A 144,179-nucleotide genomic window follows, 5' to 3' on the forward strand; every position below is an offset into this window, starting at 1 on the left:
CAGCTATTTATTTGGGACAACTCAAGAAAAATAAAACTAATTGAGAAAGTAGATGAGATTCCTTTTGTTGATTTGGGATGTGATGCCACTTAATTAGGGTAGGACGCTGTTGCCAAACTGTTTTTAAATATTGTCAGCTGTGTGCACTTGTTTTCAGAAAGCAGTAACTTTTTTTATTATGTATTGCACTGTACCACTGCCGCAAAACAACTAATTTCATCTCATATGCCAGTGATATTAAACCTGATTTGGAAACTTACCTTGAGCCTTAGTCTCTTCTTGCCTAAGCTTCTTGGACCGAAGCCTGTTCACTCACAAAATGGCCACGCTGCACATGCCTTGCTTCTTTTTATTGGCTCAAATACAACTTGTTTTTTTAAGTGGCTCCTACTGCGCAAAGATCTCGCTCTCTCACTTGCTACTTCTCGTACAGTATTGTAAACTAGCTAGCAGATGAGGTTCTTCAAGCTTATCATGAGTATCTCAGTTTTTCTGAGGACAGAAGGCTTACGGCGAGAGTAAGACATCAAATTAATGACAAGCACTTGGAATTTTATATTCTACATTCTGAACACAAAATTCTAATCTGAAGGAAGTAGAGACAACTGAGCTCAGTCTGTTATGGGGTAAAAGGGCAGGTGAAGATTGGTGATGGAAATGCTTGAAGAACAGTTCAGGGTCTCTGGAATGCTGATGAAGATGGCATTGGAGGGATTTATTCTGAAGAACTGCATTTGGCATGGAATGATTTGTCAATAACAAATATAACTGGATGCAACGTGAAGACATAGAGAGCTCTGATGTCACTCCTTGAGGGATATAAAGATCAAGAACAGAAATTTAGAAAGTGTAATGAACACAGTTGTGGGCCCTGTTGACCACAGTGAAGGTAAAATGGAAGAAGCACTGGGAGCTCCAGAGTGTACGATGGTATCATCAGTACAGGTGTCTCTATTGTGTGTACATTTCATTTACAACTGTAGCAGATTTTGTCATGTGTTCTCCTCTCCCGCTGTCTCTCTCCACACTGATGCCAACACTTGCTTTCTTGACTTTTCTTGTATTTTACCCCTCTAGTTAGGAAGTAGGCAATTCACAAATGCCAACTTTATTCCAATGGTCTCTTTCAAAGCAAGTTGAAATAAAATTTTTAATTTTCCAATCACCTTACTTAGCAAGCTTCAGAAGATAAATAAAAGGAGAAAATATTGGAAAGGCAGCATCTGTGAACAGAGAAACAGCTAACTTTTCAAGTGTGATGTGTCAAAGATGGAAAGAGGGTAAATAAGTTCATTTACAGAGGCAAAACAAATGGGGGAGTTGATGGGTGGGAAGTGTCTGACAGTGCGAGACCAATGAGTTCATGTGACGGTCCTAGGATGAGATGCTCTTCCTCAAGTTTGCACTGGGACTCAGTGCAGGCAACCACAGGCTGGGAGATCAGAGCGCGAGTGCGGTGAGGATTTTAAGTGGCAGGAGCTTGAACACAGGGTCGTAAGAGAGAGATCACCTAATATGCAATTGGTGATTCCATTGTAGAGGAGGCTATATGTGAACACCAAACTACTGCACCACACTAGAAGGAGGGGAAGTGAATCATTACTTCAGCTGGAAAGACTGGGTGCCTGGTTGGTGGGTGATGCACCATCAATAATTTTCTGAGACGTGAGGCGAGATATAGGCTTTTATTGGCTGGAAGAAAGAACAAGCAGCAATTGACCACCACACTACATCCTGGAGACTGAGGCCAGGCCTGTGTCTCCAATCGCCTTTATACCAGGGTCAGTGGGAGGAGCCACAGGAGCAGTCAGCCGGGGGGGGGGGGGGGCATGTCCAGACAGGTATATGTAGTTCACCACAGTGGGGAGAAGTGAAAGGATGGACGCTGAATCTTCCATGGTTGTATGGGGAAGTGTTGTAAAACGGAGTGTTTGGTGGGGATAGAAAAGTGGACTAAGAGTCATAAAGAAGGTGAACTCATCGAACTGCTTGAAGGAGAAAGGGGTTGCAGAATTGGTCCAGTGTAGACCTGGTGAAAATTCCTCTGCAATTAACTGTTTTTCTTTCCACAGATGCTGCCCAACTTTCTGAGTTCTTAGCATTTCCATTTCTATTTCAGATTTCCAGAATCTGTGGTTTTTAAAAAAAATGTTCATTAAGCCAATGATTAATTTAAGCAATCTCTAGACTAATCCCAGAAGGTGACCTGGGTTCAATTGCCGCCACTGTCAGTAAGGAGTTAGTACGTTCTCCCCGTGACCGCGTGGGTTTCCTCTGGGTGCTCCAGTTTCCTCCCACAGTCCAAAGTTTGGTAGGTTAATTGGTCATTGTAAACAGTCCTGTGAATAGGCTAGGGTTAATTTGGGGTTTTTTGGGCAGCATGGCTCGAAGGGCCTATTCCGTGCTGTATCTTAATAAGTAAAATAATAAATAATTGGCTGTACCTCTGAGCGTACAAAGATGCTGGTATGCACCAGATATATTATTTACAATTGTATCCACAAGGGCATTGCAACATCCTTTTTATAGGACAAAGTGAGATCTTTCAAAATAAATAGCATTCACCTAAAAGGGCATTATGTACAAAGTTACTTGCAAAGCCTGACTTCAGTTAAACGTCTGGTTTCATTTGCTGACTTCTCATCTAAAATTTCATCTACATCAGTCCACAACCGTCTCCACGCTATTCTACAGCCAGCTCCTGAATCAACATACCACATCAACACCTAACACTGTGTACAAACATTTGCCTTAAGTTTCTTAGTGAAATGACGATTACAAAATAAAAAAAAACATGTAAATGCTAGAAGGTTTCACCAGGTGAAGAAGCGACTGACAGTGGCTCAACCACCTTTTCATCAGAGAATAAAGTAGCTGTTAAGCATGAAATTGAGAAGGACTGACCAGAACATTGGGCTGCTAGACAAACGATAGTGCAGAAACTGATTAAATGAAAAATTGATGAAAATTAGATAATTAGGTGTAGATGACTTAAGTGGAATCAAACTCGCATCTTGGAATAGGGGAACTTCAATATATACTTCACTTCTGTTTCACTTTCAAATTTCATTGCGGTACTCTTTCTCCCAGGGTGGACAGGTCAAATGCTAGAGGGTATTGGGTCAAAGTGAAAGATTTAGTTAAACCCATCACCCCTACTGGGGCATTGGCTGCTGACAGCAGTTGGTCAAAGTCCTCTGTGGCTGGGCCAGCCATTCAAGTTACCCCGAGGTGCTTTCTAGACAAAGATCCTATGAAGCTTCTGTTGATGTTTCTAGACTGTAACTCTGGGTTTTTAAACAACTTCTGTTTTTCCTTCTGGGGTGCCTTCAAAAAGGGGGGTTTGTGGCGGAGCAGCTCGATGGATGCGATTAAATATTCCCGTTTCAGCAGAGAATCACAACTGTATCCGAGATCTTTATTATAGTTAATAAAGATGTTTTAAGGCGATTGAATAATCTGTCGCTGCCTAAAACCGATGGGAATAATGCTGACAGTGGGCTGTGAGATCTTTGCTAGGAAACGTGGCAGTTGCTCGGGACAGCAATTGCGTTTTAAAAAACGAGGCTTTCGACTAGCATTACTTGCAGGCTGATGTCGTACAGTCGCTGCTAAATGAAAACGGTGATCTCGGAGTGAGGGTGCTACATATGACACCAGGACAGCGTGCGTCCTCTGCTTCACAGCATCCAGTTTAACCCCTTCCGTACTGGACGCAATTCACTATACACTGTCATGATAGGACTGTCGAGTCTCTCAAAAAGCACGACCAACTCCTCGAGGTGGGCCAATGTGTCGGTGACATCCCAATTTTGTTCGCCAGACCTGGAATATCTCGCAATTAAGTGCCGTCCGTTTTACCTGCCGTGGAGATTTCAGTCATCTTTTTGGTAGTGGAATTCCACCTCAAGCCAGCATCAAACAAACTCTAGATCTGAGCAATGTGATCAGCATGCATGAAACAGTGCATCCAGATGCCTTCTCCATCATTTTGGGGGATTTTAACCATGCCAGCTTGAAAAAGGTCACAAATGGGAATGGGCTGCTGGCGATAGTGATGGAGGCGGATACAATAGGATCTTTTAAGAGCTAAGAAAAATAAGAGGGCTATGGGTAACCCTCGGTAATTTCTAAAGTAGTGGTCGCCAACCCGTCGATCACGAACGACTGGTCGATCTTTGGGACTTTCCCAGTAGATCCCAAAAAAAATGAAAAATAAATACACAAATACTGTTGAGAGATTGTTTCCAGGTGCGGGGGTTTTAGTTCCATTCTTTCTGCCCAGTGCGCATGTGTATAGCTCCCCCGCCACGCTCTGCACAGTGGTCCCCAACCACCGGGCCACGAGGAAACAATACGAGTCAGCTGCACCTTTCCTCATTCCCTGTCACACCCACTGTTGAACCTGAACGCACGCAAGGCCATCAGTCGCCTAAACAGAGTGATACCCTCGCACCAGGGATCACTGGTTGGCCTTGGGTAACCGGCCGCCGGGAAGTGCCGCTGCTACCGGCCTGGACCGCTGGCGGGTGGGGCCGCCTCTAAACCTGTTTAGCGCACTGAATGTTCGTGGGGAACCCGGTGCTAAAATATTTGCAGACGACCTAATTCTGGCTCAGGGTTTCGTAATTAGCAGAGCAGCTTCTTCACTGCCATCTACTGAAAGTCATCCCTGGAGACAAATTTTGTTGGCCGGATAGAACCTACCTACCTACAAGGGGTCGCACTCCTCGCTCGGTCAGTTGCTTTCTCCAGACTGTGACCCTTAGGTTGTCCTCTCACCCCACCCACGACCAGCTGCACCTGGCCAAGGCATCTGGCGGCGGGTGGGCAGAGGCTGGTGTTCGGGCCTGGAGGCTGTCTAATGAGGCAATGAAGCCCTCAAAACTGCTTCAGCACCTTGCGTCCAAGCACCCTGCACTTAAAGACAGACCCACTGAGATTTTTCCAGTGGAAAAAAAGTGAGCAAGCGGGACAGAAGCAAGTGCTGATAGCCACGTAAACTAAATTGCGGAATAGACTGGACACTAGGAACCTGCTTCGAGTATCGCTGTATTCTGGTCGTGTTTAACACCCCCTTACCCCCGATGGCTGGTCCACAAGAATATTGTCAATATTAAACCGGTTGGTCCACGGTGATGACATATATACGTATATTATTTCTACTTCTGGGTTGTGGGGTTTTACTTCTGGTCTTTTCTGCCCGGTGCACATGGGTGTAACTAACTGATTTAGTAGGTCGATCTTGCCTTTCACTAAGGCCGAGGCAGGGGATCTTGGGCTTAAAAAGTTTGGGGACCACTATTCTAAAGTATGTGTTTGGCACCACATTGTGGGCTGAAGGGCCTGTATTGTGCTACGTTTCTATGTTAAACAATTATCATCAACAAATCACTTGTAGTACCAGTGAGTATTTGGTGGACCACTGTTACACTAAGGTCAAAAGTGCCTACTGTGCTATTCCACACCTTCACTTCCGGAAGTCTGATCACCTGGCTGTACTTCTACACCCTGAGTATAGGCAGAGACTGAAGACTGCAGCACCAACAGTGAGGACCTAGAGGGTATGGACAAGAGAAGCACAGGAATGCTTACAGGACTGCTTTGAATCGGTGGGCTGGACTGTATACAGGGAATCATCTTTGAATCTGGATGAGTATGCAGCAGTTGTTATTGACTTCATTAAAACCTGTGTGATGTGTGTGTGCCTATGAAAACTTATATTCCCAACTAAAAGCTGTGGATGAACCAGGAGGTTTGTTGTCTGCTGAGGGCTAGATCTGTGGCATTTAAGTCTGATGACACAGGCCTGTGCAACCAGGTATGACTTGTGGAGCGCTATTTCAAGAGTGAAGAAACAATTTCTAGCGAGGTTGGAGGTGACATTGGATGCATGCCAACTCTGGAAGGGTTTGCAAGACATTACTTCTTACAAAGCGAAACCCAATAGCATGAATGACAGTGATGTTTCACTACCAGATGAGCTCAATGTCCTCTTTGCCCGCTTTGAAAGGGGGAATATCACTGCAGCTGTGAAGATCCCTGGTGACCCTGTGACCTCCATCTTGGAGGCTGACATCAGGCTGTCTGTTGTAAGTTGGTAGGCGCATATGGAGTATCTGGTAAGGCTTGGAAAACTTGTGCCAACCAACAGGTGGGTGTATTCAAGAACATTTTCAACCTCTCATTGCTACGGTTGGAAGTTCCCCCCAAAAGGGCAACTACACCAGGGCCTAAGAAGAGTTGTGTGAACTGCCTTTATGACTATCGTCCATAGCACTTACATCTACGGTGATGAAATGCTTTGAAGTTGGTCATGGTCAGAATCAACCCCTGCCCCAGCAAGAATCTGGACCTACTGCAATTTGCCTATCACAATCCTATGGGAGACACAAACTCAATGGGTCTTCATGTGGCCTTAGGTCACCTGGACAATGCAAACATCTATATCAAGATACTGTTCATTGACTATAACTAGGCGTTTAACATCATCAATCCTACAGTCCTGATCGATAAGCTACTGAACCTGGGCCTCCATTCCTCCCTCTGCAATTGGATACTCGACTTCCTACCATGATCTGTGCAAATTGGTGATAACATATCCTCCTCGCTAAATGATCAACACTGGTTCTCCTCAGGGGTGTGTGCTTAGCCCACTGCTCTACTCTGTATATACCCATGACTGCGTGGCTAGGCACAGCTCAAATGCCATCAATAAATTTGCTGACAATACAACCATTGATGGCAGAATCTCAGATGGAGATGAGAGGGTGTACAGGAGCAAGATATACCAACTAGTAAACTATTTAAGAACTTTTTAAAAGCTATTTATTAATGCTTTTTGGGAGGGTGATTTTAGATGCATATCATATTTATGCTGTTAAATACTGTATGTAATTAATTTTGCTACAATAAGTGTACGGGACACTGGAAAAATGTTGAATTTCCCCTTGGGGATGAATAAAGCATCTATCTATCTAACTAATTGAGTGGTGTCGCAGTAACAACCTTGTGCTCATCGTCATTAAGACCACAGAGCTGATTGTGGACTTTAGGGAGGGTAGAATGAGGTATTACTAACCAATCCTCAAAGGGGGATCAGAAGTAGAGAGAGTGAGCAATTTCAAGTTCCTGGGTGTCAAGATCTCTGAAGACCTAACCTGGTCCCAACATATTGATGCAGCCAAAGGCAAGACAGTGGCTTCATTAGGATTTTGAGGAGATTTGGTTTATCACCTAAGACACTCAAAAACTTATACTGATGTACTGTGAAAAGCATTCTGACAGGCTGCATCACTGTCTGGAGGGTAGGGGGTCTACTGTACAGGATCAAAAGAAGCTACAGAAAGTTGTAAAATTAGTCACCTCCATCTTGAGTACTAGCCTCCATAGTATCCAAGATTTCTTCAAGGAGCGGTGTCTTAGAAAGACGTCATCCAGCAATAAGAACCCCCATCACCCAGGACATGCCCTTTTCTCATTGTTACAGTCAGGAAGGAGATACAGAAGCCTGAAGGTACACACTCAGCGATTTAGGAACAGTTGCTTCCCCTCTTGCCAGACAATTCCTAAATGGACACTGAACCCATGAACACTACCTCACTTTTATTATTTGTTATTGTAATATGTATCTCTCTCTCTCTATATATATATATATATTAGTATATACATACATACACATATACATTATATGCACTTACTGTAATTTACTTATTTTTTCCTGATATTAGCAGTGTACTGCTGCTGCTAAGTTAACAAATTTCACGATATATGCTGGTGATATTAAACCTGATTCTAATTAAAAAAGATTGGGTTGCTAGCTCTATGCCCAATCCTCCTCCTTTCACAGCCGGGATTGAAACCTTCAATGGTGGAGCTTCAGGTGAGAAAGAGAAAGTTTAAAGGTGTCTTTGTGTAACGTTTTCTTTACACAGATTGGTAAATGCCTGGAATCAGCACCTACCACTCTGTTCTGATTCAGGGCTCAGTGTGATCATTCTATTCAGAAGAAAGAGAAAATGACTGAGGGATTTTAGTGTGGAGCTGCAGTGACTCTGGAATTTTCAGGATCTGCACTATGATTTCAAAACATATGGTAGAGGAGTGACATTCTTGTGTGTGGATGCTGTCGTGCCACAAATGGGCTCTTGCCAGGACATTTTATTTTGTAGAGGAGGTATTGAGAGCAATTTGAAAAGGTGAAATCAAGGCGGAGTTTATTCATGTAATTCACCTTCATAACATTGAAATGTATCAGCACCGGTGTGATTTTAATGGAGGGTAGGCACGACACCATGGTAAATGCAAGCTATATACACTCAGTAGCCAATTTGTTAGGTACAAGAATGGAACCCAACATAGTCTTCTGCTGCTGTATCCCATCCACTTCAAGATTCAACATGTGCATTCATTGATGCTCTTTTGCCCACTGCTGTTCTTATTTGAGTTACTGTCGCATTCCAGTCAGCTTGAACCAGTCTGGCCATTCTCCCCTGATATCTCTCATTAACAAGGCATTTTCACCCACTGAACTACTGCACACTGGATACTTCTTGTGTTTCTCTGTAAACTCTGGAGACTGTTGCATGTGAAAATTCCAGGAGACCATCAGTTTGAGATACAGAAATCACTCTGTCTGGCAGCAATGATCATTCCACCATCAAAGTCACTTGGATCACTTTTCTTCCCTATTCTGATGTTTGGTTTGAACAACAACCAAAACTCATTTTCTTCTTCTAGTAATTGTTAAATGGTGGTTGGCAGACCAAAATAAGATGCATTACCGCCACCTACTGAGCATTATTCAAGCACACTAAACACTTTTTTCCCCAGAAAGTCTTCCACCACCATCCTACTTACATGTGTCACTACAACTCCACATAGTACTATCAGCATTGAAATCCCCACTCTACCTGACTCTGGTGTTAACCTTTCAAAAACGATCCACAAATAACTCATAAGCATCTCCAATTTCCAAAACTCTATGTACTATTTCATTTTTGATAAAGGTAGCCACATCTTCCATTACCATTTCCTGATCACGTAATCTTGTTTCTTAAAACTTAGACAAGATTTCAATGAGGTTTCTTGTAAACATATAACTTCAGGTTTATTTAGTAAATCTTCGACAAATTTCTTAAATTCTTGACCATTAGCTAATAAATTTCTATCATTCCGTTGTAAGAGTAGAAAACCCATTACTGACCTTCCTTTGAACTGCTATTATTTACTCCTCCTTGTAAGGCAATCATTAATAACTTCCAGAGTTGTTTTTCTGCAGCTTTTAATATGTTATTTTTTTCAGTCCTACTTTTAGTTTGTGCTGTACAATTTACCCCATCTACCATGAGAGTAACAAATTTTAGATTGTTAGCAATCAACTAATTCTTTACACTAACTTTAATCTATCTGTATCCTGGTCCCATTGACAGTTTTCCATACTTTTTGATATACCCATATTCACCCACAATGCTTTTTCAGTTTTCTTATCTACAGGACATACTGCAGAAGCAAAGTTATGTTCCCTTACATAATTGCTGCATTTCGGCCTAATGCCTTCTCCACATTACCATAACCATATACTCCACCACATCAAATACCCGACTTTTCACCCCTACAACATGACCAAACTTCTGGAACATCTCAGCAGGTACCACGAGACCTTTTTAAATGTTTGGCGTCCACAACTTTTCAGTTGACTATTATTTTTAACTTCCTCTATGGATACATCTAGAGGCACCCTTGTGATTGCTCCCCAAAGCCACTGTTGCTCAATATCATTCCTTGGTGTTACCTTCCTTCCTCCAACAGCTTTTAACCAAAGCTTTGTCACATTGCTTACTATCTTTACAGAACACTTAAGATTGTCCCATCTCTTAAAGGTCTTCTATCTACAATATCTCCTAATACTTTTTTTAAAATACTTAATCTAATTGGATTGATAACAGAACTGGATCCACGTTCAAAATGCAGTAAAACCTTAAACTCTTTCTTCCTCCTTTTATTTAAATCTTGTCTCCCGCCTTCATCACTGGATGATATCACAATCCTCAATCTGCAGGTTATTTTTACGTTTCCCAGAAACCTACTATTTGCCTTCCCTCTTGTCATCCAATACCACCTGCAGTTCACAACCTGTACTCTTTGTCACTTCCTGACATCTTTACCCACCCTCTTCCTGCCCGTAACTGTCTTCTACAATATCAGCAACCCTCAATCAGTTCCAAACGACAGCTGACAAATCCCTCCAACTGAACCTCTTGACAATGTTAATATGCTTTTACATACTGAGTTGCTGCCACATGATTGGCTGATTAAATGTTTACGTTAACAAGGAGTACAGGTGTACCTAATAAAGTGGCCACTGTGTATACATCATTGTTCTATTGAACAAGGCTAATACAAGGGGGCATAACTTTGTGATTCGAGGAAATGATAGGGAGAATGCCAGATTTAAGCTCTTTGCAGAGAGTAGTGGGTGTGTGGAATGTCCTGCCATGTTCAGTGGTAGAGGTAGATACATCAGGAGCATTTAAGAAACTCTTAGGTTTGACAGAAAAATGGAGGGTTATTTTATTTCGAGACACAGCGTGGCACAGACCCTTCCAGCCCAATAAGGCACACTAGTTAGCAACCCACCTATTCAACAATAGCCAACTGTCTGGACAATTTACAGCTGATGTAGGAGGGAAGGTTTAGATTTATCCTAGGGTAGGTTAAAAGGTTGGCACAATATCATGGGCAGAATGTCCTGTACTGTGTGGTAATGTTCTATTTCCATGAACGCAGATGGATTAAAATACAGAAAGCATTTGATCCTTGTACTTGTCACTGCCACATGCTCTTGCCAGTGAATAAGTAACATGCATTTAGATCCCTGCTCACTCGAGCAAGTGAAATAGAGACAGAAACTGCCTGGATGACAGCACTGACCAACTTTTCTCAAGTTTCAATTACTTACTGGGAATTAATACACCTGTCAATATGAAGGAAAGGATATTCATTTATATTTCAAAGGTTCAAAGTAAATTTATTATTAAAGTATATGTTATCATATACTACCTTGAGATTCATTTTCTTGCAGGCATTTTAGGAAAAATGAAGAAATGCAATAAAATTTACTAAACTATACATAAGAAAAGACTAACAAACAAGGCACATCTCACAGAGATATCCCAAAATACTTCACGCAGAATAAAATCTTTTGGGAGTGGTATCACTAAATGCAGCAGGAATTCTCCACAATGCAATATCCCATAGTGAACGATGTTTTTGGTACTGACGGCTGTAACTGTTATTCAGAATACCAGTTCTAGTAGTGTCTACATGAACTATAGAACCCCAATGGCAATGTAATTCAATACATCAGACGAGGGCGGATTCAGCAATGCAGCATACTCACACACTGTAGGATGGAATTTTCACTGACTTTTCAATGGAAATCAGTTTGGAAGTGCGAGTCTCCTCAGTGTCACAACATAAACATTTTTTCCACTAACTGCGTCCATTCAGTCAGCTTCTTTCCCTCTGCCACACGTCACTTAGTCTTGATTTTTCCACCCTGATACACCTCAAACACCCCTGATCACAACAGCACCCGACCCTTTTCTGTGTATGAGCCAGCCCTCATCCCCCAAACCCAACTCTGCCTTTCTGTGATCAGCACACAATTATTTTCTTGATGGAAATTCCTTCCTTCCTCGATCTTTCCCACCAAAATTCCGCACTTGGTGAATCTTCTGCAGTTGACTATTAATGGTGTCAGTGATGTTGATCTCATCCGGAATGTGAACGTAACGTACATTTCTGCCCGTGATGAAGAAGTCATCCAGTTTTGAGCTCCTGCCTCCCCTGTCGGTATACAACACCTCAGAAAGACGGATATTCATAAATGCATCAACATTAATAATTCGACCTCTCACAGAGCTCTCATCTCTGAGCTCCACTGTCGTAACATGGCCATGTATCCCCTGGAGAAGGATGATGAGGCTGTTCTCTGAAATTGTTCGCTCTTTAATGGAGTGGCTTATCGACATGATCCCCACTCAATGCAATCAGCTTAAGGAAAGTTAAAGACCAAGTTCAACAACCAGACTTCTGTGATACAGCTGCATTAGAATCTGAAAGAAAAATACAGGTAGATCATTAAATATAAACAGAGTTGGTAGGTAACAGTCTTCAACAACTAGAGACTAGTATTATTGCCTCCTGATAAGAAATGGAAGATAGGCAGTGGTAGCTCCAGACATTGCTCTTCATACGCCACTTCAAAGAGTTAGTGGAAATCAAAAAGACTGCAGATGCTGGAAATAAGAAATAAAATAAGAAAATATGACACACTCAATGGGTCATGCAGCACCTGGATAAAAAGAAACAGAATTAGCATTTTAAACCCTTCTTCAGAACCCTACAATTCTCATTAAAATCTATGGCCTTGAAAATCCTCTGCTTTGTGCAGAAGCAAGGGGAAATGCAGCAATCAATGTTGCAGTCACACACAAAACGCTGGAGGGACTCAGTAGGCCAGGCAGCATCTGTGGAAAAAAGTACAGTTGACGTTTCGGGCCGGAGCACTTACGCACAAATGAGAAAATCTGCAGATGCTCACAAACAAGAGAAATTCTCTTTATTTCGGGCCGAAACATCGATTGTACTTTTTTCCATAGATGCTGCCTGGCCTGCTGAGTCCCTCCAGCATTTTGTGTGTATTGCTCGGATTACCAGCATCTGCAGACTTTCTCATTTGCAATGCTGCAGTCATCCGCTTCAAAAGCATCTTCTGATGGCGCAGGGGAACAGCTTCTTCAACTCAGCCATCAGAAACAGAATCAGCTTTAATATCACTGGTGTATGTCATGAAATATGTTGTTTGTGGCAGCAGTACATTGCAATACATAATTTAAAATATCTATAAATTACACTAAGAAAACAAATATATAAATTAATAGTGTGAAGACAGAGCAAAAAATAGAAAAAAAACAGAGGTAGTGTACATGGATTCCTTGTCCATTCAGATATCTGATGACAGAGGAGAAGAAGCTGTTCCTAAACTCTGAGTATCTGTCTTCAGGCTTCCTTCTTGATGGTAGCAATGAGAAGAGAGTGTGTCCTGGGTGATGGAGGTCCTTAATGTCAGAGGCCACCTTATCTGGGCTTCACTTTTTGAAGACGTTATCGTTATTGGCTGAGTTTGGAACTTCCTGCAGTTTTTTTCTGATAGTGCCCCCTCCATGCCAGACATTGATGCAACCTGTTGGAATGCTCTCCATGGTACATCTGTAGACATTGGCAAGAGTCTTCAGTGACATAGCAAGTCTCCTCAAACTCCTAATGAAATATAGCCACTATTGTGCCTTATTTGTAACTGCATCAATACCATCAGCCCAGGATTAATCTTCAGAGATGTTGACACCGCGCTCAGTCTTTCCACTGTTCATCCTTTAATAAGGAGTGGTGTGTGCTCCTTCAACTTCCCCCTCCAGAAGCCCACAATCAATTCCCTGATCTTACTGGAGGTTGAGTGCAAGGTGGGAACACTGTTCTTGACAAAAGGCTTAGAGCAGGATTCATCATAGGCACTAGTCTCCCCGCTATGGCAGCATCCACCATGAAGAACTGTCACCACCAGGGCAGACCCCTTCTCAATGCTGCCATCAGAGAGGAGGTAGAATAGCCTCAACACACACTCAACATTTTAGAAAAAGATTCTTCCCCCCACCATCAGATTTCTGAACCCATGAACTACCATTCTATTTTGCTCTCTTTTTACATTATTTAACTTTTATATTCTCTCGTCATAATTTATAGTATTGTTTAATGTATTGCACTGTACTGCTGCTACAGAACAACAAATTTCCTGACCTATGTCTGTGATGATAAACCTGATTTTGATTTCAGGTCTCTGGTTTACTAGTGTAGCATCATTCTCTCCCTTAACCCAAGGTAAATAGTGTTACACTGCTTACTTTTTAACCTTTTTATTGAAAATGTACCTTTTATTTGTTAATATATTTGTAGTATATGTGTTGTGTGTGAGTTATATGTACTGTATTGTGCACCGTGGTCCGGAGGAACTTTCTTTGGCAGTATTCATGCGTACAGCTGAGTGATAATACACTGAACTTAATTGTTTATGTGGTCTTTTGTTGAATATTATGTCAAAGAATATAAATGTACTGCCAACATCTTCTCTAATACATCAGCTTGCTCCTCAAAAACATGGCATGGTAGATCACGGGTCTGCCAACTTCTCCATGCCTAGCATTTCAAAAACAGTTCGCGCCTCATGCACCTCAGTATCTTTTCCAGTTCACAAAGGTTAATTTCTGAATCATACGTTGCAGAAAACACGTTACAAACGCACAGTTAACTACTTTTACCACACCGCAGTGGTAACGCTAAAGTTTTAAGCCCGAAGGCGGTGACTTGAATATCCCCCAGCCCGAGACTGAGAGACATCGCCACCGCCCAGTGATGGCGGCACCCCGAGCGACGAACACCGGATCGGCTCGGCTCGGCTCGGCACCGCTAGCCGGACGCTAACTCACCAGCACTCCGGTTCATCGGCCCGCAGCAGTAGGCCCGGCTCCGTGGTGATGGCGCCTTCCCTTCCGGCGGGGTAGCTGCGCCGCCGTGCGAGGGAAGGGGGTTCTGCATCCGGGAGGGCCGGCCGAGCCCGTCCTCTCTTCAGCCCAACGGGCTCTCCAGTGCCCCCGCGCACCCAGTGGTGCCTTATCCGCCCGGTGTTACACAGAGCGAGCGAGACTGCAGGGCAACATGTCTCACTGTAAATTTCAGTCGATAAATGTGGCAATGCACACCTGCTGGGGGAAATCAGCAGGCCAGGCAGCATGGAGGAAAAGAGTACAGTCGCCATTTCGGGTCGAAACCCCTCGGCAGGGGATGTTGCTCAGATTTACAGCATCTGCAGATTTTCTGTTGTTTGTAAGGGAAAAGAGGAGGGCAGGAGGATTACCTGAAGTTCGAGAAATCGATGTTTATGCCATCAGGTCTCCTCGATAAATGTGGGTTGGTCATGGCTAGAATCAACTCCTGCCTAAGCAAGGAACTGGGCCAGTTTCAATTTTCCTATTGCCACAATAGGTTTACAACGGATGCAATTTCACTTCTCCACTGGGCCTTGGATCACCTGGACAATTGCAATATCTTAAGTAGGGCTGCTGTACATTGACTACAGCTCTGCATTGAACACATCCTCAATTCTACCCAACAAGCTCCAAAACCTGGGCCTCTGTACCTCTCTCTGCAAATGATTCCTTGACTTGATCACTGGGAGACCACTGTCTGCGCAGATCAGAAAAAAATTTCCTCCTCGCTAATAATCAACATTGGTGCACCTCAAGGATGCATGAAAACCCTCTGCCCTGCTCTCTATACGCACAATTGTGTGGCGAGGCACAGATCAAACACCATCTATAAATTTGCCAACAACAGAACTATTGTATCAGACGATTATGAGGAAGTGTACAGGAGAGTGATGGATCAGCTGGTTGAGTGGTGTCTCTCAACATCAGTAAGACCACGGAATTGATTGTAGACCTCAAGAAGACAAAGTCGAGGGAACACAGATCAGTCCATCAAGGGATCAGAAGTGGAAAGGGTGAGCAGTTTCAAGTTCCTGGGTGTCAACATCTCTGAGGATCTCTCCTGTGCCCAACATCTTAAAGCAATACCAAAGGAGGCATAAAAACATTCATACTACATTAGGAGTTTGAGGGGACTTGGTTTTGCACCAAGGACACTCACAAATTTCTACAGAAGAACCGTGCAGAGGATTCTAACTGGTTGCATCACTGTCTGGTATGGGGAGGCCACTGCACAGAATCAGAAAGAACTGCAGGAAGTTGTAAACTCAGCTAGCTCCATCATGGCACTAGCCTTCCCAGCACCCAGGATGCTTTCAAAAGGCGATGTCTCAAAAGGTGGCATCTATCATTAGGGAACCTATCACCCAGCATATGCCATCTGCTCATTGCTGCCATCAGAAGCCCGAAGACTGACACACATTCACAGTTCAGGAACAGCTTCTTCCCCCCACCATCAAATTTCTGAATGGACATTGAACCCATGAACACTACCTCATTTTACCCCCTCTCTTTTTGTACTATTTATTTAATTTTCTTTTGTTTTATATATATTGTAATTTATAGCTTTATTACTGTGTATTGCAATGCACTGCTGCTGCAAAATGACAAATTTAATAACATGTCAGTGATATTAAACCTGATTCATGGTTAATTTTTTAAAGTCGTGTTTTTGATGCTATGTGCCTGTGAAGCAGCTGCAATAAATTTTTCATTGCACCTGTGTAATGAAAATAAACTACAGTTTGACTTTATCCGTGATATTGTTGGAGGCTGGAGGTCCAGAGGTGGGCTGTCCTGGAACCTGTGGACTGTCGATGTGTGTGGGCGGGGGGGGAGGTGAAGGGGTGGTTTTGGTGTTCTCTTATTGTTGCTGTTTCAAGGGCTTTCTGCAAACATGGTTGACAAGCAATGTTGGCACCAGAAGGTGTGGCGACACTCTTGGGCTTCACCCAGCAGATGCTCTTCACTGTATGTTTCTATGTACATGGGATAAATGAATCTCTATATACCATCTCAGTCACCTCTTGCAGAAGTAATATAGACACATGTTGTCACCCACATCAATTAAAAAATATTTAACAGCTTTCTCTTGATTAAAGCATGAAGGTACATATTACTCACATCACAATTTCCCTTTTCCAGTTCGTCCTCGACTTAAAGGACAAATTCAACATCTTGAGTGTGAAGATATTTGTATCATAATTTTAAAACATTTCTATTTACTCTTCTGAACAACATTCAATGTTTGGGCAACTGGGAATTAACTGCTCTGACCTTTAATGCTGGTTTCTTCAACACGTACCCTGGACATTTATTGCCTGCTAATAAAGGATTAAGATCTGATGAATGAGGGGAGATCTTATAGGGGTATACAAAACAATGAGAGGTACCAATAAGATAAATGCAAGCAAGCTTTTTCCATTGAGGAAGCGTGAGACTAGAACTAGAGGTCATAGGTTTAGGGTGAAAAGTGAAATATTTAAGGGGAACCTGAGAAGGAACTTCTTCACTCAGAGGGAGGTGCGAATGAGGAGCAAGCTGTCACTGGAAGAGGTGGATGTGGGTTCAATTGCAACATTTAAAAGAAGTTTGAATAGGTACATGGATAGGAGGGTTATGGAGGGCTATGGTCCAGGTACAGGAAGATGGGACGGGGCTCAGACCTGATGGGCCAAAGGGTCTGTTTCTGTAGTGTAGTGCTCTATGAAACACACAATGCTGGAGAATCTTAGCAAGTCAGGCAGCATCTATAGAGAGGAATAAGCAGACAACCAGAGGAATGTGAGAAGATAAGAGGCTAACACCAGAATGGGGAATGAAACAACGAGTGTGTATAAATTAGGGAAACTGGATGGCATGAGCATTGAATTCTTTAATTTCTCCACCCTTTCTCTCTTCTACTTATTTCCACCCCCCCCCCCCCCACCTGGTCTCACCTATCACCAGTCAGCTTGTATTCACTCCTTCTCCTCATCCCACCTTATCCTGCCTTCTGCCCCCTTGCTTTCAAGTGCTAATAGAGGGTCTAGGATTGAAATGTCGACTATTCCCCTCCATAGATGGTGCCTTACTTACTGCGTTCCTTTGGCATTTTGTGTGCATTACTTTAGGTTTTCAGCATCTGCGGAATCTCTTGTGTTTAAGCCCACTTTAATTTAAAATCTTTTAAGCAAGGTGCATTCTTGTTCCTGAATAATTTAAGAATTTGTTGTTCAAACTCAGATTTTTGATTAATTTGTAACCATTTATAAACATTATTTTGTGGTCAACAATAAACTGGATTTCAGTGCTTTAAAAGGGATGGGGCTGGGGGAAGAGGAGGAGGGGTGGCATTACTGGTCAGGGATACTATTACAGCTGCAGAAAGGGTGGGTAATGTTGCAGGATCCTCTTTTGAGTCAGTATGGGTGGAAGTCAGGAACAGGAAGGGAGCAGTTACTCTATTGGGAGTATTCTATAGGCCCCCTGGTAGCAGCAGAGATACTGAGGAGCAGATTGGGAGGCCGATTTTGGAAAGGTGCAAAAATAACAGGGTTGTTATCATGGGTGACTTTAACTTCCCTAATATTGATTGGCACCTGATTAGTTCCAATGGTTCAGATGGGGCAGAGTTTGTTAAGTGTGTCCAGGACGGATTCCTGTCACACTATGTTGACAGGCTGACTAGGGGGAATGCCATACCAGATCTAGTATTAGGTAACGAACTGGGTCAGGTCACAGATCTCTCAGTGGGTGAGCATCTGGGGAACAGTGACCACCAGTCCCTGGCCTTTAACATTATCATGGAAAAGGAAAGAATCAGAGAGGACAGGAAAATTTTTAATTGGGGAAGGGAAAATTATGTGGCTTTAAGGCTAGAACTTGCGGGTGTGAATTGGGATGTTTTTGCAGGGAAATGTACTATGGACATGCGGTCAATGTTTAGAGATATCTTGCAGGATGTTAGGGATAAGTTTGTCCTGTTGAGGAAGATAAAGAATGATAGGGTGAAGGAACCATGGGTGACAAGTGAGGTGGAAAATCTAGTCAGGTGGAAGAAGGCAGCATACAAGCAAGGATCAGATGGGTCTATTGAGGAATATAGGGTAGCAAGAAAGGAACTTAAGAAGGGGCTGAGGAGAGCAAGAAGGGGGCATGAGAAGGCCTTGGCGAGTAAAGGAAAACCCCAAGGCATTCTTCAATTACGTGAAGAACAAAAGGTGACAGGAGTGAAAGTAGGACCGATTAGAGATAAAAGTGGGAAGATGTGCCAGGAGGCTGTGGAAGTGAGCGAGGTCCTCAATGAATACTTCTCTTTGGTATTCACCACTGAGAGGGAACTTGATGACGGTGAGGACAATATGAGTGAGGTTGATGTTCTGGAGCATGTTGATATTAAGGAAGAGGAGGTGTTGGAGTTGTTAAAATACATTAGGATGGATAAGTCCCCGGGGCCTGAAGGAATATTCCCCAGGCTGCTCCACGAGGCGAGGGAAGAGATTGCTGAGCCTCTGGCTAGGATCTTTATGCCCTAGCCAGAATGGGAATGGTACCGGAAGACTGGAGGGGCGAATGTTGTCCCCTTGTTCAAAAAAGGTAGTAAGGATAGTCCGGCTAATTATAGACCAGAGAGCCTTACCTCTATGGTGCAAAAGCTGTTGGAAAAGATTCTTAGAGATAGGATCTATGGGCATTTAGGGACCATCAGCATGGCTTTGTGAAGGGAAGATCGTGTCTAACAAGCCTGATAGAGTTCTTTGAGGAGGTGACCAGGCATATAGATGGGGGTAGTGCAGTGGATGTGATCTACATGGATTTTAGTAAGGCATTTGACAAGGTTCCACATGGTAGGATTATTCAGAAAGTCAGAAGGCATGGGATCCAGGGAAGTTTGACCAGGTGGATTCAGAATTGGCTTGCCTGCAGAAAGCAGAGGGTCGTGGTGGAGGGAGTACATTCAGATTGGAGGGTTGTGACTAGTGGTGTCCCACAAGGATCTATTCTGGGATCTCTACTTATCGTGATTTTTATTAACAACCTGGATGTGGGGGTAGAAGGGTGGGTTGGCAAGTTTGTAGATAACAAAAAGGTTGGTGTTGTTGTGGATAGTGTAGAGGATTGTCGAAGATTGCAGAGAGACATTGATAGGATGCAGAAGTGGGCTGAGAAGTAGCAGTTGGAGTTCAACCTGGAGAAGTGTGAGGTGGTACACTTTGGGAGGACAAACTCCAAGGCAGAGTACAAAGTAAATGGCAGGATACTGGGTAGTGTGGAGGAGCAGAGGGATCTGGGGGGTATATGTCCACAGATCCCTGGAAGTTGCCTCACAGGTAGATAGCGCAGTTAACAAAGCTTATGGGGTGTTAGCTTTCGTAAGTCAAGGGATAGAGTTTAAGAGTTGCGAGGTAATGATGCAGCTCTATAAAACTCTGGTTTGGCCACACTTGGAGTGTCCAGTTCTAGTCGCCTCACTATAGGAAGGACGTGGAAACATTGGAAAGGGTACAGAGGAGAATTACCAGGATGCTGCCTGGTTTAGAGAGTATGCATTATGATCAGAGATTAAGGGAGTTAGGGCATTACTCTCTGGAGAGAAGGAGGATGAGAGGAGACAAGATAGAGGTATACGAGATATTGAGAGGAATAGATAGAGTGGACAGGCAGCGCCTCTTCCCCAGGGCACCACTGTTCAATACAAGAGGAGCTTGCTTTAATGTAAGGGGTGGGAAGTTCAAGGGGGATATTAGAGGTTTTTTTTTACTCAGAGAGTGGTTGGTGTGTGGAATGCACTGCCTGAATCAGTGGTGGAGGCAGATACACTGGTGAAATTTAAAAGACTACTAGACAGGTATATGGAGGAATTTAAGGTGAGGGGTTATATGGGAGGCAGGGTTTAAGGGTCAGCACAACACTGTGCTGCAATATTCTATGTTCTATTAATAACAAAAAAACAAAAAAATCTAGAAACTGAAGAGATAACCATACTATTAGCCCTTTCCCCAGCCAATTGACATGCTGGCAGAAAGGCTGAATGACCAAAGGAAGCTGGCCATGGGAGAACTGCAGCTCTATGGGTTGGCATTGTAGCAGCCCATACCTGCACGTTGCGGGACATGGAGAATATTCAGGCTGATGTAATAAGTAACCTAATCTACAAAAGTGCCAAGAAACATACAGAGTAATATAGCACTGAACAGGCCATTTGGCCCAGAATGTGCCCATTTGTACTGAATGTCCTGTTTATCATTCATATCATCCACTGCCTTCATATTCATGCCTCTTAAACTGCCTGTTCCAGACATCAGCAATACCTACCTTTCATGTTCCAATTTCCCTCCTGACCAGGGAGGGGGTCATCAGTGACCAGGATCTCAATGGGTTTAGCCATGTACGTTATCAGAGTTTGACTTTACTACTACTAGGGATTCACCTCCTGATATCTCAAAGATTATCCATTAACTACAAGGTACAAGGGCAGGCTGGAACTCACAGCGACGTAGTCTGTTTGCACACTGTATTACACCCATACACACTTGGCAGAAACCCATCTGTGCCCAAGTGATTAAATACTCATTTAGAAACTTGTGAAACAGTCCATAACCTTGCTCCAACCACTCTCTCAGGCAGTGCATTTCAGATACTTCCCAATCTCTGGGTGAAAAGGAACCACTCTTATCTCTTCCCTCATATACTACATCTTTGTCCTCTCAAATACAGAAAAAGTTTCTGCAGTCCACCCTATCATACAATTTCCAATTACAACCCCTCTTAACCTCCTCCTCTCCTGGGTGAACAGACTTAATTTCTCCAATCTCTCTTCATTACTGAATTGCTCCATTTCAGACAACATCCTTTGCACCCTCTCTATCACCATCACATCCTTCCTTTTAGTGTAGCAACCAGAACAGGCAGTACTCCAGGTTTTATAAAGCGGGAGCAAAATATCCTTGGTTTTGTATTCATTGCCCTGTCTACTGAAGGCTAGTTTCTCATATGCTCTTCTAACCACATTATCTGCTTGTGTTGCTATCTTAAAGTTCCTTTTGTTCATTTCTGCTCCCCAAGACCGTACCATTCATGATTTATGTCCTAAGCACATTAGCACTGCCAGCTTACATTTACCTGGATAGACCACCATCTGCTACTCCTCAGTCCATTTCATTATCACCCTGTAACCTATGACTACCCTCCATACTCTCCCATGACTCCAACAACCTTGTGTGTCCAGCAGACTTAATGATCATGCCTTCTACATCAACATCCATTCCCATATGTTACAAACAGCAAGAGATCTCAGCAGTAATTCCTGAGGAATGCCACAAGTAACAAGCATCCAATCACTAAAACAATTCAATACCACTTGTCTCCTGTTACTGAGGTAATTTAGATCTATTTTGCCAATAGCCCTAACCTTTTGAGCCAGTTTCTGAAGCAGGACATTGTCAAAGGCCTTATTGAAGTCCATCTACTATTTTGCCTTCAAAGTTCAAGTTTATTATCAAAATAGGTATACGTTATACATCCTCAAGATTCACCTCCTAACAGGCAGCCACTGAACAAAGGCACCCCAATAAAACTATATATTTCTTTAAAAGACCATCTAACATCCATGTGCAGAGAATAAAACCACATCATGCCCATAAAAAAGATTAAAATAAAACAGCAGACTGTCAAGCACCCAATACGCAATGAAAAAAAATCATGCAAACAGCAACTGCAAGCAAATAGTGTTTTTGAAGTCTGCAATAAGAGTTCCATAGTTCAGTGCAGAGTTGAGTAAATGTCGCTGAACAATGATCTGAACCAGCCCCTACCTCGCTGTGGGTCTCAACATCCTGACATTTTCAATCTGGCCTGGTACTTAACTCTCTATTCGATTAACGGGTAATGCTGTTTTGAGCGGTGATCTAAACTGGCCCACCCCTTGACACCCTGACCTCTTCAGTCTGGCCCAGCATTTAAATTTCCATCCCAACAATGGGTTCTACCGCTTGGATACGCCGGGCTTCACCACCTCAATTCGGCCTGTAAATCTCCGTCTTAACATTGTGTTCAGGCCTGTCGATAAGCTCTGCTGCATTTTCTGATACACTTGGTTATCTTTCAAGAAAACGCAGGCAGATTGGTCAGACAGGATTTGCCACTGAGAAAGTCCTGTTGGCCGTCTGATTAGACCCTGTCAATCCAAATGATCATTAATCCTGTCCCCCATTATTTTCTCTATTATCTTCTCTTTACTTGCATTGATGAGTAAAGCTCCAACACTCAAGGTTCTCCAACTCAAAGTTCAGAACAAAGTAACAAACTTGCTTTGCTAGCATCTCTCAAATCAATGATCCAAGGTCAAGGACCTCAGATACTGTACATAGAGATATCACTATACCATTTCCTGCAGATTGCACCCAAAGTCACACATCTTGATATGGAAATATATTGGAGATCCTTCATCATCATCCAGGTCCATAACCGGGATCTCCTTACCCAACATCACTGTATGACCACCTTCACCCAAAGGACTGTAGTGGTTCAGAAGCTGGAAGACCACTTCCTCTTCAAAGGGGAGATTATGAACAACAGGAGCTGGTCTGGCCAGTGGCGGCCAGATTCTAAAATAATTAGTTAAAACCATCTTGAAAATCACTATACCTCAGACCAGTTTCTGAGGTTGACCAGAGTCTGTGAAGATGGAAACATTTTCACATTGAAGACCCTTTCTCTAACAATCAAAACTGGGTAAATATTTAAGATTGAAGATTAGTTAAGTTTAAAGATTCTGAGGAAGTGGTAAGTGGAGACTCTTAAATTCTCTATCTCATCTGAATCTTGGTCTCGTTTCCACGAAGCAATAGCCCTAAATCAACACAAGTTCAACAACTCCAGATAATGTTTAATTTTAATTGTGATTTCCAATTGCTCCGGTAATTTTGTTTAATTATTCCACTTTTACATCTCCTGGAGCAGACTCTTTCTTTTCATTTGAAATCCTTCTTTCATCTTTAACTACCATATCTTCTGTTCTGAAAACAGAAAATGCAATTCATACTCAGCAATTCAGGCAGCAGCTGTAGAAAGAAACATTTGCCGCTTGACCAGTTGAATATTTCCTGCATCTTCTATATTCATTTCAAGATTTCTAGCAGCGTTATAGGTTTGAAAGGACAAAAAAAATTGAAAAGCAAACCATCACAGACCTTGCCCTTCACACTTCCCTCCCATCCTTCCCTTATTTCTTGGCAATCTGTGTTCTGATTGACAAAAAATGCTCAAGACACAGCATTACATAAATAAAGCTTTCACTCAGTTTGTATGTAATTATTTAATAAAGTTGTTATTGTTTAAAGCAATTTTAAAAACATTTAATATTAATAACTGGGCTTCAGAAATTAAAGATGCAGAGTCAGAAATCTCTGCCTTTGAACATTTTGAATAGAATCAATGTTTTACAAATCAGAGTTATTCAAGAAAAATGCTAGTATTTTCATATAATCACTTGTACATTTTCACAGTATGACCCAGTGATCTCTCTGCCACACACAAAGACCCCACAGTCAGAAACAATTTCAGTGTATTATGGTTCTATTGCATGAAATACTGTGATGCTAGTACCACACACACCCTGATGCCAAGCTGATCACACTATAACCAACAGTGACTGGTTTCAATGGCATGACATACTGGCCAGCCATCCATCCCTCTCAGTTCTAATGCTGCTCCAGCCATTCCCCCCAAAATGGATATTTAATCCACCGCAGGACCAGCCATGAGTGAGTACAACTTGAATTGCACATCTGTGGACTCTAGAACAAACACAGGTGTCTCTTGTGAAATTCGAAACTAAGTCAAATCATTTATCTCCACCTTGCCACTTCACTTTGTGAACCTTTCCCCATTGCTTTACCATCCTCAGTCCGGGTTCCGAGGGTCAAAGACATTGGCGAGTATGATTACAATCAGGCTCATTAATATTTACTATATACACAGTGAATGTAAGTAGATGAAACTGTCCAAAGGTGCACAAAACTGTACAGAACAGATACAGATTCATCTCTTGATACAGAAATCAAGTGAGCCATTAATAAAAATAATATTCTGTCTTAAAAGCCAATGAGCCAGAGCTGGATGTTGTGCTGATGAGAAGTCACAGGGAAGAGCCTGCAATGTTATAGATGCTCATTAGGAGGTCACAAGTTGTCCATCATAGCCAGAAGGTCATCTCCTTTGCTGCAGCTCTGTCTGGGCTGCTGCTCCTGCTCACAGAACTCGCCCATAATTCGAACCAACTCTTCATGTTGTTGTTGGTCCTGGAAAGAAGAACACACAGCCTAGTCAGCAAGAGAACACACAACCTGATCGGTGGGGGAAACACGCAGCCTGACCAACATTTACCCACTCAGCCATTCAGATCTAGATTTTTTTCTTTGTAAAAGGAAATAAACCTAGATCAGTGAAAGACTGAGAGGGTAAATGCATTGCAAACTATGTAGTACTGTTAGAGAGACTGGGCTCATTGTTAAACGGACTTCTCTGTCTGAATCACCAAGAGGGAAACAGCAAAACACCACCACTGTCAGGATAGAGCACAATTTGGCAGGAGTTTCATACTCATAATTGCCGTTTAGTAACTCCTGTCAGCGAACAGGACAAGACAGTACAGGACTGTATAAGAATATTAAAAACAGCAATCTCCTCAAGCCTGCTGATAAGATCACAGTTGCTCTGATCATTAGGTTCAGCTCCACTTTTCTATCCAAGATCCATGGTGTCCATGAGTTTAATCAACTTTGGCCTTGGTTGTGCCTAATGTCTCAACACCCATATTCTGGAAGGAGAGAATTCCAAAGAATCACAACCACCTGAAAGAAGGAATTCCTCCTCAGTATGACAGCCCCTTGTCCCTCCCCCCAATGGACAAATAGGATTATGTGCTGTTTAAATAAGCTAATAATGTGCACTAGTGCCCCTGGGTAAATACATCAATTAGCATATTGGGTGAGAAAAGCTAGGAGGATAACCTCAGAGCCAAGGACAAAACCAATACAATACTGCAAATAACATCTTGCTCACCTTGATAGCCTGTATGTTGACAACTTCAGAAAGTTCTGGAGGCCTTATAGTTGCTGTGTGGCTGTAACACAAAACAGGTCAAAACTGAACTTGCTGAGGCTTCTTTGGAAGAAGTAAACCTTCAGAAATTAAACACATGCAGTGCTTCTGCAGTGTTGCTCTTTCAGGCAGCCACTAGGAAATACAAGGTACAATCAGAGAATCATGGGAGTTTATGGCATAGTCCACCATGTCCACACCAAACAGAAAAAAAAGAGGTACATAGATGAAAGCCGCCTTCCAGTTTTCAGCAGACAGATTTGACAACTCCATTACTCCTCCAGGTACCTTAAAACAAGCTTTTATCACTCTCTCAGACAGAGAATTTTTTTCAGATGGAAACTATTCAACTCCCCTCTAATCCTGCTACTTTATCATCATGCTGAAAGCCAACCACACTACTAAAGAGATTATACTGTTCCACTTGCCAGTCTCTTCTCATGCTGTTGATGATGGGCGTGTGTGGTGGATGGACAGATGTATGTTGTCAAGAGTGGATATATGAACAGGTATTTGCCTACGTGATTATGAATCTCACTCCTTTGAAAGAAGCAACCTCGAAGTTGGCATTGTTAACTTACTCTTCCTCCTCGTCTGTGCCAAACAGATTTAGGCGAAATCCTGATTCACTGCCCAAAGGTTTCTTAACATCAAGACCTCCCATTAGCCGTGCAAGAAGATTTAGCTCCTCCTTTGCCAGTGGATTAGGCGCAGCATCCTCCTAGAATGAAGATCCAGTACCAAATGTCAAAAATACAGAGCAAAAAAAGTAAAATGTTAGATAGAGGTCAGCTTTGTCCAGAGCTAATCCATGGATGGAAACAAAACACAAAATACTATAAACACTCAGTGGACAGAAAAACTGTTAATGTTTCAGATCAATGTTTTTACTACGAGAATTAGAAATGAAGCAAGGTTAAGTTGCTGAGAAAGTGGGAAACTGGGTGGTGTAGTAGGCACGTAGGATGGAGTACACAAAAGGGAAGACCTCTGATAGGCTGGAAGTAGAGAGAGATAGAGTGGCACATGTGGTGACTATGCTGGGGGTGCTGAGCAATAAAGCTTGGGGAATAACAGTCAGGAAGTGGTACAGTATAAAGAGAAAGAGGTGAATGATATAGTAAAGAGGTAGGGACACAGTTTAATAAAGCTGAATGCTGTAAACATGAGATACCAGACTGAATGGCCTGTTATTTAAGCTCATCAAATTCAAATTTGAATGCCAAGGGCTGTACTGAGGCAAGTTGAAAGATGTACTTTTTCTGAACTTAAGATACACTTCATTGGAGACATACACAGAAGTCAGAGTGAGAGTGTGATAGAGAATTAGTGACAGGCAATAAGCATATTACAAGTACATTTCTCCACCACCAGCTCCCACACCATAATGCAGTTATCAGCTTTCAAAAGCCCTTGTTGCTCTGATCATCCTCTTACATACTACTATAGATTTTTATTGACTTATATTTTTGCAAATTTCTTTTCTTCATCCTGTTCTTGTATTTTAAAACCATCTGTTTGTTACTTTGTGGTAATTTATCCTTCCTTTTCCAGTTAGAGTCACAGCAATACTGCAGAGGCACAGGCCCTGCAGCTCAACCAATCCATCCGCAGTGTCTAATACGTTAATCCCAATTTCCTGTGTTCAGCCCATATCCCTCTCAGCCCAATCCTCCCATGTACCTATCCAAATGCTTCTTAAATGATATGATTGTACTGCCTCATCAACTTTCACTGCAGTTCATTCCATATACTCTGTGTGAGAAAGTTCCCACCCAGGAGACTTTAAAATCTTTCCCTTCTCACACAAAACCTACGTCCACTACTTTTGGGCTCCCCTACCTTGTGGAAAAACTTCTACTATCCACCTTAACTATACCTCTCATAATTTTAAACACTTGTCATCACTCATTCTCTTACATTCCAGGGAATAAAGACCTAACCTGGCCAACCTCTCCCTATAACTCAGGCCTTCTAGTCCTGGTAAAGTCCCTGTAAATCTTTTCAGCACTCTCCAGTTTAACCACAATCCAATAGTACCCCAAGTATGGCATCACTGACGGCTTATACAACTGCAAAATAATGAGCCAAGTCCTGTACTCAAAGCCTTGACTGATGAAGGCTAGCATGTTAGATGCATTTTTCACCACTACAAATGTAAAGGGATGATACAATTGATGACAGGACCCTTCATAATGTTGACATACAGAGGGATCCTGGGTCCAAGTGGCTGCACATGTTGGTGGGATAGTATAGGCTGTGTATAGGACATAACTCAAAGACCCAAGGGATTCTGTAGATGCTGGGAATTAAGCAACACACAAAGGAGCTGGAGTCAGGCAGCATTTATGGAGGGAAACAAACAAATTGACATTTTGGGCTAAGACCCTTCATTCATTATTTATCAAGGTACTGAATTTAAGAGTCAGGAAGTTATGTCGCAACTTTATAAAACTTTGGTTAGGCTGCACCTGGAGTACTGCATTCAATTCTAGCTGCCTGATTATATTAAGATTATGGAGGCTTTGGAGAGGGTACAGAAGAGGATTAAAGGGCATGTGCTACAATGAGAAGTTGGACAAATTTGGATTGTTTTCTCTGAAGTGGCAGAGGCTGAGAGGCAACCTAATAGAAATTTACAGAATATTATGAGGGGTATAGATAAGAGTAGACAGCCAATATATTTTGGGTTGAAGTGCCCAATATCAGAAAGCATACATTTAAGACGGGGGTGGGGGGGGTAAACGCAAAGGAGTTTTTTTTTAGAAACCAGAGTGTTGGGTGCCTGGCATGTACTGCTCGGAGTGATAATGGAGCCCAATGCATTAGGGGCAATTAAGTGGCTCTTAGATAAGTACATGCATTTGCAGAAAATGGAAGGATATCGATTTAGGAAGGCAGAAGGAGATAGCTTTTAATTACTACTTTGATTAGTTTCTTAGTAGCTTCAGCACAACATTGTGGGCTGAGCCATTGCTCCTGATCTGTATTGTTTTATGTTCTGTGTTCTATATCAGTAAAGAGATGAACAGAGAGTACACAAAACGATCGGTTCTTCCAGGGTACCCCTATACAGCATTGGGGCTACAGACTATCTGCAGGAACAGATTAATATAATGCTGAGATGAAAACGTACAAAATGCAAATCAGGAAGTGAACAGAAGATCAGTCAGCATCAGAAAAAGAGAACATTTTGCTCACTATAAAATATATAAAAATACAAAAGGGAAATAAATAAAAATTGGAAACAACCAATAGAATCAAGAATCCCAGGCTTGAGAGACACCACTGACCTTCGTTCGGACAGCTGAGTTCTTCATTGTCCCCATCATGTGGGTTTCCACAGGCCGAGAAACACTGTACCTATCACAATGTAGACAAGATACAAATATTAATAAATAGACACTTAACAGATCATCAACAATAACAAGTTATTTTTAGCTCAAATATCTTGAGAAGCATAGTTTTTATGACAGGTAGCAACCATTCAACTCCTTGGGACAATTGGACAAATAACATATCCTGGACCCACTGACTATGAATTGCAGGTAGGACACTGCCATTTCCGCATGTTTTCTTGAATGAATAGAAATCAGAAACAAACAGTATAAAATATCAGCATGATCATAGTACAAAGAAGATCTTACAATTAAGCTATGCTGGGGTCTGGCAGCAATTACCACCTCTGTTTTTCCCTTAATAATTAATATTCAAACAGACAACTGTTTCACAATTTCCTAGATTTGCTTCCAAACTCAAACTACTTGCATTGACAGATTTCCTGGAAACATGGTGCAGGGCGTTTCTATGAACATCATTACGTTTTGATGTACAGACCATACCAAGCAGTGTTGAAAGCCATTTATTTAGGAATAAGCTATTTTGTTTATTTACTCTGCTCTCTTCTTAAGGTGTCAAATCACATCCTCAGAGACATTCTAATACTGCAACAGCGCCACATACCTTACAGGAACTCATTAAGTTTGGATCATAGCAAGAATTGACAGGTCATGAGGGGTTTGCATTTCAGCTCTTGGACATATATAAACCACAGCAAGCTAGGGGTCTTTCCCTGATACAATGGACTTCCCCTGAATCTATTTATAATCCGCAGAGAACAGACAGAGCATACTTACATGTTGGTGCCAAGCTTAATGACTCGGTCACCAAAGAGGTTTAGGGATCCTTCTGCCAATGCACTGGTATAATTGCCAAAGGCTGGGAACTTTACTTGCTTCACCTCTTCTCCATGATGGTTGAACATTCTATGACAAAGTGATACAGACCAAAAGTTAGTATTTTCCTTGCATAAAAATATTGCAATTAAGTTGAATGCTATTTCTAGACATTATAATAGTCATTAGTCTCCATTATTAGAGTTTGATGAATGTTTCTATTTTAATTTGATTACATAGGAGAAGTTTAATATAAACATTGAGCTCATTTAAAATCTGGATTTATGAAATACGATATGTACAGTCAATACATGTTACACATTTAGTTCAAATACAAATCAACTATGAATGTGGCAAGAAGCCAATTTTTTTTTTGAAACATCAGTAAAACAGAAAAAAAATCAGCAAATTATAAAACAAAAGATATTACAATAAATCTGAAATAACAGAAATCTATATGTGTACAGGTATTTCTTTTTTTAGAGGCAGATCTCCTTTCTTTGGATACCCAGGATTTCTAACTATCTTAAATTCAAGTAATTATTGCTGTGAATGTAGGCTAAATCTCAGAAATACTAATAATGTCAAGTTATAATGTTACACATGCCAAAAATGGCAAATAACTCAGGTGCTGGTACCAATCAACAGACAAACTGTAGAGAGTAGTTTATCCCTTTTTATTATATGAACAGGAGAAAATACTTTGCCAGAAATTCTCATATCCCAAATGTAAGAATAAATGAAAAAAACTGAGGCAATTTACTCAGAAGCAATTAGGGAAATCTAATTAAATACAGAAGAAAGAAAGAAAGAAATGAAGTGTTGATAGGAATAGAAAAGAGAGAGAGAGGATTTGGCTCACATGGACCATAAAGTCTGGGACTGTAATACTGAAAGTCTGGATGCTGAGCTCCAAATACTGTGTAATCTTATACTTGCTTTTGCCTCAGACCAGGCTGCCAAGCAACATTATTCAGGATAGATCTGACCAAATCATTACCCTTATAATTTCTAAATTATATGAAGACTTCCTCTTTCAGCACTGTCACCATCACACACTGTTAGATAGGATACACCACTGTGGGATACAGATAGAACAGTGACTATCACATCACTTTATCCAAGTAAAACGAGTTGTTTCCCCATACATACAAGTAGTTTAACTTTGTATTTTCAGGTTTGTAAAGAATTAGATCAAACCTGCTTTCAAATTCAGGCTATGGGGTAGAGTTATTGCAACACACACAAAATGCTAGTGGAACGCTGCAGGCCGGGCAGCATCTATAGGGAGAAGCGCTGTCGACATTTCGGGCCGAGGCCCTTCGTCAGGACTAACTGAAAGGAAAGATAGTAAGAGATTTGAAAGTAGGAGGGGGAGGGGAAAATGCAAAATGACAGGAGAAGACTGGAGGGGGTGGGATGAAGCTGAGAGCCGAAAAGGTGATTGGTGAAAGGGATACAGAGCTAGAGAAGGGAAAGGATCATGGGACGGGAGGCCTCGGGAGAAAGAAAGGGGGAGGGGAGCACCAGAGGGAGATGAAGAACAGGCAGAGTGATGGGCAGAGAGAGAAAAAAACTAAATATATCAGGGATGGGGTAAGAAGGGGAGGGGCATTAACAGAAGTTAGAGAAGTCAATGTTCATGCCAGCAGGTTGGAGGCTACCCAGCCGGTAGGTATATAAGCTGTTGTTCTTCCAACCTGAGTGTGGCTTCATCTTGACAGTAGAGGGAGCCATGGATAGACATATCAGAATGGGAATGGGACGTGGAATTAAAATGTAAGGCCACTGGGAGATCCTGCTTCTCTGGCAGACAGAGTGTAGGTGTTCAGTGAAACGGTCTCCCGGTCTGTGTCGGGTCTCACCAATATATAAAAGGCTTCACCAGGAGCACCAGACACAGTATACCACACCAGCCGACTCACAGGTGAAGTGTAGCCTCACCTGGAAGGACTGTCTGGGGCCCTGAATGGTGGTGAGGGAGGAATTGTAATGGCAGCACTTGTTCTGCTTGCAAGGATAAGTGCCAGGAGGGAGATCGGTGGGAAGGGATGGGGTGGATGAATGGACAAGGGAGTCACATAGGGAGCGATCCCTGTGGAAAGCAGAAGGGGGGGGGGGGAGGGAAAGATGTGCTTGGTAGTGGGATCCCGTTGGAGATGGCGGAAGTTATGGAGAATTATACGTTGGATCTGAAGGTTGGTGGGGTGGTAGGTGAGGACAAGGGAAACCCTATCCCGAGTGGGGTGGTGGGCAGATGTGGTGAGGGCAGATGTGCGGGAAATGGGAGAGATAAAGAGATAAATGGGAGAAGAGCTATTTTCATTTTAGTGACATTAAACAGCACAGATTCAATATTAAAACTTCCTTTGCATTGATCCAATACTGCCATGTGAAAGTCTTATTCTAGATTGTATACAAGTAAAAGATTTTCTGCACAGTACTGACACGCACTCCAAAGTACCTTCATAGATGTCAAGCTCTGTTTACAAAAGTGAACCTCATCCTAAACTTAGAGCAATGACAAGTTTCCTATTTCCTAAAACAATACATCTCAATATAATATTCAAAAGAGCCAGTTGCTGAACTTTGGAGAATGGGCACACTCTCAAATGAAAGTTGAATGAGGAAACCCAAATTGATATTCTCTTTTAATAACCATTATTCATGAAGTTTCACAAAGATGATTTGCAAGTATCCTTCCACAAGGTACATCAGAGCATGAGGGTTCCATCAGAGAAAGGAGATCATCCTTGCAACAACCAATGGACATGACAGTACTGAGTTCATTGACCAATGTCTTGTACCACTATAACATTCCAAGATGTCACATTACAGTTGCACAAGACAGTAGTTAGACCACACTTGAAGAACTGCGTACAGTTTTGGTTAATGGTCAATCACATCTACAGGAAGATAGTGACTAAGACAGAGAGGGTGCAGTAAAAGATTCACAAGGATATTGCCTGGGCTGGAGGATTTGAGTTAAAGGAGATACTGAATACGTTGGGATTGTTTTCTCCGAGGTTGTGAAGGAGTCCAAGTGGAAACCTTATACATGTAAACAAAATCATGAGGGGCATAAATAAGGTGGATGGTCACAAAATTTTTCCCAGGATAGTGGATTTAAAAAACTAGAGGGCATAGTTTTAAAGTAAGGCGAAAAGTATTTAGAGGTGACCCTAGGGGCAATCTACACAAAGGTTGCTGGCATACAGAACAAGCTGCAAGAAGAAGTTGTAGTAGCAGGTATAATAATTTCAACATTTAAAAGGCATTTAAACAGGTAAATGAACAGTTTTAGAGGGAAATGGGGCAAATATGACTGGCGTGAAGAAGCACTTTGGTTGGCATGGTCGATTTGGGTTGAATGGCTCATTTCTCTGCTATGAAAGTAAACAAACCTCATCCAGGAAATTACCATGGTCTAACACAAGTTCTAGTACAGCCAGTTGGTAAAATAATAGAGTTGATCAGCACTCAACACCTCCTTCTGCAATTGGATAATTGGTTTCCTGTCTAACAGACTGTAATCAGTAAGGATAGGCAGCAACACCTCCACCACGATTATTCTCAAAACTGGTGCCCCACAAGGCTGCGCCCTTAGCCCCCAATTCTAGCTCCTGTAGATTCTGCTCTAACTCCATCTACAATTTTGTAGATGTGTTGGAATACAAGAAAGAGTTACAACATGGCATCATGATAATAACCTTTCTGTCAATGTCAGCAAAACAAAAGAGCTGGCCATTGAATTTTAAGTGGGGAAATGGGTTGGAGTATAAATTCTTGATTAGATCAACAGTACTGTGATTAAGAGTGTTGAGTGGAGGGGTCTTACACAATCAAAAAAACGCACCAGTGCCTCTGTTTTCGTGGGAGGCTAAAGAAATTTGGCATGTCCACTTTGAATGTCAACAAAGTTTTTAACTGATGTATCATGGAAAGCATCCTATACGGATGCATCACAGGTTGGTATGGCAACTGCTTTGATTGTCATTGTAGAGTGTTGTGGATACAGTTCACACAATTGGAAACCATTCTCCACACAATGGGGTATCTACATTTCTTGCCGCTTTGGTATTATTAGATGGACTCTTGACCTCACTGTCTACCTCATTATGGCCTTGAACCTTACTGTCTGCCCGCACTGCACTTACTCTGCAGCACTTTATTCTGCACCCAGTTCTCACTTTCCCTTGTGCTACCTCAATTCATGGTCATAATGAAATGACCTATACGGATGGCATGCAAAACAAAATTTTTCCCATTGTACCTTGACACATGTAACAATAATGAATCAATTTACGAAGTTTATGAATAGTCCAGGTAACTTCCTCTACCAACTATCATTACAGATATAAATGAGAAGGAATAGGAAGTTAAAAATAATCTGAGAGTGGTATTATTATTACTACTTCACTTGACCCCAAAATAAATCCTTCAAGTGCTGTTCACTACTTCTGAGCTTTCATTTCTTTTAAAAAGTTTCACTCTGCTTATTTAGCAAATCACTGTAGAACTTTTCACAAGTATTTGGAAGTCTAATGCATTTGGGATGCATCATAGCATGCCTAAGATCAGCAATTTACAGGGAGGAGTTGATTTATTTACATGATTACAAACATTTGTATTTCAATTAAATGAAGATATAGAAAGTTTTTGGTTAATGAGTTCTTGTGAATGGATGCTTTGTGATTTTGTGGCTACCCCACAGAAAGATCATTTGTCATGAAATTGCAAAAGAAAATGCTGGTTGATTGCTTGGCTATATTTTAGAAATGTGCGAGGAACCAAATCACTGATATTTAGAAAACAGCAAGGAATAAGGAAAACATAAAATTAAAGCAAATAATTTTCCTTTTGCTGCAGTGAAGATTAAAGGTAAGGTGGCAATAATACGGACAGGAAATCATCAACAGGAAACACAATTGTACATTCAAAACACACAATGCACATCCACCACAAACAAAATGTGTTGAGTCCTGATAAAGGGTTTTGGTCTGAAACATCAACTGTTTATTCCCCTCCTGGGTTGTTCAAGATTTCCAGCATCTGCAGGATCTCTTGTGTCTAATGTACAGACTGTTGTGTGGATTTTAATATGTGTTACCTTATCAGCCCAGGAACCTCTGTTCCCCAAGGTACAGGACCAGAAACAGGCAGCACAAATCGACCATTAGAATTCTGAACTTTATCCTTCAGAAAGATGGAGACCTAATGAGATAAATTAGAGTACATTAAATAATAACTATTTATAACATGTTACAGATGAAAAGAATTAATTCTGCCATCATGTAGTACCATCATATATTTTTATTCTGCTTTTCAGATGATGCTGATTTTTTCAGGCACATTGCAACTACTACCTTCAAGTGTCCAATCCCTGTTTAATTACTGTATAAAAAGCAAAAAGGAATCAGAAGCTTTTTCAAAAAGAACTATTGATGCTTTAAAAAGTTGGGATTTTAAAAGAGTCAGAGTCATACAGCATGAAAATCATCCTTTTAGCCCATCTTTTCCACACTGAGCAAGTGGTCATAGGCAAGTCCTATTTACCTGCCTTTGATCCCTATTCCTTTTAGGCTTTTCTGCCCAAGTTCTTGTCCAAATGTCTTTCAACATTGTACAGAATCCTCTGGCAGCTTGTTCCATTTGCCTACCATTCTCTGTGTGAAAAAATAATTCCCTCAGGTTCCTTTCACATCTCAAATTGATGCCCTCTAGTTTTAGACTCCTTATTTTTGGAAAAAGACCGTGACCATGCACGTTATCTACGACCCTTATCCTTTAATCAACTTTTATAAGGTCACTCCTCAGCTTCACATTCTCCAAAAAGCCCCAACCTATCCAGTCCCTCTATGATTTGCCAATGACTATGGAATGTTGTTTGTGCTTGATACAGCTGGTGCTGTAATAAGTGTAGAAGGTTATGAAAAATTAAGAGGGGCATTTTGATCACCTAGGTATTTGGGCTGTTGATTGTCAAATGGCTTCCAATTGAGATAAATGTGAGATATTGCATTTTAGGAGATCAAACCAGAGTAGTAATTTCTACAGTGAACGGTAGGACCCTGAGGAATGTTATGAAACAGAGGGACCTAGGAGTGTATTGCATGGTTCGTTGAAAGTGGCATTTTAAAACTAATCCCTTTTGACTTTAGTATCCGTTCCCTGGAAAAAAGTGCGCGCTTACACCCTGTCTATGCCCCTTAAGATTTTGTACACATTACCGACATTTACAATGGTGATGAAGCCATGTGCCATGCTGGCCTTCAGTCTGGCATTGAGTATTGAAGTTGGAAGATTATATTGCAATTATTTAGGATATTGGTAAGGTCACACTTCTAGAATGGTGTACAACCTTAGTCAAGAACTTATTAAAATAGAAAGGTGGCAGAAATGATTTACCTGATGTCGCCTGGACTTGGGGCCTCGAGTTACGAGGAGCGGATGCATGAACTACGACTTTATTCCGTGGAAAACAGGAGATTGAGAGGTGACTGGTTAGATGTATACAAGATCATGAGGGGCATAGACAGGGGCATAGATCAGACAGGACATGCCAAAAATAACAGGGCTTAGGTTTGAGATCAGAGACGAGAGATTTATTGGAATTAATAACATTGACATTATTCTAGAATCTGTGTTTGGAATGAGTTGCCAGAAACAGTGGTTGAAGTGAACACATTAGCAACATTTAAAAGCCATTAAGATAAGTATATAGATAGAAGAGCTTAGAGGGCTATCAGCCAAACATGGGCAGATGTGACTAAGTCACTAGGCAATGCAGTCAACATGGATTTGTTTGACCAAAGGTCAATGCTGTACAACTCTATGAATCTTTCATTTTGGGATCCATATCTCAGCAATGGATCACCAAAATGTGTTTTACTATGGATTCACTGGTATTCTTCAGAAAGGAGATGAATGAGTTCCTGAGTCTTAAGGATATATTAAGTTTCATCATTGATTTTAGTTACTATTCATCTCTAAAATTTGCTCAATTGTTCCAAGGGATTGGGAAGATTCAAAGTGGTCAGCCCAAAAGGAAATTTCTAGAAATGTTTCCTAAATTAGTTGTAACATACTTTTTATCTTTCCCCAACTCAAATACAAAAGGTAAGTTTCACTAATTTTTCACATTTGGCCAAAATTTAAACTAAATCTAATATCCCTTTACGGTATTGCTCTCTTACAATTGTATACATTGGGACCTGAGACAAAGGGACAAATATGAGCGATTTTTAAGACTGAGTTAAGTAGAATCAGTAAGTGACAATCAGTGGATAAGGTGTACTTCTATGATACAATACAAGAAATTACTAAATAAAATTAGAGCAATTAGGATTAGGGATAACATACTCATATAGCTTGAGGATTACTTCATAAACTGAGAAGGGAAAAAAGGAAAGAATGGGTCATTTTCAGGTTGGGTACTGTCAGGAGGTGCAATCTTCATCAATGTTTCAGATATCGTGTCAAGTATAAAACCTCTAAGTTTGTTGATAATGCAAAACTGGGAGATAGTCTCATTTATAAGAAGTGAAGGCTTTAAGCAACAACATGATAATATGATAATGAAATACAATATAGCAAAGGAAATTATGTACTCCAGGGGGTGTGGAAGGGAGCAAGGGGAGAAAGCAGAAAACTATGATACTGTTAAAATGGTGTCCAGTGCATTGTAGTAAACAAACTGCTGAAAACTAACACACGGGTACAGAGAAGAATTAGAAGAGTAAATAACGGTATTCAGAATTCAATTGCAAGACACGTTGCTGCAATTATATAATGGCCCCGGTGAGACTGCATTGGATTACTGTGTACAGGTCTGGAATTCCTCTTCAAGGAAGGACATACTAGTGAATAGTTAATGAATGGGGGCGGGGGTGGAAGGTGGGGAATGGGGGAAGTATTTCAATAGATTGCTTCTTTGTATTTTGGAGTTGGAGGCCAGTGATGATTGGATTGTCATTGCAAACACTGTCCTGAGTTTATAAGAATGAGAGGAGGACTTATCAAAATGCTTAAGGATTTGGCTTGGTGGATGTAGGGATGATGTTATCCTAGCTGGCGGATCACAATAGAAGCTTGGCCACAGAATAAATTTCTTCACCCAGAAGGCAGAAACCCTTTTTGGGCCTCAAACTGTGAAGTTTAATCACTGAGTATATTCAAGACACATTGATAGATGTTTGGATATTAAAGAATACAAAGTTAGTACAGGACAGTGGCATTGAGGTAACAGATCAGCAGTTAACTTACCAAAGACAGAAATTGGTGTAAGAGGCTGATTAGATTATTCTCCACTCATTTCTTATGTTCATCCAGTTAAATATAGAATGGGGAGGGTGTACTTACCCTAATATGCAAATCCTGAAAGAAGATGAGCAGGGTTTGCCTGATGAGCTGAAACTCTCCAACAGGTAGGCAGCTGTATGACTGTCAATTACAGAAAGTCAAAAACATGCACTGAGTCTCAAATTGGCAAATTCAAAGGTTCAATGACATTGACATTTTATGTAACCATTATGTTAAAACGTGTGCCCTGCAAGGAGCCTGTCATTTTTGTGCAAAGCCTCATAGCAGCCATGTTCTTCATTGGCAGGCCAGAGGCTCTTCCTTTTCTAGATTCACCTTGGTGGTCCTAAAACTATTGGAAGCATGAAGTGTAAAGTCAGGGGGTGATCAGAGGAAGGAGTGAAACAGGGGATGTGGCACAAGAATGGGGATGGAGTTGGCTTAGAAGGGGGTGAAGCATGATGGTGATAGGAGCTTTAGCCAAAGGCCAATCCAGACATTGGAAGTTTGGAGAGGAGGGAACTTCATTCAGGTCCACTGCCCAAGGATAAAAGACAGTGAAAATGAGCTTTGACAGGGACCAATTGGAATTTGGGTTTGTTTAGTGTGAGCAAATTAAAGAAAGGCAGAGGCAAGCGCAGCGGCCATTGTCTGAGTGGACACAGTCAGAGTGGTAATCTTGAGGCTTTAGCTCTTCAAGGCTTCAGTCAGAAAAAAGCAGAGGAAAGAAAAGCTCGTAATATTTTCTTTATCTTTATATTTGCTCAGCTAGGACAGTAGGGATACCAAGCAGGGTAGTAAAATGCTCCTCTTGAGGGATGTGGAAAGACAGGGACACCTCCAGTGTCCCTGACAACTACAACTGTGAAAAGTGCATCTAACTTATAACAAACCGTGTTAAGGTGTTGGAGCTGAAACTGGATATACTCCGGATCGTTCGGGAAGCTGACAGGGTGACAGGTAGGACATATAGAGAGGTAGTTACAGCCAAGGTGCAGGACACAGGAAACTGGGTGACAGTCAGGAAGGGGAAAGGGTTTAAGGAGCCAGTGCAAAGTTAGATATGGCCCCTGTGGCTAAAGGGATCGGGGGTATGGAGAGAAAGCAGGTACAGGGTTCTGAGTTGGATGATCAGCCATGATCATACTGAATAGCGGTGCAGGCTTGAAGGGCCGAATAGCCTACTCCCGCACCTATTTTCTATGTTTCTATTACTCCTGTGGTCTTCCCCCTCAGTAACAGGTATTTCATTTTGGATACTTTCGGGGGTTGGGGGGGCGGGATGAGCTAACAAAGGAAAATCACAGTGATTAGGTCTCTGGCATTGAGTCAGCCTCTGTGACTCAGAAGGGAAGGGGGGGGGGAGAGGAGGTACGCTGTGGTGATAGGGGATTCTTTAGATAGGGGAATGGACAGGAGGTTCTGTGGGCAAGAGCAAGATTCCTGGATAGTATGTTGCCTTCTGGGTGCCAGGGCCTGGGACATCACAGATCGAGTCCTCAACATTCTTAAGTGGGAGGATGAACAGCCAGAAGTCATGATCCAAGTAAATACCAATGACGTGGTAGGATGAGTGAAGAAGTTTCCCTTAGGGAGTTAGGGGAGTTAGGTGCTACGTTAAAGGGCAGGGCCTCCAGGGTTGTGAGCTCAGGATGCCAAAAGTTTCTTCAGATACTTAAAAGTATAAAACAGAGGCAAGAGTGATTATTGGATCACTGAAAAACAAAAGTAGTGGAGACAATGAAATGGCAGCTGAACTGAATAAGTACTTTGCATCAGTCTTCACTGTGAAAGACACTAGCAGTATGGTGGAAGTTCCAGCTATCAGAGGGTATAAAATGTGTGAAGATACCATGATTAGATAGAAGGGAAATTGAAAAGTCTGAAGGTAGGTAAGTCACCTGGTATACACCCCAGAATTCTAAACAGGTGGTAGAAGAGATCATGGAGTCATTAATAATGATCTTTCAAGAATCACTAGATTCTGGAATACTTCCAGAAGACTGGGAAGTTGCAAATATCACTGCACTCTTCAAGAGGGTGGGCGGGGGGTGGGGGGGGGGGGAGAAGGCAAAAAAAAGGAAACTATAGGCCAGTTAGTCTGACCTCAGTGATTGGGAAGACATTGGAGTTGATCATTAAGGATGAGGTTTCAGGGTACTTGGAGGACAGAAAGACTTGGACAGATTAGGAGAATGGGCAAAGAAATGACAGATGGAATACAGTGTCAAGAAGTGTATGGTCATATACTTAGGTAAAAGAAATGGAAAAGTTGACTATTTTGTAAATAGAGAGAATATACAAAATATTAGGGTGCAACGGGACCTGGGAGTCCTTGTGCAGGATTCCCTAAAGGTTAATTTCTAGGTTGATTCTGTGGTGAGGAAGTCAAATGCAATCACGAGGAAATCTGCAGATGCTGGAAATTCCAGCAACACACACAAAATGCTGGTGGAACGCAGCAGGCCAGGCAGCATCAATAGGGAGAAGCACTGTTGATGTTTCGGGCCAAGACCCTTCATCAGGACTAACTGAAAGAAAAGATAGTAAGAGATTTGAAAGTAGGAGGGGGAGGGGAAATGCAAAATGATAGGAGAAGACAGGAGGGGGTGGGGTGAAGCAGAGAGCTGGAAAGGTGATTGGCAAAAGGGATACAGAGCTGGAGAAGGGAACGATCATGTGACGGGAGGCCTAGGGAGAAAGAAAGGGGGAGGGGAGCACCAGAGGGAGATAGAGAACAGGTAGAGTGATGGGCAGAGAAGGAAAAAAAAGAGGAGGGGGGGGAAAATTAAATATATCAGGGATGGGCTAAGAAGTCAATGCAATGCAAAGTCAAATGCAATGTTAGCATTCATTTCAAGAGACTAGAATATAAAAGTAAGGATGCAATGTTGAAACTTTATAAAGCAGTGGTGAGGCCTTAATTTGAGTGCTGTGAGCAGTTTTGGGCCCCTTATCTTGGAAAGGACATGCTAAAACTGTAGAAAGTTCAAAGGGAGTTAACAAAAATGATTTCAGAATTTTTGCCAATGAGGGGAGGGGGATTGTTGCTCGCTGCCGCTTATGCATGGGAGGGAGGGTTGCTGGGGGAAACTTTGGGGTTCTAACATTTAACTGTCGTTCATTCTTGGGGCACTTCTCTGTTTACGTGGATGTTTGAGAAGAAAAAATATTTCAGTATGTATATTGCATACACTTCTCTGACATTAAATTGTAGCTTTGAAACCTGTGAAACCTTTGAATGGCTTGTCATATGAAGTGTGTTTGATGGCTCTGGGCCTGTGTTCACTGGAATTCAGAAGGATGTGGGATGACCTCATTGAAACCTATTGAATGGTCAAAGGCCTTGAAAGACTGGATGTGGAGAGGATGTTTCCTATGGTGAGACAGTCTAAAACTAGAGGACACAGCCTCAGAATAGACGGGTGTCCTTTTAGAATGGAGATGAGGAGGAATTTCTTCTACCACAGAGTGGTGAATCTGAGTTCTTTGACACAAGCAGCTGTGCAGACCAAGTCTTTATGTCTGTACTGGGTGTCAGATGTGGGAAGTCCGGGAGACTCCCAGCCTCCTGGACAGCCTCATCTGCACTAGGTGCATTGAGTTACAGCTCCTGAGGGACTGTGTTAAGGAACTGGAGCTGCAGCTCAATGACCTTTGTCTGGTCAGCAGAAGTGAGGAGGTGATAGAGAGGAGCTATAGGCAAGTAGTCACACCAGGGCCTTGGGAGGCAGATAAGTGGGTAAGATTCAGGAGAGGGAAGGGCAAGAGGCAGATACTAGAGAGTACCCCAGTGTCAGTGCACCTTAACAATAAGTACTCCTGTTTGAGTACTGTTGTGGGGGGGGGGGGAGCAACAGTGGTTTCTGAGCAACCACTCAGAAAGGTAGGGAATGGAAGAAGGCATCAGTGATAGGGGACTCTATAGTTAGGGGGTCAGACGGGCAGGGAAGAAATGCAGATGGTAGTTTGCCTCCCAGGAGCCAGGGTCTGGGATGTTTCTGATCATGTCCTTGGTATCCTGAAGAGGGAAGGTAATCAGCCATAGGTCATGGTACATATTGGTACCAACGACATAGGTGGGAAAAGGGAGGAGGTCGTGAAAGCAGACTAAGGGAGTTAGGAAGGAAGTTGAGAAGCAAGACGTCAAAGGTAGTAATCTCGGGATTACTGTCTATGCCATGCGACAGTGAGTATAGGCATAGAGTGAGGTGGAGGATGAATGCGTGGCTGAGGGATTGGAGCAAGGGACAGGGATTCAGATTTCTGGAATACTGGGACCTCTTTTGGGGCAGGCATGACCCGTACAAAAAGGATGGGTTGCACTTGAATCCGAGGGTGACCATATCCTGGCAGGGAGGTTTACTAAGACTATTGGGGAGAGTTTAAACTAGAATTGCTGGGGAGTGGGAACCAAACTGAAGAGACGGAGGAAGAGGCTGTTGGCTCACAAATAGAGAAAGTTTGGAGACAGTGCGAGAGGGAGTATAGGCAAGTGATAGAGAAGGGATGCGCTCAGACCATCAGACCGATGGTTTGAGATGTGTCTATTTTGATGCAAGAAGTATCATGAACAAAGCGGATGAGCTTAGAGTGTGGATCAGTACTTGGAGCTATGATGTTGTGGCCATTACAGAGACTTGGATGGTTCAGGGACAGCAATGGTTATTTAGAGTGCCAGACTACAGATGTTTCAAAAAGGACAGGGAGGGAGGGAAAAGAGGTGAGGCATGGCACTGTTGATCAAAAAAAATTGTCACGGCTGCAGAAAAGGAGGAAGTCATGGAAGGATTGTCTTCTGAGTCTCTGTGGGTAGAAATTAGAAACAGGAAAGTGTCAATAACTCTACTGGGTGTTTTTTATAGATCACCCAATAGTAACAGGGACATCGAGGAGCAGACAAGGAAACAGATTCTGGGAGGTGTAATAATAACAGGGTTGTTGTGGTGGGAGATTTTAATTTCCCAAATATTGGTTGGCATCTCCCTAGAGCAAGGGGTTTAGATGGGGTGGGGTTTATAAAGTGTGTTCAGGAAGGCTTCCTGACATAATATGTGGATAACCCTGCAAGAGGAGAGGCTGTACTTGATCTGGTATTGGGAAATGAACCTGGTCAGGTGTCAGATCATTCAGTGGGAGAGCATTTTGGAGATAGTAATCATAATTCTATCTCCTTTACCATAGCATTGGAGAGGGATAGGTAAGTGTTTAATTGGAGTAAGGAGAAATATGAAGCTATCAGGCAGGAACTTGGAAGAACAAATTGGGAACAGATATTCTCAGGGAAATGTATGGCAGAAATGTGTCAAATGTTCAGAGGATATTTGCATGGTGTTCTGCATAGGTATGTTCCAATGAGACAGGGAAAGGATGGTAAGGTACAGGAACTGTGGTGTACAAAGCTGTTGTAAATCTAGTCAAGAAGAAAAGAAGAGCTTACAAAAGGTTTAAAAAACTAGGTAATGAGAGAGATCTAGAAGATTACAAGGGTGGCTGGAAGGAAAGAAAGAAAGAAATTAGGAGAGTCAGAAGGGGTCATGAGAAGGCCTTGGTGAGCAGGATTAAGGAAAACCCCCAAGGCATTCTACAAGTATTTGAAGAGCAAGTGGATAGGACGTGAGAGAATAGGACCAATCAAGTGTGACGGTGGAAAAGTGTGTATGGAACCAGAGGAGATAGCAGAGATACTTAATGAATACTTTGCTTCAGTATTCACTAAGGAAAAGGATCTTGGCGATTGTAGGGATGACTTACAGCAGATTGAAAAGAATGAGCATATAGACATTAAGAACAAAATTGTTCTGGAGCTTTTGGAAAGCATCAAGTTGGGTAAATCACCGGGACCAGATGAGATGTAGCCCAGGCTACTGTGGGAAATGAGGGAGGAGATTGCTGAGCCTCTGGTAATAATCTTTGCATCATCAATGGGGATGGGAGAGGTTCCGTAGGATTGAAGAGTTGCGGATGTTGGTCTATTATTCAAGAAAGGGAGTAGAAATAGCCTAGGAAATTGTAGACCAGTGAGTCTTACTTCAGTGGTTGATAAGTTGATGGAAAGATCCTAAGGAGCAGGATTCATGAACATTTGGAGAGGCATAATATGATTAGGAATATTCAGCATGGCTTTGTCAAAGCCAGGTCGTGCCTTATGAGCCTGATTTTTTGAGGATGTAACTGAACACATTGATGAAGGTAGAGCAGTAGATGTGGTGCATATGGATTTCAGCTAGGAATTTGATAAGGTACCCCATGCAAGGCATAATGAGAAAGTAAGGAAGCATGGGATCCAAGGGGACCTTGCTTTGTGGATCCAGAATTGGCTTGCTCACAGAAGGTAAAGAGTTGTTGTAGTTGGGCCATATTCTGCATGGAGGTTGGTCACCAATGGAATGCCTCAGGGACCTGTTCTGGGACCCCTTCTCTTCATGATTTTTTATAAATTACCTGGATGAGGAAGTGGAGGATGGGTTAGTAAATTTGCTGATGACACAGAGGTTGGGGGTGTTGTGGATAGTGTGGATGGCTGCCAGAAATTTCAGTGGGACACTGAGACATTGATAGGATGCAAAACTGGGCTGAGAAGTGGCAGATGGAGCTCACTCAAATAAGTGTGAGGTGGTTCATTTTGGTAGGTCAAATATAGTATTAATGGTAGGACTCTTGGCAGCGCAGAGGATTAGACGGTTCATGGGGTCCAAGTCCATAGGACACTCAAAGCTGCTGCGCAGGTTGACTCTGTGGTCAAGAAGGCTTACGGTGTATTGGCCTTCATCAACCATGGGATTGAGTTTTAAGTGCTGACAGGTAATGTTACAGCTATATAGGACACTGGTCAGACCCCACTTAGAGTACTGTGCTTAGTTCTAGTCACCTCACTACAGGAAGGATGTGGAAACTATAGAAAGGGTGCAGAGGAGATTTACAAGGATGTTGCCTGGATTGGGGAGCATGTCTTATTAGAACAGGTTGAGTGAACTCTGCCTTTCCACATTGCAGTGTCAAAGGATGATAGGTGACCTGATAGAGGTGTATAAGATGATGAGAGGCATTGATTGTGTAGATAGTCAGAGGCTCTTTCCCAGGGCTGAAATAGCTAACATGAGAGGGCACAGTTTTAAGGTGCTTGGAAGTAGGTACAGAGACGTCAGGGTAAGTTTTTTATGCAGACAGTGGTGAGTGCGTGGAATGGGCTGCTGGCAACGGTGGTGGTGATAGATACGATAGGGTATTTTAAGAGACTCCATGGTTACCTTTAGCATTGTGGGCCAAAGGGCCTGTATTGTGCTGTAGGTTTTCTATGTTTCTACATATACTTAAGGCAGAGTTTAACATTTTCTTGATTGATTGGGGCATGAAGGGATCAGGAAAGGCAGGATATTGGAGCTAAGAAGAAAATTGGATCAGCCATGATGAAATGGCAGAGCAGACTGAATGGGCCAAATGGCCTAATTCAGTTACTATATCTTCTGGTCTTAACATTATTAGCCACAAGGAGAGGGATCAAGAACTTGGGGAGGAAGTAACTTGGCAGGATTAGAGGGGAGATGAGTGGCAAAGATAAACTCTCAACACATTAAAAATTTCTGTAAGGGCTGTGAAATGAAAATTAAAAACCTAGAGGAAAGGGTGGGATTAAATCAGAAACTCTTTTTGACAACCGACGTGATTGACTGGGTCACAAAATATCTATGATTTTGAAGTGAATTCTACAAGGTAATCTATAACACCAACTTGTAGGTAGATGCTACAAGTCTTTTGCAATAGCAGTCAAGTATGGAGAGCTGTCCACGGTTACAGCGGGACATTGATAGGATACAAAACTGGGCTGAGAAGTGGCAGATGGAGTTCAACCCAGATAAGTGTGAAGTGGTTCATTTTGGTAGGTCAAATATGATGGCAGAATATTGTATTAATGGTAAGACTCTTGGCAGTGTGGAGGATCAGAGGGATCTTGGGGTCTGAGTCCATAGAACGCTCAAAGCAGCTGCGCAGGTTGACTCTGTGGCTAAGAAGGTATATGGTGTATTGGTCTTCATCAATCATGGAATTGAATTTAGGAGCTGAGAGGTAATGTTGCAGGTATATAGGACCCTGGTCAGACCCCACTTGGAGCACTGTGCTGAGTTCTGGCCGCCTTACTACAGGAAGGATATGGAAGCCATAGAAAAGGTGCAGAGGAGATTTACAAGGATGTTGCCTGGATTGGGGAACATACCTTATGAGAATAGGTTGAGTGAACTCGGCCTTTTCTCCTTGGAGCGACAGAGGATGAGAGGAGACCTGATAGAGGTGTGTAAGATAATGAGAGGCATTGATTGTATGGATAGTCAGAGGCTTTTTCCCAGGGCTGAAATGGTTGCCACAAGAGGACACAGGTTTAAGGTGCTGGGGAGTAGGTACAGAGGAGATAGGTACATGGAGCTTAGAAAGATAGAGGGCTATGGGTGAGCCTAGCAATTTGTAAGGTAGGGACATGTTCGTCACATCTTTGTGGGCCGAAGGGTCTGTAATGTGCTGTAGGTTTTCTATGTTTCTATGCAGCACACAGCCGAAGCATTCACAGCTTTCTTCATTCAGAAGTCCCAGGCAGATTATCTATTTCAGCTGACTTGAAGTCAGTTATATTACAGAAACCAGTCTTTAATCAATGTGACTCACTCCTTATGTAATAAAGAAATTATTGAAAACACTATTAATGCTATGAAACTAAGACCATCTCAAGATGTTGTCAGATGTTCAGTGCAGGTTCTTAAGGCCTGCATTTTAGAACCATCACCATCTCTGGACAAGCTGCTCTAGGAACATGTCACAACAATGGCAAACATCTGTTTCAAACAAAAAGCAAGAGAAATCCATGCCACAAAATTATTGCCCTTTCTATCTACTCACCAGAGATTAGTGCAGCAAATCCCAATTGGTTCAACAAACGGGTATGGTAGGATCACAAGATTTCCAATGCCCACTGATATCAGCCTGCAGGAGTTAGGAACTACAAGCCCAACTATTGCACGCAGAACCAATAATTCTTTATTTTTCTTTTTCAAGTGATGATCACATATACATGAATATATGCACAGCCACTATGTCAATTAATTGTAAGGTTTTCCACATATCCAAAACTTACTTTAGGATTCAGTGGGATTAGAGGGTAGGTTACTGGAGATGAGCCAATGGTTTTCTAAATCTATTAACCAAACCTTCCAAAAAGAGTGATTGATTATGTTAAGGGATTAATGAATCATCATTTATTGATTGTAATTCTGAAGCATATGCCATGCACTGCTCATTTGCTGTAGTGAGCGTTAGTAGTGAGTGGCTAGCATTACCTAAAGAAACCAAGAAAAATCCTTGCCAGCAAATTACTGCCCTTTCTGTCTACTCTAAAGACCCTCTTTAAATTTTCTCTTTTAAAGAGGTGCTTTGCAGCTTCAAGTTTTGAGGGTCTCATTCACAAATTGAATCTGTGCTCTGACAGTTTGAGAAAAAGCATTCCCAGAAAGTGGACCAACACTTCAAGAAAGATGTATGTGGAGAAAGGCGAGCAGTAGAAGAGATTCTGTGGGGCTGAGCGTAGCTCCAACATCATCTACAAATTTGCCGACACCACTGTTGTTGGCAAAGTCATGGATGACGAGAAGGAGGCATACATGACTAAGGTAGGTCAGCTGATTGAGATATACTCAACCAAACCCAAGGAGCCTGTTATGGACTTTAGGAATGGGGAGGTAGGTGAACTAGCACATCCTCGTTGAAGGATTAGTGCTGGAAAGATTGAGTAGAGCAGCTTCAGGTTTCTGGTAATCAACATCTGCAAATATATCCTGAGCCCAGTAAATAAATGCAACTATAAAGAATGTGTGTCAGTGTCTCTACCAGTTTAAGATCTGGCCATAAGACATCAAAGTAGAATTAGGCCACTCAGCACATTGGATCTGCTGCACCATTTCAGTGTGGCTGATTTATTATCCCTTTTAACTCCAATCTTCTGCCTTCTCCCCGTAACATTTGATGGCCTGACTAAACAAGAACCTATTAATCTCTGCTTTAAGTTTACTCAATGACTTGGCCTTCACTGCCATCCATGGTAATGAATTCAACAGATTCGCCACCCTCTGGCTTAAGAAATTCCTTCTTATCTCTGTTCAAAATGGATGTCCTTCTATTGTGAAGATGTGCCCTCTGGTCCTGGACTCACCCACTATAGGAAACATCTTCTCCATATCCATTCTGTCCTGGCTTTTCAATATTCCATAGGTTTCAATAAGATCCCCCCTCATTCTTCTAAACTCTAGCAAGTACAGGCCCAGAAGCAACAAGTGCTCCTCATACGTCCTGACGAAGGGTCTTGGCCTGAAACGTTGACTGTTCGTTTCCATGGATGCTGCCCAAACTGCTGAGTTCCTCCAGCTTGTTTGTACATGTTGCTTTGACCACAGCACCTGCAGTGTACTTTGTGTTTACTCCTCATACGTTAACTCTTCCATTCCCGTAGTTATTCTCATGAACCTCCTCTGGACCCTTTCCAGTATCAGCACTTCTTTTCTTAGATACATGGCCTAAAACTGCTCACAATACTCCAAGTGGAGCCTGACCAATGCCTTATAAACCTTAATATCACGTCCTTACTCTTATGTTCTAATCCTCTTGAAATGAATACTAACATTGTATTTGCCTTCCTTACCACCAACTTAACCTGCAAGTTAACATTTTGGGAATCCTGTACAAGGACTCTGAATTCCCTCTGTGGACTGAGTTTTGAATTCTCTCCCCATTTATAAAATAATCTACACTTTTATTTATTCTACCAAAGTACATGACCATTCACTTCCCTGTACTATATTCTATTTCGATTTTTCCAGTGCCTTCAATACCATACAACCCTCATTACTGGGGGGAAAACTCCGTTCAATAGGCACTTCCATTGTATCCTGGATAATGGACTACCTGACTGGCAGACCACAGCTTGTACAGCTTCAGAGCTGTGTGTCAGACATGGCTGTAAGCTGCACTGGGGCCCCACAGGGGGTTGTATTGGCTGCCTTCCTGTTTACGCTGTAAACCTCAGACTTCAGATACAACAGTGAGTCACATCATCTGCAGAATTTCTCTGATGACTCAACAATATTTGGGTGTATAAAGGGAGGCCAGGAGGATGAATACAGGGCCCTGGTGGAGGACTTTGTCAAAGGGTGCAAGCTGAATCATCTACAGCTCAACATCAGTAAAACAAAGGAGATGGTGATGGACTTTAGGAAGGCAAGGCCTGTATTGCTCTCTGTTACTACTGATGGTAAGAATATGGATGTGGTGAGGACATACAAGTACCTGGAGGTGCACCTGAATAACAGACTTGAATGGAGCACCAACACAGAGATTGTGTACAAGTAGGGCCAGAATCGCCTCTACTTCCTGAAGAGACTGACGTCTTTTGAAGTATGCAGGCCTCTCGTTCTACCAGTCTATTGTCACCAGTACCATCTTCTATGCAGTAGTGTGCTGCAGAAATGGCATCAATACAGGCGATCCCAACAAGCGCAATAAACTGATTAGATGGGCTGGTTCTGTTATAGAAGTCAAACTGGACAATATCAGAGATTAAAGGAGCTAGGACTTTACTCTCTGGAGAGAAGGAGGATGAGAGGAGACATGATAGAGGCATACAAGATAGTAAGAGGAATAGATAGAGTGGACAGCCAGCGCCTCTTCCTCAGGTCACCACTGCTTATTGTTCACAATATGGTGCTTATTGTCACCATATTGTTCTATGTTCTATATTTCTCACCCCCTGCATGCCACCTTGGCTGAACAGAAGAGCACTTCCAGTAATGAGACTAAGACAACTGTGCTGCTCCAAAGAGGACTATTTGGGCTGTTGGCCAGAAGAAACTACAGTCTAATCAAGGACAGGGGAAGCAGACAAACCAGTTCTCTTTGTTTCACCCCATTTTCTGAGGCTACATCCACACTAGACTGGATAATTTTAAAAACACCGGTTTTGCGTAAAAAAATGATAGGTGTCCATACCAAGCATTTTTGAAAATACCTCCGTCCACATTAAAACGGGTATTTGGGCAAATCTCCTCCTACTGGGCATGCGCAGGACACATCTACAGAAAACAAGCGACACGTTTGGCGTCGAATCTCGCTGTGAAAGTGCACATTTGTGCAGTTACAGACTCAAAAAACTTAAAAAGGAAATTGCCAAACAACGGACAGCTGTTGGCTGTCGTGCAGGAGGACTTAAAACTAAAAAAAAACAAATACTGGAGCACATGGAGACAACTGACAGGGAGTTCACGGTTAGTATGACCTGGCTGAAGATGGACATTGAAAAACTGACTAACTCTATTGCATTAATAAAGCACCTTGTTAAATGTTTAAAACATGTCTGCATCAGCGTTATCTTGTATTTCCATACAATGCTACATTAGGCTGTTACACATCTATTGTCAGAGAGGTACTTGCATAAATAGGTAAACCACCTTCATACAAGCAAGGACAGAAAACAGGGCAAAGTGAGTACACTTATTTATTCAGTAAGCTGTGGGTCAAAGTATTTGGTGAGTACATTTCTAACTCTTCTGGCTTCAGTCTCGTTGCTGTCTGTTCTGAAATTGTTAGGTTGTATGGGGGGTTGCGTTCAAGAAAACAATGAAATGCCACGCTGCCACCACCATCTGTTCTGGCACGTCATGACAGCATTTTTAAAAATCTCTGGTTACCCCATCCACACTGCTCTGCCCAATCGTCGTTTTCAAATTTACACACTCTGGAGGGCGTTTTAGAAAAGCTCTGTTTTCGGGGGAGGGAAACGCCGTTTCAGTGTGGATGGAGGGTCAAAACGAAGAGAAAAAGCTTTGGTTACACACTACGTCTAGTGTGGACGTAGCCTTAATGTAAACTGCATTCTGTGTTTATCGATTTAATTGATATGCTGTAGATACGTTGAATTGTAACTGCTTACGCATAGCTTTGTTTTTGTAATTGGAAGTGGTATATTATATTTGGAGTTTTTTGGACTGAAAGAGGTGTGCATTCTATATGCTTTGTACAGGTTTCTCCCGCTATCTGAAGGTAGAGCATTCCTATGAAACAATTTGTAAGCCGAAATATCATAGAGCAAAGAAGCAATTTCCATTAATTTATATGGGAAAAATTTTTGAGCATTCCCAGACCCAAAAAGTAACCTATCAAATCATACTAGATAGCATATAAAGCCTAATATTTTAAACTCGAACATACAGTAAAAGCAGGAATGATATGATAAAGATACAGCTATATAAAGTAGAAATATTGTATGTATGGTGTAGTTTCACTTATCAAAATCGGGAAGACAGGGAGCCAAAATCAATTTGGAGAAAAAAGAAACTGGCATGTACACACATGTGCACTCAACTGCCCGCACAAGGCTTCACGGCCATGGTCGTCTTTCTCGGGGTAAACACATGCCGAAAGCAGGCATCTTTCTTGCATAAAAGCGAAAATCCTCTTTGGTTAGTGAAAACAGGTACTAATGTAGGTCTTTCGTAACAGCCAGGTGTCGTAAAGAGAACGTTCGATAAACGGGGGCCACCTGTATTTAGATACACTGTTCAATTAGACACTGATTATTCCAATTAACTGTCTTCACTAAAGGATGTTCTGTGCTAATGGCTGTGCACTAAATAGCCCTCAGAAGTCCAGAGGTACAGTACAGATGGAACAAGTATTTAATTGATACAGACAGAGGGAGTTTTGATGAGAATCTCCAAATGTTTGTGAACACTAATTTTCTCACAACTTGAGAAGGCAATGATCAACAATGACAGGCTGGTGTGACCATAAATGAATATTGCTGATAGACAGGAAAATGCCCTGGCCCACTCTGCTTGTTAATATGATTGACATGATGCTGAGACAGAAAACCTAACTCAACACAAATAATGATGTGCATGTTGCAACCCATCTAATCAACAGTATCTACACTGACCATACCAATTTTCCTTCCACCTTCACTGATTCTAACCCAGCCCCACATCGTTTGCAGGACCACCCCCAAACTTGCCATCAAACCTGCTGGCATGGACAATGCTGCTACCATGTGGGAATATCAGTTTGTAAACAGTGTATGGTTATAGTCTTTGGTAGAAGAAATGAAAGAGTTGACTATATTCTACACAGAGAAAAAAAAAATGAAGTTCAAAGGGACTTGGATATACAAGATTCCTTAAAGTTTAATTTGCAGGGTGAGTCTCTGGTGAGGAAAGCAAATGCAATGTTAGCATTCATTTCAAGAGAATTAGATTATAAAAGCAAGGATGTAATGTTGAGACGTTATAAAGCACTGATGATGCCTCATTTGGAGCATTGTGAGCAGTTTTTGGTCCCTTATATTAGAAAAGATCTGCTAAAACTGGAGAGGGTTTAAAAGAGGTTTATGAAAATGATTCCAGGACTGAACAGCTTGTCATATGAAGAGCGTTTGATGGCTCTTGGCTTGTATTCACTAGAATTCAAAAGAATGAAGGGTGACCTCTGTAACCTATCGAATGATGAAAGGCCTTGATAGAGTAATGTGGAGAGGATGTTTCCTATGATGGGAGAGTCTAAGACCAGAGGACTCAAACTCAGAATAGAGGGCTGTCCTTTTAGAATAGAGATGAGGAGGAATTTCTTTAGCCTGAGAGCGGTGAATCTATGGGCAGCTGAGGAGGCCAAGTCTTTATATATATTTAAGGCAGAGGTTAATAGATTCTTGATTGATCAGAGCATGAAAGGATATGGGAGGAAGGCAGGAGATTGGGGCTGAGAAGAAAATAGATTAGCCATGATGAACTGGCAGAACAGACTCGATGGGCCAAATGGCCCAATTCTGCTCCTTTCTTTCATGCTCTTTTCATTTTATGTTTTTCTCATGAATGTTTTTTATTCAATACTATAAGTTCTGATACCCAGTTTCTGTTATAACATAAGGGGATTTTGGAGACCAGAGATGGCCTCCGTTAGATTTTCAGGTGTCAGTTGAAAGGTTCATATTGCCAAGCATGTGAAACTTGTCTTTTTGGTGTATTTTGCCTGTCAGAGAAACTGTTATTGTGGTTCTATTTGAGAAGGGTCACAATGTTACCTCAAATACCTAGTAAAGCAGGAAGTTTGACAAACTGTCCCTTTAAGGGATGGTGAGTTTTGTACATCTTTTGGTTAGATTAAGTATTTTGTGTTCTTTAAACAGTCTAATTTTAATCAATAGCAAGATCAAAAATATATCACATTAAAAATAAGGTAGTTTTTACCAGACCTGGTGTAAGCAGACTCCAGATGACACTGGTCAACCAGTGAAACATTGGGGCTTGCTTCCAGAGGGATGTTAAGGGCACCCACATTTGCCAGTGGCTTTTCAGAGATCAGAGGTATTTACACCACAACCAGCAGGGTACAGACAACAGACACCATTTTATGAGAGAACTTCAGATACTATCAATATATCATGTTGTTTGTGTATTATTAATTTTCAATATGTGGCAATTTTTATTTATTATATTTTTTTTAAGTTTTGATTTTTCTTGTGTTTTTTGTTTTTATACTGTGCTGTCACTTTTGGTAATGTAATTTAGTTCTAATCACCATATTAAATGATGTAATTATTATTATAAGTAACCAAATGTACATAAGCCAGCTCTAGACCCTTGGTGGGGTGGTTCCCAGGGTCTACCCAAACCCTGGATTAATAGCAGCACTAACTGTACAAAAGAGTTTACTTTGCCGGTATTCAGCAGGAGCTCATGAAAAGCAGCTACAACCAGCGCTGAGTCATCAAGGCAGTGAAACGACAATACAGGGACAAGAATCAGTCACAACTGTCAACCAACAATACATGCAAGCTTATGGCAAGGCCTGCACACCATTGCAGACTTCAAAGCCAACATTGCGGCCTCTCTCCCAGATGAAGTTTTTTCACACTCAGTTCGATGTTGCCAACTCTGAACCTCCGAGGAGAGCCGCCAATGCACCTTGGTCATCTCTGAGGCTGAAGTAAACAGGTGTTTCCAACAAGTGGACAGTTGCAAGGCTACAGAACCAGATGTCATCCAGGGCAGGTACTCAGGTAGTGTGCGGCACAACTGGCAGGTGTGTTTAGAGACATTTTTATTCCCTCCCTCTCCCAGTGTAGAGTACCCCCCTGCTTCAAAAACATTGTCCCTGCACCTAAAATGACCAAGGTAACATATCTGAACAACTGGCGTCCTGTTGCACTCACCTCAATAATAAGCAAATGCTCTGAGAAGCTGGTCAAGGACGACATCTGTAGCTTGCTACCACCCACACTGGGTCCCCTACAATTCGCCTACCAACACAACCGATCGACAGATGACACAATTTCCACAGCTCTACACATCGTCCTTGCACATCTGGAGAAGAAGGATGCTTATGTGAGAATGCTGTCCTTGGACTATAGTTTAGCATCCAACACCATAAATTCCCTCCAGGCTCGACAGGAAGCTCAGAGACCTCAGCCTTCACCCTGCCTTGTGTAGCTGGATCCTGGACTTCCTGTCAGATCACCAGCAGGTGGTAAGAGTGGGCTCTCTCACTTCTGCTCTTCAACACACGTGCTCCTCAGGGCTGTGTCCTAAGCCCCTCTTTTACTTTCTGTATACACATGACTGTATCGGCACCCACAGCTCTAATCTGCTAATTAAATTTGCAGATATACCACATTGATTGGCTTAATCTCAATTAATAATGAGGCTACCTACAGAGAGGAAGTCATCAGCCTGACACAGTGGTATCAAGAAAACAACCTCTCCTTCAATGTTGCAAAAACAAAGGAGCTGGTTGTGGACTACAGGAAGAATTGAGACAGACTAGCCCCTATTGACATCAATGGGTCTGAGGTTGAGAAGATAAACAGCTTTGAATTCCTCAGCATAAACATCACCAAGGATCTCATGTGGTCTGTACATACCAGCTGTGTGGTGAAAAAAGCACAACAGTGCCTGTTTCACCCCAGAGAGTTGAAAAAATCGGTGTGGGTCACCAAATCCTAAGAACTTTTTACAGGGGCACAATTGAGAGCATTCTGACTGGCTGCGTCATTGCCTGGTATAGGAATTGTACCTCAATCACAGGACTCTGCAGAGGGGTGCGGAAACCCAGCATATCTGTAGATGTGTCCTTCCTACTATTCAGGACATTAACAAAGACAGGCGTGTAAAAAGGACACGAAGGACCATTGGGGACCCGAGTCACCCCAACCACAATGTGTTCCAGCTGCTTCCATCTGGGAAATGGTACTACAGCATAAAAGCCAGGACCAACAGGCACCAGGACAGATTCTTCCACCAAACCATCAGACTGATTAATTCACGCTGATACAATTTTATTTCTATTTACATTGATTGTCCTGTTGTACATACTTCTTTTTATAAATTACTATAAATTGCACATTGCACATTTAGATGGAGATGTAATGTAAAGATTTTTACTTGTGTATATTAAGGAAGTAAGTAATAAAGTCAATTCAATTTAATTCAGTTCAATTCAATTCTCCCTTTTTGCTGCTTATGATTTAAATTAATTGTTAACCTTTTTTTTCAAAACCACTGTTGGTAATTTGAGTACACAAGCTACTTTAAAAATTATAAAACGATACCAGTTTTCTGCAATATTTCAATGGCCAAATCCCTCATCAGTAAACAGGTTCTGTATAGACTGACTGGAGGATATTTTGACTCTTATTATCTCCAATCCAGCAAAACCACAGCTAAGGATCGGTAGAATCAGTGGGGAAAGAAGATGCTATGGAATCTGGCACTACAGAGGCTGGAATGCATCCTGGCAAGGGTGATAATGTCCTAATTTGAACTCAAAATGAATTTTATAAATATTCTGATGCAAGTGTTAGTACTGAAGGAAATAGCTATTTTGAGTGAAGAGATAGATGTGGGCAGAAAATCAGTGTTTAGTGATGCTGCCATGGTTGTAGGCTCTTCATTTATAATCAGCAATAACATTGTTGCTAGAGGCAAACTCAGCCATTACGAGGAAATCTGCAGATGCTGGAAATTCAAGCAACACACACAAAATGCTGGTGGAATGCAGCTGGCCAGGCAGCAGGAAGAAGCACTGTTGACGTTTCGGGCCGAAATCCTTCGTCTTAGCCATTAGTTGTCCGGGAAGGAATGATGATCAGTGGCTATGGATGAGAGTATCTGGAGCACTACCATTCAAAGAATGGGAACAACACTTTGGAAGGAAAAACCAAGGTAGAACATACAAGGCAAATGGTAGGACACTGAGGAGTACAGTAGAACAGAGGGATCTGGGAATTCAGATACAAAATTCCCTAAAAGTGGCATCACAGGTAGATAGGGTAGTAAAGAGAGCTTTTGATACTTTATATAGCCTTTATAAATCAAAGTATTAAGTACAAGAGTTGGAATGTTATGGTGAGGTTGTGCAAGGCATTAGTGAGGCTGAATTTGGAGTATTGTGTGCAGTTTTCGTCACCGAATTACAGGAAGGATATTAATAAGGTTGAAAGAGTGCAGAGAAGGTTTACAAGGACGTTGCCAGGACTTGAGAAACTGAGTTACAGAGAAAGGTTGAATAGTTTAGGACTTTGTTCCCTGCAGCGTAGAAGAATAAGGGGAGATTTGACAGAGGTATATAAAATTATGATGGGTATAGATAGAGTGAATGCAAGCGGGCTTTTTCCACTGAGGCTAGGGGAGAAAAAAAACCAGAGGACATGGGTTAAGGTGAAGGGGGAAAAGTGTAAAGGGAACATTGGAGGGGGGCTTCTTCACACAGAGAGTGGTGGAAGTGTGGAATGAGCTGCCAGATGAAGTGGTCAATGCAGGCTCACTTTTAACATTTAAGAAAAACTTGGATAGGTACATGGATGAGAGGGGTATGGAGGGATATGGTCCAGGTGCAGGTCAGTGGGACTAGGCAGAAAATGTTCAGCACACCCAAGAAGGGCGAAAAGGCCTGTTTCTGTGATGTAATGTTCTATGGTTCTATCCCTATTAAGGCCTTTAAAGCAGAGTTTTGCAGCTGTTTCTCTGAGTTGAAGAGCGACCATTCAGCAGGAGGAAGTGCGTAAAAGGAGCCACTTTTCATCAGTTCCATGTTCAAGATTTAAAAGCAGAGCTTCACGCCAGTTTTCTCTGAGTTGGACAATCCACGGCAGGGAGTGCGTTAGAGAGCTACCTTTTTAATCAGGATAGCAATCAAGGTTATAAAGGTAGACTTTCATGACAATTTACGAAAAAGAGCTTTGGCCAGCGACAAATTGGAGTTTGCAATTAACAACAGCAAAGTTACAGAAGGCAAAGGCAAATAAAGCAGCTGTTGTCTTGAGTGGCCAGAGTCAGAGACAGAGTCTTGAGACTTTAGCACTTCGAGGCTTCTACAAAGAGAGGCTTCAGCCAGAGAAAGCAAAAGAAAGAGTACAAGTTTTTTGTTCTTTCCCTTCATTATATCTTCTCAGCTAGAACAGTAAAGATGGCAAGCACACAAAAGTCAAAGAGAGGACATATAATAGTGCAAGAATTAGTAAGAAGTTAGAGGATAGAGAAGCTTTTAAAAACCAAAAGAAGGCAACTAAAAAGTCATTAAGGTAAAGATAGAATACAGAGTAAGCAAGCCAATAATATTACAGAGAATACCAATAGTTTCTTCAGATTCGTGAAGGGTAAAAGAGAGACAAGAGTCGCCACCTGACTGCTGGAGAGGTAGTAATGGGCGACAACGAAATGGAGGATGAACTGAATAAGTATTTTGCATCAGTCTTCACTGTGGAAGACACTAGCAGTATACTGGAAGTTTCAGGTGTCAGGAGTCATGAAGTGTGTGAGGTTACCATTACTAAGGAGAAGGTTCTTATGAAACAAAGGTCTAACAAATGGCCTAATTCTGCTCCTACATCTTATGGTCTTAGATGAGTATTAAACTGGGTGACCCACTTCCTCTATTCTTCTTCAACAGAGTGATGCGTATTTTGTTATGTTCCTTATATAGGGATGGGTGGCCCACAGGGCAAGTGCAAGATTAAGTTTGCATATCAATGTCAGTGTTTATTTAATTTCAAAGAAGTATGTAATAATTAACACCAAAAATTGGCATCTTAAATTTCTTTTACTTGATTTTAATAGGAATTCCATCAAAGCTTTTACATATTCCAAGTTGCATGAACAATGATACTTACTATTTGTGGTATGGGGTGAAGGTACCCAAGCAGGAAGTCCAAGATTCCATTGAGAATTACAATAAAGTATTTTTAAAATGATGCAAGCTTCTGAGATTAGTCAAGGGTTTTATTGATACTTTATTGATGTCCTGATTATAGGATCTAAGACTTTGTGTGTGAAACGTCACCTTGCCCTGACATACGAAAGGTTTATACACGATGAAATCTTGGACCATATTGACAAGTGATGCGTAGGCCAACAGTCCCAGAACTGAAGGACATAATAAGGTGCTCATGCTTCTGTGGTATAAAGCCTTTCAATAAGGATGGACAGGTTTTAAGGAGCCTGGATATCAGGATGTCAGTGTCGAGAGGTGACGTGCAGTTTCACTTTATTCTTCACACCATGAATCAGTCCTGACTCTAACCGTGCAATGGCACTGCAGCCACACTCTTTGTAGTCAGTGAGTGAGGATAAGGTACAAGATAGGGACTCCATGGTGTAGTGAGAACAAAAAATGCTGGAAATACTCAGCAAGGACAGAGTTGTAACAGGTCACATCAATGACCTTTCATGAAAATTCAAAGGCCAAAAACTGCAGCTGCTGCTAATCTGAAATAAAGATACAAGGTCAAACCTGCAGCCTTTTTCAAATGTTTTGTTTTTATTTCAGATTTCTTGCATCTGCAGGTTTTGTGCTTTGGAAACACTTTGGAATGATCCAGGTAACTTTGAACAATTGTTCTTTACTTTCCAGTTCAGGGATTGCTGCTTTGCATCAGACACACACACACACACACACACACACACACAGACCTCATTAAATATAGTGTTCAAATATGGTCGTTGTAATGATAGCAGCACCATATTAGGACATGAACAGTATATCCATCCATATTTAGTCATTTGGTTCGTCCAGCTGTGCTTTGCGTTTGCTGGTTTCACCATGTTAACCATTGTTGATGTGAAACTATGTCACACAGTGACAACTGATCATCCCCCAATAAATAGCAGCAACAATTCCAGTTTCAGCAGTCAGCAATATCACTCCTGAGTGCCAGGAACCAACACCATGAGAGTTCCAGATTGGTTGATGTTCATGATGCTACAGAGGATAATCTGTTTTCTCTCAGAGCTTGAACAGTACCGCTCCACTCAAAGTCCACCGGAGAGTGTTTACTTTGGAAAGCAGCAGCTGGTGAGTTTCTCCGACATTATGTGCAACGACTCAAGGTGACTGACAAGAGTGGTGAAAAGGCTTCAGAACCCCAGAGGCCTCAAAAGAGCAAAACTTGTAACATTTGCTGTTGGGACTGAAAGGACATACTCCCAGCAAAGCAGTGAAGAAATGAGGAATTTATCAAGTGGCATAGTTTATATTAACATTCATAATAACCATTTGTAAATATTCTGTAAAAAGCATTGTTTTCTTAATAGAAATTATATTTTTACTAATAAAAATCATTTAACTGTGCTTGAGTTGTTGTAACCATTCTTTTGGGTGGAGTTACTTGTTGGTTAAAGGTCATTCGGATCAGTGACCATGTTCTAGCACAGCATCACAAACAAAATACTGGAGGAACTCAGCAGGTCAGGAAGCATCTATGGAAAGGAGTAAACAGTAAACATTTTGGACTGACACTTCCATTAGGACTGGAAAGGAAGGGGAAAAAAGCCACAATAAGGGGAGGGGAAGCTGGGAGGTGGAAGGTGGAAATGGTGAAGAGCTGGACAAACAAATCTGATAGGACAAGGAGAGTGACTATGGGAAGGAGGAGGGGCACGGAGAGTGGTGATATGCAGGCAAGGAGAAGAGAAGGTGTAAGAGGAAAACCAGAATGGGAATGTATAAAGAGGTATAGCAATTTATTTGTGTGATCAGCAATAAGTTATGTCCTGAAGTAGTGAGATATATAGTTAATATGGCAGTCTATAAAACCATAAGACCTAGGAGCAAAATTACATCATTCGGACTATCATATCTACTCCACTATTCCATCATGACCAATTTTATTCCTCTCAATCCCATTCTCCTGCCTTCTGCCCGTAACCTTTGACACACTGGTTAATCAAGAACCTATCAATCTCCACCTTATACCCAAATACTTGGCCTGCCAAGCTATATGTGGCAATGAATTTCACAGATACACCACCCTCTGGCTGGAAAAAAAATTCCCCATCCCTTTTCTCAATGGACATCCCTCAGTTCTGAGGCTGTGCTCTCTGGTCCTAAATCCCCCACTATAGGAAACATCCTCTTCACGTCCACTCTATCTAGATCTTTTAATATTCATTAGGTTTCAATATGATATCCCCGTCCCACATTCTTCTAAACTCTAGCAAATACAGGTCCAGAGTCAAACATTCTTTACACGTTAACACTTTCATTCCTGGGATCATTCCTGTGAACCTCCCCTGGACTCTCCAATGCCAGTACATCCATAAGAGGCCCAAAGCTGCTCACAATCCTCCAAGTGCAGTCCGACCAATGCCTTATAAAAACTCAGCATCACATACTCGCTTTCATATTCCAGTTCTCTCAAAACAAATGCTAACACTGGGTGTGCCTTCCTTACCATCGACTTAACCTGCAGGTTTATCTTTAGGAAATCCTGCACAAGGACTCCCAAGTCCCTTTTTACCTCTGATTTTCAAATCTTCTCCTCATTTACAAAATACTCTGTGCTTCATTCCTTCACCCTAAGTGTTTAACCACACACTTCCCTACATTATATTCCATCTTTGTCCATTTCTCCCAATCTGCCGCAGTCCTTCCATACATGTTCTGCTTCCTCAGTACTACCTTCCCTTCCACCTGCAGCACACCACAACTCACTGGAAGCCAACCAGAAAAGGCTCTTTTTATTACCACTCTTTGCCTTCTGATAGCCAGCCAATCTTCTGTCCTTTTTAGTAACTATCCCACAATGCCATGGGCTCTTATTTCATAAAGCAGCCTCGTGTAGCACCTTGTCAAAGGCCTTCTGAAAATCCAAAGAAACAACATCTACTATAGAAATAGTGCAGAGGAGATTTACAAGAACGTTGCCTGGATTGGAGAGAGTGCCTTATGAGAATAGGTTGAGTGAACTTGGCTTTTTCTCCTTGGAGCAATAGAGGATGAGAGGTGACCTGATAGAGGTGTATACGATGATGGGAGGCATTGATCGTGTGGATAGTGAGAGGCTTTTTTCCCAGGGTTAAAATGGCTAACACGAGGGGGCATACTTTTAAGGTGCTTGGAATTAGGTAAAGAAGGGATGTCGGGTAAGGTTTTCCACACAGAGTAGTGGGTGCGTGGAATGCATTGCCGGTGATGGTGGTAGAGGCGGATATGATGGGGTCTTTAAAGAGACCCTTAGGTACATGGAGCTTTGAAAAATAGAGGGCTATGCATTAGGGAAATTCTTGGCAGTTCCTAGAGTAGGTTACATGGTCGGCACAACATTGTGGGCCGAAGGGCCTGTAATGTGCTGTAGACTTCTATGTTCTATGTACTCCTTTATTTATCCTGCATATTATTTCCTCAAAGAATTCCATGAATGAGAATATAGGACAAAAGAGAAGAGTATATATTTATTTTTTCATCTTTAGGATGTACATTTCCTGCACCTTCCAAATTTGCTCCAGAAATACCAGCCATTGCTGTTTTGCTGTCATCCCTGCCAGTATCCCTTTCTAATCAACTTTGGCCAGCTCCTCTGCAATTCCTTTACTCCACTGTAACCCCTATACATTAGATTTTAGCTTTCAGTACAAAGATGTACTCGGGATCATGCGGGAGGCTGAAGATATTATAGATGAGACTTTTGAAGCACCCAGAGTACAGGCTTCGGACAGTAGGTGGGTGACGGGATGAAGTAGCCAGTGCAGGGCTCCCCTCTAGCCATTCCCCTCAGCAACAAGTATACCCCTGTGGATACTGGCTGTGGAGGGAGGCAACCCATCTGATCACAGCCACAGCAGCCAGACTGGGGGGCACTGTGACCGGCTCGGAGGGAAGGGGAAAGTCAGGCAGTGTGCTAGTTATAGAGGAACAGAAGGGAGATTCAATGGTCGCAAAAGAGACACCAGGGATGGTGTGTTACCTCCTGGGTACAAGGGTCCATGATGTATCAGAGCGGCTGTTGGATATTCTCAAGTGGGAGGGGGAGCAGCCAGAAGTTGTGGTGCATTTCAGCACCAGTGACATACACAGAAAAGGGGAAGAGGTCCTACGCAGTCAGTAGATAGAGTTAGGAAAGAGGCTGCAGAATAGGACCTCCAAGGTTGTAATCTCCAGATTACACCCTATGCCAGGGTCTAGTGCAGGTAGGAATGGGGTGACAGCACATATGAATGAGTGGTTGCAGAGATGGTGTAGGGGACAGTTTTCAAGTTCTTGGATTATTGAAATCTTTTCTGGGGAAGGGGTGACCAGAACAAGAGGGACGGGTTGCACCCGAGCTGGAGGGGAACTAATATGCTGGCAGGAGGTTTCCTGATGCTACTAGGAAAAGGTTGAACTAGTTTTGAAGGGGGCTGGGACCATAGCCCCAGGTCACTAAGGGAAGGATCAAACCAGAAGGTATATGTCAGGGAAAGTACTGAAAGGCAAAGTTGAAATAAGAAATATGATGGGTTGGGTAGTTTGAAGTGTGTATATTTTAATGCTAGGAGTATTATGGATAAGGGTGATGAACTTGGAGCATGGATCAGTACATGAAACTATGATGTTGTAGCCATTACAGAAAATTTAGTTGAGAGAGGGGCATGAATGTGTGATTAATGTACTAGGTTTTCAAAGATTTAGAAAAAAATAGAGGAGGTAAAAGAGTGGGGGCTGGGGGATGAACCAAAGGCTGGGGTGTGCAGAACCACAAAACAATGTTGGTTGTAGTCCTGTACAATCAACAGTAAGGTGACCCAGGTAGGTCAGGTGACCTTGAGCCAATGGGATGGAGATCCAACAGTTCAGTTGATGAGGAACAGTATAAGACTCAGGAGCCCCAAATACGTAGGAACGATAACTCTCCAGCAACCAGAGACCAACCATTGTGGATAAGGAGGATCCCGTGGGCATGTGGTGATCAGGACTGTGAGGAACGCCTGGCCAGCACAGTCTCCTTTCCCGGGTAATAACTTTTTCTTCATTGACTGATCCTAGAGCGTCAGGGACTTCTAGTAGGGTGCACACAGGGAGATAGAGTATGAACCCAAGTGCTTTTTAGTTAAAATAATAAAAGTTACTTGTTGGTACAGATTCTCTATAACTCACTGATCATTATTACAAGGGGTGGTTCTTGTAACAGAGCTCATTCTTACCCTCAGCCACCAAGCTCTATAATGGGGGCCTATAGCCAGGGAAGTGATCTTGTAATCTTTGACTTGTAAATCTGGTACATCTTACTTTCAAAGTAACTTATTTTTATTTGTTCTTACTTCCCTTCTAACATTTGTATATCTGTGCACTTGTAATGCTACTGTGACACTATAATTTCCTTTGGGATCAATAAAGTATCTACCTATCTATCTGCCACTTCTTTGCCCATTCTCCTAATCTGTCCAAGTCCTCTGTGGACTCCTGAATGCTCAACACTACCTGCCCCTCCACCTACCTTTGTACTGTTTGCAAACTTGGCTGCAAAATCATTGACATATAATGTGAAAAGGAACAGTCCCAATACCAACCTCTGCAGAATGCCACTTGTCACCAACAGCCAATCAGAATAGACTCCTTTCATTCTGACTCTCTGCGTCCTGCCAATCTTCTATCCATACTAGTATCTGTCCTGTAATACCATGGACTCTTATCTTGTTAAGCAGCATTATATGCAGCATCTTGTCAAAGACCTTCTGAAAAACTGAGTAAACAACACCTGACTTGCCTTCGTTTATTCTGCATGTTATTTCCTCAAAGAATTCCAACTGATTTGTCAGGCAAGGTTTCCCCTTTAGTAAAAAAAAATCAGTCTTTGGCCTACTTTCTCAGGCGTCTCCTAGTACTCTGAAACCTCATCCTTAATAATGGGATCCAACATCTTCCCAACCACTGAAGTCAAGCTCGAAGGCCCATAATATCCCTTCTTCTGCTTCCCTCCCTTCGAGTGATATTTGCAATTTTCCACTCCTTCGGAACCATTCCAGAAGCAGTGATTCTGGAAAGATTATTACTAATGTCTCTTCGGCTATCCCTGGGGTGTAGTCCATCCAGTCCAGCTGACTAATCTACCTTCAGACCTTTCAGCTTCCCAAGCACCTTTTCTCCCAATTGACATTCTCGAGTTTCTGGCATACCACCGGTGTCTTCCATAGAAGACTGACGCAAAATATTGTTTAAGTTTGTCTGCCATGTCTTTGTCCCCCATTGTTACTGCTCCAGAGGCATTTTCCAGTGGTCCAATACCCTCTCTTACTTTTTATATATCTGGAAAAAACCCCTTTCATGCTATTAAGCTCCCAGCGATGAGCTTCTTTCAGCTATGTTGCAGTGACATCCACAACTTCATATCTGGCATTTGCTAGCTGCACTACATGATCTACCTTACTCCATGTGCTTCAAATATAACACCTTCAGTCCTGTATCATCACCTTTATCAATTTTGCCTCCTTGTTGCACTTCACCTCATATTTTTGAAGACAAACTTCTGCAGAAGTAGAGTGGAAAGCATTTTGCAACACCACCTGATGTGGAAACTCCAATGCACAGGAACGTAAATGTGACATTGAGTGATGGCTCAGCCAGTCTCATCATAGTTACAGCTCTCCCCCACCATCGAGGACATCTATAAGAGGCAACATCTCAAGAAGGTGAGATCCATCATCAGAGATCCCCACCATCTGGGTCATGTCCCCTTTTCATAGTTGCCATCAGACAGGAAGTATTGAAACCTGAGGGCTCACACCTCAAGGTTCAACAACAGCTTCTTCGCCATTGCTTTCAGGCTCTTGAACTGATCTGACCACCTCAAGTTATAGTTCCTTCAACTTACTCTGTTTTATTTTTAATCATTTAGTCAGGTATTTACAAGGTTAATTTATGTTTAAGTAATTTATGTTCCGCTTGTAATTTACTCTGCTGCTGCAGCAAAAAGCTAATTGTCATGAGCATATATTCAGGGTATATATGCCATGACAATGAACTTGAAATGTGACCCTGCAGGCAAATACTGGAGCAGCACAGGAAGAAATATCAACAATAGTCAGTGCAAGATTTTGTTCTGAAGACATGCATGCAAGTAAGGTCAACAAATTTTTCTTCAGTAATATAACTCATCAGCTACATAACAGCTCAACAAAGAATCATGACACAATTACAACTTTTGTATTGTTTATCCTGCCCTCACAGAGTTAACACTAACAAAAGCATCGTAAAAACAACTTGCAAACACTCATGCTTATTACATAAACTGGATTATACATAATTCAGGTTATTCACTGCCATTGGAAATATCATTTGAATTCCAAATACCATTGGAAAGATTATTTTATTTAGAGATACTGTATGCCGCCCAATTACAATCATGCGAACAGTTAACCCACTAACCCATATGGCTTTGGAATTTAAGAGGAAATCAGATACTGTCACAGGCAGAACATACAAACTCCTTACAGACAGCGGCAAAATTAAACACAGTCATTAGTGCTGTAATAGCGATATGCTACCCACTATGCAACTGTGATACTCAATGTGGCATAGTTGTAAAGATCAACAATGTGGATATAAGTGTGGATACATCTTTCTCCCTTATCATTAATCCCTTTTAACTAAGTTTAAACATCTAATTATTTTCCTTTTCCCCTTCCCACAATCTGATACTTTCCCTCTTATTTCAGGCACTCAAGAACAGGATGTTGCTCACACAATTCAGGAGAAGGTGAACAAAGATGATTAAAGTCGAGGCAATGAGTTGATCTTCCATGGGTAGTTGTTATTACATGTACAAATATTTTAGAGGTCAAGACAAAATGAAGCATCTGTATGTGGTGAAGTATTGAGCACAAGTGCACAAGAGAAAACTAGTGCAATAAAAGCAACCATCCAGGTGATCGCTTGCCAAAAGGAATTGCAAAACCTTCACTTTTCTGCAGGTCTTGGTTGAGGAAGGGCAGGCTACTAAATTTGATTGGACAACCAACCAAATACTTGGTGCAGTATTACACATGAAATCAAGACAAACTAAAGCAGTTCTAGCAGAAAACTGCACTGCAATTTGTGAAGAGGTAGTCATATTGCAGAACCTACCAAAAACCTAACAGCTGGAGGAATTCAGTGGTCAAGCAGCATGTGTGGAGGGTAACTGACAATCAGCAATCCAGGTCAAAACAATTCCACTGGGTGGAAAGAGTGCAGGTGAGATGGACGGTAAGAAAAGGTGAGAGGCTGAGGATTGGGCATGAGCTGGCAAGTAATAGGTGGATCCATGTTAGGAGGGGCGATTGGCAAATGGAGTCAGGTTGGGAATGGAAGGCTGGAGGTAGAGGCTGAGAGATCAGAGGACTGCAGATAATAGATCATCAAATGATAATATTGATAATCAAATCTGCATCTGTTGTTCAACATTAATTTTTTAGTAATATGATAGGTGGAGCAACAAAGGGCTGTAGATGATGGAATCTGAAAGGGAGGTGGAACACAGAACTAAGTAACAGAGGTGGGTTGGCAGATGGGAACAGTGGGGAAAGGGGACCAAGTGGGAGGAATGTTGGGGAGATGAAAGAAACTGGGCAATCGGGGAAGGGAAGAGTGGTTTGGGTGTGTGCAGGAGGACCTGCAAAGAGGAAGAGGGGCAGGGGGACAAGTTATTTGAAATTGGAGAGCAAAATTTCATCCAAAGTTCTTTCCTAGTTCCTCCTTGATTAAATTTTATTCTAATTTCTCTCTGCATGTGTATCTCAAATCTCATATTGAACCTACTCAAATTAAATATTGACTAATCAGCTTCTGTCTAGACAAACAAGGAAGCTGTTCTCTTCTTTTCTCAGTCTCTTCTTTTCATCAGGTACAGCTCCACTTGAGTTTTTAAACCATTCCTAAAACAGCCTACCTTCTCCGCAATAGCATTGATAGCTCAGTTCGTTGACAATCAACATTGGCACACCTTAGGGGTGTGTGTTTAGTCCACTGTTCTGCTCTCTCTACACCCTTGACTGTGTGGCTTGACGTGGCTGAAATGTCATCTATAGATTTGCTGATGATGCAACCGCTGTTTGCAGAATCTCAGATGGTGACGAGAAGGTGTACAAAAGCGAGATATACCAGGTAGTTGAGTGATGTCGTAGCACCAGCCTTGCATTCAACATTAGTAGAACCAGAGTTGAGTGAAAAGACAAGGGAACACACACCAATCATCACAGAGGGATCAGAAGTGGAGAGAGTGAGCAATTTCAAGCTCCTGGGTGCCTCCGAGGACCTAACCCGGTCCCAACATATTGATGCAGCTATAAAAGTGGCAAAACAGCAGCTATATTTCATTAGTAGTTTGAGGAGATTTGGTTTGTCACCTAAAACACTTGAAAACTTCTACAGACATACAATGGAGAGCATTCTGACTGGCTGCATCACCATCTGTTATGGTGTGGGAAGGCTACTGCACAGGATCAAAACAAGCTGCAGAAAGTTGTAAAATTAGTCAGCTCCATCATGGGTACCAGCCTCTGTAGTATCAGACAGACATATTTCATTGATCCCGAGGGAAATTGGGTTTTGTTATAGCCGCACCAACCAAGAATAGTGAAGAAATATAGCAATATTATTACTTAATTATTTATGGTTTTATAAGTTAATCATGCCAAGTAGAAATAAGTCCAGGACCAGCCTATTGGCTCAGGGTGTCTGACACTCCGAGGGAGGAGTTGTAAAGTTTGATGGCCACAGGTTGGAATGACTTCCTATGATGCTCAGAGTTACATCTCAGTGGAATAAGTCTCTGGCTGAATGTATTCCTGTGCCTAACCAGTACATTATGGAGTGGATGGGAGTCATTGTCCAAGATGGCATGCAAATTGGACAGCATCCTCTTTTCAGACACCACCGTCTGAGAGTCCAGTTCCATCCCCACAACATCACTGGCCTTACGAATGAGTTTGTTGATTCTGTTGGTGTCTGCTACCCTCAGCCTGCTGCCCCAGCACACAACAACAAACACGATAGCACTGGCCACCACAGCCTCGTAGAACATCTTCAGCATCGTCTGGCAGAAGTTAAAGGACCTCAGTCCCCTCAGGAAATAGAGATGGCTCTGACCCTTCTTATAAACAGCCTCAGTGTTCTTTGACCAGTCCAGTTTATTGTCAATTCGTATCCCCAGGTATTTGTAATCCTTCACTATGTCCACACTGACCCCTTGGGTGGAAACAGGGGTCACCGGTGCCTTAGCCCTCCTCAGGTCCACCACCAGCTCCTTAGTCTTTTCACATTAAGCTGCAGGTGATTCTGCTCGCACCATGTGACAAAGTTTCCCACCATAGCCCTGTACTCAGCCTCATCTCCCTTGCTGATGCATCCAACTATGGCAGAGTCATCAGAAAACTTCTGAAGATGGCAAGACTCTGTGTTGTAGTTGAAGTCCGAGGTGTAGATGGTGAAGAGAAAGGGAGACAGGACAGTTCCCTGTGGAGCCCCAGTGCTGCTGACCACTCTGTCTAACACACAGTGTTGCAAGCACACATACTGTGGTCTGCCAGTCAGGTAATCAATAATCCATGACACCAGGGAAGCATCCACCTGCATCACTGTCAGCTTCTCACCCAGCAGAGCAGGGCGGATGGTGTTGAATGCACTGGAGAAGTCAAGAAACATGACCCTCACAGTGCTCAGTGGTGAAATACGCCAACTAGTGGAATGGTGCCACAGCAACAACCAAGCACTCAACGTCAGTAAGATGAAAGAGCTGATTGTAGACCACAGGAAGGGTAAGACGAAGGAACACATACCAATCCTCATTGAGGGATCAGAAGTGGAGAGAGTGAGCAGCTTCAAGTTCCTGGGTGTCAAGATCTCTGAGGATCTAACCTGGTCCCAACATATTGATGTAGTCATAAAGAAGGCAAGACAGTGGCTATACTTTATTAGGACCTTGAAGAGAACAACAAATACACTCAAAAGCTTCTATAGTTGTTCTGTGGAGAGCATTCTGACAGTGTGCATCACTGTCTGGTATGGAGGGCCTACTGCACAGGACCAAAAGAAGCTGCAGAAGGTTGTAAATCTAGTCAGCTTCATGTTGGGCACTAGCCTGCAAAGTACCCAGGACATCTTTAGGGAGTGGTGTCTCAGAAAGGCAGTATCCACTATTAAGGACCTCCAGCACCCACGGCATGCCCTTTTCTCGCTGTTACCATCAGGTAAGAGGTACAGAAGCCTGAGGGGACGCACTCAGCAATTCAGGAACAGCTTCTTCCCCTCTGCCATCCTATTCCTAAATGGACATTAAAGCTTTGGACACTACCTCACCTTTTTAAATATACAGTATTTTCTGTTTTTGCACATTTTGAAAAATCTATTCAATATACGTAATTGATTTACATGTTTATTATTATGTCTGCTAGATTACATATTGCATTGAACTGCTGCTGCTAAGTTAACAAATTTCACATCACATGCCAGTGAAAATAAACCTGATTCTGATTATTAAGGAACAGTGCCTCAGAAAGGTGGCATCAATCATTAAGGGCTCCCATCACCCAGGACATGCCCTTTTCTCATTGTTACCATCAGGAAAGAGGTACAGAAGCTTGAAGACACACACTCAGTGATTCAGGAACAGCTTTTTCCCTTCTGCTATCCGACTCCCAAATGGACATCGAACCATGAACACCACCTCACTACTTTTTAAAAAAAAATTCTAGTTTTGAACTACTCATTTTAATTTAACTGTTTAATATACATATATATTCTTACTGTAATTCAGTTTTTTCTATATTTATCATGTATTGCAATGTACTGCTGCCACAAAGTTAACAAATTTCAAAACATATGCTGGTGATATTAAACTGATTCTATTTCTGAGCTCAGTAAATGATATCTTTAGAACCACTGTAACACACATTTCTCATTCAAATTCAAGGACAATATGATCTAAGATTGAATATTTGCCTTGCAATTATAAATATCACAGAATCACATGAAAACAACACTCACCTCAATCAGTTGTCGGAATGTCTCATCTACTTGGTTTAAAATGCTTGGAGAATCATGTACAAATTCCTTGACTGCATCCATATGATTCAATGTGACCAACAGTAGGTCTTTTGGCCTTGGACAGAGGAGTACTTGGTACTTGAATGCCATTGTCATCAAGTCATAGAGCTGGAGGTATGTGGAAAAAGAAAACTACCTGATGCACACAGGATTAAGATAAACTTATTACCCCAACCAATAATAATCTTAGTTGTTTCTTTCTTTATACATGTCATTTCCCACTCTAGTCCATCTCCAAAACTTTATCTTAGAGATTAGGACTTTGGTTCCACTCTCACATCCAAGCTGATGTGGGGAAACAAGTTGCCTGTTGTGAACCAACTAATTGGTACTCAAAAGCTTGCAGAGAATGACAGTCCCACTTTTTTGACTCAACTTCTTCAAGGAAATAGCTAGCTTTATTTACAGATGGTTATTCCCAGATTTATTAACCCAAAATATGTGAAGGAGTGGAGCTGAGCCAGTGTTTGAGTTAGAATGTGTATTGCCATTGACTGGCAGAATAAGAATCTTTCAAACTGCTACTGTTTAACATCAGAGCATTGAAAAGGACATAAGCGAAGAGAGTATCAGTTTCTAAGAGCTTGTTCAGAAGTAGATGTAATCCAAAAACAATTTTCAGTATTCTCTAGTATTTGATCTATCTATCTATACACTTATGTAGCTAAAAAACCAACACATTGACAAAAGAATTAGGCAAGGCATTTATATTTATTCACCTTATCCATGCTAGCCTGATTCAGTCTCATAATGGAAGCATGAGCCAGTCGATCAAACACAGTTCTGAGGGCTTTCTTAGAATACAGCTCTTGAGGTTTGAATAGTTCCTCCATGAATTTCTTATTAAACATCGTACTGACAATGTCATTCATTACTGAAAAGAGAAGAAACATAATTTATTTCAAAACATTAATATTTCCTCCAACAGTCTAGCAGGCAAATACAGTTCCGGGGATAGAACTGAACGGCTGAAACCAGGACTTGTACAGAAGATGTAATCATTAGAATATTAGAAAGCTTTTGACAAGAACAGGCTATTCAGCCCAACAAAGCTTGTCAAAATCCTATTCACACAGTCCATTGAAATAACTATTGAGTTTAGATTTGGAAGTCTCTAAGATACTACTCTCAACTACACAACTAGGTAGTTTGTTACACATGTCCACAACTTGCTGCGTAAAGAAATTCTTCCTAATTTTAGTCTGAAATCTCCCTTTAACCAGTCTCCACCTATGGCCCCGTGTCCTCGTCGATAGATTAATTTTGAAATAGCAGCTAGCGTCCACCTTACTTATACCCTTAATGATTTTAAACATTTCTATTATGCCTCCTGTCATTCTATGCCTATTTAGGCTAAAAAGGCTTAATTCTTTCAATCTTTCTTTTATAGCTCATACCCTGCAGACCTGGAATGAGTCTAGTCGCTCTCCTCTGAACTCTCTCCAGTCCCTTCACATCCCTCACAAAACAGGGAGACAAAAATTGTACACAGTACTCAAGGTGTGGCCTCAGAACACAGCTTAAGGGGAATGTCTCTGTACTTGAACTCCACTGAGCACATTATATAGCCCAACATTCTATTAGCCTTCCTGATGTTGATAGTCTATCAGGACACCCAAACTCTTCTCATATAGTGCTTGTTTAAGTTATTTTAGTTGGGTGCTAAGGACTGAACCAGTTATAATCAAACTGATTTGCAATGTACTAGTCAGAAACTTGAGTATAATGAACAGTTCTGACCATTATATTTGAGGATAAATACAATTTTGCTGGAGCACATGGGATTTATGGAGAATATTGTAAAGAATGGAAAATCCTTGCCACAAGGAAGGATTGGATCAGATGAGGTAAATTAAGCACAAAGTGATGAGGTACCTAGATGAAGTAAACAGGAAGGCTCTACTAGCAGAGGGTCAAAAATCTAAAGTACCAGCAAGGGTAAAACAATAGATGAAGATAGGGACCTGAAACTCAGTGACTTTGGAGACACTCTCATACTTAACAATTCTTTGGTGTACACTTGAGATGCCGTGAACTGAAGGGTTATGGGGCTGATGACAAAACAAGCATAAATGTGAACAGGAGAAAATCTGCAGATGATGGAAATCCAAAGCAACACACAAAATGCTAGAGGAACTCTCAGGTCAGGCAGCATCTATGGAAAAGAGGAAACCGTCGACGCTTTGGGCTGAGATCCTTCATCCAGACTAGAAAGGAAGGGGAAGTCAGAATAAGAAGGTAGGGGAAGGGAGGAAGAAGGCAGGTTAAACTGTGGGAGGAGGTGACACAGAGAGCTGGAAAGCTGATTGCTGAAAGAGATAAAGGGTTGGAGAAGGGGGAATCTGACAGAAGGGGTTAAAAGACCATGGAAGAAAGGGAAGGTGGGGAGAGGAGCACTAGAGGGAGGTGATAAGCAGGTAAGTAGATATGGTGTGAAAGGGAAACAAGAATGGGGAATGGTGAAGAGGGGTACACAATTATCAGAAGTTTGAGAAATCGATGTTTATGCCATCAGGTTGGAGGCTACCAAGATGGAACGTAAGGTGTTGCGTCTTAAACCTGAGTGTAACCTCATCACGCCAGTAGAGGAGGTTGGACTGAGATAATAGAATTGGAATGGGAAATAGAATTGAAATGGGTAACCATCAGACTCAATGGGCCAAATGGCCGACCTCTGCTCCTATATCTTATGGTCTTATGTAAATCCCACTTTTTGTGGTGGATAGAGTGAAGATGCTTAATGAAGTGTCCAATTTAGTGTACTGCACTCAACGCTCACAATATGGTCTTCACCACCCAAGAAGACATTGGGTGATGCTTTACAAAACACTTCTATTTGGGGAAACACTCACCTGTCACTTTAATTCTCCATTACACTCTAACCTATCCATCTTCGGCTTCTTCACACTGATCAATTTCTCGGAAAATCATAATAGCATTTTCTGACTAGTTTTCAGGATTGAAAAATGAATTTAACGATTTTCTATAAAACTACCTTTGCTGTACCCTTCTGATGCCATGTCAACAGAAACCATGAACCCAGTTTATCTCTTTTCGCATTTGTTGTCTGCTCCAGCATTTTCTTTTCAGATTTCCAAAAACTGAAACTACTGCTTATTTACACAAATTATTACAGAAATTATTAGAAGGAAGGGAAATCTATTTATTCCAGAATACAAATCAACCTTATAGAAAAACACCTTCCCACAACTGTTATTCTCTACAGGAAGATTTGAGATTCACATGGCAGAGGAATAATGAGGAGTATGAACTGAATGTGTCAAAATAATTCAGGTATCGTCAACAAGATGTCTAAATACATACATAAGGGGCTTCTATTCTTTATACTTAAGCTTTGCAAATTACTTTTGTGGAATGCCTACAGGATGCTTTTTAGAGCAGCTTATGGCTGGAGCCCACCAGGGAAAAGGGAATTCTGGATAAGGTGTTGAGGAATAAACCAGACTTGACTAGGAAGCTTAAGGTAAAGGAACCCTTAGGAAATAGTGATCATAATATGATAGAACTCACCCTGCAGTTTGAGAGGGAGAAGCCATAACCAGATATATATTGGTATTACAATGGAGCAAAAGAACCGACAGAGAATGAGAGAAGCTGACCACAGTTGATTGGAAGGGGACACTAGCAGGGATGACAGCTGAGCAGCTGTGGCTGGAGTGTCTGAGAGGGCACAGGATTGGTTTACCCTACAGAAGAAAGCATTCTAAAGGGAGGATGAGACAGCCATGGCTGACAAGGGAAGTTAAAAGACAGAATAAAAGCAAAATATTGCAAATATTAGTGGGAAGCTAGAGCAACAACATTTTCAGTCTGCCTGTAGCCAATACAATTTTTCATACAAGGCATATGAAAAGAAAATAACAATTGTTCCATTTAAAAAAATTATTTTACAAATCATAGTTGCCTTTAACTATAGGTCTCTTTAATGCCACTGGTACTTAACTGTCAGAACTTCACCACTCCCCTCACCTATTCTAAACACTCTTCTCTCCACGCTAATTGTCCTCTACCTGCCAAGGCTAGATGGCAGCTCTAAGACACTTCCTCTTACTTACACCGAACTAGGTCTCCATGTTATGATGTCATCATCGTGTTCTATCCTGATCCTGATTGAGAAGTTGCAGAGCCTGGGCCACTGTACCACACTCTGCAATGGATCCTTGACTTCCTAACTGGAAGACCACAGGCTGTGCGGATTGGTGATAACATATCCTCTTCGCTGACGATCAACAGGGGTGTGTGCTTAGCCACTGCTCTACTCTCTGTATACACATGACTGTCTGGCTAGGCATAGCTCAAATATCATCTACATATTTGCACACGATACAACCATTGTTGGTAGAATCTCAGGTAGCGACGAGAGGGCGTACAGGAGTGAGATATGCCAACTAGTGGAGTGGTGCCACAGCAACAACCTGGCACTCAACATCAGTAAAATGAAAGAGCTGATTGTGGACTTCAGGAAGGGTAAGACAAAAGAACACATACCAATCCTCACAGAGGGATCAGAAGTGGAGGGAGTGGGCAGTTTCACGTTTCTGGGTGTCAAAACCTCTGAGGATCTAACCTGGTCCCAACACATTGATATAGTCAGAAAGAAGGCAAGACAGTGGCTATACTTTATTAGGAGTTTGAAGCAATTTGGCATGTCAATAAATACACTCAAAAACTTCTATAGTTGTAGCATGGAGAGCATTCTGACAGGCTGCATCCCTGTCTAGTATGGAAGGGCTACTGCACAGGACCGAAAGAAGCTGCACAAGGTTGTAAATCTAGTCAGCTCCATCTTGGGTACTAGCCTACAAAGTACCCAGGACATCTTTAGGGAGTGGTGTCTCAGAAAGGCAGCATCCATTATTAAAGACCTCCAGCATCCAGGGCATGCCCTTTTCTCACTGTTACCATCAGGTGGGAGATACAGAAGCCTGAGGGCACACACTCAGCGATTCAGAAACAGCTTCTTCCCCTCTGCCATCTGATTCTTGAATGGACTTTGAAGCTTTGGACACCACCTCACTTTTTAAATATACAGTATTTCTGTTCTAGCACATTTTAAAATAAGCTATTCAATATACATAATTTACTTGTTTATTATATTTTTATTTTTTTCTCTCTCTGCTAGATTATGTATTGCATTGAACTGCTGCTGCTAACAAATTTCACGTCACATGCCAGTGATAATAAACTTGATTCTGATTCTGACCTCCCTTGATCTCTCCTCTACAGTCTCCAACCTCATTGTACTCTAACCCCACACTTCCCATTCTAACTCCTATGTAAGATACACAAACCAAACCACTTCAGCAGCCCCTTTATTTCCCCCTGCTCCTGCTCCATTGAATTTGTGTCCACATATCTCAACTTGACTTTGCATACTCTCCATCACTTCAACAATATTCAGTTTCCTAAACCCAACTGCATCATTTTTACCATGTATGTCAAGGCTCTATGCTTTTTTCTTGAGAACAGGCCCAGTTAGTTTCCTTCCACACCAACCTCCTTCATTTAGTAGAACTGATACTCACCTGTAACAACTTCTCTTTCAGTTCCTTCCACTTTCACCAGACCATCTCCCCTTACACTTCCTACCTCTTACCATTTAGGCCCTTCCAGGTGAGGCAGACTGGGGAGAGATGGAGGAGTGGGAGCTTACATGGACCCCAGATATGCCTGTCTTTTCATCGGCTACATGGGAATAACCCATGTTCTAAGCCTACCCAAGTAATGCTCTCCAACGCATTGACACTGCATTGGTGGAGCTTCCTACACCCATTCTAAGTTTGCCGATTTCAGTAACTTCACCCCCAGCTTCCACCCTGCGCTCAAAATCACTTGATCCATATCTGACACCCCACTCCCTTTTCCTGATCTCTATTTGCATCTCCAGAGACAGATTATCTATTGATATTTTTTAACAAATCCATTAACTCTCCATTATCTTCACTATATATCTTCCCATTCTATGACTTGCAAAGATGCTATTCCCTTCTATGTACATCTGTTCCAATAATCAGACTTTTCATTCCAGGAATATGAAGCATTTTTTTTCAAAATGCAAGGTTGCCTCTCCACTGCAATCTACGCAGCCTTCACACACATATATTCCATTTCCTGCATGTCTGACCTTACCCTATCGACCTCATCTGCAACAGTAACAAGGACAGGATTCCCCTTGTCCCTATCTACCACCCCAAGAGCCTCTATATCCAGCATCTCATTCTCTGCAACTTCTGCAATTTCCAATCGGATCCCAGCACTAGGCACATCTTTCCCTAACCACTTTCTGCAGGGATTACGCCCTCTGTGACTGCCTTGTCTGCTCATCCCTCCCCAACTGATCCTCCTACAAGTACTTAGCCCTGCAACTGTCCCAAATGTTACACCTCCTCCTCCTCCTCCAACTATTTAGGCCCAAAAATGTCCTTCCAGGTAAGGCAGATTGGGGGGAGGGAGAGGAGCAGGAAATTACTTCATCTAACACCTTCCTTCTGTCAGCTATAACAGTCAGAATCTCCCAGTGGCCAGCCACTTTAATTCCACTTCCCATTCCCACAGTGACATGTTTACCCACACCTGATCTACTGTCCAGTTGAGGCTAGATGCAGATCAGAGGAAAGATACCTCATATTCCATCTTGGTAGTTGCCTACATAACAACATCAATATAGATTTCTTCAAATTCTGGTAATCACTCACCTCTGATCTACTCCTCCCCCCTTCTGTTCTCTCCTATCCCTCTAGACCCCTTACCCACTCTCTATCCTCTCCCCTTGCCTATCACTTACACCTTCTTCCTTCTTGTTTCCCACCTCCTTCCATTTGCTTCATGATACACTGTTGTCCCCTATCAGATTCCACCTTCTTCAGTCTTTTGCCTCTTTCACCTATCACATCCCAATTTCTCACATCATTGTCACTCCCTCCCCAACCTATCTATCTTCCCCCTCACTTGGATTCACCTATCACCTGCCAGCCTGTGCAACTTCCCTCTCCCTATCCATTTTTTTCTTGTTTTTGCCTTCTCACTGAAGAGTCTTGGCTCAAAATGTCATTTTCCTCCATATCCTGACTTGCTAGGTTCCTTCAGCATTTTTGGTGAGTTGCTGAAGATTTCCAGCATCTGCTGTGGTTCCTCCACTCACTATGTTTCAATGAGATCACCCCTTATTCTCCTTAGCTCTCACAGATCAAACTTTATTAATCAGTCGCAAAGTCAGCTCTCTTATCCCAGGTATTAGTCTAGTACACACACAAGAGATTCTGCAGATGCTGGAAAGCTGCAGAAAGGGAAGAAGGGAGCACCAGAGGGACATGATGGGCAGGAGAGGTGAAGGGGTGAGAGAGGAACTAGAACAGGGAACAGAAAAAGAGAGAAAGGGGATCCGGGAGAAATTACAAGAAGTTATAAAACTGATGTTCATGCAATCAGTTTGGAGTTCATTCAGATGGACTATGAGGAGTTACTGCTCCAACTCGAGTGTGGGTCAGTAAAAGGTGCTGTGGATTGATATGTCCGAATAGGAAATGGGTGGCCAGCGGGAAATCCTGCCTTTTGTGGTGTACGGAGTGAAGGTGCTTGACCAAGCAGTCCGCCAATCTACTTTGGGTTTTACCGATGTAGAGGAGGCTGCACCAAGAGCACCAGATACTGTAGACAGTCTTGAAGGTGAAATGTTGCCTGACCTGGAAGGTGAGTCTAGCATCTTCAGTTTGTGCAAATTTCATTCATTTTCCAAAGACCAGTTTGATTTCTAACACTGTTCAAGCAGACACTCTTCTAAGGACCACACATGACCATCTGACATAGCTTTCTAGTGCCCCACTGCAAGGACATCCATGACAAGAGCCAGTATTTTGACCAGGGAAGGGGATAGAACACAGTGGAGTCTCATCTTGTCTTCAAGACAGTCATATACACAGTACTTCTGAATGGGTTAGTGATGATCAAGATCGCAGCAATTTTTAAAAACAAGCCAGAAACTTGGAGGAAGAGCAAAAGAAAATAACTAGTGAAATTCGATTTTTTTTTAAACTACACTACTCCAACTTTTCCAAGACCAATCTGAAAAGATGCAGAAAGCACCTTTCACACTTTTATGATTTTTTCCCCTGACAGCACAATAACTCCAGTCAGCAACAGTAACTGTTGAATAACTCAAAAGTGAACTAATCAGTGTTTGTATGAGGGTTGTCTGGGTGTATATTGTTGATACATTGCTGTCATGAGACATTGGGGTTTGACGAGGTGCATGTTTACAGTTTATCCAGCACCTGTAACAGTAAGAATTGTAGGATGGAAAATAATTGGGTTAATATTTTATAAAGTTAACTGACCTGCACTTGGGGTTTAGAGGTGGAAATGCTAGTCGCTGGTAGGGTTTTATTGTCCTGAGGGGGAAGAGGACGTACATTTGATTAGTTGATCAGACTACGGCATGGCGGTGGTTCACTGTAAAATCACAGCAGTCTAGGGATTTGGGATAACAGGAGTGGGGAAGCTAGTTCATTGCTTAGACACTGTTCTGGGTCCAGGGGCTCGTGTTGGTGGGGGGGGGGGTGTTGGATAAACCTTAAAACATTACAGATCAGAGAACTCGCCTCTCTTTATGGCCCGCTCGCCTTCGATCCCCGCCACTCGATTTCAACCCCCTTCCCCGGGGACCCCGCTCGCTCCCGCTGCCCGGGATCTCACTCGTCCCGCCCGCCAGGCTCTTCAACGCTCCACACCTTTCTTGGCCTTATCGCTCGGGATGTTCTGGGCCCGGAGCCGCTGATCGAGGATGTACAGCATCTCTCCGCCGAGGTTAATGAAGAGCAGGGGCAGCGTTCGCAGCGACATGTCGGCCGAAACTCTCCCGGCTGCTCCGCTGTTGCCTTGACGCGTCCGTTGCCAGGTTGGCGATGCGAGCAGCAATCCACCAATGAGCAGCACTGACACTATGAGGTGTGATTTAAGGGATTAATTAAAGTACCAGCGAATTCCTTAAAAATATTTGAGCCGACGGTAAATCTAATCTAGGGGGAATCAGACGTGATGTTTATTTTGACAATTATTTATCTATTTATTATAGTTTGAGATGCATTTGTTACCTATCGCAAAGTGTCGTTGAGAAGGTGAGCTGCCTTTTTGAACCATTGCAGAGTTTCTGGTGAAGGGACTCCCACTGCTGTTGGAAGGAGTGTTGCAGGATTTTGCTTACAGTTAAGATGAAGGAACAATGTTAATTTTCCAAATCAGGATGGTGTACAACTTGCAGGGGAACCTGCAGATGGCGATGTTCCCATGTTGGAAATGTTGAGTAGCACACAAATTGCTGGAGGAACTCAGTAGCTGAAGGGAAATAAAGATTAAGATGATATACATGACACTTCTAGTGCGGGTGTAGGGAATGAATATTTAAACTGACAGATGGGCTGCAGTCAAGTTGGCTATGTTGTCCTAAATGTTATTGAGCTTCTTGAAAGCTAATGTAACTGTATTGTGAGCATTCCTTTGTACTGTTAATTTGCATCTTTTGGATGGTAAGGAGGTTTGTAGGATTAGAGGGTAAGTTATTTATTGCAGGAACTTAAACCTCTTAGGCTAGCGGGATGGAGATACACTTCCAACAAAGGAGGTGTAAGGCACTTCTTCCCTCCGCTAGCCTAAAATTCACTCTTGGGGATGATGTCACACCTACCTAGCCTTCTGATCAGTGGGAGCAGGTGGTGGATGGTTATATGCTGGTTATTATCACAAGTCCTGGTTTTCTGACCACTGATGCCAGGCAGACAATTCCTGAAGAGTATTGCTAACGGCTGTGGTCATCCATCTTGTAAAGACACTGCCCATAAGAAGGCAATGGCAAACCACTATGGTAGAAAAATTTGCTAAGAACAATCATGGTAATGGAAAGACCATGATCACCCATGTCATATGATTGCTTTCAAGAAGGAGCTAGATAGGTATCTTATGGATAGGGGAATCAAGGGATATGGGGACAAGGCAGGAACCGGGTATTGATAGTAGATGATCAGCCATGATCTCAAAATGGCTGTGCAGGCTCGAAGGGCCGAATGGTCTACTTCTGCACCTATTGTCTATTGTCTATATGACATGACACACAACGAATGAATGAATTTAGTCCCCTGACCTGCTCTTCTTGTATGCAGCTGGTCAGTTCAGCTTCAGGATAATGATGACCTCATCTCCCTGTCCCCCTCCGTGGATGTTCATGATGGGGGAGTTGATGAAGGTCATCCATTGAATGTCATAACTTGGTGCTTGGACTCACTTGTAAGAGATGATTATTGCTTGGCACTTCTGTGGTATGAAACTTAACGGAGACATCATTTTTCATCCTCATTGTAAGCCTACCAGCCTCACTGGAAATTTTTTTTGTTCTGTTGTGTAACATCTTAAAAGTTCCTTAATTAAACATGTGTTAAATATTAATAGAGTAACATTCCATATTTGCCAAAATATTAATCATGCTATTTATCAGCTCATGTCTGGCTGTTGTTTCTCTTACTGATTGCAGGTATGCACAGTTTTAATTTGGAGAAGATGAGAATGGAATAGAATATTTTCCAGTCATCAGCAAACATTCCCATCCTTGATCTTGTGATAGGAAATAGATCATTGATGAAGCACTTAAAAACAATTGGGCTTAGAGCATGGTTGTGAGGAACTCTTGGGAGTAGAACCTCCAACAATTCCAACCATCTTTCTTTGTGCGGTGTTTATTACTAAACATCCATTGATTTCAGTTTTATGTCTAGATTCCACACTCTCTCAAACACTTCCTTCTTGACAAGATCAATCATTCTCAAATCACCTCTGTCCATCACTAGACCAAGGCTGAGATGAAGTCTGGAGCTGTGTGGTCTTATTGAAGTCCAAACTGGATGCTGATGACCATGTTATTGGAAAGTAAGTACCATTGATAACACTGTTACAAACACAATCATGTGAGCTGCCCTAATGACTATCACTCGGTAGCTCTCACATCTACAGTGATGAAATGATTTGAGAGGTTGGCCATGACTAGACTGAACTCCTGCCTCAGCAAGAACCTGGACCCATTGCAAATTGCCTATTACCACAATAGGTCAACAGCAGATGCAATCTCAATGGCTTTTCACATGGCTTTATACCACCGGGACAACACAAGCACCTATGTCAGGATGCTGTTCATCGACTATAGTTCAGCATTTAATACCATCATTCCCACAATCCTGATTGAGAAGTTACAGAACCTGGGCCTCTGTACCTCCCTCTGCAATTGGATCCTTGACTTCCTAACCAGAAGACCACAGTCTGTCTTCCATGCTGACGGTCAACACTGGTACAGCTCAGGGGTGTGTGCTTAGCCCACTGCTTTACTCTCTCTATATCCATGACTGTGTGGCTAGGCATAGCTCAAGTGCCATCCATAAATTTGTTGATGATACAACCATTGTTGGTAACATCTCAGATGAAGCCGAGAGAGCATACAGGAGCGAGATATGCCAACTAGTGGAGTGGTGTCACAGCAACAACCTCACACTCAATGTCAGTAAGACGAAAGAGCTGATTGTGGACTTCCAGAAGGATAAGACGAAAGAACACATACCAATACTCATAGAGGGATCAGAAGTGGAGAGAGTGAGCAGTTTCAATTTCCTGGTTGTCAAGATCTTACCTGGTCCCAGCATATTGATGCAGTTATAAAGAAGGCAAGACAGCGACTATGCTTCATCAGGAGTTTAAAGAGATCTGTTATGTCAACAAATACACTCAAAAACTTCTATAGATGTACCATGGAGAGCATTCTGACAGGCTGCATCATTGTCTAGTATGGGGGTGGGGGGAGGCTACTGCACAGGACTGGAAGAAGCTGCAGAGATTGTAAATTTAGTCAGCTCCATCTTGGGTACTAGCCTACTAAGTACCCAGAACATCTTCAAGGAACGGTGTCTCAGAAAGGCAGTGTCCTTTAGTAAGGACCTCCAGCACCCAGGGCATGCCCTTTTCTCACTGTTACCATCAGGTAGGAGGTACAGATGCCAGAAAGCATACACTCAGCGATTTAGGAACAGCTTCTTTGCTTGTGCCATCCGATTCCTAAAGGGACATTGAACCCGTGAACACTACCTGACTTTTTTTAATATATATTCTTTTTTGCACAATTTTTAACTTATTCAATATAGGTCTACAGTAATTGATTTATTAATTGAAAGGAGGCAGCGCACAGGTCCGGGAATGAAGTTTAAAAGTAAGAGCTTCACGGGAACTTGGCTATAACCCTCACACCAATTGTGAGTTGCAGAGCAGGGAAGGTTCCAGCATAAAAAGGAGACTCTGCCTACCAGAGACGTGATCAAAGGAGCAGTCATCATTGGAGTAGTCTGAGTCAGAGTGGTCAGGCTTCGGCGAGGTAAGTGCATGGAAGGTCACGTTTGACAAATCTTATTGAATTTTTTGAAGAGGTTACCAGGAAAGTTGACTAGGGTAAAGCAATGGATGTTATCTATACTGACTTCAGAAAAGCCTTTGACAAGGTTCCACATGGAAGGTTAGTTAGGAAGGTTCAATCGTTAGGTATTAATATTGAAGTAGTTAAATGGATTCAACAGTGGCTGGATGGGAGATGCCAGAGAGTAGTGGTGGATAATTGTTTGTCAGGTTGGAGGCCGGTGACTAGTGGTGTGCCTGAGGGATCTGTACTGGGTCCAGTGTTGTTTGTCATATCCATTAATGATCTGGATGATGGGATGGTAAATTGGATTAGTAAGTATGCAGATGATACTAAGGTAGGTAGTGTTGTGGATAATGAAGTAGGTTTTCAAAGCTTGCAGAGAGATTTAGGCCAGTTAGAAGAGTGGGCTGAAAGATGGCAGATGGAGTTTAATGCTGATAAGTGTGAGGTGCTACACTTTGGTAGGACTAATCAAAATAGGACATACATGGTAAATGGTAGGGCACTGAGGAATGCAGTAGAACAGAGTGATCTAGGAATAATGGTGCATAGTTCCTTGAAGGTGGAATCTCATGTGGATAGGGTGGTGAAGAAAGCTTTTGGATGCTGTCCTTTATAAATCAGAGCATTGAGTATAGGAGTTGGGATGTAATGTTAAAATTGTATAAGGTATTGGTGAGGCCAAATTTGGAGTATTGTGTACAGTTCTGGTCACTGAATTATGGGAAAGATGTCAACAAAATAGAGAGAGTACAGATGTGATTTACTAGAATGCTACCTGGGTTTCAGCACCTCAGTTACAGAGAAAGATTGAACAAGTTAGGTCTTTATTATTTGCAGCGTAGAAGGTTGAGGGGGGACTTAATAGAGGTACTTAAAATTATGAGGGGGATAGATAGAGTTGACGTGGATAGGCTTTTTCCATTGAGAGTAGGAGAGATTCAAACAAGAGGACATGAGTTGAGAGTTAAATGGCAAAAGTTTAGGGGTAACATGAGGGGGAACTTCTTTACTCAGAGAGTGGTAGCTGTGTGGAACGAGCTTCCAGTAGAAGTGGTAGAGGCAGGTTTGATTTTGTCATTTAAAAAAAATCGGATAGGTATATGGACATGAAAGGAATGGAGAGTTATGGGCTGAGTGCAGGTAGGTAGGACTATGTGAGAGTAAACGTTCAGCATGGAAGGGCCGAGATGGCCTGTTTCTGTGCTGTAATTGTTATATGGTTATATGGTTAAGTGGGTAAGTGAACTTCATTTGAGGAATAGAGAGCATGTCTGTAGGGTTAGCTCTGGGTATCAGATGTGGGAATCCTGGGAATCTTCCAATTTCCCAGATGGCCACATCTGTGCTAGGTGCACCGAGATGCAACTTCTGAGAGACCTTGTTAGGGATCTGGAGTTGTGGCTTTGTGACCTACAGCTTATTAGGGAAAGTGAGCAGGGTATAGATATGAGCTACAGGGAGTTAGTCAGCCTGAGGCTGCAGGAGTTAGATAAGTGGGTGACTGTCAGGGAAGGGATGGGAAGAGCTCAGATAATAGAAAGCACCCCTGTGGCCATCCCCCTCAGTAATCGTTATTTCATTTTGGATGCTGTTGAGGGAGATGACCTGACAGAGGACGACTGTGGTGATCGGGTCTCTATCCCTGAGCCTGGTTCCGCGATGCAAAACGAAGAGAAGAAGATGAGGAATGTAGTAGACATAGGGGATTCCATAGTGAGGGGAATAGGCAGGAGGTTTTGTAAGCCTGATAGAGATACCCACATGGTATGTTTCCTCTCAGGTGTCAGGATGCGGGATGTCTTGGATTGGGTTCAGAGAGGGTGAACAGCCAGAAATCTTGGTACACGTTGGCACCAATGACATAGGTAGAAAAAGGGAGGAGGTCTTGAAGAGAAAATTCAGGGAGTTAGGCAGGAAACTGAAAAATAGGACCTCCAGGGTAGTAATCTCAGGATTGTTGCCTGTGCTACATGCTAACAAGCACAAGAATAGCATGATCAGGCATATTAATGCATGGCTGAGAGACTGGTGTAGGGGGCAGGGCTTCAGATTCCTGGATCATTGGAGCCTTTTTCTGGGGGAAGTATGACCTGGACAAAAAGGATGGGTTACACCTGAACCCAAAGGGGTCCAATATCCCAGCAGGCAGGTTTAATAGATCTGTTAGGGAGGGTTTAAACAAATTTGGCAGGGGAATGGGAACTGGAGTGATAGGGCTGAGGAAGGGGAAAACAGAAATAAATCGAAGATAGTGTGCAACAGAGATGATAGAAAGGACAGACAGGAGATGAGGCAGAATCACACCAGTAGGATGATCTACAGGGCAATAGAGGCATGATGCAGTTAAAACATAAAGCACCAAATACTGGAACAAAAGTGTTATATTTGACTGCACGCAGCATAAGAAATAAAATGGATGATCTTGAAATTCAACTACAGATTGGCAAATATGATATTGTGGCCACCTCTGAAACTTGACTAAAGGATGGCCACCATTGGGAGCTGAATGTCCAAGGATATACGGTGTATTGGAAAGATAGGTTAGTAGGCAGAGGGGGTGGTGTGGCCCTATGTATAAGAATAATATTAAATCATTAGAAAGAGATGACGTAGGATTGGAAGGTGTAGAGTCTCTATGGGTGAGTTAAGAAATGACAAGTGTAAAAGGACCCTAATGGTAGTTGTATACAGGCCTCCAAACAGCAGTTGGGATGTGAATTACAAATTACAGCAGGAGATAGAAAAGGTGTGTCAGAAGGGCGATGTCATGATAATCGTTGGGAATTTTTACATGAAAGTGGATTGGGAAAAAGACGGAATTTGTAGAATGTCTAAGGGATGGCTTTTTAGAACAGCTTGTTGTTGAGCCCACTAGGGGATTGGCTGTGCTGGATTGGATGTTGTGTGCAATGATCCAGAGGCAATAAGAGAGCTTAAGGTTAAGGAACCCTGAGGGAACAGTGATTGAGTTTATGATTGAGTTTACTTTGAAATTTGAGAAGGAGAAACTAAAATCCAAATGTATTGGTATTTCAGTGGAATAAAGGAAATTACAATGGCATGAGAGGGAAACTGGCCAATGTTGACTGGAAAGAGACAGTAGCAGGAAGGACAGTAAAGCAGCAATGGCTGGAGTCTCTACAAAAAAATGAGGGAAGTGCAAGACAGATATATTCCAAATATGAAGAAATTTTCGAATGGAATAAGGACACTACAGTGGCTGACAGGTGGAGTCAGGGCCAAAGTAAAAGCAAAAGAGAGAGCATACAAGGAAGCCAAAGCTAGTAGAAAGATAGAAGATTGGGAAGCTTTTAAAAACTTGCAGAAGGAAACTAAGAAGGACATTAGGAAGGAAAAGTTGAATTATGAAAGAAGCTGGCAACTAATATCAAAGAAGATACTAAAAGCTTTTTTTAAGTACGAGGGGTGATTGATAAGTTTGTAGCCTAAGGTAGAAGGGGACAATTTTAGAAAACCTAGCTCATTTATTTTTCAACATAGTCCCCTCCTATATTTACACACTTAGTTTAGTGGTCATGGAGCATATGGATCTTGGACCACCAGAAAGTGCCCACAGCAGGGGTGATTGATAAGTTTGTGGCCTAAGGTAGGAGATGAGTTATACCACTCGTGTTACATGCACATGTATGTCAGCTCTTTGAGTGATTATGCAGAAAGTTTGAAGTTAATAACTCATCAGTTTATAACGCATCAGAGATGATTGATAAGTTCGTGGCCTAAGGTAGAAGGAGATGAGTTATTAACTTCAAACTTTCTGTGTAATCAGTCAAAGAGCTGATGTGCATGTGAACATAACAAGCTGTATAACTCACCCCCTTCTACCTTAGGCCACAAACTTATCAATCACCCATCCGTGGACACTTTCTGGAGGTCCAAGATCCATATGCTACACAACTGCTGTACTAAGTGTGTAAGTGTAGGCGGGGACTATACTGAAAAATAAATGTGCTAGGTTTTCTAAAATTGACTCCTACCTTAGGCCATGAACATATTAATAACTCCTGGTATATAAAGGGTAAAAGTCAGTTAAAGTTAGATATAGGACCAATAGAAAATGACGCTGGAGATATTGTAATGGGAGATGCAGAGATTGCAGAGGAACAGAACATGCATTTTGCATCAATCTTCACGGTGAAAGACATCTACAGTATACCAGACATTCAAGAGTGTCAGGGAAGTTGAAGTATGTGCAGTGAAAATTACGACTGAGAGGGTGCTCAGGAAGCTTAATGATCTGAGGGTGGATAAATCTCCTGAACCTGATGGAATGCACCCTCAGGTTCTGAAGGAAGTAGCTGGAGAGATTGCACAGGCATTAACTATGATCTTTCATTGTACCAGATGACTGGAAAATTGCAAATGTTACTCCGCTATTTAAGAAGCGTGGGAGGCAGCAGAAAGGAAACTATAGACCTGTTAGCCTGACATCAGTGGTTGGGATGTTGCTGGAATCAATTGTTAGGGATGAGATTACGAAGTACCTGGAAACACATGACAAGATAGGCCAAAGCCAGCATGGTTTCCTGAAAGGAAAATCAAGCCTGACAAACCTACTGCAATTCTTTGAGGAAATTACAAGCAGTGTGGACAAAGGAGATGCAGTAGATGTGGTATACTTGGATTTTCAGAAGGCCTTTGATAAGGTGTCACACACAAGGCTGCTTAGCAAGATAAGATCCCATGGAATTACAGGGAAGTTACTATCATGGATGGAGCATTGGCTGATCGGCAGAAAACAGAGTGGGAATAAAGGGATCCTATTCTGGCTGGTTGCCGGTTCCCAGTGGAATTCCACAGGGGTAGGTGTTAGGACCGCTGCTTTTTACAATGTACGTCAATGAATTGGACTATGGTATTATTGGATTTTTGGCTAAATTTGCCAATGATACAAAGATAGGTTGAGGAGCGGGTAGTGTTGAGGAAACAGAGACCCTGCAGAGAGACTTAGATAGTTTACAGAAATGGGCAAAAAATTGGCAAATGAAATACAATGTCGGAAAGTATATGGTCATGCACTTTGGTGGAAGAAATAAATGGGCAGACTATTATCTAGATGAGAGAGAATTCAAAATGCAGAGATGCAAAGGGACTTGGGAGTCCTTGTGCAGGATTCCCTAAAGGTTAACCTCCAGGTTGAGTTGGTGGTGAAGTAGGTAAATGCAATGTTGGCGTTCATTTTTAGAGGTATAGAATATAAGAGCAGGGATATGACATTGAGGCTCTATAAGGCACTCGTGAGGCCAGGATACACTGACATTGGAGATGGTTCAGAGAAAATTCACAAGAATGATTCCAGGAATGAAAGGGTTACTGTATGAGGAACGTCTGGCAGCTCTTGGGCTGTATTCCCTGAAGTTCAGGAGAATGAGGGAGGATCTCATAGAAACATTTCAAATGTTAAAAGGCCTGAACAGATTAGATATGGCAAGGTTATTTCCCATGGTAGGGGAGTCTAGGACAAGAGGGCACAACTTCAGCATTGAAGGATGTCCATTTAGAATATGGAAGACGAGAAATTACTTTAGTCAGAGGGTGGTAAATCTGTGGAATTTGTTGCCATAAGAGGCTGTGGAGGCCATATCATTGGGTGTAGATAGGTTCTTGATTAGCCAGGGCATTAAAGTGTTTGGGGAGTAGGCAGGGGAGTGGGGATGAGTGGAAGAATTGGATCAGTCCATGATTGAATGGCAGAGCAGACTTGATGGGCCCTTCTATATCTTATGATGTTATGGTCTTATTTATTATTAATTTTCTTCTTTTTCTTCTACATCATGTACTTCATGGAACTGCTGCTGCTAAGTTAACAAATTTCATGACACATGTTGGTGATAATAAACCTGATTCTGATTCTGATTCTGACATTTTTAATTGGAGAAAGGCTAACTTTGAGGAGATGCGAAGGGATTTAGAGAGAGTGGACTGGGTCAAGTTGTTTTATGGGAAGGATGTAATAGAGAAATGGAGGTCATTTAAGGGTGAAATTATTAGGGTACAGAATCTTTATGTTCCTGTTAGGTTGAAAGGAAAGGTTAAAGGTTTGAAAGTACCATGTTTTTCAAGGGATATTAGAAATTTGGTTTGGAAAAAGAGGGATGTCTACAATAGATATAGGCAGCATGGAGTAAAGGAATTGCTCGAGGAATATAAAGAATGTAAAAGGAATCTTAAGAAAGAGATTAGAAAAGCTAAAAGAAGATACGAGGTTGGTTTGGCAAATAAGGTGAAAGTAAATCCGAAAGGTTTCTACAGTTATATTAAAAGCAAGAGGATAGTGAGGGATAAAATTGGCCCCTTAGAGAATCAGAGTGGTCAGCTATGTGTGGAGCCGAGGGAGATGGGAGAGATTTTGAATGATTTCTTCTCTTAGGTATTCACTAAGGAGAAGGATATTGAATTGTGTAAGGTGTGGGAAACAAGTACGGAAGTTATGGAACCTATGACAATTTAAAGAGGTGGAAGTACTGGCGCTTTTAAGAAATTTAAAAGTGGATAAATCTCCGGGTCCTGACCCAGGACCTTGAGGGAAGCTTGTGTAGAAATAGCAGGAGCTCTGCCAGAGATCTTTAAGATGTCATTAGAAATGGGGATTGTGCCGGAGGATTGGCGTATTGCTCATGTGGTTCCATTGTTTAAAAAGGGTTCTAGAAGTAAGCCTAGCAATTATAGACCTGTCAGTTTGACATCAGTGGTGGGTAAATTAATGGAAAGTATTCTTAGAGATAGTATTAATAATTATCTGGATAGACAGGATCTGATTAGGAGTAGCCAGCATGGATTTGTGCATGGAAGGTCATGTTTGACAAACCTTATTGAATTTTTTGAAGAAGTTACGAGGAATGTTGATGAGGGTAAGGCAGTGGATGTAGTCTATATGGACTTCAGCAAAGCCTTTGACAAAGTTCCACATGGAAGGTTAGTTAAGAAGGTTCAGTCGTTAGGTATTAATGCTGGAGTAATAAAATGGATTCAACAGTGGCTAGATGGGAGATGCCAGAGAGTAGTGGTGGATAATTGTTTATCGGGATAGAGGCCGGTGACTAGCGGGGTGCCTCAGGGATCTGTTTTGGACCAATGTTGTTTGTAATATACATAAATGATCTGGTTGATGGGGTGGTAAATTGGATTAGTAAGTATGCCAATGATACAAAGGTAGGAGGTGTTGTGGATAATGAGGTGGGTTTTCAAAGCTTGCAGGGAGATTTATTAGAAGAATGGGCTGAACGTTGGCAGATGGAGTTTAATGCTGAGAAGTGTGAGGTTCTACATTTTGGCAGGAATAATCCAAATAGAACATACAGGGTAAATGGTAGGGCATTGAGGAATGCAGAGGAACAGAGAGATCTAGGAATAACAGTGCGTAGTTCCCTGAAGGTGGAGTCTCATGTAGATAGGGTGGTGAAGAAGGCTTTTGGAATGCTGGCCTTTATAAATCAAAGCATTGAGTACAGAAGTTGGAATGTAATGTTAAAATTGTACAAGGCATTGGTAAGGCCAAATTTAGAATATTGTGTGCAGTTCTGGTCACCGAATTATAGGAAAGATATCAATAAATTAGAGAGAGTGCAGAGACGATTTACTAGGATGTTACCTGGGTTTCAGCACTTAAGTTACAGAGAAAGGTTGAACAAGTTAGGTCTCTATTCATTGGAGCGTAGAAGGTTGAGGGAGGATTTGATCGAGGTATTTAAAATTTTGAGAGGGACAGATAGAGTTGACGTGAATAGGCTGTTTCCATTGAGAGTAGGGGAGATTCAAACGAGAGGACATGATTTGAGAGATAGGGGCCAAAAGTTTAAGGGAAACACGAGGGGGTATTTCTTTACTCAGAGAGTGATAGCTGTGTGGAATGAGCTTCCTGTAGAAGTAGTAGAGGCCAGTTCAGTTGTGTCATTTAAGGTAAAATTGGATAGGTATATGGACAGGAAAGGAGTGGGCTGAGTGCGGGTAGGTGGGACTAGGTGAGATTAAGAGTTCGGCACGGACTAGGAGGGCCGAGATGGCCTGTTTCCGTGCTGTGATTGTTATATGGTTATATTTCATTACTCTGCTGTTGTAAGTGAATTAGAGGGTAATTAACCAGATTGGGTTTGTTCTATTTTTTGTTAATAGGACATAACTGGAAGATACTCCAGTTGTCAGTGTTGTAATGTAAATATTATTAAAAGTAAGTTAATACTAATTGGGAAGCCGTTGGTAATAAGATGCTGGTTCCAGGGTTGGCGTGTTTTACTCCGGTATGCATTATGTATAGTTCCACCACTTTCACGAGTTACCTGAAAGCCTCTGTATTGTAGATATAATTCCTGCCCCCCATTCCTGATGAAGGGTCTCGGCCCGAAACGTTGGCTACTCTTTTCTCACAGATGCTGCCTGGACTGCTGAGTTCTTCCAGCATTGTGTACGTATTATTTGATCCACAGCATCTGCAGTTGTATTTTTGTGTGTGGATATCATTTGTCATCCCAGATAAAGATGTTCTTTTGGCCATGAAATTGCTGAGTGGTCCATTTTTAAAGTAGAAGTTTCCACATATTTTTGGCCATGAGGTGAACTGGTTTTGTGGACGTGTCGGCCCATTTCGAACAGGAGCTGTGAGTAGACGAGGAGCTTCATGTTCGGATGGCTATGTTCGGGCTGATCAGTGAATTTGTGGAGCGAAATGAGGACTGGCTGGAGAATGAGGAAAGGCTGGGACACTTTTTCTGTGCTAATAGAATTACTGAGGAGGCTAAGAAGCGCTCTATTCTGAGTGTGTGTGGGGCAAGGACTTACAAGCTAATAAAGAACTTAGCCACACCACCGAAACTGGGAGAAATACCATATGATGAACTGGTCAGGCTTGTGGGGAACCACCACAATCTGAAGCCTTTGGTGATAGTCCAACAGTTCAAGTTTCACAGCCATTTCAGGAAGCCAGGTTAGTCTGTGACCAATTTTGTGGCTGAGCTTTGGCAGCTGTCAGACCATTGTGATTTTGGAGCCGTGTTGGATGACATGCTCCATGATAATGCAGCATTAATAATGACGCCACATAGCGCCGCTTGCTGGGGGAAACCCCACTGTTGACTTTCAAGAAAGCCCTAGAGATTGCTCAAGGCATGGAGATGGCTGCTAATAATCATAAAGATATCCAGAAAGGACATGGGGGGTCGCAGTCGGCAGCAGTGCAACAAGTCAGGAGGGAGCCTGGTAAACAGGCAAAGCGGGTGGAATGTTTTCGGTGTGGAGGGACACACTATGCAAATGTTTGCAAATTCAAAGATACTGTCTGCCATGCTTGTAGCAAGAAGGGACATTCAGCTAAAAAGTGCAGGAGCATAAAGGGTGAGGTTAAGCCTGGGCAGGGGAAAGCTCAACAGACTCGGGCAGCCACACAACACCTAGGAGAAGCAGACGAAGAGGCAACGTGTGCCTACAACATGTTTGGGGTGGAAACGGATGAGGAACCACCTGAACCATATTATGCCACAGTCACTGTCAGGGGAAAGGACATTAAGGGTGAGATTGATTCAGGGGCTACTGCATTGGTCATTAGTGAGGAGACCTACAGGACACGGGGGGGGGGGGGGGTCCAACCTGCTTCCCATCAGACCGTCTAAGCTCAAACTCAGGAACTATATGGGGCAGCCCATACCTCATTTAGGGGTGTATATGTGGATACTTCAGCCGGGGGTCAGGAGGCTGAAGCCAGGCTGGTGATAGCTAAGGGCAGTGGACCAGTCTTTTGGGCCGCGATTGGCTTTGCAAAATCCGGCTCAACTGGCATGAAATTAAGTATGCACGCACGACGGAGGACATCCTGCAGCGGTATAGTGACGTTTTCAGGGATGAGCTGGGCATGCTGAAGGGCATGACAGTGAAACTCTATGTCAACCCTGAAGCCACACCACATTTTTTTAAGCCCAGGTCAGTGCCCTATGCCATGGAAAGCAAAGTCGAGGAGGAGCTGGAATGTTTACAGGGCTGGGCATCATTGAGCCCGTCCAGTTTTCAAGGTGGGCGGCTCACAGTTTTGAAGGCAGACAAAACAGTGAGGATATGTAGGGACTACAAGCTTACGGTGAATCAGGTCTCTAAGCTGGAGGAGTACCCACTGGCACGGGTGGATGACCTGTTTGTGACTCTGTCAGGGGGTAAGCTGTTCACAAAGCTGGACATGAGCCACGCCTACCAACAGCTGCTGCTCGACGAGGATTCAAAGGAGTATGTCACAATCAATACAATTCAAACACAATTGCCTGGTGTTTGGAGTGGCGTTTAGCCCCTCCATTTTCCAAAGGACAGTGGACTCTTTGCTGCAGGGGATTCCACAAGCAGCAGTGTATCTTGATGATATTTTGATCATGGGAGCCACGGAGGGGGAACATCTGAATAACTTAGAACAGGTGCTGAAGAGACTCTCAGATGCAGGGGTGCAATTGAAATGCGCCAAATATGTGTTCCTGGCTCCAAGTGTGACCTACCTGGGACAAGATTACAGCTGAGGGGCTTTGCCCAGTGGAGGATAAAGTGGAAGCTATCAAGGAGGCCCCAAGCCCCAAGAGCGTCACTGAACTCAGATCATTTTTGGGCAGGGTGAATTATTATGGCAAGTTTCTTCCGGACCTCTCAAAGGTTTTGGCCCCAGTGTACAAGCTGCTTCACAGTGATGCTAAATGGCAGTGGGGTGAAGAGCAGGAGGAAGATTTCAGGGAAGTGAAAGGACTCCTCCACTCAGGGAAGCTGCTTGTTCACTATGACCCAGACAAGGAGATCACCCTTTCATGTGATGTTTCACCCTATGGAGTCAGGGCAGTTCTCTCACACGTAATGGAGGACCTTTCAGAGAAGCCTATTGGTTTTGCTTCATGTGCCCTGATGGCTGCTGAGAAGGGATATTCACAGCTAGACAAAGAAGGTCTGGCCATTGTTTTTGCGGTCAAAAGCTTTCATCAGTACCGAATGGATGTGTATTCACAATTTATATGGACCATAAACCACTGATAAGCCTTTTTAGTGAGACCAGATGCATCCCACCGCTAGCCTCAGCCAGGATACAAGGTTGGGCCCTCACATTGTCAGCCTACCAGTACACTATAGCATACAGAGTGGGTGAGATAATGCAAACGCCGATGTGCTGAGTCAACTCCCTTTACCTGAGACACCTGTTACTACATACGTGCCTCCAGAGACTGTGTTTTCATTGGAGAGGCTGTCAGACACCTGTAAAGGCGACCCAGATCAAGCAATGGACAGAGAGAGTCCCAGTCCTGTCTCAAATCAAGACTTTCCTTTTACAAGGTTGGCCCAGAGTTGTGGAAGGAGAGGAACTGAGGCCTTATGCCAAACGCAAGACTGAACTGAGTCTGCAGGATGGCTGCATTTTCTGGGGGGTGAGGGTCATTGTGCCTCCCCCTGGCAGATTGTGGAGGAAATTCATGAGACTCATCCAGGGGTGTCTCGAATGAAAAGTATTGCAAGATCCTACGTCTGGTGGCCAAGAATGGATCAGGATCTGGAGAACAAGGTAAAATAATACATGCAATGTCAGACCAATCAGAACATGCCACCACCAGCTCCTTTGCACCCATGGGAGTGGCCAGTCTACCCCTGGTCTAGGCTACATTTGGACTTTGCTGGACCTTTATGGGGCAGATGTTTCTTGTAATGGTGGATGCACACTCCAAATGGATCGAAGCTCACATCATGAGCAACATCACAGCCCCCTCAACCATAGACAAACTCAGGCAAATGTTTGCAGTCCACGAGTTGCCCGACACTCTGGTCACTGATAATGGCCCGACGTTCACCAGTGAGCTGTTCAGTGAGTTCATGCAGCAGAATGGCATTCGTCACATTCGGACGTCCCTTTTCCACCCAGTCTCAAATGGTTTGGCTGAGCGGGCTGTTCAGACAGTGAAGGAAGGCCTGAAGCAGATGACAGGGGACTCTCTTAGTACCCGGCTTTCACATTTCCTGTTTAAATACCACCCACGCCACAGACTACGACTGCACACGCTCCAGCAGAGATGCTGATGGAGCATAGGCCTAAGTCAAGATTGGACCTGCTGCGCCCAGATATGAAGGCAAAGTGGAGAGAAAGCAGGAAAAGCAGAAGGAGGGACATGATTAACATGCACGAGAGAGATAGTTAAAACCACATGACAAAGTCTATGTGAGAAACTTCAACAGTAGCAACAATCAGCAAAGACTACCTGGGGTTATTCTTAAGCAGAGTGGTCCAGTCTCCTATGTTGTTAAGCTGACTGATGGGCATGTTTTCCGCAGACATCAGGACCATGTGCTCCTGCGTCATGATTCCGGCTCAGAGGCAGACAGTTCCATGCAGTTTCCAATGGTGAGACAGACTACTGGGGAAGCATGTCCACCACTGACTTTGCCGGAGAGAGAGAGAGAGACGTTGGCAGAGGGGGCAGAGTCCCCTGAAGAGGATGGACATTCTCACGTGGACACACAGACCCCTCTCGTGTCCCCAACACTAGATCCACCCAAAACATCCTCACCAGCGGTGCCTGCTGGGTCACCAGTGGTAGTATGTAGATCGCAGTGCCCTCGTAAACCCCCTGACAGACTGAATCTTTGATTGGATAGTTTTTTTTTTGTTAGATTGAATGTTGAATTTGCCACTTTTTTTTAGGTGTTTTGTACTGGTAACCTGTTGCTAATGATAACACTGTTTTTATTTCCCTGTTCTGTATTTGGGGAAAGTTGGATTTTAAAGAGGGAGAAGTGTTGTAATGTGAGTATTAATTAAAGTAAGTTAATACCAATCAGGAAGCTGTTGGTAACAAGAGGCGGGATCCAGGGTCAGCGGGGTTTACTTCCGGTATGCATTGTATGTAGTTCTACCACCCATGCCGCACGAGGTACCTGGAAACCTCTGTATTGTAAATATCATTTGCCATCCCAGATAAAGATGTTCTTTTGGCCATGAAATTGTCGAGTGGTCCTTTTTTAAAGTAGAAGTTAACACGGTCAGGAGCATGCTGTGTGTTGTAACTACTAGAACGTCTGGATAGGTGCATAGTTAGATACTTATCCAGTATCCAGTGGTCTCAGCCAATTCTGTAATTATATGGAGTGAATCAAATTGGCTGAAGATTAATTCTGTGATGGTGGGGATCTCAGGAGACAGATAATCCACTCGCACCTTGACTTGATTATCTTTTTGCAGCTCAACCTTGTCTTCAGCACTCTGCCATTACTGAGGATGAGACAATTCTTGGAAATATGCCAACCACATCACATATATTTACATCCAAATCATTTATATAAATTACAAACAACATAATGTCAACAAAACCAAACAGCTCATTATTGACCACAGGAGGAGGACACAAGAGGTCCATGAGTCAGCCCTCATTAGAGGCTCGGGGTGGAGAGGGTCAGTAACTTTAATTTCCTTGGCATTATCATTTTTGAGGATCTGCCCTGGGAACAGCATGGAAGTACCATTCTAAAGAAGTGACTCCATTTTATTGGATGTTTGCACTGATACAGTATTTCATCTAAAACTTTTTGACAAACTTCAATAGATACACAGCGGAGAAGATCCTGACTGGTATGGAAACACCAATGCCCGTGAATGGAAAAGCCTAAAAAAAGTAGTGAATATGGCCCAGTCATCACAGGCAATACCCTCTCCACCATTGAGCACATCTACAAGGAGCACTGATACAAAAACGCAGAACCCATGCTATCTTCTCACTGGCACCATCAGGAGGTTCCACACCACTAGGTTAGAAACATAGAAAATCCACAGCACAATACAGGTGCTTCAGCCCACAAAGCTGTGCCGAACATGTTCTTACCTTAGAAATTACCTAGGGTTACTCAAAGCCCTCTATTTTTCTGAACTCCATGAACCTGTCCAGAAGTCTCTTAAAAGACCCTATTGTATCCGCCTCCACCACTGTTGTTGGCAGCCCATTCCATGCATTCACCACTGTCTATGTAAAAAACTTACCCCTGACATCTCCCCTGTACCTACTTCCAAGCACCTTAAAACTGTGCTAGCCATTTCAGCCCTGGGAAAAAGCCTCTGACTACCCACATGATCAATGCATCTCATCATCTTATACACCTCTATCAGGTCATCTCTCATCCTCCTTCGCTCCAAGGGGAAAAGGCCGAGTTCACTCAACCTGTTCTCATAAGGCATGCTCTCCAATCCAGACAGCATCCTTGTAAATCTCCTCTCCACCCTTTCTATGGTTTCCACATCCTTCCTGTAGCGAGGCGACCAGAACTGAGCACAGTACTCCAAGTGGGGTCTGACCAGGGTCCTATATAGCTGCAACATTACATCTCAGCTCCTAAAGTCAATCCCAAGATTGATGAAGGCCAATGTACCATATGCTTTCTTAACCACAGAGTCAGTTAGTTATTACCAGAATCAGTTATGACCCTTCAACCATCAAGCTCCTGAACCAGCGTGGATAACTTCAGTCTCCTCAACACTGAACTGATTTAACCATCTACTGTATGTAACTCATGTTCTTTGCATTACTTGTTTATTTACTATTACAGTAGGTCCAATGGTAGTATAGCTATTAGCGTGGCAATATTACAGTTTGGGCTTTGGAGTTTGGAGTTCAGTTGTGGTGTCCTCTGTAAGCAAATTTGTGTGTACTTTCCTGTGTGTGCACGGGTTTCCTCCAGGTTTCCACCCACATCCCAAGACGTACCTGTTAGGTTGATTGGTCATTATAAATTGTCCTGTGTTTAGGCGAGGGTTAAATTAGTGGTTGCTGGGCGGTGTAGCTTGAAGGACACACTGTACCACTAAATTAAATACATAAATAAATAATGTTTTGGGGTATTTTCACAGTTTGTCTTTTGCGCATTGTTTGTTTGTCAGTCTTTGTGTGTAGCTTTTCATTGTGTCTATTGTACTTCTTCGTTCTACTGTGAATGCCCATAAGAAAATGAAACCGTACTTTGATGATGCATTTACTTTGGACTTTGATAACAGACTGCTGCATCAGGTCTGGCCCTTAGGTAGCCTGATGCTGCTCCCAACATTGCCTTCTACTTTGCTCAATGAGCCAGGTTTGAGTGAAGAATATGCCAAGCCGTTAGTTGACAGATTGCGGAGGTGACCATTGTCAGCTCTTTAAGTGTTACTGGATCTGACTTAAATGTGTTCCATTTAGCACAGTTATGTTGCCACACAATACAATGTAAAGATGGGAGTTTGCCTTTGCAAGGACCATTGCTGTGGTCATTTCTCCTTATCCTATCATGGGCAGATTAAATAATATTGCCTCTTGTATTGGTTCACTCAACGCCTGATTAATATCCAACCTGGTAATTAAGACCTTCAAGACATGGCTAATTTAGTTGTCAGCGGTGCCACCAAGCCCCTCTTGGTGACCTCTATTGAAACCATTGTACAACAATGATGGGCACTGTTTATTTATTTATTGATTCAGGTACAGCACAGAATAGGCCCCTCTGGTCCTTTGATCCATACCACTGAGCAATCCCCTGATTTAATCCTAGCCTGTTCATGGGACACTTTATGACGACCAATTAACCTACCAACCAGTGAGTCTTTGGACTGTGGGAGGAATCTGAAGCACTTCTACAGTGCCAGCAATATGGGTTCAATTCTGTCCGCTGTCTGTGAGGAGTTTTGCATGTTTTCTCAGTGATTGTGTGGACTACCTCTGGCTGCTCTATTTTCCTCCCACATTCCAAAGGCATATGGCTTGGAAGGCTAATTGGATGTAGTTAGGCGTCATGGGCTCTCAGGCCAGTAGGGTCTCTTAATATGCTGTACTTCTAAAAGAAATTGAAGTGATGTCAAGGGTTGTCACAGAGTACAGGATACACACTCAGTGGTGTCTTTATTAGGTATGCTGGTACACCTGCTTGTTAATGCAAATACCTAATCAGCCAATCACGTGGCAGCAACTCAGGGTGAAAAAGCATGTGGACATGGTCAAGCTGTTGTTCAGACCAAACATCAAAATGGGAAAGGAACGTCATTTAGGTGACTTTGATCGTGGAATAATTCTTGACACCAGATGGAGTTGGTTTGAGCACTTTAAAAACTACTTACTGCTGGGGATTTTCACACGCAGCTGTCTTTAGAGTTTACAGAGAATGGTGTGAAAAACAAAAAAGAAAATCCAGCATTTGGCAGTTCTGTGGATGAAAATGCCTTGTTAATGAGAGAAGACAGAGGACAATGCCAGGCTTGTTCAAGCTGTTAGGAAGGGTCAAGCCACTGTGCGTTACAACAGTGGTGTGCAGATGAGCACCTCTGAACCCAGAACAGGTCAAACCTTGAAGCGACGAGGCTACAGCAGCTGAAGATCATGAAGATACAGTATACTCAGTAGCCGTCTTATTATGTAGAGGATGTTGAGGACTCCTTTCTACTGGTGTACCATTGTGTCCCCAACACTGGTGGTCTGACTTGCTGATGTGATATGACATTTCCACAGATTGTGATGGAGGAGTTTGTTGTCTGTCGTGTATGATACTGAGTGTTTCACTGGAACAATAGTAGGTCAAAAAACAGCATGATCATCACTTAAAGCCAGGAATGCACAGATCATTTTAAATGCTAATCCGTTCCTGTAATTGCCCTATCCCAGACTCTAATCCAACAGAGCAACGCAGATTTTTAAAACAGCATTAAATCCTCTTTATTATGTATTTATAGCATTTGAGGCTTTGCCAGTACTGCACATATTCAAAATATTTAAAACAAGTAATACTGCTGAAAATCTTTATGCTTTAAAATACGAATGTACTTCAGGAGGTGAAGTGCATGTTAGATGAAGCTAGAATGTATATTTTTTAATGCAGTTATCTGTGAGAAAACAAAAATTAAAAAAATTGTGTTCAAAAAACAGAAATCTAATGTTCCTATTTTTCATTCTTATTCTTAGGAAGGAACTGATTTCCTGCAAAATTCCCTCTCCCAATACCTTCATGTCTGGTTTTCAGGAATGTTTGAATGTGGGAGCTCACAGCCAAGTACTCTCCTCAGCCATTGCTACAAGCGTGTACATCCCAGCAGGGTTAGCTAGACTGGAGGAAGCAGGGGAGCTCAATTCATGGAGCAATTGTAGGAACTGTAATAGATGCACATCTCAGAGCATTCTACCTGCAATGTTAGCCCACTCTGGGATATAGCCTGTGAATGGAGGCAAGGATCTTAGTGGTCAATTGTGTAGGATTACAACAATTGTCATTTTTGATCATTCGGGTGATCAGGGGAGTTGGCAGCTTATGCTGCAAAAATTGGATGTTGTGAACCACAGAGTAAATTTGGAGCTAATCTGGGTGAATCCCTTGTGTTTTATGACCCTAAATCTGGTGATTTATGAGGTATCCTTGCTAGCTGACTTACACGAGAATTTGAGCAAAAATGCAGCGACCAAACAAGGTTTTGTAGCCTCTGAAGTTCAGTAGCGCGAAGCAGTAGCTGAGTTGTTAGCACTGATGTATGAGTAGTTTTTAAACAAATAGACTTTGATTTTGATGTGCTGTAAGGAGATGGAGGTTAATCTATAAGGAAGACTTGTGGCAGAAAACATCTGCTCTGAATGGTGACTGAATTTAAAAGAAGGAGAAGAGAAAACAGGAAGCACTTTAATCAACAACTGAGGCATCTTTTAAGTTCCTCAGGTATTAAATACAATGTTTACGCATTTCTCGTCCCATTCGACAAATTTCAAAAATTCCACAGCATCCAATGCTCACGATGTCACCGCAGATGCTTCCCTGTACATTAGAGAAAGGAAGAGTTTTGGGTAAGTTTTGAAGTCGAAGTGCTGCAGAGTAACCATCCACAAAGCAAAGATAATCATGAACTGTATAGTTAAAGCAGAACTGAAGTTCACATAATGTGGTCTTCTGGTAAGCCATGTGTTCTAACTATTGAGATATGAGGCTGAAGAGGATCAAGGTCTTATTTATATTGTGTTTTATGGTGGGACTTTGCCAGAGGATAATGGATAAAAATTTGCTAAAGGAATAATTGATAAGCTCAAAGGGATCTGAAGACAAATTGCTAGCTTTTGCAAAGAGTAATATATTCAATCTTTCCCTTCAGCCTTATAAGGGTTGTTGGACAACAAAAGATAGGAAGAGCAATGCCAATAATTTAGTAAGCACTTTTAGCATTGCAGAATGACCAAAAGGGCCTCATAGTGAACAAGGAGAGGATCTTTCCAATAGCGGGAGAGTCTAGGACCTGAAGGCGCATCCTCAGAATAGAAGGGTATCCCTTAGAACAGCGATAAGGAGGAATTTCTTTAGCCAGAGGATGGTAAATCTGTGGAATAAACAACTATGGAGGCCAAGTCATTGAGTATATTTAAAATAGAGGTTAATAGGTTCTAGATTAGTAAGGGCATCAAAGGTTACTAGGAGAAGGTAGAAGAATGGAGTTGAGAGGGAAAACACATTAGCCATGATTAACTGGTGGAGCAGACTTGAAGGATGAATGGCTAATTCTGCTTCCATTTGTTATGGTCTTAAGCTAAAAGTGGATCTATTAAGAGAGTCAGTCATAGCTTGGTGAAGGAAGCTTAGTTTAGAGGATTGGTTAGAGAGAAGAGATTTTCTAAAGGTAAGCTATCTCATTTTTATTTGGATATATCCCCTTTCTGTGATAGATGTAATAATGGAGAAGCTTCATTAATTCACATGTTTTGGACATATCCGAGCCTTGAAAGATACTGGAAGGAAGTATCCCAAGCTTTCTTGGTACTTTACAGGTAAATTTTAAAGCCTAACCCTTTGATCACATTATTTGGTATTGTTGGAAGAAACTATTTTGGAGAAACCTGATTTGCATAGTTTGGCTTTTACTTCTCTTATAGCTAGGAGGGTGCTCTTGCTTAAATAGAAGGATGCTGTTCTGCCTACTCACGCTCAATGGTTACGGGATGTTATGTCATGCTTAAATTTAGAGAAGATCCGATGTTCAGTTTTTGAATCTAGTCAAGACTTTTATACATTGTGGGGACCATTTTTGAGTTGTTTTCAAAACCTTTGATTAGTTGTAAAAGTACAGATGGTGGGTAATAATATATTTTATTATATGATAAGGGTATTTTTTCCCTTTTTTCTTGCTTTTCCTAACAGCTCTGACTTTGGTAGTGGGTTTAGATTTTTTTCTGTATAATAAAATTATTATATTTCAATATTACAATTTAATTTAATTTTTATGAGTACAGGGTTCTGTGATTGTAACTGTATTTTAATACAATGTATTTGGTACTTTTTTCCTTTTGACTTATAATATATATCTTTTTGTACTGTATTCCTTTATTCAGAAACTAATAAAATATTGAAAGAGAAGAGATTTAAAGGAAATACATTTAAATCTGAATTATTAGAAGAGCTGGAACCATCAAAGTGTTGGTAATGGCAGATAAAGCTTGTATGCGGGACTTTGAATACATTTATGCAAACCAGAGGAGTAAGGATTATTTAGGAAAGCACTAGAATAGTCTAATCTGGAAAAAGAGTTAAAAAACTACATCTTGCCTGAAGTAATTGTATAGTCATGAACAATCTGGGTCTTTGAAACAGTGACTAGGGAATCGCATAAGACTGAATAGGTTTCTTGAAACAGAGACCATCTAATACCGAATCAGACACAGAACCTGAAAGTTGAGTGGTAGCGGAAAGACTGCAAGAAAATGGCAAAGTGGAGTTACATGCCATTAGTATACATGTGAAGTGTAGAAGTTTGTGAGTGATGATTAAATAAACATATCTTAGGATACTGAAACAATTGGAGGTCCACTTTTAAAATTGTAAGCTCTGCAGGCAAGGTTTCCTTATGGTCTTATGTGAAAGTTGATCCACTTTCAATAGTTAATGATGTCAAGGATAGCATGTCGATGAAGAGGATGTTAGGGGAGCTGTGGCTCTTTTTTAGTCTCCAGTGAGCTGATGTGGTGTTAGAAGAGAAGCTGTTACTAAATAAATTGTGGTTATAATTGAAAAGGAGATATTGGAATCATGAGAACAGTTTCAAGCCTGATCAGTAGGGACTGATGGCAGAGTCAGCAGACACTGTTATAGGGTGCAGAGACCTTTGGAAAGGAAAAGCAAGTTGACAATAAGCCAGGTGTTTGTTGTGGTTAGCTAGATTTTTTTTTGAAGAGATGACAATGAAGATTATAGCAGTTCTGGATGAGAGGAGTGTAAGAGGCACTGCTTGAGAATATTGCACCATGCCTGAAGAGAATGGAAGAAGACTATTACTGCCTGTGATAGTAATATATACTACTGTTAGAAACAACTACTACACCTTAGGGAAGTGGTCTGGAGCACGATACACTTTCTTGCTGCCTCCCATGTTCATAGTAAACTATGTCATAAATCCATGTTGGCTATGACACTATGCCATTTTATTTCCTTCATGTTTATTGTACCTGCGATCTCTCACAACTTTCCTCCTTCCGTTGTCTTAATCACTGATAAGACCTCCAAAATTTCCTTAGATCCCTCATCTCACCGATCTCTGTAAACTCCATACTCCTCTGCAACGACGCCTTGCCTGCTGAGCATACAGTCTTAAAAGTGGACCTCGAATTATTGCAGCACCCTAAGACTTGTTTACTTGATCATCACTCACAAACTTCTACACTTCATACACATGATCCAGTGAAGGTTGATCTTTTGTAAGTAGGATTGATAGGTAGCAACATGTGTCCAAAGCATTCAAAACCCGACAGTGAATACAAAGTCTTGCATAGTTGATTTCCCAAACTCACAACTTTACCATCTGTAAACAAAAGAATAGCACCTTCATTTAATAATTTCTTCACTGTTAGGTCAAGATCCAGAGATGGCTTTACCATCAGCTGCAAGACTAGTGCTGCTTTGCAGTTCCAGCAATCCAGGTTTGACCCCGGTTTCTGATGTGTACAATGTGGAGTTTGTGGGTTCTCTCTGTGATTTCCACATCCCGAAGACATGCAGATTGACAGCCTGACTGGCCACTGCAAATTTCCCCTGGAGTGTAGGCAAGTGGTAGAATCTGAAGGGATTTGCTGGGAACGTGGGAGAATGAAATGGGATTATTGTCAGTGGGTTCTTGATGGCTGGTGTGGCCTTGATTGGCCAAGGGACTTGATTCTGTCCTGTGCCACGCTCTGCTCAAAGACAATGAGGATTATGCAGAGAATGGCCTTGTCAGGGAAGCAGAGCTGTGACTGCTGGTCTGTCACTTATGCTTGTAATCAGGCACACATCTGTCTATTCATTTTATGCACTTATGACTTCTGCCTCTGGGTATCCGCCTCCCACAGCCCACACCCTTCTATAACAGGGTATCCCTCCAACCCTCCCAGTCCACTTGAAGGGTCTCAGCCCGAAAATTGACAGTGGCTGTGAATTTGGTTGGCAAGGGGTAATGGTAGAATGCAGACAAGGGGTAGCACTAAGCAAACCACAAGTTGCTGGAGGAACTCAGCTGGCCGGTCAGCATCAGGGGAGGGAATAGACCGTCAATGATTCGGGGTGAAACATCCTCCCTGTGGAACGCATGTGTTTTCTCCATGTCCTCTGGTTTCCTCCCGCAGTCCAAAGACATACTGGGTAGGTTAATTGGTCATTATAAATTGTACCGTGATTAGATTAGGGTTAGTCAGGGTTGCCAGGGAGGCGTGGCTCAAAGGATCGGGGAGGGGGCCTACTTCATGCAGTATTGCTAGATACAATAAAATAAACTGGACTGAGAGGGAGGAGGGAGGGATGCTCTGTTATAACACAGTGGGGATGGGGCAAGTATTCAGGGCCAGCAATCATAGGTGAATAAGGTGAGTGAATTAGACAAAGGCAGGGCAGAAACGAGAATGTCGGACAATGAAGTGAAAACTGTATAGCTGGAAGATAATCAAGTGTGGAATATCACAGCTGCTGGGATGGGATATATATATATATATATATATATATATATATATATATATAGCAAATATATATATATATATAGCAAATACGGAGTGGGGGATGCATAAAATGCTGGAGGAAACCAGCCTGACAGGCAGCATCAATGGAGGAGCATGAAGTCACAGCTCAGGACGAGATGCTTCATAGGAGTGGAGAGGAAGAGGGAAGGCACCACAATGAAAAGTGGGAGGAGGGGCAGGAGTACAAGCTGGAAGTTAGCAGGTGAAACCAGGTGGGGGGAGGGAGGATGAAGTTAAGAAGCCTGGTGGCTGGGATGACATGGATATAGAAGATAGAATGAGTGGAGGAACTGTTGTTACGAATGAGGAGCAACTCTGATGGGCAGAAGGGTGCAAAGTCGCCCCCCCCCCCCATTTGAGAATCGCAAAATCGCTATTATTTCAGGTCTGATACCCAGGAAATGAGAGAGATAAACAGCTCATGTCAGTAATGAGAGAGAGACAACGCAGGGATACACACAGGTTGGAATGTCTCCTATTGACAGAGAGATTACTGCTATTGTCTCTTGAAGAAGAAATTGTGATTGAGTACTGTTCTATTCATTGAAACCCCTCAGGGGGCAACCAGAGTGGTCTGGTTGAGGGATTGCATCATCCCAACCTGATTGACACCTGAGACCCCGTGAGTGGGGATAAAAGTAGGGTCTGGGGAACACCCCTCAGACGCACCAGGAGAGACGCTACGAGACTGGTGGGGGCTTGTGTGTGTGTCCACCCTTGCCTGGGTGACGAGTCCTCCATGGAATGGTCTAGCTGAAGGATGGAGATGGATCAAGATTGTAAAAGGAAAGTCTCTCTCTCTCTCTCCCTCCCTCTCTCTCTCTCTCTCTCTCTCTCTCTCCCCCTCTCTCCCTCTCTCTCCCCCTCTCTCCCCCTCTCTCCCCCTCTCTCCCCCTCTCTCCCCCTCTCTCCCCCTCTCTCTCCCTCTCTCTCCCTCTCTCTCCCTCTCTCTCCCTCTCTCTCCCTCTCTCTCCCTCTCTCTCCCTCTCTCTCCCTCTCTCTCCCTCTCTCTCTCCACAGTGAACAACAACTACTGCAGCCTGTATGAACTGAACTGAACTTTATATTTCCATCGGACAATTCATTATCCCCTAGACAACGATAGAGCTTATTTCTTATTGATCATTATTATTATACCTGCACTTTTAGGTTTAGTATTGATGATGTATAGTATCTGTATATTTGCATTGATATTATTTTTGTACATTTTTACTAATAAATACTGTTAAAAATAGTATCATCAGACTTCAACGGATACTCCTATCTTTGCTGGTAAGACACCCAGTTACGGGGTTCATAACACTGTGAAGAGTTGAGAACTAAGGCAACAGCAGGAGGGTTTGTGTAGAAGAAGAGACTGGTAAGAAGGTTACCTCAAATGGAAGAACTCAACATTCATGCCATCAGGCTGAAAGCTACCCAGGTGGAACATGACCTACTCCTTTTCAGTCAAAAGAAAGAATAATTACATGACTCCTAAATAGTTGTACAGTATCTGTTTCCTTTACACTTAAGAACATAAGAACACAAGAAATAGGAACAGGAGTCTGGCCCATTGAGTCTGCTCCGCCATTCCATGAGATCACGGCTGATCTGACCATGGACTCATCTCCACATACCTGCCTTTTCCCCATAACCCTTAATTCTGCAAATATCTATCCAACCCTGTATTAAATATATTTACTAAGGTAGCCTCCGCTGCTTCATTGGGCACCCAATTCCACAGATTCACCGCCCTCTGGGTAAAGCAGTTCCTCCTCATCGCCATCCTAAATCTACTCCCCTGAATCTTGAGGCTATGTCCCCTAGTTCTAGTCTCACCCACCAGTGGAAACAACTTCCCTGCCTCTATCTTATCTATCCCTTTCATAATTGTATCCATTTCTATAAGATCTCCTCTTTCTTCTGAATTCCAGTGAGTCCAGTCCCAGGCAACTCAATCTCTCCTCATAGTCTAACCCCCTCCTCTCTGAATCAACCTGGTGAACCTCCTCTGCACTGCTTCCGAAGCCAGTATATCCTTCCTCAAGTATGGAGACCAGATCCGCACACAGTACTCCAGGTGCAGCCTCACCAGTACCCTGTACAATTACAGCATAACCTACCTGCTCTTAAATTTAATCCCTCTAGCAATGAAGGCCTACTTGATAGCCTGCTGAACTTGCAAATCAACCTTTTGTGATTCATGCACAAGCTCTCCCAAGTCACTCTGCATAGCAGCATGCTGCAATTTTTTACCATTTAAATAATAATCTGCACTTCCATTCTTCCCTCCAAAGTGGATGACCTCACATTTACCAACATTGTACTCCATCTGCCAGACCGTTGCCCACTCACTTAATCTATCTATATATCTCTGCAGACTTGCCGTATCTTCTGCACAATTTGCTTTTCCACTCAATTTAGAGTCATAAGCAAACTTAGATACATCGCATTCGGTCCCCTCTTCCAGATCATTAATGTATATCGTGAACAGTTGCAGGCCCAGCACTGACCCCTGTGGCACACCACTCACCACTGATTAGAGTAACCACAGAGTAACACCCATGTACCAAACTCTCTGCTTTCTATTGATTAACCAATCCTCGATCCATGCTAATACATCACCCTAGTTCTATGCATCTTTATCTTATGAATAGGTCTTTTAAGCGGCACCTTATCAAATGCCTTCTGGAAATCCAAGTAAATAGCGTCCAACTGTCACTCTCTATCCATGGCATCACTTAGACAATGAGAGAGGATTCCTTTTCTCTAACAATCGTTAACGGAAGCAAAGATTGCTGGTGGCTCCATCATTAAGGACTCCTATCACCCAGGACAATGCCCTCTTCTCATTGTTACCATCAAGGAGGAGGTACAGGAGCCCAAAGACATGCAGTCAATAATTCAGGAACAGCTTCTTCCTCTCTGCCACCTGATTTCTGAATGGGCTTTGAACCCATGAACACTGCTTCACCACTTCCTTTTGCGCTATTTATTTAATTTAAATATAAATATATATTTACTCACTGTAATTCACTATTTTTATTATTATGCATTGCAATACACCGTGGCTGCATAACAACAAATTTCATGACACATGCTGGTGATATTAAACCTGATTCTGATTCTGAAATTGTGAGATATGCTGACAAACTAATGAATAGCTGAAATATCCAGTGTAATTAAAAACTGTTGTGTGGGATAAACGGGAGGTAAAGATGACATTTGACTGTCTACTTACCTGGATGCCGTATGAAAGGCGCATGTGTGTCCGCAGAGCCACCATGCCTCCAGGAAAGCAGGCAATACAGCAGTTTTCTCCATAACCATTGGCCACGTAACTTCCCAGACATAATGGGCATAAGCTGCCAATACAACCTATGAAAAGAAATGTTCCTTTTGCAGTACCTTATTGCTTCTCTATTTCATCAACTATCTCACCACAACATATTGCTGGTGTTACTAATCAAGGAGATCCCAAGGTCAGATCCCATTTGATTGCTCACGGGGTTGGAACCAGTTGGAAAAAATATGGAAAAGCAACAAAAAGCTGCATTAGAACAAAAAAATGATCACAAAGCTGTCAAGGCTTATTCACTTACGTCATTTAGGCATGGATGCTTTTTTATGGCCCGGTGTATCTGTGATCCCAGATCAAACTAACATGGCATCAAACTTTAACCTATTTGGAAGTGACCTAGGCAACCACTAAATTATCTCAAAGTCTAATGACCTATGTAAAGTTCAGGGATTCAAATGGTGACACAACTGGATGGTACAAATTGGAGAGTGTCTATTAATATAGTGGGAATGCTCAGCAATGAGCAGCATTTCCACTGATTATTCTTTCATGCGTGGCAGTCTGGCTGCGTATAGTTTGAAATAAACTGTTCACAAGCTTTGACATCTAAGCGCAAAGAGAAAGTCCGTATGAACATATTTCCTTTCTACTTCTTTAAATAATGTCATTTCCATGATTTAATCAGCCATTCCTTAGTAGAGAAGGCCAGAAGAAATTACAAAGGCCTTTGTTGAGATATTTGCTCTGTCAGTAGACACTGGCCAAGTTCCAAAAGATTGGGGGTGGGTAATGTTGCTAAAGAAGGGCAGCAAGGCCAGGCCAAGGAACTTGTGAAGCTGACATCAGTTGTATGATAATTGCTGGAGTGAATTTTGATGGACCAGATCCACCATCACTTGGATAGTCAAGGCCTGATCTGGAATATTCAGCACAGTTTTGTGTGTGGAAGGTCACGTCTGACAAATTGAGGGTTTATAAGGCATTGTTCAGACTATATTTTTGAGTATTGTGAGAAGTTTGAGCCCCATATCTAAGAAGAGATGTACTGGCATTGGAGAGGGTCCAGAGGAGGTTAGTGAGAATGACCCTGGGAATGAAAAGGTTCATGTGCATGGTAGGTCATGTTTAACCAATCTATTGTATGTGGTAGGTCATGCTTAACCAATCTATTAGAGTTTTTTGAGGAGGTTACCAGGAAAGTGGATGAAGGGAAGGCAGTGGATGTTGTCTACAGGGACTTCAGTAAGGTCTTTGACAAGGTCCCGCATGGGAGGTTAGTTAGGTAGATTCAGTCGCTAGGTATACATGGAGAGGTAGTAAATTGGATTAGTCATTGACTCAATGGGAGAAGCCAGAGAATGGTAGTGGAGGATTGCTTCTCTGAGTGGAAGCCTGTGACTAGTGGTGTGCCACAGGGATCTGTGCTGGGTCCATTGTTATTTGTCATCTATATCAATGATCTGGATGATAATGTGGTAAGCTGGACCTGCAAATTTGCTGATGATACAAAGATTGGAGGTGTAGTGGACAGTGAGGAAGGTTTTCAAAGCGTGCAGAGGGATTTGGACCAGCTGGAAAAATGGGCTGAAAAATGGCAGATGGAATTTGATGCAGACAAGTGTGAGGTATTGCACTTTGGAAGGACAAACCAAGGTAGAACATACAAGGTAAATGGTAGGACACTGAGGAGTGCAGTAGAACAGAGGGATCTGGGAATACAGATACATAATTCCCTAAAAGTGGCATCACAGATAGATAGGGTGGTAAAGAGAGCTTTTGGTACATTGGCCTTTATAAATCAAAGTATTGAGTATAAGAGTTGGAATGTTATGGTGAGGTTGTTTAAGACATTGGTGCGGCCAAATTTGGAGTATTGTGTGCAGTTTTGGTCACCTAATTACAGGAAAGATATTAAAAAGGTTGAAAGATTACAGAGAAGGTTTACAAGGATGTTGCCGGGACTTGAGAAACTGAGTTACAGAGAAAGGTTGAATAGGTTAGGACTTTATTCCCTGGAGCGTAGAAGAATGAGGGGAGATTTGATAGAGGTATATAAAATTATGACGGGTATAGATAGAGTGACTGCAAGCAGCTTTTTCCACTGAGGCCAGGGGAGCAAAAACCCAGAGGACATGGGTTAAGAGTGAAGGGGGAAAAGTTTAAAGGGAACATTGGGGGGGGGGCTTCTTCACACAGAGAGTGGTGGGAGTGTGGAATGAGCTGCCAGATGAAGTGGTAAATGCAGGGTCGCTTTTAACATTTAAGAAAAATTTGGACAGGTAGATGGATGAGAGGTGTATGGTGGGATATGGACTAGGTGCAGGTCAGTGGGATTAGGCAGACAAACGGTTCGGCACAGCCAAGAAAGGCCAAAAGGCCTGTTTCTGTGATGTAATGTTTTATGTAATGTTTGATGGCTCTGGAACTGTACTCACTGGAGTTTAGAAGAATGAGGGGAGGGGGCACTCATTGAAATCTACCAAATTTTGATAAGCTTAGATAGATTGGACTTGGAGAGGATGTTTCCAATAGTTTAAGAGTATAGAACCAGAGGGCACAGCTTCAGAATACAAGGATGTCCCTTTAGAACAGAGATGAGGAGGAATCTCTTTCTTCAGAGGGTAGTGAATCTGTGGAATTCATAGCCACAGACAGCTATGAAAGCCAAGCAATTGGGTATATTTAAAGCAGTGGTTGATAGGCTCTTGATTAGTGAGGACATCAGAAGTTATGGGGAGAAGGAAGGAGAACTGGGGTGAGAGGGAAAATAAATCAAACCTGATCAAATGACGGAACAGACTCAATGGTCCCAATAAAATAATTCTGCTCCAATGTCATACGGTCAATTTTTTTGGAACTTTTTGAAGAGGTAACTAAGGGGATAGATGAAAGTAGGGCAGAACTTGTCTTTATAGACTTTAGTAAGGTCTCAGGTGGCAGGCCGATCTGAAAGGATAGGTTACATGGGATTCAAGGAGAGCTGGCAAGGTGGATCCAGAAATGGCTCAATGGTTGGAAGCAGAGGTTGATGGTTGAAGGTAGATTCTCCAACTAAAGCCCTGTAACTAGTGAGGGGCCTAGAGGTCAGTGTTGGAATCTCTGTAATTCATTATAGACAATAGGTGCAGAAGTAGACCATTTGGCCCTTCGAGCCTGCACCGCTATTTTGAGATCATGGCTGATCAACGATGGGTACATGATCAACGATGTATGTAATCGTTTTAGATACAAATGTACATAGAACTACTAGCAATTTTGCTGATGATACTAAAATGATGAGGTCTTATTGATAGTGAAGCATGTTACAATGAACTGCAAAGAGATCCTGATCAGTTATGGAGATGGACAGAAGAATTGCAGATGGGCTTCAACTAAGGTAAGTGTGAGATGATGCATTTGGACAGTCAAACTAAGGCAGGGCATAAATAAATGGCAGAGCACTGACAAGTGTTGTTGAATAGAAGGAGTACAAGTGGACAGTTCACTGAGAGTGGCCGCACAAGTAGAAAGGGTGGTGAAGAAGGCACTCAGCATGCTGCGCTTCACCAGTCAGGACACAGAGTTTAGGAGCAGGGATCTGACGTTGCAGTTATATCAGTCATCGCTGAGGCTGCACATAGTGTATAATGTATAGTTACAGTCACCCTGTAATAGAAAAGACATTGTCAAGCTGAAGAGGATACAGAAGAGATTTAGGGGGACGCTGCCTGAACTTTCTTATCGGGAGAAGTTGGACTTGCTGGATCTTTATTCCCAGGAGTGCAGGGGAATAAGGAATGACCACATATAAATTTATAAAATCATGAGGGGTTTGGATAAGGTGGACAGTCATAGTCTCTTTCCCAGGGTTGAGTGTTCAAGACTAGAGGGTACAGATACAGGGTAAGAGGAGACAGGTTTAAAAGAGAGCTGAGGGGTTAGTTCTTTACACAGAAGGTAGTGAGAATCTGGAATGAGTTGCTAGAGGCAGCCATTAACACATATGCAATGGCAACATTTAAGAAGCATGGAGGGAAGGGACATAGACAATTATGGGTCAGCTGGAAATAACAGTAAAGATGCTGTGATCAACACTGACCGGTTGGGCTGAGGGTCCGGTTTCTGTTCTACATGACTCAATACTCTATAAGATGGAAGTGATCGAGATGTGTTATTGCTCTGTCTGGCCAACCTTAGAATATCTCTGGAGTAGTCCTTCTTTATCCCCTTGGGGAAAAGACTATGACTGTCAACCTTATCTATACTCATGGCCACATCTGTTAAACACTTGGTATTCAGTGTTGAGAACCTGTAGTATTGTGTGGTGTTTCCATGGAGGGGTGTGTGGAAAGCAGGCAGGGCTTGGGAGGGGACTGTAAGCTGTCTTTTGAAGCATCAGGTTGTTGTTTCAGTCCAAGTCATTACTTCTTAATTGGGCCTGACACTTCCGTCTTTTTGTTGCTGAATTTGCAGCCTATTATAAACCAATGTAATCCCTCTGAGGAGTTCTCATTGAGGTTAAAAATTCATGATTTATATTTGTAATTTCTTGTTGGTCAGACATATACTGTATTTGGGATAAATTAAACTTAAAACATCTCTGGTGATGTCATTCTACAAGAGAAAGAACATACATGAAGCATTAACTCTGTTGCAGTCCACACAGATGCAACCTGACTGGCGCCGTCTGTTTTTATTCCCTATTTGCTCTTTCTTGATTATTAGTTAATGGAAGAGTGACTTATAAAAGCAAAGTCTCAAAGAATTTGATGATTAATAAACTTACAGATTGTCATATCGTCACAAACATTGCACAATCCTGTGCTCCATTGTCCTCCTTGGTTCACAATGCCTCCAGGCTGCTGAACAATCACAGTTGCCATGCTTGAGATTATTAGAACTGATGGTTTTAAAAAGATACACAGTAGAATGGGAAAATTAGTCAATAATTGAAATCAACTAGATTTAAAACAACTTCAAAATACATCTCATTATAAAATCAAAAAATAACGATGTTGTATTCCATGTAGTCAATCTCACTACAGATGAGAATAATACTGGTTTGACCTTCTGTGCAATATTAGGCAATCTTGGCCAGGCCAATACCTCAAAAACATTATGAATTGGGTTTCGCAGAAAGTGCTGGCAGAGCTCAGCAGGTCAGGCACCATTTTTAAAATTAAGTGCAATTGTGAACAGTAGCCAGATCAGAAATGCTGATCAAGTCAACTAGTTCCCAAAGAGAACTCTGACAGGCCAATCAGATAGTTCACTGCTGCTCAGTGATAGAACATAAAAAAAATCAGATTTACAGTTAAGAAACATTAAAAAATAGCAGAAATACTGGAGTCATGATGATCATGATGGAGTCTGCTGGAGAAAGACATTTACACACACGCTGTCCTCCATAATTCAGAGAGATTGAAGGATAAGGTTACAGGGTGGCAAAACGAGACAGGAGCACCTGGAACTAAAAATTAATCCCGACAGGGAGAAAACACAACCTGATCTTTCCGCACTGTTCTCCAGCAGTTTAAGGACTAAGTCCAGCCGGAACATAACTCACAAGTAATCTTGAAAGTCAGGTATTAAACCTTCCTGCCAACAACCAAGCATTGCCGTCCTGGTCCCCTTCATGATAGCTTATGAGGAAGCATGTGACTTCCCTCCCAGAGATGATAGGTGTTTGTGCACTCGACTCTTGAAGGCTTGGACCCCATCGTCGCAGATGTTTCCAACCACAGCATCTGGAAGGCTATTCCAAATTCTGATAGCACAGTGAAGGAAGCTTCTATCCAGTATGTAGGTTCTCACATCAGGCATAGAAACAGCATAAGCACATATAGATAAACTTGATTGTGTGGTGCACCATACCTCATAAAATGAAGGCAGCATTGCACGAAGGTCTGAGGGCTGTGGTTGGTGTGCATTTTGTATCGCACAGTAGCTGCGATAACCTGTCATCTGTGGTGTAAGCTACTGATGGCTATCTTCTCACAAACTGTGGCTTCATCAACACCTATCATCCTGAGAACCTTTCTCACCATCTATGGAGAGGAGTAAACGGCATTTCAAGCAGAGACCCTTCCTCATGAGTCATGATGAAGTGCTAATATTGTGCTTAGTAACAGATGATGTTGTTTGCATCTGGTGGATCCTGCCTTGTCTTAAATACAAGAGATGCTGCAGGTGCTAGAAATCTAGAGCAACACACACAACATGCTGGAGGAACCCAGCAGGTCAGGCAGCATCTAGGGAGAGGATTAAGAATCCTGCCCTGACTTCAGTTATTAATAGATATCATGCCTTTCTTAGGAGGAATAGGGTGATGGGTGATAGGATGGTGAGCAGGGTAGGATCTCCTCCAGAGATGGTAAAAGGTAAAATGAAATTTCTAATTCACTGGGAACATCTTTGGTGCTAGTAAACTAAAGACAGTTGTTTTAAAGTAAAAGTTTGGCTTAAATAAACTCTTTCCTGAACCAGAACAAAACTTCCAGCACTTAAAAAGATAATGTTTCTCCTTTTGCAACCAGATTGTGCTTCTCAAATTTTTTTCTTTTCATGACTAATTATAGTTATATGAATTTATATTTCTTTCCATTGCTTACCAGTTTCCCTATCCCTTCTTCCCATATCAGCTCTTCTCTACAGTTTTAATATTTAGTACTGCACTCAGATGCAATAGGCATCAGTTAATTAATGACCTTTTGTCACAAACATATTTACTTTCATCATAATATGTAGATCAGTCTTAACAAATTTATCTACAAATCACAAACCTACTGAATTCTCCAGTGTTTCACTATATTTGGCAGTAAAGTGAGGCATAGCATTGGCTAGAAATATAAAAATTGATAAAATATACCTGCTTGAGCCTACTCCAAAGTTTCAAAGGTTTCAAAGGTACATTTAATGTCAGAGAAATGTTTCCAATATACATCCTGAAATGCTTTTTCTTCCATCCATGAAAACAGAGTGTCCCAAAGAATGAATGACAGTTAAATGTTAGAACCCCAAAGTCCCCCCACAAATCCACTTCCCTCCCACATGTAAGTGGCAGCAAGCAACGATCCCCCCTCTCCACACCAGCAAAAAAAATCGGCACCCACCACCAAGCACTCAAGTGTGAATCAAAGCAACAGCAAAAACACAGACTTACAGTTGCCCCCAAAGACCACTTGTTCATCCGGTTTTCAACATACCACAGGCTCTCTCCCTAATAAGGGAGAAAGAGGTATTTCCGTTTCATGGTGAGAGGGGAGACATAACAAACAACTCTTTGGTTTATGATGTTAAAAGTCTGTTGTGTTGCTTTTTCCAAGCTCTGTGGCCAAAGATCTCAGGTTCAATGATATTGTGGCTGATCTTCCAAGGGCTTTGGTGTTTTGAATTCTTCTTCAATTCCTTCTCTGCCTAGTACGTTGCTGGTGTTTCGGGCAGCAATGAGGATCCTCCATCTCCGGTGGTGTTCAGGGCTTCCTTCATCATGTCAGTAACTTCCTCTTGGTTTTCCCTATTATCAGTCATGCAAGTCCTGGCTGGAGACTTAGGAATGGCATCACACTCAGATGCAGTAGGATTCGTCATTATTGTTTCCATAGCAATTTTGTTTTATCAGTCAAGGTTGTTTGCCCTGAGCTGAATCCCTGAAGCTGGAAGACCAGTGGACCTCTCTTAGTCTGTCCTCTACCTTTTGACTTGTTTGGCATAGGTGACCCTACCGAGAGCCAAAGAATAAAGCCCTGACTCCAACCAGCACAGCTCTCTGAGTCATTGAGGTATGCAAGACTCCGAATCATGACAAGCATGTGGTCCTCTTGGAGGTTCTTCAATTCCCCTGTACCCAAAAATCTACTAGTCTCCTTTTTGATTACATTTGTCAAATAAGCAACCACAACACCAGCGGGAGAAGAAATCTTAAAGATTCCTTACTATCCTCAGTTCATCCTCAATTGTTGAACCTCTTCTTGTCATTCCTCTTCTGTGCTATTTATTTATTTTGCAGCTTATTGTAATTTTTATGTCAGTGTTACGAAACCAGAGACTTTAGGGAGGAGAATTGGTAATGTTGGCATGTACAACTCATAATGGGGGATTAACCGGCATTTATTTGTACTGATAGTCTGCTTTGGAAATGAAGAGAGTCAGACTGTTTCTGGCTTCAGTTCTGATAAAGCGCTCATCAAGATAATTTGTGGTTACCATCAGTTCAGATGAATTAAACAACGATTGTAACCTGCTCTTGTTAAAAAAACAATGTGGTTTGCAGATCAAATGTGAAAGTAACTGCATAGACTACTTGGGTTTCCAAAACATAAAGGTGGACAAGATCAGCATCTGAGGATTTAGTGAATAAGGTTATGAAGCTGGAAGATATGCTCTACTCACAGGAAGGTTAAGAAACCCTCCACACATACTGTTAAAATACAAATGTGTGGAGACCATAGTTGAAGTGAGTATGAGGAGTCTGGAGCAATCTCAAAACTAGTTAAGATTAGTGACTCATGGTCATTTTCCTTGTCTTCTACCCTCTCCTTCCCCAGTAGATCAATAGTTTCACAAACCTCTCAGTCCTGAGGAAGGATCTTGGCCCATAACATCGACTCTTTATTCCTCTCCGTAGGTGACCTGCTGAATACCTCCAGCATTTTGTGTGTGTTCTACTCAATACCCATCACCTGACTACCAACAATCCATCAACTAAGATTGAGGCGGAATACTTGTGCGTCTCCCAACACACTTGTCTAAGGCTCACCTCGAAATCTCTAAGCTTCCACTAAGTACCAGCTCTAGCAGGCACATTTGAGAACATCACTGGCTGTCTTCCCACTTTTGAATGGCAAGGTGGTATATAGTCACTGGTATCAGCAGCACACTACTGATGGCAGCCCAAATTAACTCAACGGGATAGTTTACTTGTAAGATCTGGATGTGATGATAGGCTGCAGGTAAAGAATAGGCTCACACGCACATACATTCTGCTGTAGAGGATTTGGGTAAGCATCTTTTAATGTACACATCCTTATAAATTACAAATTAAGTCAAAATTTTAAAATACTTACAGATCAGCTTTCAAAATTCACCAACTTTTGAAAGTGGAAAGTGGCCCCACCAAAACCACACAGCTTCTTCACTTGTAACGGAACAGACTGCTCGCAATGCCTGCTGTACACCCCACTCAGGCAAAAACACTCTGTGTGGAAGTCGCATGCTTGAAACTTTTTGAGTCACACCCATAATAGATCCATCAACACACTCTAGCGGACACTAACACCTCATTGACTGTTAGTTTTTTTCTGCAGTGACTTTTGATTTGTGAGTGTACAGTTTATAAAATGTTGCTGTAATGCTATTGCCATTTTGGGGTAGATTTCTTAGATTTACAAAACCTACTTTTCACAATAACAGTTTGCTCCAACCTGATGGCATGAACATGGATTTCTCCGGGGGTTGGTAATTTCTCCCCCATCCTCTTCTCTACTTTCCTTTCCCCATTCTGGTTCCCCTTTTAGCCCTTCTTTCACTTCTCTCTGGTGCCCCTCCTTCTTCCCTTTCTCCCACATTCCTCTCATATCAGATTCCTTCTTCTTCAGCCATTTAGCTTTTCCACCAATCACCTTCCAGCTTCTCAGTTCATCCACCCTCCCCAGCCACCGACCTGGTTTCACCTTTCACCTGCCAGCTTGTACTCTTTCCCCTCCCCAACCCTCACTTCTTAATCTGACTGCTTCTTTCTAGTCCTGATTCAAGCTACATTTATTATCAAAGAATGTATAAATTATACAACCTTGAGATTTGTTTGCTCACAGGTAGCCACAAAGCATGAAATCCAAAAGAATCCAATTAAAAGGGAAAAAAATTAAATACCAACATTTGATGTGCAAGAGAAAGGGAAAAGGAACACACAACTCACACAAACAACTGAAGTGAACAAAATTGAGTACTCAGATCTAGGGTGGCCATTTCCAAATTTCCAAAAAGGAGGACATTTAGGTTACCATATATATTTTTTTTTTCAAAAGATACATAGTTTCAAAAAAAAATTGTTTATAAAATTTAAACCATATTGCAAAAACAACAAATGCAAACAGACAATCACTTTAGTTAATTTATTAAATAAAAATTCTAACATGATACTTTTTTTTGCCTATGTAAATCCAGCAAAAACCTAGCTATTTCATCTTTAATCAGTGATTTTCTGCCAGAGCCCTTTTTCCTATTCAATGACTCATCATTCTGCATATTACATACATGCATTCAGGAAGTATAAATAAAAAAAAACTGGAAGAAAAGAATATTTATTTTTAAACCTGCTGAAGCAGATATGCTAACCAAATTAACTTACTTCACAGACCGTGGACTGCCAGGTATGGATGTCTATTTTTTGTACTTCTGCCCTTTACTTGCCATCTCCAGGAGAGTTTTGTACATGGCTGGGCATTCTTCTGAGAAGCTGTTACATACTTGGGGCTCCGCTTCGACTGCGTCTGCTTGCAGACGGTTTCTCTTGTTTCTCCAAGCTGAGGTCATTATTGAAGAAAACTCGTTCTGTGTGAGCACTGCTGCGTGGAAAAGAGAGGATATAAGCACTCACCTTCTCCTAGTTTGTAAAAGAGACCTCCGATTTGCTGAACAGCTTGAGATAATGTTCTTCGCTATGGCTATCTACCATCTCAGGAGTATTGATAATTGCCTCCCCAATCCCATACTCTTCATATAATTCATCCATATCAATATCTTGAAGGTTACAGGCCTCACAGAATTCTCCAAAAGGTATGACACTTGTTAGGCCCAAGTTTGACACCTTGTCATGAAAGCTGTTTTCAGAGAAGTCATAACCTGTCACTTAAGTACTTTCTGACTCTTTCATAGAAAACGAAGAAGTCTGCTTCACATTTCTTAGACACATCAGGGGTAAGCTGGTTAAGCTTGGTGTTCACTGCAAAGCCAAAAAAACAGTCCTCTACTCTTCTCTCGTTTGCTTTTCAGTTCAGCTTAAATACTGAAATTATGCTGAATGACTTGGCTTCTAGCACTTCAATAGTGTCTGAGAACAATTTAAGAGTATGACCGAGAAGAAGAAATAGATCTCTGATGATTATTTCCTTCATCTCCAAACCACTTCCACAGTACCTTGGGGCACTCCTCCTCACCTAGACTCACCTAGACTCTGAAAATAACTTTTTAGGACTTCCCAGCACTTAGGTATTCTGTCAACATCCACAGAAATCTACAGCACATTACAAGCCCTTCAGCCCATAATGTTGGGCCAACCATGTAACCTTCCCTAGAAACTGTCTAGAATTACCCTATCTCTTAGCCCTCTATTCTTCTAAGCTGCATGTACCTAAGAGTCTGCCAGAAGACCCTATTGTATCCACCTCCAACACCGCCACTGGCAGTGCATTCCACCCACCCACCATTCTCTGTGTGAAAATCTTACCTCTGACACCCCCCTCTGTACCTACTTCCAGGCACCTTAAAACTGTGCCCCCTCATGTTAACCATTTCAGCCCTGGGAAAAAGCCTCTGACTATCCACACAACCAATGCCCCTCATCATCTTATTCACATTCTGTATAAATCCATGCCAAAATCCATTTTCTCATTACTTCAGTATAACTTGGTGTCTTCATCTCTCAGCATGTCTTAGATTCTATTTTTATTTGTTAATGACTAGAAATAATCTTATCACTTCTCCTTACTAGATTTCTTTCACTATCCATTTTGGTTCCCCTTATTTAAATCATTGTGTTTCATGAAAATATAAGTTCTGCTTGACTGTGATTCAAACCAGTGGTTTTTATTCTGTAGGCTTTTATTCTTTGTTTAGATGTTCATCATCATCATAATTAATCATATTGGTTTCATTGAAGTTGGCAATCAGAAGGTGACGTTCTTAAGGAATGACAGAGTTGTGGCCTGGGGGATCAGCAGCTGGGAGACAAGACATTAAGAGGGCAGGAGAGGATGGTTGGTCGGCAGTTGAATCTGGTGGATTGGAGGAGGTGGGGTCAGTACTCCAGTAATGAAGTTAAACAATTAATAGTTTAAGCTGCAACACAACATGATGTGCATGCTTAACAGTGAAACTATCATGCCATAAATAAGACAGAGCAATCCCAGAAAGAAGACCCTGCAGTTATGTCATATCTTGTGCCAGATGCCTAAGCAGATTTTGGAAGGAGGAGGCTCCAATGGTGCTTGTAGAGCACAATGTGCAAGTGCTAAAGACAAGGTTGTACCATGCTGAGAGATGTTCAGGCAGAAGTAGCTGATCCCACAAGAGAGTAGCTGGTCTTCAGCCAAACCAACTCATTCTACCATATCAAGGAATGACTAAGAACTCTAGATTAAGTGTCCTTAGTCATTCATAGAACATCGAGCATTACAGCTCAGTGGCTCTTTAGCCCATAATGTTGTAGAACCATAGAACACTACAGCACAGTACAGGACCTTCAGCTCTCCATGTTGTGCCGACCCATATAATCCTTTAAAAAAAAGTACTAACCCCCATAACCCTCCATTTTTCTTTCATCCATGTGCTTGTCCAAGAGGCTCTTAAATACCTCTAATGTTTTAGCCTCCATCACCATCCCTGGCAAGTCATTCCAAGCACTCACAACCCTCTGTGTAAAAAACTTACCCCTGATGTCTCCCCTATACTTCCCTCCCTTAATTTTGTACATATGCCCTCCGATGTTTGCTACTGGTGCCCTGGGAAACAGGTACTGACTATCCACCCTATCTATGCCTCTCATAATCTTGTAGACCTCTATCAAGTCCCCTCTCATTCTTCTATGCTCCAAAGAGAAAAGTCCCAGCTCTGCTAACCTTGTTTCATATGACTTGTTCTCCAAACCAGGCAATATCCTGGTAAATCTCATCTGCACCCTCTCCATAGCTTCCACATCCTTCCTATAATGAGGTGACCAGAATTGAACACAATACTCTAAGTGCGGTCTCACCAGAGATTTGTAGAGTTGCAACATGACCTCTCTACTCTTGAACTCAATCCCCCTGTTAATGAAGCCGAGCATCCCATAGGCCTTCTTAACTACCCTATCAACCTGTGCAGCGACCTTGAGGGATGTATGGATTTGAACCCCAAGGTCCTTTTGTTCATCCACACTCTTAAGTAACTGACCATTAATCCTGTACTCAGCCTTCTGGTTTGTCCTTCCAAAATGCATCACCTCACACTTGTCCGGATTGAACTCCATCTGCCATTTTTCTGCCCAACTCTAAGATCATTCTGACCCTTTCCTCCTCATAGCCCTATATTTTTCTATCATCCATGTGCCGATTTAAGAGCTTCATAAGTACCCTTAATGCATATGCCTCTACCACCAGCCCTGACAGGGCATTCTATGCAAAGATGTAGAATGCATTTTTCACATATTCTATGTGAAAAAACTTACCTCTGTTATCTGTCCTCCCCATACTTTCCTCCAATCACCTTTGTTGAAGAAAAACAACCCCAAAGACCAGACTTCAAGCCTTTAGAAACATAAGAGACATAGAAAACCTACAGCACGATACTGGTCCTTCAGCCCACAATGCTGTGCCGAACATGTACTTAATTTAGAAATTACCTAGGGTTACCCATAGCCCTCTATTTTTCTAAATTCAACATGAATATTCAGCATGATATCATGGAGAGCTTGCATTTATACTTCTAAGCAGGTGAATATAAATGAGTACTGATTGTCACTTGCAATCACATAATCACATGAGCTGCATTCTCCCCTGTATCAGCAGAACATCTTTTGATTGAAATGTAGGAAGGGTTCCCTCACTCCAAAATACCATCACCTAGCACCTCTCTTTCCACCTTAGCATTTGAAATTTTCTCTCCCCTCTTTCCAACATCCAAAATGAAAGAGAGAGGTTGCGGACATGGCTAAATATTTAAGGTTTCCGGGATACACTCAGGTATAACAACCTCCATTGGACTTCGCTTAGGATTGAGTGACTCCAGATTTGTGGGTTCTCAGACTGCTGAAGCAGCTCATGTGTGAACCTCCGAGCTTTCCGTGGATGGGGCAGGAGATGCCAGACGGGAGAGGGGGGCATGACATTCGTGAGATGATGTTGTTTATGTAGGGTATCTGTGCACTGCTGATGTATTGACCTGAGGCTTTCTCTGCTCCTTCTCTACCTGATGCTACCATGAACTAGGATTCCCAGGAGTCAGTCGGGAAAGGCTTTGGGAACATCCTTAATCTATTCCCCTGCCATTCTGTTAATCTTTTCTCACAACAGAGTTTGGAAGAGAATGTCTGTTTTTTTTTGCAAGTCCAATGTTAAGCATGTAAACAAGTATGCCCACCAACAGAGTTGACTGAGTACAATTAAGGCTGAATGTTGGACTATTTGTCCGATGGAGGACACTGACATTGGTTTAGTTATCTCGCAGAGTCACAGGTGGTATCTTGGTTTGCCCACAGAAGATAGAGAATGGTAGCATACGGAGAACATGGTGCTTGGAAGCTGGTGAAGCGTTGTGTTCCATAGGGATCTGTTCCGGGCCCCTGCTCTTTGTGATTTTTCTAAGTGACTTGGATGAGGAAGCGGAAGTGTAGGTTAGTAAGTTTGCAGATGACATTAAGGTTGGTAGTATTGTGGATAATGTAGAAAGTTCTTATAGATTACAATGGGACATTGAGAGCTGGGCTGAAAAGTGGCAGACTGAGCTCAGTTTGGAAAAATATGAAGTGATTCACTTTAAAAGGTCTAGTTTGAAGATAGAATATGGGGTTAATAGCAGGATTCTTAACAGTGTGGAGAAACAGAGGGACCTTGGTCCATCGATCCCTCAAAGTTCCAGTAAAAGTTGATAGGGTGTTTGAGAAAGCATATATTGTGTTGGCCTTCATTTGTAAGGGATTGAGCAAGCTAGGGCTTTTCTATTTGGAGAGAAGGAAGGTGAGAGATGCCTTGATAGAAATGTACAAGTACAAGCTTTTTTAAATCGGAGCTAGAGGCTGTGAGTGAAGGAGGAAGGAATCTCGGAGAGAAGCCTTTTTTACACTGCTCGGGGAGAAGAGGTCGGGCTGCGCAGGTGTGTAACGCCAGCCGGTAGAGCGCCAAAGGTTTAAAAAGGCGACCACCATATCCAGTGGGCAGTGGAGTGAGAGGGAGCTGAGTGGGACAGCCTTGGCTCAACAGGCTTCAGCGTGAACAGGCGGAGGCGAGGGTAGGTTCCGTGAGTTTTATTTAGTTTGTTTAGAGCAGAGAGAATGCGAGGCAGGATGTTGGAATGCTCCTCTTGCAGGATGTGGGAAGTCAGGGAGACCTCCAGTCTCCCTGACAACGATACTTGCAAGAAGTGCATCCAGGTGCTGCTCCTAACAAACCGTGTTAGGGAACTGGAGCAGGAGCTGGATGACCTCCGGATCATTCAGGAGAATGAGGAGTTTATAGATAGTAATTTCAGGGAGGTAGTTACGCCAAAGGAGCAGGGCACAGGTAATTGGGTTACCGTCAGGAGAAGGCAGGGGCAAGGGCAGGTAGAGCAGGGCTCCCCTGTGACCATTCCCCTCAACAATAAATATACCGATTTGGATACTGTTGGGGGGGGGATGACTTACCTGGGACAAGCTGCAGCAGCCGGATCTCTGGCACTGAGTCTGGTTCCGCAGTGCAGAAGGGAGGGTGGAAGAAGAGGAGAGCGGTAGTGATAGGGGACTCCATAGTCAGGGGTACAGACCTGAGGTTCTGTGGTTGTGACAGAGACTCCCGGATGGTTTGTTGCCTCCCGGGTGCCAGGGTCAGGGATGTCTCTGATCACGTGCACAGCATTCTGAGGTGGGAGGGTGATCAGCCTGATGTCATGATACACATCAGTACCAATGACGTAGGAAGAAAGAGTGAGGAGTTCCTGAAGAGTGAGCACAGAGATCTTGGTAGGAAGTTAAAAAGCAGGACCTCAAGGGTGGTAATCTCAGGATTGCTACCTGTGCCACGTGCCAGTGAGGGTAAGAGTAGGAGGCTCTGGAGGATGAACACGTGGCTGAGGAACTGGTGTAGGGGGCAGGGTTTCAGATTTCAGGACCATTGGGACCTCTTCTGGGGCAGGTGGGACCTGTACAAGAGAGACGGGTTACACCTGAACTACAGGGGGACCAATATCCTTGCAGGGAGGTTTTGTTAGTGTTATGGGGGGCGGGGGGGGGGGTTAAACTAGATTTGCAGGGGGATGGGAACCAGAGTGACAGAGCAGTTAGTGGAATGGAGGTGAAAATAAATTATGTTAAAAGTTCATGTAAATTCACAAATAGAAAGGTTGTGTGTGGTGATAATAATCTTCTGAGGTGTGTCTATTTCAATGCAAGGAGTATTGTGGGGAAGGCTGACAAGCTGAAGGCGTAGATTGACACGTGGAATTATGACATTGTAGCCATTAGTGAAACTTAGCTACAGGAGGGGCAGGACTGGCAGCTCAATGTTCCAGGGTTTAGATGTTTCAGACGTGATAGAGGCAGAGGGATGAAGAATGGGGGGAGGGGGGTGGCATTGATCGTCAGGGAAAATGTTACAGCAGTTCTCAAGCAGGACAGATTAGAGGGCTTGTCTACTGAGGCCATATGGATGGAGCTGAGAAACAGGAAATGTATGACCACATTAGTGGGTTGTATTATAGACCACTAAATAGTCAGCGAGAATTGGAGGTGCAAATCTGCAGAGAGATAACAGACAACTGCAGGAAACATAAGGTTGTGATAGTAGGGGATTTTAATTTTCCACATATTGATTGGGACTCCCCTACTGTTAAAGGTCTAGATGGGTTAGAGTTTGTAAAATGTGTTCAGGAAAGTTTTCCAGATAAATATATATAAAGGTACCAACTAGAAAGGATGCAATTAGATCTCTTATTAGGAAATGAGTTAGGGCAGGAGACGGAAGTGTGTGGGGGGGAACACTTTAGTTCCAGTGATCATAACACCATTAGTTTCAACTTGATCATGGATAAAGATAGATCTGGTCCTCGGGTTGAGGTTCTAAACTGGAAAAAGGCCAAATTTGAAGAAATGAGAAAGGATCTAAAAAGCATGGATTGGGACAGGTTGTTCTCTGGCAAGGATGTGATTGGTAAGTGGGAGGCCTTCAAAGGAGAAATTTTGAGAGTGCAGAGTTTGTATGTTCCTGTCAGGATTAAAGGCAAAGTGAATAAGAATAAGGAACCTTGGTTCTCGAGGGATATTGGAACTCTGGTAAAGAAGAAGAGAGAGATGTATGACATATACAGGAAACAGGGAGCAAATAAGGTACTTGAGGAGTATAAAAAGTGCAAAAAAAAACTTAAGAAATCAGCAGGGCTAAAAGAAGACATGAGGTTGCTTTGGCAGTCAAGGTGAAGGATAATCCTAAGAGCTTCTACAGGTATATTAAGAGCAAAAGTAAAGTAAGGGATAAAATTGGTCGGAGTGGTCGGCTATGTATGGAACCAAAAGAATTGGGGGAGATCTTAAATGGTTTTTTTGCATCTGTATTTACTAAGGAAGCTGGCATGGAGTCAATGGAAATAAGGCAAACAAGTAGTGCGGTCATGGAACTTGTACAGATTAAAGAGGAGGAGGGGCTTGCTATCTTGAGGAAAATCAGAGTAGATAAATCCCCAGGACCTGACAGGGTATTCCCTCGGACCCTTGAAGGAGACTAGTGTTGAAATTGCAGGGGCCCTGGCAGATATATTTAAAATGTTGGTATCTACGGGTGAGGTGTTGGAGGATTGGAGGATTGGCGGATAGCTTATGTTGTTCTGTTGTTTAAAAAAAGCTCTAAAAGTAATCCGGGAAATTATAGGCCGGTAAGTTTGACATCAATAGTAGGTAGGTTACTGGAAGGAGTACTAAGAGATAGGATCTACAAGTATTTGGATAGACAGGGACTTATTAGGGAGATTCAACATGGCTTTGTGCGTGGTAGGTCATGTTTAACCAATCTATTCAAGTTTTTTGAGAAGGTTACCAGGAAAGTGGATGAAGGGAAGGCAGTGGATGTTGACTACATGAACTTCAGTAAGGCCTTTGACAAGGTCCTGCATGGGAGGTTAGTTAGGAAGATTCAGGCTACATCCACACTAGACCGGATAATTTTGAAAATGCCAGTTTCACGTAAAAACAATAGGGGTCCCCACTAGGCGTTTTTAAAAATATCTCCGTCCACGTTGAAATGGAGGTTTTGGCAAATCTCCTCCTACTGCACATGCGCAGGACACATCCACCGAAAACAAGCGACATGTTTGGTGTCGAATCAGTCTGTGAAAGTGCGCGTTTGTGCAGTTACAGACTAGAAAGACTTAAACAATGGGCAGCTATTGGCTCTCGCTCAGGAGGACTTAAAAGTAAAAAAAAAAAATACTGGAGCGTATGGAGGCAACCGACAGGGAGTTCATGGACAGTATGACCTGGCTGACGACGAACATTGAAAAACTGGTGAAGTCTGTTGCATTAATAAAGCACCTTGCTAAATGTGTAAAACATGTCTGCATCAGTGTTATTTGTATTTCCATACAATGTTACATTAGGCTGTTACACATCTATTGTCAGAGAAGTACTTGCATAAATAGGTAAACCACCTTCATACGAGCAAGGACAGAAAACAGGGCAAAGTGAGTATACTTATTTATTCAGTAAGTTATGGGTCAAAGTATTTGGTGAGTACATTTCTAACTCCTCTGGCTTCAGTCTCGTTGCCGTCTGTTCTGAAATTGTTGGGTTGCGTTCAAGAAAACAATGAAATAGCGCGCTGCCGTCTGACAGATTTTCAGATTTCGCCGGTTACCCCGTCCACACTGATCTGCCCGAGCAGTGTTTTCAAAAATATACACCTTGGACAGCGTTTCTGAAAAGCTCTGGTTTTGGGGGATGAAAACACCATTTTAGTGTGGACGAAAGGTAAAAACGAAGAGAAAAAGCTTTGGTTACAGATTTATCTGGTGTAGTGTCGATGTAGCTGCAGTCGCTAGGTATACATGGAGAGGTAGTAAATTGGATTAGACATTGTCTCAATGGGAGAAGTCAGAGAGTGGTAGTGGAGGATTGCTTCTCAGAGTGGAGGCCTGTGACTAGTGGTGTGCCACAGGGATCAGTGCTGGGTCCATTGTTATTTGTTATCTATATCAATGATCTGGATGATAATGTGGTAAATTGGATCAGCAAATTTGGTGATGATACAAAGATTGGAGGTGTAGTGGACAGTGAGGAAGGTTTTCAAAGCTTGCAGAAGTATTTGGACCAGCTGGAGAAATGGGCTGAAAAATGTCAGATGGAGTTTAATGCAGACAAGTGTGATGTATTGCACTTTGGAAGGACAAACCAAGGTAGAACATACAAGATAAATGGTAGGACACTGAGGAGTGCAGTAGAACAGAGGGATCTGGGAATACAGATATAAAATTCCCTAAAAGTGGCATCACAGACAGATAGGATCATAAAGAGAGCTTTTGGTACATTGGCTTTTAAAAATCAAAGTATTGAGTATAAGAGTTGCAATGTTATGGTGAGGTTGTATAAAACATTGGTTAGGCCGAATTTGGTTTTGGTTACCTAATTACACAAAGGATATTAATAAGGTTGAAAGATTGCAGAGAAGGTTTACAAGGATGTTGCCGGGACTTGAGAAACTGAGTTACAGAGAAAGGTTGAATAAGTTAGGACTTTATTCCCTGGAGCGTAGAAGAATGAAGGGAGACTTGATAGAAGCATATAAAATTATGATGGGTATAGATAGCGTGAATGCAAGCAGGCTTTTTCCACTGAGGCTAAGGGAGAGAAAAAGCAGAGGACATAGGTTAAGAGTGAAGGGGGAAAAGTTTAAAGGGAACATTGGGGTGGGGGGCTTCTTCACACAGAGAGTGATGGGAGTGGTCTAGGTGCAGGTCAGTGGGACTAGACAGAAAAATGGTTTGGCACAGCCAAGAAGGGCCAAAGGGCCTGTTTCTGTGCTGTAATTTTCTATGATTCTATAAGACATAGATTGAGTGGACAGCTAAAAACTTTTTCCCAGGGTGGAAATGGCTAATATGGTGGGGACATAACTTTAAGGTGTTTGGAGGGAAGTATAGAGACAATGTTTTTCACAGAGAATGGTAGATACTCTACCATTAAGAGGCAGATACATTAGGGACATTTAAGAGACTTTTCGATAGGCACCTGGATGAAAGAAAAATGGGAGGGATATGTGGGAGGGAAGAGTTGCATTGGTCTTGGAGTAGGTTAAAAGTTCAGCACAACATTGTGGACTGAAGTGTCTGCGCTGTGCTGTACTGTTCTATTTCTACCTTTCCTGTGCTGTGGGTAGTCAAACCCTCTGAAGCATGCAGAGGTCAGGGGTCACTGCTGCTCAGCTGACTAGGAGCGTTACACCAGACTTGATGTCTTACTCTTCGGAGAACGTGCTTGTCAGTTGGCTGATGCCCACACTTGCACAGTAAAACATCTTTTTTGGAGGAGCTTCAGTGAGGGGGGATGTGGATAAAAGAATCTGACAGGTGAGATGGGGTCCCAGATTTGTCAATGTCAGTGGGCAGTGGGTATTCCTGGAGGGTTAAACTTTTGTAGGAGAATGATCATACCAGTTCAGCAGCTTTCATCTATTCTCTATCTTAATCATAATCTATACTAATATGAGCATAGAATACAAAATAAGAAAGACTGCAACTGCATCAAGGGAGTAGCACGCCTATTCCTTTCCATTATTTTCATCAGAATAAAAAGCCACAAAGTAATATTTGCCAAACTTGCAAAAAGGAGAACTTGTCAGTAACTTAGCTATAAATAAGTCATCTGGCTAATGTGACTTGCAAGAAAAGCAGCTATGTATTTGATAGCGAGAAAAGCACCGGGGATAAATTGAATATATAGTAAGGAAAACCAAAGGCAAGAAACAAGGAAGACAGATGTGTGTTGAAGTTAATCTTGCATTGTGATCTTTAGTCTGCAGCCTTTACCACAATCAGAAAGTGAGAAGTGTTAGTGGAACTGATGATAAAGGTGGTAAATGTATATGCTAGCATTGATGAAGAATTGCCACTCAAATGTGCCTGTACTCTTTACCATAGACGCTGCCTGGCTTGCTGAGTTTCTCCAGCATTTTGTGTGTGTTGCTTGGATTTTCAGCATCTGTAGATTTTAACTTGTTTATGCTAGTCTTTTTTTTTTGCTTTTATTTCAGACCGTGAGCCTCCTCTCTAGATATAGGACATACGCCTTGATATGGAAACTGCTCTGCTCTCAACTAAAGGAAACCACAGATCTGCGGGCAAAAGCTCAGTACATCATGGTAAACAGCCCCTCTTCTCAGAATTCACACTGTCTCAGTAAAGCAGCCAGCATAATCAAAGACCCCACCCTCCTGAGAATTCTCTTTTTCTCCTTTCCCAAGGACAGTTTCTATCCTGCTGTTATCAGACTCTTGCATGGAGCTCTTGTACAATGAGATAGACTCTTGGTCTCACAATCTACTTTGTTAAGATCTTGTACTTTATTGTTTACCTACACTGCTTTTACACTTCATTCTGCATTATTATTGCTTAACCTTAATGTACTGTGAATGATTTGATCTGCATGAATAGTGTGCAAGACAAGCTTTTCATTTATTTTGGTACACGTGATGATAATAATCCAATACCAATATATTCTTCTAAAAATGAGAAGAATTCAATGTGGTGCTCCAGATGTGGCCTAACCTGAATTTTATAAAGCTGCAACATAACTTCCCGACTCTTGAGATCAATGCTTTAACAAAGCATTCCATACGCTTTCTTTGTCACCCTATAAACTTTCAGAGACCAGTGGACTTGGACCCTAAGATCCCTCTGCACATCAGCATTGTTAAGGGTCCAGCCATTAACTGTGTATTTTCAAAATGTAGCAGCTTATACTTGCCCAGATTGATTTCTCTGCCCATATCTACAACTGATCAATATCCTGACTGTATCCTTTGTCAATCATACACTATCCATGGTGCCACCAATCTTTGCGTTATTTGCAAACTTACTAACCCACTGATCTTCATCCAGGTCTTTTATATGTGTATCATAAACAGCAGATCCTGGTGTAACACATCCCATCATAGGTCCCAAGCCAGAGTAAGCTCCAACAACTACCCCGTGTCTTCTATGGGCAAGCCAACTTTGATCCAAATGGCCAACTACTGAGGATCCCATTCTTCTTCAACTTTAGGATGAGCCTACCATGGGGGACCTTGTCAACAGCTTGTAGATGACATCCATTGCTTTACATTCATCAATCACCTTCCTTAAATCCTTAGAAAAACCTAATCAAGGTATTAAGGTATGATTTGTCCCGCACAAAACCATGTTGACTCCAAATATTCAATAATCTTACCCCGGCAGGAATGTTCAATAATCATCCCTGGCAGTACGTTCCAGTCACCCTTCACGCTCTGTATAAATAATCTACCTCTGACAATTCCCCCTAAAATGTCCAACATTCACCCCAGTGCCTCATGGCTTTCTGGATGTGCTTATCATGGGGAAACCTGTCAAATGCCTTACTAAAATCCATATACACTACATCCACCTCACTATCTTCATCAATTAATCACCTCCTCATACCACTCAATGAGGCTTGTGAGGCGCAATTTTCTTGTCAAGAAGCCATGCTGACTACCCCTAATACTTCTCTGAATGCTCATAAATCCTGCCCCAAAGTCCTTTCCAATATTCTGCCCAGCACTGATGTAAGACTCATTTGTCCATAATTCCCAGGATTATCCCTATTACATTTCCTGGACAATGGAAAAAAAACTTCTGACATCGTCCAGTCCTCTGGTACCACTCTTGTGGTCTGGAAGGATACACACATCATTGGTAACACCCTAAGAATCTCTTCCCTCGCTTCTCATAGTAACCTGAGTATTCCAATCCAGACTGGGGACTTATCTATCCTAATATCTTTCAGAAACTTCCACACTATTTCTTTCTTTAACTCAACATGCTCCAGCACGTTAGCCTGTTCTACACTGACCTCACATTCATCAAAGTTCCTCTCTCTGGTGATGATGAAGCAAAGTATTCATTAAGGACCTTCTCTACCTCCTCTACCTCCAGGCACATATTTCTCCCTCTATCCCTGAGCAGTCCTACCCTCACTTGAGTCAACCTCCTGTTCTCCATGTATGTTTTGGAGTTTTTATTAATCTTATTTGCCAAGGACTTCTTATGGCCCTTTCAAGCTCTCCTAACTCCCTTCTTAAGTTTCTTCCTGGCTATAACTCTCAAGAGTTCTGCTTGAATTTCACTTCCTAAATCTTTTATGCTTCCTTTGATCTTTTAACTAAATGTTCCACTGCTCTTGTCAGCTATGGTTCCTTTACCCTGCCATCCTTTTCCTTTCTTAGTCGGACAAGCCAATTCAGAACCCCATGTAAGTGGTCCATTTTTTTTTCCCACAGCTTTAAATCAGCATTAGTTAATCCCATCTCTCATCCGTGCCGGGTCTTTACCATTCCCTCCGACCTTCAACTTTCTGAGGCAGAGCGCTCTGTCCTCAGAGGGGCCTCACCTTTGTCCCCCTTTGCCCACACCTCAGTGAGTTCCGCGTACGCCATGACACTGAACTCTTCTTCCGCCGGTTCCGTCTCCGAGCTTACTTCTTTGACAAGGACTCTCCTACCCCCACCAATGACCCCTTCTCCCATCTTCAACCCTCCTCCTCTTCATGGACAGCCCGCTCTGGTCTTCTACCTGCTCTGGATCTCTTTATTGCTAATTGCCGACGGGACATCAACCATCTTGACTTCACCACACCCTGTTCCAATTCAACCTCACTCCTTCCGAACGCTCTGCTCTCCGCTCCCTCTGCACCAATCCCAACCTCCTATAAACCCTGCTGATAAGGGGGGAGCTATTGTTGTCTGGCATACTGACCTCTACCTGGCCCAGGCATAGCCACAACTCTCTGATACACCTCTTATTTAGCCTTGAACATGACCCCACTAAGGAGCACCAGGCCACTGTCTCCAATACCATCACCAACCTTATCAGCTCTGGGGATCTCCCATTCACTGCCAACAACCTCATAGTTCCCACACCCCGCACTTCCCGTTTCTACCTCCTACCCAAGATCCACAAACCTGCCTGTCCAGGTAGACCCATTGTCTCAGCTGGCTCCTACCCCACCGAACTCATTTCTGCATACCTTGACACTGTTTTATCCCCCCCTTGTTCAATCTCTACCCACCTATGTTTATGACACTTCTCACGCTTTGAATTTTTTCAATGATTTTAAGTTCCCTGGCCCCCACCGCCTTATTTTCACCAAGGACGTCCAGTCCCTATATCACTCCATTCCCCACCAGGAAGGTCTCAAAGCTGTCCGTTTCTTTTTGGATTCCAGACCTAACCAAATCCCGTATACCACCACTCTCCTCTGTCTAGCGGAATTAGTTCTTACTCTCAATAATTTCTCCTTTGGCTCCTCCCACTTCCTCCAAACCAAGGGTGTAGCCATGGGCACCCGTATGGGTCTCAGTTATGCCTGCCTTTTTGTTGGCTTTGTGGAACAGTCCATGTTCCAAGCCTATACGGGTATCCGTCCCCCTCTTTTCCTTCATTGACGACATCGACGACTGCATTGGCGCTGCCTCTTGCATGCATGCTGAGCTCGTCGACTTCATTAACTTTGCCTCCAACTTTCATCCTGCCCTCAAATTTACCTGGTGCATTTCCGACACCTCCCTCCCCTTTCTTGATCTTTCTGTCTCCATCTCTGGAGACGGCCTATCTACTGATATCTACTATAAGCCTACAGACTCTCACAGATACCTGGACTATTCCTCTTCCCACCCTGTCTCTTGCAAAAATGCTAACCCCTTCTCACAATTCCTCCGTCTCCGCCATACTTGCTCTCAGGATGAGGCTTTTCATTCCAGGACGAAGGAGATGTCTTCCTTTTTTAAACAAAGGGGCTTCCCTTCGTCCACCATCAACTCTGCTCTCAAACACATCTCTCCCATTTCCCGCACATCTGCCCTCACCCCATCCGCCCACCACCCCACTCGGGATAGAGTCCCCCTTGTCCTCACCTACCACCCCACCAACCTCCGGATCCAACGCCTAATTCGTAACTTCCGCCACCTCCAACAGGATCCCACTACCAAGCACATCTTTCCCTCCCCCCTTTCTGATTTCCGCAGGGATCGCTCCCTACGTGACTCCCTTGTCCATTCACCCTCCCATCCCTTTCCACTGATCTCCCTCCTGGCATTTATCCTTGTAAGTGGAACAAGTGCTACACCTGCCCATACACTTCCTCCCTCACCACCATTCAGAGCCCCAGACAGTCCTTCCAGGTGAGGCGACACTTCACCTGTGAGTCGGCTGGTGTGGTATACTGTGTCCGGTGCTCCCGGTGTGGCCTTTTATATATTGGTGAGACCCGACGCAGACTGGGAGACCATTTCGCTGAACACCTACGCTCTGTCCGCCAGAGAAAGCAGGATCTCCCAGTGGCCACACATTTTAATACCATGTCCCATTACCATTCTGATATGTCTGTCCATGGCTTCCTCTACTGTCAAGATGAAGCCACTCTCAGGTTGGAGGAACAACACCTTATATACTGGCTGGGTAGCCTCCAACCTGATGGCATGAACATTGACTTCTCTAACTTCCGTTAATGCCCCTCCTCCCCTTCTTACCCCATCCCTGATATATTTGGTTTTTATCCCCCCTCCTTTTTTTTCTTCTTCTCTCTCCCTTTCTGCCCATCACTCTGCCTGTTCTCCATCTCCCTCTGGTGCTCCCCACTCCTTTCTTTCTCCCTAGACCTCCCATCCCATGATCCTTTCCCTTCTCTAGTTCTGTATCCCTCTTGCTAATCACCTTTCTGGCTCTCAGCTTCACCCCACCCCCTCTGGTCTTCTCCTATCATTTTGCAATTTCCCCCTCCCCCTTCTACTTTCGAATGTCTTACTATCTTTCCTTTCAGTTAGTCCTGACGAAGGGTTTCGGCCTGAAATGTCGACAGCGCTTCTTCCTATGGATGCTGCCTGGCCTGCTGCATTCCACCAGCATTTTGTGTGTATTGCTAGAATTTCCAGCATCTGCAGATTTCCTCGTGTTTGGAAGTGGATATGAAATGGTATACTATCTCAGGAAGATGTTATACAGATTGGCATTTGTTTTCTGAATGGACTGTTCAAGGAGGGAAATGTGGAAGTGAGAACACTAAATAATTTCCAAAAGCGCTTCAGAGATTTCCACACTATATGTTTTTGCTGAATTGCTAAAATAATGTTATAATCTTTCCCACCAAATAAAACTAGAATTAGTGTGAAAGAATAGAGTACAGAAATTCCCGCTAAATGTTAGTCCAATTAAATTTAGGATGGGTTACAGTGTAAAATGGTAGTTGTGTAGAAGAACTAAAGAATAGTTACAAAACTGAATAAGCTTAAAGGTGTGCAATGGAACTATGCCACAGTTATAGTGAAACAGGAGGCACGTGTTTTTAAAACACATTTGATAGACAAACCAAAATGGAAACAATTATTGTAAAATATTGAATATAAACACGTCATGAATTAGGGTAAGGTATCTTTCTGCATGGTGTTTTGCAATAAGACCTGTGTTCTTTTTCTTTTGATTTATTCAGACATACTGCTAGGTAACAGGTCCTTTCGGCCCAGTCTGTGCCACCCACTTACACTCATTGACAAGTAATTTGCGAACTTGAACATCTGTGGGAGAAAACAAGAGCACCAGTTTAGATCATTTACATATTATCACAGATATTATAGGTCATAAAATTTGTTGTTTTTCAGCAGCAGCTCAGTACAAGACATAGAATATACTATAAATTATGATACGAAATATATAGGTAGGCAAACAGAGAGCACATATAGTGAGGTGGTGTTCATGGGGTTATTGTCCATTGAGAAACCTGATGGCCGAGAGGAAGAGGCTGTTTCTGTACGATTGAATGTTTGTCTGCAGGCTCCTGTACCTGTCTCTGACGGTAGTAATGAGAAGAGGGCATGTCCTGGGTCGTGGGGGTCCTTGTGAAGATGTCCTCAATGTTGGGGATGCTAGCACCCATGATGGAGCTAGCTGAGTTTGTCATTTCTCACAGCTTCTTTCCAATCCTGTGTAGCGGCCCCTTCATACCAGATATTGATACAACCAGACAGAATGCTCTCAACAATACACCTGCAGAAATTTGTGATGTAAAAAAAATCTCCCCAAACTAATAAAGTGTAGCCACTGGTGTGACTCCTTTGTAACTTCATCAATATTTTGAGCCCAGGATAGATCTTCAGAGATGCTGACACTCAGGAACTTGATACAGCTGCCCTCTCGATGAGGACTAGTGTGTTTCCCTTCCTGAAGTCAACAATCAATTCCTCGGTTTTGCTGATATTGTTGTGACAGCACTCAACCTGCCGATCCATCTCGCTCATGTACGCCTCCTCATCGCCATATGAGATTTTGCTGACAGCAGTTGTATCATCAGTAAATGGATAGATGGTGCTTGATCTGTGCCCAGCCACAGTCATGGGTATAGAGGGAGTAGACCAGCATGCTAAGCCCACATCCTGGAGATGTGCATCTGCAGATATTCAATGAGGAGATTTTAATAAAATAGGTGAAATGTAATACAGGACAAAAAATAAAGAAATGCTTAAAGTGTTTTTCCAGTTGTGGGAAGGAACAGATAGCAATGGAGGCAAGGCAAAATTTCAGTTCCGCATGTTTCTATTTCCTCACCAATGCAGCATTTCCCATAGACAAGGCAGTATAAAAGAAAAACTTTTCCCTCAATGTCAGCAGAACAAACGAGCTTTTTATTGATTTTGTTCAGGAAGTGGGTAGAGCGAGCACTGACCTTTGAATGTGTCAATGGTGCAGAGGGCCGGATGACTGAGTTCCTAGGTGTAAGTACCAGCACCAGTGTGTCCCGGTCCAGCCAGGTACAGTAGACACCCCAGTGCCTCTGCTTCCTCAGAAGGGAAGGAAATTTGGCATGTCCCCCAGTGGCTCTCACCAACTTTTAGAAACTGGCCGTAGTAAGCAACACTACAGCTGGGATAATGGCAACCACCCTGCCTTCGACCGAAGGAAATTACAGAAAGATGCAAATGCAGAGCAGTCCATCATGTAAAACAGTCTCCCCACCACTGATCCCATCAACACTTCCCACTGCCTTAAGAAAACAGACAACATAATCAACACCATCCCGGTCACTCTCTCTTCTTCTCCCTCCCATAAGGCACTTTCTCCACAGCTGTAATTCGATATTCTGCATTTTATTTCTCTGGCATGATCTTGATGTACTTGTGTATGGAGTGATCTGTCCAGATGGCTTGCAAGCAAAGGTCCTGATGAAGGGTCTCAGCCAGAAACCTCGTCTACGTATTCCCCTCCATAGACGCTGCCTGGCCTGCTGAGCTCCTCCAGTATTTTGTGTGTGTTGCTTGGATTTCCAGCATCCACAGAATCTATTGTTTATGCAAACAAAAGTTTTTCACTGTCAGTCAGTACGTTTGACAAGAATAAACCATTTACCATTTACGGAGTGTGGTCAGTGTTGTAATATCGGGGAACGGGGCTGTGCAGTAGAGTAGCAGTTAACACATTGCTTTACAATGCCAGCTGTGAGATCAGGGTTGAACTGTCACTGCCGTCTGTAAGGAGTTTGTATATTTTCCCCATGACTGCACGGGTTTCCTCTGGGCACTCCAGGTTCCCCACATTCCAAGGAAGTAAGGATTGTACTGGAGTTGTGGGCAAGCTATGTTGGTGCCAGAGGCACAGCAACACGTACGGGCTACCCGCCATATCCTCGATGCAAACAATGCATTTCACTGTATGCTTTGATGTACCTGTGACAACTAAAGCTATATCTTTATATACTCATCTGTAATCTGTTTACTTAATGATCTTGCATTTTCAAAATGTCATTCTTGCATAACGATAAGCACAGAACCACTTGATTGTGATAGCGATGCACCTGGCTCCCTGCATCCTGAACTCGTATGGTCTTTATTTAACTCTCGGCTCACTAATGTGGTTAACTCCTAAATGGCCAGCAAGTCACTCAGTTGAAGGGCAATTGGGGGTGAGCTATGAATACTGGCCTTTCCAGTGGCACCTGCCAGTGACAGATGGTTTGCAAACCTCTGGTGTTTTTCAGCATTATTTATGCTGACTCTCACTTCCACATTTGCCTACTTGAAGAATTGTTTGCCAAACCAAAAATAACACATTTTTCAAAGGGTGGCCAATCTATCTGTGTAGTTCTTTGTCACTGATGCTTATTCAGGCAGAAAAACCTTAGAAATTCATGAATTAATTCATATAGTGAAGTGTTTTCCATGTTCCTTGCTAGTTCATATGAAGTACGTATGTTTTATATACGTGGTTTTAGAGAGTGGTGAATCTGTAGAATTCTCTGTCACAGGAAACAGTTGCGACCGGTTCATTGGCCATATTTAAGAGGGAGTTAGGGGGTATGGAGAGAAAGCAGGTACAGGGTTCTGAGTTAGATGATCAGCCATGATCATACTGAATGGCGGTGCAGGCTCGAAGGGCCGAATGGCCTATTCCTGCACCTATTTTCTATGTTTCTATGTTTATGTCTTCAGAGTACCATCCTCTGGAATATGCATGTGTGTCCGAATGCCAAAAATATTACCTATATAATTTGTCCTGATGAAGGGTCTCAGTCCAAACCGTCACTACTAATGCCTCCACAATCCTTTCAGATACGTCTTTCAGAACACAGGTGTAGTGAAATGGTCCAGGTGACTTAGCTTCCTTTGGACCTTTCAGCTTCCCAAGTCCCTTCTCCTTAGCAACAGCAACTATTGCACACTCACTTCTGCCCCCCGGCACTCTCAAATGTCTGGCATACTGCTAGCGTCTTTCACAGAGAAGACTGACACAAGCTACTACCTGAGTTCGTCTGTCATTTCTTTGTCCCCCATTACTACATCTTCAGCATCATTTTCTGATATCCACTCTCATTTCTCTTTTACCCTTCATAAAATTTTGTATCCTGTTTTATGTTATTGGCTAACTTACCTTCGTATTTCATCTTTTCTCTTCTTACTGCTTACTAGTTGCTTTTCATTGATTTTTAAAAGCTCACCAGTTCTTTAGCTTCCCTCTAACTCCTGCTATATTTTATGCCCTCTCTTTTCTTTGAATGCTGTCTTTGACTTCCCTTGTCAGGCACTATTGCCTCATCTCCCTTTAGAATACTTCCTTGGCATGAATCTTTCCTGCACATTCTGAAATACTCCTAGAAATCCCAGCCACTGCTGTTCTGCTGTCATCTCTACTATGGTCCCCTTCCGATTAACTTTGGCCAATTCCTCTCTCATGCCTCTGTAGTTCCCCTTACTCCACTGTAATGCTGATACATCTGATTTTAGCTTCTCTCTTTATAACTACCTCCTATACGTTAAACTCTCCAATCAAATCTGGATCGTTACACAACACCCAATTCACCATCGTCTTTTCGAAAGTGGGTTCAACCACAGGTTGTCCTAAAAAACCATCTCATAGGCATTCTACAAACTCCTTCTCTTGGGATCCAGCACCAATCTGATTTCTCAATTTACCTGCATATTGATATCCCTCCCGTGACTCTCATAACATTGTCCTCTTTACATGCATTTTCCATCTCCCATTGTAATTTGTACTCCACATCCTGAGTATTTCCCCAAACTCTGTGAGCGTTACTTTCAGGCCAATGACTTTCTATATTTCACTGGACCTCCGTTGATGCTGCCTGATCTGCTGAGTGCTTCCAAAGTATAACATTGAGCAGTGCAGCACAGGAACAGGACGTTTGGCCTAGGATACCAATGCTGAACAGGATGAGTAATAAACTAAGTCTCTTCTGCCTGCATGTGATCCATATCTCTCCATTCCCTGAATATTCATATGTCTATCTAAAAGCCTCTTAAATGTGATTATTGTATCTGCTTCCACCTCTATCCCTGGCAACACTTCCCATGCAACCAACCGCTTGCTATGTGGTCTTCTCTCCTAAACTTTCCCCTCTTATCTTAAATGCATGCTCTCTAGTGTTTGAAGTCCAAAACATGTTCTGCATTGAATTAAAATGCAGTAGGTTCTGGTGAATCGGGGCAGCAGTTTATCTGGGACAACCCTGAAAGAACAAAATCTAAATTGAAAAGATAGCTGGGATTCCCTTCATTTATTTTGGCCTCTATGCTACTTAACGTGGGCAGGAGATTGTTGCCCGACAGTTTCTAACTAGCATCAGTCCCTTGCACTTCTGTACTTGTTGGACGCTACATCATCCTAAGAGTGATCCAATTTTAAATAGCGCGTTTGTGTTCCAAAAGCAGTGACTTTTGCCACTGATAGTTGGTGAGAAATAATCGTTCAGACAATTTGGAACCGTTTTACCCACTGCTGTTTCAAGCATTCAGGTTTGGAGAAGTCAGAAGCAGCTGGGAGTGAAAAATGAAATCATCTCGCTGCTTCAGCAAGTTAGGAGTTATCCTATTACTAATGTAATCTCAAATTTATTGAATTTGTAATCTATTCATTATTATGTGTTGTTTTTTTTATATATGAAATTTAATAAAAAGATTGAAAAAGAAAAAAAAAGTTAGGAGTTACGAAGTGTCATCTTGAATGTTACAATGAAAATGCGTTTGGAGGAAGCGATCATCAAAAGCATTGTACAGAGGCAGTCCGATATCTGTAGTAGGTGTACTGGCTCTGATGTGTCCCATTTAACTGGAATCCTCGGTACATACGGCTCACTTAGTGTATAAACAATTCTCTCATTTCACTTTTGATTCTTTTCAATCACCACTATGTCCCTTCATTCCTGGTTTTTCTGCTAATGCATAAATTTCTCTATTAATACCATTCATGATTTTAAGCACCACTATCAGATCCCCTTATTAGCTCCTCTGGTCCAAAGAGAACAGCTCCAGCTTCTCCACTTCCTCCACAGGTTAAACTCCCTTATCCCTGGCACTCTGTTGGAAATACTCCTCTGCACCTTTGGCGAAGCCTTTACAAATTCTGAATTTGTGGCGTCAGGATAGTCCAGCTTTATAAGGGTTCATCATGTATGGTTCCTATACTAACAAAGCTCCGGGCCCCATATCATAAACACAAGAGATTCTGCAGATGCTGGAAATCCAGAGTAACGTCTCTCTCTCACACACACACACACACACACACACACACACACACACACACACACACACACACACACACACACACACACACACACACACACACACACACACACACACACACACACACACACACAACCCCCCGCCCCAGAAGAACTCATGTCAATTTCTACAGCCCCACCATTGGCTTGGAGAAAATGAGTGGAGGTGAAGGAGAAGTTCTTCACTCTAAGTTGCTCAATGACAGCAGCTGGGTGAGTGGCTATAATCGTGGAGGGGAGGGAGTGGTTACACCTCTGTTCAAGAGAGGATGCTCAGACCAACCCTCAGTGACATCAGGCAGCTTTGCTACAGCTGTTGGGGAGGGTTTAAACATTTGGCAGGCGAATGGGAATCAAAGTGATAGGGCTGAGGATGGGACCCTATGGGGGTATACAATTCAATGTGAGCAGTGAGACTGAGGAAGGACAAGCAGATGACAGGGCAAAATTGCAGACAGTTGCATGAGTTGAGTTGTAACATGGGGGCAAAATAGAAAAGGGTGACTGAAGGTGTTACATTTGAATGCACGGAGTATGTTACATGATCTTGTAGTACAGTTAGAGGTTGGTAGCTATGATGTTGTGAATCATCAATGAATCAGGAGCGAAGATCTTCACTGGGAGCTTAACAAAAGGACAGGCAGGTAGGCTGAAGGGATGAGGTGGCACTGTTTGTAAAAAATAAACTCAAATCCTTTTAAAGAGGTGACGCCAGATAAGAAGATGTAGAATCCTTGTGGGTAGAGTTAAGAAACTGCAAGGGTATAAAGACCCTGATGGGAGTTATATACAGGATGTAGGATATACATTACAACGGGAGATAGAAAAGGCATGTAATAAGGGCAATGTTACAGAAGTCATGGATAATTTTAATATGCAGGTAGATTTGGACAATGATGTTCATGCTGGATCCCAAGGGAGGGAATTTAGAGAATGCCTATGTGATGACTTTTAGGACCAGCTTGTGGTTGATCCTATTAGGGAAAAGGCAATTCTGACTGGGTGTTGTGTAATGAACCAGGTTTGATGAGGGAACCTAAGGTAAAGGAACCCTTAGGAGGCACATGAAGAAGTATTCTAAAGGGAGGATGAGGCAACTGTGGCTAGCAAGGGAAGTCAAAGATAGCATAGAAGCAACAGAACTTATATAATATAGCAAGAATTAGTGGGAAGTTAGTGGATTGGGATTTTATTTTTAAACCAACTGAAGTCAACTAAAACAAACCACAAGGAGAGAAAAGATGAAATATGAAGGTAAGCTAGCCAATATTATAAAAGACGATACCAAAAGTTCTCAGATATATAATGAGTAAAAGAGAGGTGAGAGTGGATATTGGACCGCTTGAAAATGACACTGGAGAGGTAGTAAAGGCAACAAAGAAATGGCAGAAAGCTTAATAAGTATTTTGCGCCAGTCTTCACTGTGGAAGACACTAACAGTATGTCAGAAATTCAAGAGTGTCGGAGGGCAGAAGTGAGTGTAGTTGCTATTACTAAGGGAAGTTGATAGGTTTGAAGGAAGGTGAGTCGTCTGGACCAGATGGACTACACCTGAGGGTCTGAAAAAGTAGCTGAAGAGATTGTGAAGGCATCTTTCAAGAATCACTAGATTCTGGAATGATTCCTGAGAACTGGAAAATTGGAAGTGTCACTCCATTCTTTAAGAGGTGAGGTAGGCAAAAGACAGAATGTTCTAGGTCATTTAGACTGACTTTAGTGGTTGGGCAGGTGTTGGAGTCCGTTATTCAGGATGAAGTTTTGGGGTACTTGGAAGCCAAAGTCAGCATGGTTTCCTTAAGGGGAAATCTTGCCTGACAAATCTGTTGGAATTCTTTGAGGACATAAAGGAGAGCTAATGGATGTTGTTCATTTAGTTTTTCAGAAGCCTTTGACAAGGTGCCACACATGAGGCTGCTTAACAAGATGAGCCTATGGTATTACAGGAAATATACTAGCACAGTTAGAAGATTTGCTGAGTGGCAGGAGGCAAAGAGTGGAAATCAAGGAGGCCTATTCTGGTTGGCTGCAGGTGGCAGGTGGTGTTCCACAAAGGGTTGGTACTGGAACCATTAAATGCCAATGATTTGGATGACAGAAGTGATTGCTTTGTGGCCAAGTTTGCAGACGATACAAATATAGGTGGAGGGGCAGATAGTGTTGAGGAAGCAGGGAATGTGCAGAAAGATTAGGAGAATGGGAAAAGAAAGGGTACATGGAATATAGTGTTGGGAAGTGTATGCTCATGCACTTCTGTAGAAGGAATAAAAGCTTCAATTATTTTTTAAATGGAGAGAAAATTCGAAAATCAGAGGTGCAAAGGAAGGGAGTTCTTGTGCAGGATTCCCTAAAGGTTAACTTGCAGATTGAGTTGGTGGTAAACAAGGAACATGCAATATTAGTGCTCATTTCAAGAGAACTAGAGTGTAAGAACAAGCATGTGATGCTAAGGCTTTATAAAGTACTGGTCAGATTGCACTTGGAGTATTGTGATCAGTTTTGGACCCCTTATCTGAGAAAAGATGTGCTGGCATTGGAGAGGGTCCAGAGGAGGCTCATGAGGATGATTCTGGGAATGAAAAGGTTAGTGTGTGAGGAGGCTGCACTCACGGGAGTTCCGAAGAATGTGGGGGGGAGGCAATCTCATTGAAACCTATCAAATATTGACAGAGTGGACGTGCAGAGGATATTTCCTATAGTGGTGAGTCTAGGAGCAGAGGGCACAGCCTCAGAATAGGGGGACGTCTATTTAGAACAGGGATGAGAAGGGATTTCTTAAGCTGGTTGGTGGTAATCTATTGAATTCATTGCCACAGACAGTGGTGGAGGCCAAGACATTGAGTACATTTAAAGTGGAAATTGGCAGGTTCTTGATTCATCAGTGCTGCAAAGGTTATGGGGAGAGGGCAGGAGAATGGGGTTGAGAGGGATAATAAATTAGCCATACTGGTATGGCGGAGCTGGCTCAGTGGGCTGAGTGGTTTAATTCTGCGCTTATGCCTTATGGACATTGTCACATAGCAAAGGTCCTGAATATTTGTGCACGAGGTGAAGTAGTTAAAAAAAACATCATCAATGTTGGTCACACTGTCAATGGATTTATATTTATACAGTCAACATGGATTTGTATGTGGAAGGTCATGTTTGACAAATCTTATTGAATTCTTTAAAGAGGTTACTCGGAAAGTTGATGAGGGTAAATCAGTGGATGTTGTCTATATGGACTTCAGTAAGGACTTTGACAAGGTTCCACATGGAAGGTTAGTTAGGAAGGTTCAATCGTTAGGTATTAATATTGAAGTAGTAAAATGGATTCAACAGTGGCTGGATGGGAGATGCCAGAGAGTAGTGGTGGATAACCATTTGTCAGGTTGGAGGCCGGTGACTAGTGGTGGGCCTCAGGGATCTGTACTGGGTCCAATGTTGTTTGTCATATACATTAATGATCTGGATGATGGGGTGGTAAATTGGATTAGTAATTATGCAGATGATACTAAGATAGGTGATGTTGTGGATAATGAAGTAGGTTATCAAAGCTTGCAGAGAGATTTAGGGCAGTTAGAAGAGTGGGCTGAACTATGGCAGATGGAGTTTAATGCTGATAAGTGTGAGGTGCTACACTTTGGTAGGACTAATCAAAATAGGACATACATGGTAAATGGTAGGGCATTGAAGAATGCAGTAGAACAGAGTGATCTAGGAATAATGGTGCATAGTTCCCCAAAGGTGGAATCTCGTGTGGATAGGTTGGTGGAGAAAGTTTT

General features: G+C 42.4%; 2 protein-coding genes across 3 annotated transcripts; both read right to left on the minus strand.

Annotated features, from left to right (window-relative positions):
• Positions 1-11,346: 11,346 nt before the first annotated feature.
• Positions 11,347-16,301, minus strand: LOC132383396 (U7 snRNA-associated Sm-like protein LSm10). Its single transcript, XM_059954296.1, has 2 exons — positions 14,547-16,301; positions 11,347-12,119 (listed from the first exon to the last, which is right to left on the minus strand). The coding sequence occupies exon 2, from the start codon at positions 12,033-12,035 to the stop codon at positions 11,670-11,672; it is 366 nt and encodes a 121-aa protein (XP_059810279.1). The 5' UTR covers positions 12,036-12,119; positions 14,547-16,301; the 3' UTR covers positions 11,347-11,669.
• A 7,572-nt stretch (positions 16,302-23,873) lies between these two features.
• On the minus strand, positions 23,874-79,458 carry oscp1b (organic solute carrier partner 1b). 2 transcript variants are annotated; one of them, XM_059954298.1, is made up of 11 exons: positions 79,267-79,420; positions 78,874-78,927; positions 71,239-71,393; positions 70,460-70,627; positions 38,225-38,305; positions 34,974-35,077; positions 29,825-29,953; positions 28,982-29,051; positions 26,270-26,409; positions 25,650-25,710; positions 23,874-24,886 (listed from the first exon to the last, which is right to left on the minus strand). In XM_059954298.1, exons 3-11 carry the CDS (start codon positions 71,389-71,391, stop codon positions 24,767-24,769), a joined length of 1,026 nt encoding a protein of 341 aa, XP_059810281.1. In that variant the 5' UTR covers positions 71,392-71,393; positions 78,874-78,927; positions 79,267-79,420; the 3' UTR covers positions 23,874-24,766. The 2 variants fall into 2 exon arrangements, with proteins under 2 accessions (XP_059810281.1, XP_059810280.1); XM_059954297.1 differs by lacking the exon at positions 78,874-78,927 and having other exon boundaries at positions 79,267-79,458.
• Positions 79,459-144,179: the final 64,721 nt, after the last annotated feature.

This window comes from Hypanus sabinus, chromosome 30 (genome assembly GCF_030144855.1).
Source record: "Hypanus sabinus isolate sHypSab1 chromosome 30, sHypSab1.hap1, whole genome shotgun sequence".
NCBI lineage: Eukaryota > Metazoa > Chordata > Chondrichthyes > Myliobatiformes > Dasyatidae > Hypanus > Hypanus sabinus.

Excerpts from the sequence above, each read along its gene's own strand:
- LOC132383396 (XM_059954296.1), bottom strand. The coding sequence starts at position 12,035 with ATGTCGATAAGCCACTCCATTAAAGAGCGAACAATTTCAGAGAACAGC.
- oscp1b (XM_059954297.1), bottom strand. The coding sequence starts at position 79,378 with ATGTCGCTGCGAACGCTGCCCCTGCTCTTCATTAACCTCGGCGGAGAG. Across the intron at positions 38,306-70,459 it reads CATTCCGACAACTGATTGAG|TCATACAGCTGCCTACCTGT; the intron begins GTGAGTGTTGTT and ends TGTAATTGACAG. Across the intron at positions 24,887-25,649 it reads TCAACATACAGGCTATCAAG|GACCAACAACAACATGAAGA; the intron begins GTGAGCAAGATG and ends TCTTCTTTCCAG.